The 144179-nt window shown below is 42.1% G+C and overlaps 1 protein-coding gene across 17 annotated transcripts; it reads left to right on the top strand.

The window, feature by feature from the left end:
• Positions 1-59947: 59947 nt before the first annotated feature.
• On the top strand, positions 59948-136317 carry LOC147608942 (pentatricopeptide repeat-containing protein At1g20230-like). Of its 17 annotated transcripts, XM_086788075.1 has the most exons (8): positions 59948-60119; positions 60201-62449; positions 62670-62757; positions 62907-63036; positions 98063-98527; positions 99049-99988; positions 100210-100303; positions 100453-101070. In XM_086788075.1, the coding sequence occupies exon 2, from the start codon at positions 60243-60245 to the stop codon at positions 61989-61991; it is 1749 nt and encodes a 582-aa protein (XP_086644201.1). In that variant the 5' UTR covers positions 59948-60119; positions 60201-60242; the 3' UTR covers positions 61992-62449; positions 62670-62757; positions 62907-63036; positions 98063-98527; positions 99049-99988; positions 100210-100303; positions 100453-101070. The 17 variants fall into 17 exon arrangements, with proteins under 17 accessions (XP_086644201.1, XP_086644210.1, XP_086644209.1 ...); XM_086788084.1 differs by lacking the exon at positions 99049-99988 and having other exon boundaries at positions 98063-98185; positions 100222-100303; XM_086788083.1 differs by lacking the exon at positions 99049-99988 and having other exon boundaries at positions 98063-98185.
• Positions 136318-144179: the final 7862 nt, after the last annotated feature.

Here is a 144179-nt window from a genome sequence, read left to right as displayed (position 1 = left end):
ATTGAGCACTCTCCCACCATACCCAAGATAAAAGGATCGCCGAAAGTTACCATGAACAAGACATGACTTCGAAAGCGGCGCTAAATGAATGTCGTGTTACCTGTCGCTTGTGTACAAAGGAATGACAGTCCCCATGATCTTCCATGGGCATATCGACACTTCAGCATTCGCTATTGGATGTGTGTTAGCACAATCAAGAGAGCACAACATGGACTTCTTTGTGACCTTTACTTGCGTCAACTCTCCATGACATTGAGCGCAATTACACAACCACTAATGAGAGAGAGAGGGGGGGTTAGCCATGGTATGTTGTAAAGAAGTACAGACATTATCTTCTAGCAAGTTTGTTTTCTTTTTTGACTATTAGGCACTGCTTTATTTAGTGACAAGACTTGCACCATGGGGCGCATCACCAAATGGTTGCTCATTCTTTTATAATTCGATTTCACTATTATCGTGTGAAAAGGGGTCATTGCATGTCCATGCTGATCACCTTTCCAAAGTTTCAAACAGAAAAGATTATCTTCCCGATTTTGCTCCACATTAACCACATGTATTGGAATGGAGCAAAGAGATTACCCATTTCTTCGCCAATGGATTTTTAATTGGTTGTTCCATAAAGAAAGACAGAGCGAGCAGGAGGAAGGCAACCCCTTGCTAATTAATAGCAAGAATGAAATGGCATAATGAGAAAATGTGTTCATGAAGATGACTTTGTCACTGTTGTTGCGTAAGCCCATTCTAGCATAGGTGGAGGATAGTTTACCTAGGATTATAGCCCGTAAGGTTCTATGGGTCGAAGTATGGTGGCCTACACAGTTTGTGGGTCCCATTAGCCCACCACCATCCACTAAGGGAACCTATGCATGCATTTGGTTGCCTACTGGAAATAGTGAGCGGTCATGGTACGTATTGTATTTTATCAATGAATAGTGGAGTTCTTGCTCAAAGGATTCCTTGTGGTGCATAGAATACTATTACCCACAAGCAAACGGCCAAGCAAGAGCACAAACAAGAATTTGTGCACCATTCTCACCTTCTGAAGTTTCCTCTAAATTTCATATTAACAGTCACTAAAAGACAATCTCGTTTAATACACTTTCATTGCGTTTTTGAAGTTCCCACAAATTCTGAATCAAGTCATTAAAAGACAAGGAAAACTTACGTTTTTTAATTTAAATGTTTAATTTAAATTTAAATTTTTGGATAGGCTAGCAATTTAAAATTTATATTTTATAGCAAACCCACCTAAAGACCATTTTCTTCATTGATTACTATCACATCTCCTCTCTGTCCGACTCAATAACTAAAAGATTCTCTCTCTCTCTCTCTCTCTCTCTCTCTCTCTCTCTCTCTCTCTCTCTCTCTCTCTCTCTCTCTCTCTCTCTCTCTCTCTCTCTCTCCCCCAAGCCCTTCTCTCATTGCAGAAGGTCTCTCTTTCAAGCTTCTCTTTGGGATCCAAGCTATCTACCATCTTCCATTGTGTCTACTATGGCACTCACAGAAATAACAAACACCTCAAATTCATCACGAGTGAGGAAGATAGACTTGCATATTCGCATCTTGAATGAATATGCACCTATCAGAAAAGAACGTCTAAACGCACAGGAGAAGCAAGAAAGAAGACATCAGGGTCATTGTAATGTGGATCTTTGGGTTGATGGGTATTTATATCCTAATGATCCTTCTTCAAATTTCTCTCCACCTTTCACATACCTATCCTCATTCATTCATTTTGTTGGAGAGGGTGAGGCTCCTTGGATATAATAAACGCTTAAGTATATGTGATGCATGGAAGGTTCAATTTCTAAACTCATAAATTCATAGCTTGCAAGTCACTTTGAGTAGTGTGCAACAAGCTCTCGAAATTGCACAAAATAATATTTTACAGCTACAGAGAGAGGGCAAAGAGAAAGAGGACCACATCCTCAAGTTACAGGATACAATCTCGCATATGAAGAGCACACCCATGGGAGCCAGAGAGCAAAAGAGGACAAATGTGTAAAGAAATCTTATATCGAATATAAGAATTCTCTTGTATTCTATAAATAGATATGAGATGTAATAGGATGTGATAAGAGGTGATAAGATGCTTATGAAATAAGTTAGGAGGTGATAAGATAAATTAAGATGTGATAAGATGCGTATGGGATGAGGTAAGAAGTGTATGTGATAGGATAAGATGTATATGGGTTGTGATAGGGTGAGAATGGATGTGATGTAAAAGATTAGATGTGAAGGCATATGGGGTTATATGAATGGGAATGCGGAAATGGATGTATGTATGTGGATGTGTGGATGTGGGGATGGGAGTGTGGATGTATGAATGTGAAAATGGATGTATGCATGAAGATGTATATGCATAGATGTGAATGTGGATGTAGATGTGGATGTATAGATGTGAATGGGAAGGTGGATGTGGATGTATGTGAATGTGGATGTAGATGTGGATGTATAGATGTGAATGTGGAATGTGGATGTGGATGTATGTATGTATGTGGATGTAGATGTGGATGTATAGATGTGAATGGGAATGTGGATGTGGATGTATAGATGTGAATGGGAATGTGGATGTGGATGTATGTGAATGTGTAGATGTGGATGTATAGATATGAATGTGGAATGTGGATGTGGATGTATGTATGTATGTGGATGTAGATGTGGATGTATAGATGTGAATGGGAATGTGGATGTGGATGTATAGATGTGAATGGGAATGTGGATGTGGATGTATGTATGTATGTGGATGTGAATGTATGAATGAGGACGTGATAGTGGATGTATGCATGTGGATGTGGATGTATGGATGTGTATGTATGAATGTGGATATGGGATGTGGATGTGAAAATGGAGGTAAGCATGTAGATGTGGATGTATGGATGTGAATGTGGATGTGGATGTGGATGTATGGATGTGGATATGGATGTGGATATGGATGTGTATGTATGAATGTGGATATGGGATGTGGATGTATAAATGAGGATGTAAAAATGGATGTATGCATGTAGATGTGGATGTATGGATGTGAATGTGAATGTGTATGTGAATTAATGTGTCGTCGATATGAGGAAATGGATGAGAATGAGTACACATTGAATGGAATGTGGAATAAGTAATGTGGACTAAGGAGGGATAATGTGGAAAGATGAGAGTTCGATATAGAAACTGTATTTTGTGAACTGTTTGTAAATGAATGTTTTATGTCAAGAATGCTGGGGAAGCATTTTGACCGTCTTGTAGATTAAGGTCAAGGAGACCTAACTGATAAAGTTGCAACTGCTGACGGAGAGTCAATGGAGGATGTCTCACGTAGCAAGGTCGGCCGAGGTCTTGACCAGCCTCGGTTCGATTTAAATGGTGAGCTTCCGGTACGGTGGATTAGGGACCAAGGAAGCGGCCTATGAGTGAAGCGCTAGGTCACCTGCGAAGGATCCTAGAGGGTGCTGACCATACGGTGCTCGGGCTCTGGGTCGCCGAAGATACCCACACGTGCGTCGTGGAAGATATTGGAACAAGGAGTAAGAGTTGTTTTCCGAAATCGGGCATGGATCTGGTTGATTGACCTTGCTGGTCCTCAACGAATGAGTCCATGGCTCTTTTATATGGATCTGTGGGTTGATCTTGCTGATCTTCCACGGAGATTCCATTCTATTATATGAATATATTGCCGGTTACTATGAGCTAGGAACTATGGAAAAGGTCCTTGAGTGAACAGGTGGTGAGCGTTCTGGTTGCCAATGATGCCATAAGTACACCGATGAAGAATGACTGGAATTAAGGATTCAACTAGAGACTTGAGGATTGTCATCAGTGACATAATGGTTTTATTAAAGGATTGTTTTAAAGCTAGTTGATGCTGAGAAAAAGGCAATTTCATATTGGGTGTGTAAGTGGTGTGACTAGTTTTATGTTTGCATGAACTTCTGGCTAGGGGACCTTGGAACTCTTTTCCTTGGTACCCGGGACAAAACCTAACCAAATTCCAAATTGGATCCCATCACTACAGTGGTTGGGCGGTTGGCTAACCCATGGGATCGGATGGGGTTAGGCTGGACTGATGGATCCGTAAATGGAGATTTAATTTCTATTATTACGATAGATGAAGTAAATCCCGGATGGTAATTGTTCTATGGATAGGAATCAACGGCTGTGCCTCTTGATGGGGAAAAAAGCGTTGATCCCAATGATCCAAGTGCAAGTTTCTTCCTTGATCTGACCAAGTACCGTTAGAGAAGCAGTCGGATCAGTTTGATCAGTAATGATCTTGACTACGTTAGAGTAAAGAGTTATCCTGGTGGAATCGCCCGTGCTTTCCGGGTAAAGAAAGTTTTTCCGGTTTCGGTTTTGGACAAACCGACGGATTAGTCTCTTGTCCGGATATCCGTGGGCGAGGCCCCGAGTGTGAGACCCCTACCCGCGCACGATGTGCTACTTCCGCTACTAGTACCCCGAATCCGTTGCGCGGTGGAGACCGGGATCTTACAGTTGTTATCAGAGCGGTTTAAAACTAATACGGATAAGCAAATTCTTATCATAAATTGATAATAAAAATTCAGAAAAATCATTTTTCATAATGTATTTTCATTCCGTAAGCCTCTTTAATGAAGAATTTTTAATCAAAGAATTTTTTTATATAGATGGAAGTTCCCTACTTATCTGGTATTCCCGACCTCACCCAGTCTCAAGATATGACTGCGTTCGCCTTCGAACATCTCATCTCTTCCGCTTCAACTCAAACAAGTCGAGCAAGACTCGCACGCCATTTCGCGGATTTATATTTTCCTACCCCAGTAGAGAGAATACAGCATAAGTGGTTTGCAGGGCAATATGTCCACGCCCCTTGCGACTGCCGTACAATGCTGTGGTGGCAGAATCTCTCATTGACTATGATCCTGATAAAGCTGAAAATGGTGCGTGGTGTCATTCTATATCATTCGACGCCTCAAAATTTCAGACTTTCATGTCGAATTTATAGACTCCTTAGTCGATTTATCCCTAAGGAGAAAATAATAGCCCCCTTCGCAGTTAGAGAACTTATGTAACAGGGCATGACTATGGCCCAGTACGATCCTCTTATATGTCTTCCGAGGAGATTTTGAACTCAGAGCCGAGTTGCTCTATGTACATATTGCAACTTTTATATAAATAAAGAAACGTTTTCCGGTGAAAAAATTCCTGTTGGATAAATGATTGTTTATGGCGGACGATCTGCTGCTGATAAAGAAAAAAAAAAGAAAAAAAAATATGTTATCGGACATATGTCATAGATCTCCATTAAGATCTTGTCTTGTATAAGAAATTGTTTTCCGAACTCTTAAGTCTTAGGATCTCGTGAATAATATCAAAATAAAAATTTAATAATATATAAATTTCGGCAGAATCATGAGACGAGGAAATCGTGGTCGTCAGCCAGACCCTGTCTCTGAAAATGACGAGCTTGACCTTGATGTTCGCAAGGCTCTTCATAGGACTCAACCACCAGGACCCTTCAAAGGAGAAGGGGAGAACCTGGGCGAGGCTGTGGAGAAATGGGTGGAAGCCTTGGAAGAGTATTTTGACGTCACAGGATACAATCATTAGAGCAATTGGCTAATAAAGATCAACTGAGAAGCCAAATATGTCAAAAATTTATCAGGAAACACAAAAAGGTTGTAATTGTGTGATATAATTCATACAATTTGATATTCAAACTCAAAAATTCGTAAATTAGTAATTGGGTCTTCAATTGGAAGTACCGCAATTGTATGGAACCCTGACTTGCTTGAGGCCTAGACATGATGGTATTTACCTTATAGTTTCGAGTTTCATGACTATCCGTATATACCAAGGGTATAACTACAGCTCTTTACCGGCAGTATATACGAGTAAATCTAAGACTTGAAATTATAAGCATTAATGCTATCCAGATGATGATTTCGGATGTGATTGATATGATTTTTAATTCTGTTTGAGAACTGATGAATTGATTTGGATTCTGATTGAAAAATGATGATTTCTGAAATTTAGTTGAAATATAATAACCTGAGCAAAACCACAATGAGGATGAATGGGACGAGTCCCTGTGAGATGATGTTCTTAACTAGAATGATGATAATGATTTCAGCAAATCACTATGAGATTAGTGGATTGTGCTGTCGAATTGCTACTGTTAACTCTTGACTGGGTAGATCAAGTTAAGGAATGACAAATTGAGAACTTGCTTGACTGAAATTCTCGTGGAGGAATGTTCAAAAATAAATTTTTTCGGTCTAATGGACCATTATTGTGTTAAAGATATGAATGATATGATCTGAATGAATTGTTATTTAATGATGAGTTCTATATAAGGGATATTTATCCCCATATTCTGTTGGGTTGACCAGAATATAAGGAACCCCAGAATAAATTGGATCTTAAGCAAAAGAGTTGTCCTCTACTTGCAAGATGAGGACATCTCGCACTTTTTAAGTGGGGTAGAATGTAAGATTCCTCCCCCAGCCTTCGAGGTATACAGGAGTAAGAATCTCCCTTTCTGATCTTAAAATTATTCCCTCTCTAAAATAAAAGAAAGATTCTGTTTAAAAAGGGAAGACACTTTCCCCAGAATACCTTATCAGGAACCCACCTGTTTTAAGGATTCAGAACAATGAGTTCAGAAGTGAGAACCGGTGTTTCTGATGCCAAGGTTTTGGTCATCAGTTAAAAGACTGCCCGACTCCTACCATGAAAAGGGCACAGGGAAGTCTAGAACCCAAATTCAGAGACCAATTCCTTCATACCAATCTAATCAGGGTCCGTCTCGGACAAGATTGCTTAAACTATGTCCAACCCATTGATTAGGGTCGAGATGACCAGTCAAATGCTTGGCAACTTAGAGCAATAAATGCAGGCAATTCATAAAGATATAAATGCTGCCCAGGATCGACAGAGACAATATACAGATAAGAAGAGGACAGTCAAAGAATTTAAAGAAGTAGTTATAGTCTTCATTTGAATACAGACCAAAAGAATTTCTTTATCTCTAGGGGAGTATAAGTAGTTATCCCCCAGATATTGTGGACCAAAGAAAGTAGGTGACTTAGCCTACGAACTTCTTTTATCTCTTCATCTCAAAGTTCTTAATGCCTTCTATAGAAAAATGTGCCAAACCCAAATCATGGAAAGACGGTAAAACTTCAGTGGCAAGATATCGTTGGCTTCTAGGTTACGCTAACTCCTTCCTTTATATAAGTCGTAACTTTTACTTATCGCTCAAAGTAATCTTACTTCCATCGATCTCCCTTCTTCTTAATCTCCTTCATGGCTTGGCAACAAGAATTAGTTTTATCCATGATGATTTCTCACCTTCAAGACGCAAGCGAGTCTGTGAAGAAGGATTTTATAGAGCAGTATGAGCGCTCACTTTTTCCTCACCTAGGAACTTCTGTAGCTCAGACCAAATGGCGGACCTATCAAGACATAACTAGGGTAACACCCTGGGGTCACCAGCACTTTCGTAATAATGTTCGCTTGGCCATGGTTATTGAAGCTTTGGGTTTGGGTCCCCGATACTACTGCGTCATGAGATCAAGGCATCTTGGGTTTTCTGAGCGAGTCTTCTTACTAGCGTGTTTTCTTCCTCATCAGAAGATATGTCTTTACCCCGTTTTTGGCTTGCCTCTCAGAGGTCCTTTTGTTAGATCACCTCATACCACTGAGATAGGTGCGGCAATAACCAACAGAATTATTCCCATAGATGAGTTACCTTATACGTGCGCAGCTTGTGAGTGCTGCGTTTGTGATCATATGATGGACGGGCTTATGGAAGTGTAAAGAGTTCTTCTATCTTTACTGTATATGTTCCAAGAATGAATAAAGTTTAAATCTTGTTCTTGTCTTGACCCTTACTCTCTTTGAGACTTTTTTAATTGGTGGTTAATCTTAATTAAAAATTTTCTCTCAGTCTCATACTTATGCATCTTGCGAAATTACCCCCAGTTTGCGAGATGAGGGCATCTCGCGTTTTTCAAGTGGAAGAGAATGTAAGATTCCTCCCCAGCCTCTCAAAATGTCCAGCATCTTCCCCTGTAATCAATCCTTCTTCAGAAATATAAAAGACTTGTTTCTAACCGTTTAACCTAGAGAGAGAAAATATTCTAGAGAGAGAATATTCAGATTTTTAATATTTTTGGATAGAAAATTATCTCATCTTATTAAAATAAGTTTTCCTGAAACAGAAATTCAAAAAGAACTTTCCAATGTGCAATTGGAATTAATTGGAAATGGGTATAAAGGACCCTAGCCTAAGGGTCTAGATTTTCAGAAATTTTTGGATTATGGTCCAATTAAGGTTCCTATGGGCCAATAGCATCAATCCATGTGTAGGGAGGAGATAAATCCAATTTGTAAAAGAAGATACCCAAAAATGAGTAAATGCTCACATAAGATGAAGAGTTCAAAATGTACAAGGTTTATTAGTAAAAAACTATGAGCAATATTAAAAATATGAGGTATTTTGGTTATCCAAAAATGAGTAAATGCTCACATAAGATGAAGAGTTGAAAATGTACAAGGTTTATTAGTAAAAAACTATGAGCAATATTAAAAATATGAGATATTTTGGGTATAATGATTCCATTTTGACACATATGTAAGGAAGGGGAGTTCTTTAAAGGAGGTGCATATTTCACATAAGATGAAGAGTTGAAAATGTACAAGGTCTATTAGTAAAAAACTATGAGCAATATTAAAAATATGAGATATTTTGGATATAATGATTCCATTTTGACACATATATAAGGAAGGGGAATTCTTTAAAGGAGGTGCATATTTCACATGCCTGAATGAGTTTTAAACTCATAAAAATTGAGATATTTTATCTCTCCTCTCTCCTCATTCAAGTCTAGTTCCAAAAAGTTAGCTTAACTGACCTAAAAATGGTCAAATATTGACCAAGCTGATTTAGAAAATTCTAGAATCAGTTTGTTTGGTTAGGAGCTCAATTTTTCCTATAAATAGAAGCCTCCCCCTTGTTGAAAAATATATAGTGTTTATGCATCGTTACTCTACTCCACCTAAGTTAAGAACTATGAATTCATTAATAATTCACTAGTTTTTGGAGCTTCCCTCTTTCTTCAATCCCCATTGGTGGCTCCATCAACATACTTAACCAATTGATTGGTTGGGGGCCTCTACCGTGAACAAAGAATCAAGCAAATTGTAAGGTAAATGGTGAATTTTGATCTTTTCTATAATTCCTCAATGTTTCTCTCTTCTCAACCCCTCTCAATCTTGAGAAACTTAATTGGAATGGTTTTTGAATGCTATTGAAGTTAATTGATGAATGTTAGTGAAGAGTTACATAATTTGATGAATGCTATTGAAGTTAATTGATTAATGATAGTTAAGAATTACATAAATTTCCATTTATGCTTAATTCTAATGGTTTTTATGTAATTTCTCTCTCTCACTCAAGAAATAGTCATACTCATGACCCATTCTCAATCCAAATGAAGCTTTTCATAAAGCTTTTCCTTAATCCAAGATTAAGCTATGCTTGAGGCCAAATTAATGGCTTTTTTTCTATGCTTTTAGTTTATGTGTATTGATGATTCAATCCATTATGGATTATTGATCCAATTAAGGATCATTCTAATTATTTCTTAATGATAAGCTTTATCCCTTAGAAAAATTGAGATTTATCAGTCATAGCAGCGGAGCTATGGCAAAATTTTTATAAAAATTACGCATAAAATAATTTCATTCAAAGCATGAAAAGAGGACTTCCTACCATATTCTAGGAATTATCATCCTAGATTAATTGAAGATATTCATTGTAATCATAGAGAAATTGATTTTTATATTATGCATAATTGATTTTCATGCATAGAGGTATGCATAAAAGATGATTATTTTATTATAAAAGTGTTACTTTTAGCATAATTGAATTTCATGCATAGAGGTATGCATAAAAGATGATTATTTTATTACAAAAGTGTTACTTTTAACATAATTGAATTTCATGCATAGAGGTATGCATAAAAGATGATTATTTTATTACAAAAGTGTTACTTTTATCACAATTGAATTTCATGCATAGAAGTATGCATAAGAGTTTATTATTTTATTATAAAAGTGTTACTTTTATCATATTTGGATTTCATGCATAGAGGTATGCATAAAAGTTGATTATTTTATTATAAAAGTGTTACTTTTATCACAATTGAATTTCATGCATAGAAGTATGCATAAGAGTTGATTATTTTATTATAAAAGTGTTACTTTTATCATATTTGGATTTCATGCATAGAGATATGCATAAAAATTGATTATTTTATTATGATGTGGATGTATAGATGTGAATGTGGAATGTGGATGTGGATGTATGTATGTATGTGGATGTAGATGTGGATGTATAGATGTGAATGGGAATGTGGATGTGAATGTGGATGTATAGATGTGAATGGGAATGTGGATGTGGATGTATGTATGTATGTGGATGTGAATGTATGAATGAGGACGTGATAGTGGATGTATGCATGTGGATGTGGATGTATGGATGTGGATGTATGAATGTGGATATGGGATGTGGATGTGAAAATGGAGGTAAGCATGTAGATGTGGATGTATGGATGTGAATGTGGATGTGGATGTGGATGTATGGATGTGGATATGGATGTGTATGTATTATGAATGTGGATATGGGATGTGGATGTATAAATGAGGATGTAAAAATGGATGTATGCATGTAGATGTGGATGTATGGATGTGAATGTGAATGTGTATGTGAATTAATGTGTCGTCGATATGAGGAAATGGATGAGAATGAGTACACATTGAATGGAATGTGGAATAAGTAATGTGGACTAAGGAGGGATAATGTGGAAAGATGAGAGTTCGATATAGAAACTGTATTTTATGAACTGTTTGTAAATGAATGTTTTATGTCAAGAATACTGGGGAAGCATTTTGACCGTCTTGTAGATTAAGGTCAAGGAGACCTAACTGATAAAGTTGCAACTGCTGACGGAGAGTCAATGGAGGATGTCTCGCGTAGCAAGGTCGGCCGAGGTCTTGACCAGCCTCGGTTCGATTTAAATGGTGAGCTTCCGGTACGGTGGATTAGGGACCAAGGAAGCGGCCTATGAGTGAAGCGCTAGGTCACCTGCGAAGGATCCTAGAGGGTGCTGACCATACGGTGCTCGGGCTCTGGGTCGCCAAAGATACCCACACGTGCGTCGTGGAAGATATTGGAACAAGGAGTAAGAGTTGTTTTCCGAAACCGGGCATGGATCTGGTTGATTGACCTTGCTGGTCCTCAACGGATGAGTCCATGGCTCTTTTATATGGATCTGTGGGTTGATCTTGCTGATCTTCCACGGAGATTCCATTCTATTATATGAATATATTGCCGGTTACTATGAGCTAGGAACTATGGAAAAGGCCCTTGAGTGAACAGGTGGTGAGCGTTCTGGTTGCCAATGATGTCATAAGTACACCGATGAAAGAATGACTGGAATTAAGGATTCAACCAGAGACTTGAGGATTGTCATCAGTGACATAATGGTTTTATTAAAGGATTGTTTTAAAGCTAGTTGATGCTGAGAAAAAGGCAATTTCATATTGGGTGTGTAAGTGGTGTGACTAGTTTTATGTTTGCATGAACTTCCGGCTAGGGGGCCTTGGAACTCTTTTCCTTGGTACCCGGAACAAAACCTAACCAAATTCCAAATTGGATCCCATCACTACAGTGGTTGGGCGGTTGGCTAACCCATGGGATCGGATGGTGGACTGATGGATCCGTAAATGGAGATTTAATTTCTATTATTACGATAGATGAAGTAAATCCCGGATGGTAATTGTTCTATGGATAGGAATCAACGGCTGTGTCTCTTGATGGGAAAAAAAGCGTTGATCCCAATGATCCAAGTGCAAGTTTCTTCCTTTATCTGACCAAGTACCGTTAGAGGTGCAGTCGGATCAGTTTGATCAGTAATGATCTTGACTACGTTAGAGTAAAGAGTTATCCTGGTGGAATCGCCCGTGCTTTCCGGGTAAAGGAAGTTTTTTCGGTTTCGGTTTTGGACAAACCGACGGATTAGTCTCTTGTCCGGATATCCGTGGGCGAGGCCCCGAGTGTGAGACCCCTACCCGCGCACGATGTGCTACTTCTGCTGCTAGTACCCCGAATCCGTTGCGCGGTGGAGACCGGGATCTTACATGACATATCAACACTCCCCCTCAAGCTCAACTCCACCTCCAAGCATGTTACAGAATCTGACTCCAAGCATGCTACGGAATTTGCTGCACAGCTTCTGAGCTCCCAAGGCCTTGGTGAAAATGTCAGCAAAACCTGCTCCTCTGTGCTTACATACACGAGATCAATATCTCTTTTTAAGACCTTCTCTCTGATGAAGTAATAGTGGACCTTTATGTGTTTGGTCCGCACATGAAACACTGGGTTCCTGGCCAACTGTATGCTACTAAGGTTGTCAAAATAAATGACAACCTACCTATCCACATGCAGCCCCAAATCTCCAAGCAGCTTGTGTAACCAAGCTACCTCACATGATGCCATCTCGATGCACCCTTGTACTCTACCTCTATACTTGACAAGGCAACTGTTGGCTGCTTCTTGCTGCTCCACGTAATAGCACCACTCCAGTCTATAGCAGACCATAATCCATTGTGGACCTCACATAATGTAGTGTGCACCTCACACCATCCAAATGTAGTTTTTTTGACGAGGAACCTTTATAAATTGGCTCTCCAACCCAACTATGTAGTTCAAATGTAACCTGATGAGATGATCGTTATGTAGATTAAGCTACACTATCTTCCTGTATATAGTGGGATTCTCCAACATCTCACGTATATTGCACTCAGCTTGCCATTCTGATCCAGTGGTATAGAACTAGGCTTACAACCACCATACCATATTTGGACAATATGATAGCCATGCTCTCAGGCATCCTGAGATGACCTCAATGCCAAGAAAATATCTCAACTCACCCAAATCCTTCATGTCAAACTTCTTCTTGAGGAGACCCTTCACATGCTCAACTTCCTGCTCATTGTCACCCCCAACAATCAAATCATCCACATAAATGGTAATGATGACAATCCCCTTATATCACTCTTTTACATATAGAGTGAATGATTTGCATCTGCCATATGAAAGCTAATTGTGACAAGATACTCTGCAATTTTGTCATGCCATGCTCTCGATGCTAGTTTCACTCCATACAAGGATTTATGTAGCCTACACACAAAATCTGGGTGACTCAAATTATCATAACCAGGTGGTTGGTTAAAATACACTTGTTTTTGCAACTCACCGTGCAAGAATGAATTCTTTACATCCATCTAATGTAAGACCCAACCTTTTGATGTAGCCACTATATTTACAACTCTCAAATCATCATAACCAGGTGGTTGGTCCAAATACACTTATTTTTGCCATGCAAGAATGCATTCTTTAGATCCATCTGATGTAAGATCCAACCTTTTGATATAGCCACTGTAATTACAACTCTCACAGTTGCCATCTTGGCAACGTGGCTGAATGTCTCCTCATAATCAATGCCATAGGTTTGAGCATAACCGTCAACAACCAATCTAGCTTTGTACCTGCTACTACTAATGCTTCCATCTGAGTTGTTCTTCACTTTGTACACCCACTTACATCTAATGGCCTTTTTACCCTCAGACAAAGACACCAATTCCCTATCTTATTTGCATCCCATGTAGCCATTTCTTCATCCATGGTTGTATCCAAATTTTCATTCCCAACAGCATCCTCAAAACATGGGGTTCGACATCCTGCACAACCTTTGCCACCATGTATGCATAATGGTGAGATACAGAACCATCATACATCAATCTCTGAACAAGGTTTTTCACCCTATTTGACCTACATTGTCTTGGATCTGTTTTGTTGGTGTCCTTGCGAAACTGCCTTAGCCTTCCTTACACAACGTGTCCTGATAGTAGCTAGAATCCCAAACTCCTCGTTAAGGCTCTGCTACTATGAGCCACCAAACTCTCCATCAACAAATGAATGCCCTGCTGAAATGTCAAGCATACCACGGTCGGGGTTCATTAATCTTCTCTTTGCCTTTACGTGATGCACCTGTTGAATTTGTAGGACTAAGATTCTAACATAGCCTGCCACTCCATGGTCTATCAACAGACCCACTTCTAGAGGACTCTCTTGGTCCACTCAACGATTCAATTGTTGGCCTGCATTTTTTGCACCCACTTATTCTTGTGCATCAGCCCCAATTGAGTCTTTTACTCCAACATACCATCTGCTCATCTCATCAAATACAACATCCCTGCTCACCCTCATCTCTTGCATCTAACATTTTTTAGCCTTAAGATCCAACTTGTTGTATAGCTTATCAAGAATATGTACATATACAATGCATCCAAAAACTTTGAGTTGTGCTCAATCTCATTTTCTACCATTGTACTTCTCCTCTCGAGTCATACCATGCACTGCTATTGTGAGGGTCATGTTCATAATCTAAACTGTACTTCCCCCAATAATGATGAGGCATGCTCTTCTCACCCATTAATGCATGAGCAACTTCTGCAATATGCATGTTATTTCTCTCAGAGCAACACCATTTTACTATGGAGTGTACTTACATGATTGTCTTTGAATTCCATGCTTTTTTAGATATGCATTGAACTCATTGGAGAAATATTCTCCCCCTGCATCTGACCTCAAGCACTTAATCTACAAACATGTTTGTTTTTCAGCCAACATTTTTAAATTTTGAAAGTAAGTAAACACTTCACTTTTCTCTTTCATAAAGTGCACCCACACCTTCCTTGTGTGGTCATCAATGAAAGATACATAGTAGCGACATCCTCTCATTGATCCCATCTTTATCAGCCCCCATACATCTAAGTGCACCACATTAGGTGCACTTTTGCTTACATCTAAGTGCACCACATCAAGTGCCTTTTTGCTTACATTTTTGCCATGTGGAAATACATTCCTTGTTTTCTTCCCAAATTGACATTCTTCGCAAACCTTGTGCATTCCATCCATCTTAAACTTTGGCAAACCTGTAACAATTTTAGAATTTTGCATGGACTTCAATTGTTGCTAGTTTATATGACCAATATGTTTGTGCCAAATATCTATATCAGCCACAACACATGTACCTTGTGCAAACATAATAGCTTTGACCTCAAGCATGCTTACATCCAAAAAGAAAACATTTTGCCCACTCTCTTGCCCTTTACAGCCAAATGACATTTATTCTTGAAGTCCTCTACATAGTAACCACCATCAAGGTTGAAGCATACATGTAAAAACCTTGCTCAATCATCTGCTAATAGAAACTAGGTTCTTTGTAATGTTGGACACATGAAGTACTACATCACACAAGTACATCTTGCTCAACAAAAACTAGGTTCTTTGCGATGTTGGGCACATGAAATACATGAGAAAAGTACTTTATGTTTCCATCCTGCATAGCCAATGGCACATTCCCAATATGAGCAATAGGATGAGCTATGTCATCCCCCATCTCTACATAACCTAGCTTTTCCAACTTCTTCACATCTCTAAACCACTCACCATGATAGGTCGTGAGGATCCCAAGTTCACATACCATACATTATCAGCATTTGTGGATACAAATGCAGTCACTATATTTACCAATGCTCATATCTATCTTCAGTCTCCTTGCTTAAAGATGCATAATTATTTTGCTACAGTTTCCTATTCTTCATGTCACTCTATTTCTTGTGACATTCTATAGAAAAATGACCTAGTTTGCCACAATAATAGCAATCTCTAGAACATGTTCCTAATTGTTATCTATTCCAATTTCCATGACCTCTTTGGCTCTCCCTACCTCGAGACTGGGACTCTTTCACCTGTGTATGGTTGATGTTGGCTGCGAATCATTGAACTATTGGTGTCCATAATTATGGTTTCCATGTTGGCCACCACCACGTTGGCCTCGACCATGACCTCTACCTCTATACCTCTACCTCTACCTCTGCCTCTACCTGAATTAGAGTAGAAGGCCTATTTTGATGTGTTCTTGTTTTGTGAAGAAGATTCCTTACCCCCAAAGACTTTTCTTCTATGATCGGCATAGACACTAAGTCTTGAAAGTTGGGAACATTCTCCCTGACTGGAATGGAGGTCTTAAATGGCTTGTACTCTTTGCCAAGCCCATTTAGACAGATGCTTACTAAATCATCATCTTTCAGTGATACATTGATAGACCTAAGGGATTCAACAATTTCCTTGACCTTTAAGGCATACTTATTGATAGACATGCTTTTCTTCTCCACAGTGTGTAGCTCTTATTTTAACTGCAGTTTCATTGCCTTTCTGTTTGTCTGGAACATCTGCACACCAGGTTCTGCCATGTAATTACTGGAGTGTTAGCATCATGTATGTGTTCTATAATTATGTTTGTGACACTGATTGAAAGCTAATACATGACTTTTTGCACTTTGGTTCTAGTCCTTGAATGCCTTTACATCTGGCTAGAGTGGTATTCTCTTCAGACAGCTCTGGAGGCTCTTCATTGTCTCCTTTGACATAGTCCCAAAATCCTTTACCCATCAAGAAATTGGTCATTTTGAACTTCCAAGCATGGAAGTTGTTCTTGTCTATCTTCTCAATGACAATCTGATTGATTCCATCATGTTTGCCTACAATAACCAGAAACCTATATAAACAGATAATTTATGTATGCAACCTACAACCTATAACACAACAGTATCTTCTATGACCGTCAAAAGTGGTACTTATGCAAAACTTATATATCACCAAATGCAACCAGAGTAAATTACATCAAAGATTAGCAATACATGTGCAAACACTATCTGCACTCCCAAAATGCACTATTGTATTGTAATAACCATGTTTTGAGTAGAGACAGTTCATAACCAAAACTTCTTGAAACTGCTCGAAAACACCTTTGCAGTGGCCGAACATAGGCTGAAATGTGCCTGAAACTTCTTGAAACTGCTCGAAAACACCTTTGCAGTGGCCGAACATAGGCTAAAATGCGCCTGAAACGCGCATTTTAGCCTGCGCCTGAAACGCGCAGGGGGATTTTTTTTGTGAGCTTTTTTTGCCAAGCTTTTTGGAGCAATGAGAACAAGTAGTCCGAGCTTTGCAAAGGACCAAGAACTTACTATGAGCTTTGTAAAGGACCAAGAACTTACTTACATATAAATAACAAGCTTTGAAAGATCAACAATATAAATTTCAGTCTTTTAAAGATCTAGTCCATAAAAATATTAATTACAAAGTCTTTTGATCCACATCATACTTATTGATATAATTACATATATACATATACCTATCTAAATTCATGCACCTCATACATATACACATACAAAATATACATATACATACATATATGCAAGAGCTACCTACATACTAACATATATACATACATACATACATACATACATACATACTTTCTTACTTACTTAAATATAAAAAACAATCCTTTAAAGATAAAAAAATATATATACCGATCTTTAAAGTTCTAAACCATGAAAATCTCGATTACAAAGTCTTTTGATCCACATCATATTTATTGATATAATTATATATATACATATATCTACCTAAATTCATACACCTCGTACATATACATATACATACATACATACATACAAGAGCTACCTACGCACTAACATATATACATATATCTACCTAAATTCATACACCTCATACATATACATATACATATACATACATACATACAAGAGCTACCTACGCACTAACATATATACATACGTACATACTTTCTTACTTACTTAAATATAAAACACAATCATTTAAAGATAAAAAATGTATATACCAATCTTTAAAGTTCCAAACTATGACAATCTTGATTACAAAGTCTTTTGATCCACAAATTATAGCATTCTTCTACGTGTCATCCCGACCTACCTCTAATGAGAAATCTCCCAGACATGCTTTGGCTACCTCCATGTCATTCTCTATCCCCATATAGTGCCTTTTTAACTCTTGGCATGCACGTCCCAAGCCTCCACATCCCGCAAAAACGTCCAAGACACCATCTCCTTCACTTGAGAAGGTCTCCACTAGCCACCTACAGTGCATCTAAGTATTTTGAAAAAGTAGCTATGAAAATGAATAGAATGAAAATTGTCTCACCTAAAGAACATAGATCTTTCTGCAGCACCACCTCGAATGTAGCACTCCAAGACCATCGTGCATTGGAATGAATGCTTCTTATTCTTCTCAAAAATGAAATTTCATTGAGCGTTGAATAACTTCTTTGAAACATTTTGCCTAGCCTCGCGATCAATAATAGGGACATGGCAATTTACTCGATAGAACATACTAAGCGCCAATGTATCCACCTACCATAATGAGAGAACATTATGTTTGGATATCCATACCACATAACATGTATACATAAAGGGAAATATTTGAGAGATTATGACTTACCCGTTCTCCATTCTCATACAAATAACTTGAATCCACATGCACAGACATTGTTCGATGCATGACCAATCCAACTTTCTTTCCCATGGAATATATTTTAGGAAGTTGATCCATTAGACTAAAACACACAAACCAACCCTCATCAGCCCCACAAACAAATCAACAAAACTGAGTGTGGCACATATCAATGATGAAGAAACTTGATTCCATTAGGGACACCCATCCGTATCTACATCAACAACCTGTAAACCTGTAGGAAAGTCAGCCCATACGAGGTGAGCCACTGTATTTGAGGGAGCACCTCTATGAGATAGAGACTTGGGAATCTTTATCAAGAATTCTTCCACACTACATAAAAGATTTATGATGTTTGGTTTTGGTAAGTATAACTTGGAAAACTAATTATATGGTGAAATTATTCTTTTTACCTATCTGAGCCCTTCGAAAGAGTGTGGACGTCTATCAGCAATACGTGTGAAAAACATCTCTCACCTCTGCAAGTAAACAAGACAAAAATGAGATGCATTTCAAAAGCACACACTTCTCAAAATAAATTTGCGATGGAAAGTACTCTTACTAGTCATGTCCATGATGTCACGTTGTCCTGACACCTCCCCCTCTTGAAGATGCTCTGGAGGGTCTCTCTCTTGATCTTCATTTGTGGGGTCTCCCTCTTGAACATCATGCATAATGTCAAGACGTCTCTTTGTTCGCCTCTCATGTTGCACTTAAGACGATGTAGATGTATGCTCTTGGTGTGATTGTGGCACTCATGACAGTGCTGTGGATGGTTTTGGGGCCACGCGCGAGGATCCAACTACTGGAGACTGGGTCAAGTTTGTTGGCTGTGGGGAAGGTATTCTAGAGTCTTCTTGAGTTGGGGGCTCTCTTTCAAATGTATATATATGTATGTATATGTATCTAATATGTATATGCATATGGATAGTTTATATATATTTATATGTATGTATAGGTATGTATTTGTATAGGTAGGAAGGTTTACATATACATATACATATACATTTACATGCATATAATTTAGTAGAAAGCAAAAAAGTACCTTTTTCTAGGAGCTGCTCACTTGGAGGCACATGATTTAGAGGATAGTCCAACCACCAAGGACATCTCTTATATTCCATCAGAAACCTCTCTCTCAACCCATTCCTTGGGGTACATTGTTTCCGAGGAATTTGGATTTGCCCATTCTTTGATTGCTTCCGTCTCTTCGTCCATTAGACCTTGGCCAATGAGTAGCTGGACCCACCTACATATCCAAAATAAAACAAATAGCACTAAAATATTTTTTTTAATGCGTATATGTATTTTCTGCAAAAATAGAATGGCATTAGAAGATATATACCTATAGACAACCCTCTTTGTGGCATTCTCCACCTCAGGTTGCTTTTGGCCTTCCTTCACTTTTCCAATCTTTGCCCACACCTCATGGAAGACCCATGGTATGTGTTTCGATCGCTCCTCTTTCACCCATTGCATAAATGGTGGGGTGTAGATAACATCATCATATACCAATAAACCCTCCAAAATAGAGTCTGCCTCCCCTATTAGCTCTTCCCAATACAACTCTTTCTTCATATGCAGCAACGTCTTTTTGTTATCCCCAAACATCTCCGAAATTACCTTGTCCTTTGCCCTTCCGGTCTCATAAGCATTTGAAGCAATTCTGTCTTCCTATTTCAGCATCATACCAAAGCCATAAGAGATTAAATGTTAAGGTTAGTTTATGTTAAGGGAAGTTTATTGGCATGTGACATACCTTTGAGATGAAATCCGAGATATGGCGACTGTGTAGAGCTTTTCTTTGGTCAGAGCAACCAATCCCTTCTTAGACCAATCATAGTTATATACGAGTTGAAAGAATGCATCACCATTGGATGGGTTTGCAATTATGAGCATCTTGTAAGCTTTATCTCGAAATGTTTGCTCTATAACATGTCTGGCTTTCTCACATTTTGTCTCATATTCTTGCAACCCCATGGCATGTCTATCAATGCATGATATAAATTGCTTCACTCACCGCATTTTCAAACGATGTCTATGTATAACGAAAAGGACTCATTATCACTCACACGATTAAAAAACATTGATAATCCATTTATTAATAAAAGATGGGAAATGCAAACACTACCTTCCACACAAGCTATGCCAAGATTGTAGCTGGAGCATTGTACCATTGCTTCTCCACTTCGTCGCTCCAAACTAAGCTCCATTAAAGCCCACCTCCTTATGTCTTCACCAAGGTAGTCTAATATGGATGATTTGTCCGGCCGCCATTCCAAATCGTTGAAACATGATCTCATGTGACAATGTGGGTGTAACACTAGTGCGCACCAATCTGTTGTAAAGAGTCACAATGAGCCAAGAACTTCACAATGACTTTACAATGTCCGTAATAATTAAGTAGAGAGAGATCACTTACTCATTTTGAGATTGCAAAGCCAATAGCAATTCTCCTTCTTGCTTCTTGTCCACCACAACCAAAAATTGACATTTGACCCGGACATGGCGTGAGGGGCTATGAGACCAAGCTAGAGAAAACAAAATAAAGATATTACAATATATTACTTTTAATGTTGCATAAAATCACTCTATGGCATTCAAAAGAACATACCTTCGCGCACTCGAGACATCCATGCCTTCACACGCTGATTGCCATCCCAAACAAGAAACTTCTTACCACTGAGGTCCTCCCACTCAGTTCCTCTGATTTCATCCTCAAATCTGTCATGTTGTACCACCTAGTATGGTCCCCATTCTTGCAAGTCTATTTGTGTGACCGCGAAATACATAGAGCTTCCGGGACGTGTAAGTGAAACTAAAAAAGGAGGAGATGCTTCGACATAGCCATGGCAGTCAAAGGAATCACGAAACACCTCAAGTTGGCTAGAAACTATACGGATGGCTTCATTTGGAATCAGCCTGCATAAAGGGACCAATGGGGTAGAGGAATTGCGTTGCACAAAAAACTTAGTGAATACATCACCAAGCAATATCAATTCAATAGATTTTCCAAGAAGCCTTCTATGGGTCTCCCCTTGACTAGTACTAGATTCAGGCATCTCCGTGTGAGTTGGAGGAGGTGAGCTCATTGAGCCAATTTCGTTCTCCAACACAAGCGCTTCTTCCTCATCATGAACAAGAGAATTATGCGCTTCTGTTTCCTCTCTAACAAGAGATACATGTGAGGACACATGTGTCCATGATTGAGCTTCCTCACTAAAAGTCAAACAAACACACCCAGATCTAAGTGAGTATCCCCTGTTGTCTGTAAGACACACACACCAAGCCCAAGTAAGTATATCTAAAAACATAAAAACACAATCTCAGTAGAATCTTGGCTATTCACATCATATACCTTTCTTAGTCTTTGCCTATTTTTTTCCTGCTTTTCTTGGAGCCCTATCTCTCTTTTGCCTTGAATATGAGTAGTAAACACTTTGAGCTAAATGACAGATAGGAGACGAAAGGTCAGTACATCTCTCTCAGGCCGGCCATGGCGGCGGCGGCTGGCTGTGGGGGCCCCTCAGGGGGATGGGAGGAGTCCCTCAGGGGGCTGAAAGGGGTAGTACAGGTCTGGAACTGGCCGGAGCTACGGGGGGCAAGGGGGGGATGTGCAGGATGTGCAAGCCCCCGGTAGAGTCGGGGGCCTGGACTGGTCGGAGCAATGGGGGGCAAGGGGCCCCAGGGATGTGCAGGATGTGCAGGCCCCCGGCTCTGCCTGGACTGGCCGGAGCAAGGAGGGGCAAGGGGGGGATGTGCAAGATGTGCAGGCCCCCCAGCTCTCCCAGGGGGCTGCACATCCTGGTGATCCCCCCTTGCCCCCTGGCCAGTCCAGGCCTGTTGCTCTGGCCAGTCCAGGTCCCCAGCTCTGCCGGGGGCCTGTACTACCCCTCTCAGCTCCCCTGAGGGACTCCTCCCATCCCCCTCAGGCCGGCCATGGCAGCTGGCTATGGGGACCCCTCAGGGGGATGGGAACCACACAGATGTCGTCTTCTCCAAAAGCAGCTCAGAACAATAGGAGGAAATCTGGAGTGCTTACCTTCTTGGCCCAAGCTCAGAACTGGAGGAGAAGATCAAGATATGCTGCCCCAAGCTTTGCAGAGGTGGTCTCTATAGCCAGAGAAGATGGAGAAAATAGAAACAAAAGCCTAAGAAAAAATAAGCAAGCCCATGCAGGAAAGAAGTGGTCCTTTTTCTATGGAGATTGTATTAAAGTTTGCCACCTCCCTCCACATCCCTCCTTGTCAGCAAATCTCTCCACCTCTCTCTTTTTCTCTCTTATTCAAACTCAATGAATAAATAGGGCCTATAGACAGTTACATATTATTTTCATTTTAAAGGTTACTTACATATAAAAAACTAATATAAAAAGATACATATAATACTTAGAACCAACAAATGTATAATTTAAAACATACATATAATAAATTAATATAAAAAGATACATATTTAACTTAGAATTTTTATATATATTTGTATATTTTTTATAAAAAAATTTATCATGACCATTCTCAATCGTGATTGCTCTACCTTGTTTTATCATTTCAGCCGCTTTACCTGACAATGATTGATTCGGCCTAGATACCTGATCTTCTATTTTTGTTTTATAAAGTCCACATGTTCCTTCATTTTTTTATTTTCATTTCACATTTTCGTCTCTCCTGTCCTTTCTGCATCTTTGTATTGCCTTCCCTATGGAGCACACTGTGACCTTGATGGCTGCAGCAAAAAATCTAAAACTTTAATACTTCTCCACCAAACCACGCTTGTCAGTCATGGATATCTACAAGGGTTTCTACCTTCATCACACGCCCTTTCTGGAGTGAAAGCTACTAGGACCAATGGAAGCCTACAAGAAATCATCGCTCATTATGACATGGAGGGCAATAAAAACTACCTTGTAGATATTACTCGAAGTAAAACACATATATGCTACAATGTAGTCCTCTCTATGCTGGTGATAGTCTTGATTCTAGTGCTAATGACATTGCCCAAGATGTCCGACATTTGGAGACCTCAGTGGAGAAAGAATTAGGGACACAAAACACCCATGTTCATATCTCGAGCTCCTCCTCTCAGAGTGACTTGAATGGCTTAGCAAACTGTTTTGCAACCAGGTGAAGGCACAAGCAATCCAAAAGGTTCTGAGCACAATATCTTTGAAGATGAATGTATTTCTTCTTCTGAGAGTATACTTTCAGTTCTTCGTAAGAAGGAGCAACCTTCTCTTCTACGTTCATTGCTGGAAAAAGTTACTCGAGTCATCCAAGTCTAGGAGGTGCCAAGACATTATGATGGTCATCCTAGAGTTTCCACCAATATATGGCAAAATAGGAAATATGGATGGAATGGAGCAAAAATATGATGGTCACCTATGGACACGTCCAGTAACATCAAACATGTCTGTAAGTTGTACCGTGCGTATTAGCTATTGTGTTGGTGCTTTGGAGTGCCATAAGCTCAGCTGTCCTTTTTACTTGAACAATAAAAGGTATAACAACACCTTCTTTCATGGACATCTAACAAAAAAGATTGCAGTTGGACTTCTGATAGAGGATGAGAAAACTAAAATAGTTTGTCACTTTTGTCACAAAACTGCACACTGTGTGCAAGTGGTTGGTCAACAATGGCTTGTCATGTTTACGACCCAAGGTGAGACTACGTACTTCTATTTTTTCCTTTCTTTCATTTACCTTGAATGATTGCTAATTAAAAAAAATTCCCTCCAAAATCCTATAGTGTTCAAGAGCTGTTGACAATTGTCACATGCGAAATGAAGGAGGAGGATACAAAAAGCCAAGTACTATTTTGGGAAATGCTGAATAGCACAATGGAGCAATGTGGTTATGCACCCGCACACTTCTATGGGTTTATGGCTGATGAAGCAGGGTCAAATTGGTGTGCAGTTAGGACCGTTTTCAATGGGGGTCCGCACAGCATTATGGACAGGGAGCGAACGTGCTTATTCCATTGGAAACATAGTTTGCTGAAGCATGCTAAACAATGCGTGAAGGCAGAAAGTTGACAACACCATATTGACTTGTGTGCAAAATGGAGATTGGCAAAACCAATAAGGAGTCAGCTTTCTTAAAAAGTAAAGAGATTCGTGAGTGGTGGAGAAATAGACATGTTCATGAGGGAAAACTATCAGTAAATGGATACGTGGATGAGTTGGTGGGAAGTACGAATAGCACATTGGGACAACCTCATGTCAAGGGTGAGAAATTTTATGGAGAAATGATATGTTGTATGGATGTATTTGCATTGGAGTCAATTTTGTGAATTCATGTATGAAACCTCATGTGTAGGTGGTCTTAAGCTCGGTGGATTTAGCACAAACCCCTCGAACAAAATTATCTGAAAGTGTACATGGGAGTTGGCTTGCTGGTGAAGGATATAAGGAAAAGGTTAGCTTGTATGATGCGTGCATTTCAGATATGGCAAACGCTTTACTACAAAGTGCAAAGCAAGATGCATATCAGATGGGGAAGCACAAAGGTGAGGGACCAAGCTTTAGCAAGTTGCTGGTGGTGGACAGGGTGGCAGCAAGGTTAAGACCGACACCACCACAAGTGGCTCGCATGGTCCATGAAACAGTAGCTAATACTCCTATGTATGAGGAATCAAGGCCTCTACATGGAGATAAGGAGACTATTCAATGGAAGAGGGTGATGAGGACAACGGAAGTAGACCAATACTCACATCGTCTAGGTTATGTCATGCAGAGCAGACATCGAAACTAGGGAACAACAAGAAGAGTAAGTTTTGGAGATATATCTAGAACAAACAGTGCAGCAAGTCACGCTTCAAGGGGAGGACCAAAAAGTCCAATGACTGGAGGAAACAAAGATGTAGGACATGAAGAGCCTAAACAACATTATGGCACAATGAGCGGAGGACAAATGCATGTAAAGGAAGAGGCCGTTGAATGCACAATGTGGGCCACTAGATGAACCCCACTAAACTCAAAAGTTAAATGTTTGGGAGGTATTGATGGAAAACTTAAGTGCAACTCATACATACAGCTCATACATACAGGGAAGCTCTATTGGAGTTGTTGCCCCTAGCTTCTACTCAGAGCGATGACATCCTAGTCCGGGAGGGCCAAAGGCTCAAATGATGTGGTTTTGTCCTTTAGATGTTTCACACACATGGCATGTAGATCCAAACATACAAGCCATCATACCCAGATATGTGGAAAGTGGATGTTGGGACCAACATAACCAGCCAAGAGGTAGAGAAATTAGTAAAGGTAGGGTTCAAGTTAGATGTTACTCATGAAGAACCTTTTGTGTCAGGGGTGGGAGAAACGTCCACACAAGCAGCGGGCAACAAAGAAAGTGACAAGAGGCCACATGATGCTACACAAAATACAAAGAGATTAACCAAGTGGCGGCATTGGATTTCCAAAGAGGCAGAAAAGCGGATTGGTAGTGCCGAGGCCATGACAGCGACAGTCCTTAATGAGAGTGCAATGCAGCCGTCCCCCTACTCTATTTTTCATTTGGCATGTGAGAGTGGAGAGGACTATTTTATACACATCAAGGTACAACCTTGGTGTACATGTCCTGATTTCATGCAAAGAGAATCTAGAGGAAAGTCTTACATTGCATGTAAGCATATCTATTTTGTCTTCTTGCGAGTTTTGGGATTATATAAGAATGAGAATATGGTAATGCATCAACCGACACTATCACCAGAGGATGTGGGCAATATACTATCACGTCCTAGAAGCAAGGATGTTTGTGCCTATACTTAAGCTTTAATCAAGCCTCTCATGTTTGTGCCTACTTAAGCTTGTAAGGAAATGTGAAGTCAATCTTTTTGTAAGAAAATTTAAACCCAATATTTTTGTCTTGCTTTGGGATGGAGTATACTGTCACATACTCTAAAGTCTTATTGTAGGTAGCTTGCGACGCTATGGTAAAGGAGTTGTACCAACCATATATCTTCTTGTAAGGAAATTTGAACTCAATCTTTTTGTAAGAAAATATGAACCGGGTATACTTGTGTTTTTACTTGTGTTGAAATAAATATTGGTCTTTGAGTATGCATGAAAAGTGGAAGTATCCTTGTCATAAATTGTGTGTATTGGAAGAAAGGTACATAGATAGGTATGTTTGTGCCTATATTTATTTCTTTGTGCCTATATTTAAGTTTCTTGTAAGGAAATTTGAACTCAATCTTTTTGTAAGAAAATATGAACCGGGTATACTTGTGTTTTTACTTGTGTTGAAATAAATATTGGTCTTTGAGTATGCATGAAAAGTTGAAGTATCCTTGTCATAAATTGTGTGTATTGGAAGAAAGGTACATAGATAGGTATGTTTGTGCCTATATTTAAGTTTCTTTGTGCCTATATTTAAGTTTCTTTGACATAAAATGTGTGTTTATATGTAGGAAGGTAGGTAGGTAGGTATGTATGTATGTATGTATGCATGCATGTATATGTTTGGGAGTATGCATGCATGTATGTATGTATGTATTGTACACATGTGTGTATATATGTATGTATGTATGTATATATGTAGGAAGGTAGGTAGGTAGGTATGTTTGAGAATATGCATGTATATATGTATGTATGTATGTATGTATGTGAATGTATTTATTTCTCTTTCATAAATACTTACTATATAAAAGCTCACCAAAATGTATCATTTTTCTTACAAGCTCGCATAAAACTATCTTATCTCCAAAAAGCTCGCCAAATAAAGCTCGTAAAAAAATCAAACTTAAATGCAAATCTAACCACAAAATTTTAGTATAAAGTATGCGCACCACCACACATGCACCTCCATGCTGCCTGCAAAGATAGCTCCTCAATCTGAGATGTGTAGCTCCTAGAGCTACCCAAGGGGTGTCATACCTAAACAACAAGGGAAAGACATAATGATGCTCTTACCTATGTACCGCTTCCTTTACCTTTGTAGCATCCTTGCTTGCCACTTAGTTCCTTAGCTTGAACCAGGCTCTGATATCATGAAAAGATTGGGGGAGGAGGGAGAGCTTGAGCTCTTGCAAGCACACACACACTCACACAACAATAGATAATACACACAAATATGGAAGGCTGAAATCTTCTTCTTCTTCTCACTCTCAAAAGAAGACCACAAAAGATAAGTGAAAGCCCAACATAAGTACTAGAGTACTATGTACAAATGCTCCATAATGTGAACACGCTAAATAGGTGAGCTAACAAGATAAGTATACCATAACTCAGTGGGGGTAGACTATATAGGTGTAGTCCAGGTGTAGAATCACTGTGGTGAAGATCTGTCATGTTGGTGGCTACCAAACATGCCAGAGTGATATAAATGTGGAATGGTCACCCAGGTACGTCGTGAATGTCAACTTTGGTTGAGCCAACATCTCAACAACCACCACCCATTTAGCTTCCCGAGGGAGGCTACCCAACTAATTGCTGAGCTAGCTGAAGAAGTGCCAACAAGGGCAGATCCAATTCATAGCTTATGGGAAGCCATGGTGTGTGCAAAGAATCTAACTATAAGAGAAAACCTCACTCACTCACTCACTCTCACATAAGAGGATAAGGAAGCAAGGGCTCAAGAGCTCACTAGTTTACACAAAGGAAAAGCATGTTCTCATTACTTGAGTTATTTTTTATACATAATTATAAGTGCCCAAACACCCTCTTTGGAGCAGCATAGTCTATAATAATGTTCATGTGGCCTAGGCCATTTAGTTTACATAGGAAATCAATGTCAGTATTGCACTTATCTTGGGCATCCCTTGTTTACGTCACGTGTAGCTCTTTTGAGCAAACAAATACATATACATAAGTTAAATTAAAAATTTCTTGGGCAAGGAAAATTACAAAGTGATGTGAAATAAACATGATTACTTGATGAGGACCACTTGTAATAGCTCTAAATTGGCAAAAATTTTAGTGGTGGGGCCCATCCAAGTCCTCCACCTATTTAACCACCATAAAGTGGTTAACATCTTCCCTTGCTTGATGTAGGTCCATCCTTGGACCCATGCAATGAAAACCAAGCTAAGGGGTTGGTCCATGTGTTGATGACACAAAATCTGGGGACTTAAAAGTTTGGCCACCCCAATGTTGATGGAGTGCATAACCTATGTAGCAGCCATGTGAGTTGCTATTTGACAACTTCTAGGGCTTTCAATATATTGGAAGTGGATGTCACACTAATGAGGTTGGAGGTGTCAAGTGCAATGCAAGTGCACGGGTAGAAAGAGTACCTAATGCATGTGCTTGAAAGATGCAAGTGCCTATATGCTCCCCATAAAAGAACATCATGTTGTGTAAGAGAAGCATATGGGTCATAGCTTGGGCCAATGTTGCCACCACTAAGACCCCTCCATCCATGAATGTTATTGGAGGGTTTTCCTTATAGAGGCTTCTATCCTAGAAAGATTGTGCACTATGTGTACGTAGAAGCCGAAGGTGAGGATAATGTTTTTTAAGGGTTTTATGATTAAAAGATGATTTTGTACAAAATATGATGCATAAGTCAAAAGCAAGACTATGTCATTTTGTGACCTGAAATTCTTTTGAGACATTGACTCTTATGCCCATTCCTAGATAGGTGGCTCTCTATACGTAATGTACTTATGTTAAAGTGCAAATATTTTGTTGTTTTTAGAAATAAGTAATGCCAATTGCAAGGCTATGCCAATGGTTGGAAAGATCATTGGTGACTGTGCACAAAATATTTTTATGGTTTTATAGGATACATGTGTATGATGTGTGCAAGGAAAAGACTATGCCCCTAGCCTAACAAGCTTGGCGGTGACTTAGACTCTTGACTCGACTCTTGACTCTTGTGCTAGCCATTTTTAGGCTATAGCAACTTGGACTACGACATTAATGTAGGTATATTTCAGACTCTTGACACTTGTGCTAGCCATTTTTAGGCTATAGCAACTCAGACTATGACATTGATGTAGGTATATTTCAGAGGATACTCTAATGTAGGTATCTGAGCTTCAAGGAGTATTAAGTCCTTATTGTGAAAGCCTTGTATGTGGGCTAAAACCTAGTGTCTATTATAGTTTCAAAATCACAAAGCAGACTTGGTAAGAACCTAAGAGTTTGTGTTTGGTCTTCATCCATTCCTATGTTAAATCAAACAATAGCTCCTCATTTTCCCATTTAGCACACCCGAGTGGGGCCTGTCCATCAAAGTGAATTAACAAGATGTACCTCATAGTGGCCACAAATGCTGCATCCAGGACCATTCAGTAAATCAACTAGGTGGGGATTGTGTAATTAGGTTTACTCGGACAAAGGTAGCCAGAGATCTTTGGCTTTCCTCCATATATTCTTTCACACTTTTGATAGCTTGATATACCATATATGGCTTCTTCCAAGCAACTTCCTCCAAGCAAGATATGGCTTCATCTAGGAAACTTCCTGTGTAGGCATAACTGCTTCCAGTGTAAAATCATAAGGGCTAGTATGGTCAATGGTGGAGATTTGCATCAGAGCTTCATATAATAATTGGGGTCTAAGGCAAGGGTTCCTTTCCTTAATAATGACACCAAGATAAGTCATGTTTGACATGTCAATGAAAATATGTGATTTTTTGAAAAATCCCTAAACATTTTCAAGTGTTGTTGCGGGTTGTTAACCCAGTACTAGGGTTAACATTTTCAAGTGTTGTTACTGGGTTGTTAACCCAGTACTAGGGTTAACAAGAACTACCACCATTATCTTACATCAAGGAGTCACGGTAGATACACCAAAGGGTCATACATTCAAGATATGAAGCAATGGTGTCCAAATCTACAACTTGGACGGGCGCCCGTAATGGTTCGATGGAATACTTAAGGCGATTCCCACTTCAAGAGTGTGTGGTAGCAAGTTAGGATGAAGTCCCAAGCGATGTACTTCATGGATATATTATGAGAGTCGTCATTGTAATAGCATTAGGTCTTTTATGAGCCTAAAGTGCCCAGCCGGCTATACAGTTTAAGTGAGTGTGAACACTTATGGCCATGTATATAAGTGAATTTCTCTCATAATACAACATACTCTCCCATTGTGCAATTGAGTCTTGCTCTTGCTAATCCTCTTGCTAATCTCTCTCTAATGCATGCTAGTAAGTGTGTGCGAGTGATGTGAGGTGAGAGGAGGGGCGAGTACTCATAGTGCAATGCGGCGATGTGACAACGCTCGTGGGAGGTGCAGTGGAATTGCTTCTCAAGGAGTTGTAGAGCTTGGAGACCTCAAGGGTTACGAGCTCGGCCATTGGAAAGATTCTCATGATAGTTACGGTTCACTAGGTAATCTCTTGTTGGATGTGTTTCAAGTGAGGTTAGGGTGATCCATAACAACGGTTGCTCAAGGAAGAGATAATACCTAATTGGATTTTTTCTACATTTTGAGCTTATCAAGGTGGTTTTTCTATTGTATCTTTCTGCCTTTGGCCTCCACGAAGTCCTGGTGTGAACACTCTTATACATGGGCACTTTTTACCTTGTGTTGGTAGGGGTTTTTTCCCCATGTGAGCACACTCTAGTGTGTTGGGCACATCAGCCCTAGGACTACAATTACTTTGTACTCCATTCATTTCTTATCATTGTATCAAGTACTTCCAGCTATCACATCTCGTCTCTCTCACTCTATGAGCTTGATACGATTGTGTACGTGATTGTGTTTGCATGTGTGTCTATGTGTGTGCGTAAAGCATCTACTCCCTCATCCAACATTGGTATTAGAGCAATGTATCAGATCTTGGTTTTAGAGATTGGTTTCAGAGCCAATAGCTCCATGCCATTATTCTCTGAAGCGACAAAGCAAGTGGTACAATAATATCATTATTTTATGCCACCGTAAATCCTAGGTAAGCTCTCTCCCTTCTCATAGATCTAGGGTTTTTACCTCCTTCTGTACATTGCTGGTGTCATTAGTTATCATTGTCATACATCATGGGTACACTCTTGTATCTTGCACTTTACATAGTTCTAGCGTTTATGTCTCCCTCTGTGCATTGGTGTCATTCATTTATGTTGTTGCACATTCTAGGCATGCCCTCACACTACACTCAGGTCAAGTAAGAAGCTTTCAGCATCATACTTCCATGTCCACCAATTTTTTTTAGTTTTGTTGTTTTTGCTACTGTTTTAGTCCCAACTTTTAACTTTCGGCATCGAACTACTGTGTCCGTCAATTTTTCCCAATCAACCACTCAATGTTCGGCTTTTAGCTCTCGGCATTCGGGCTTTTGCGTCCATCAATTTTGCCTCGTCAACAACCATTAAGTTGTGTCCATTGATTTTGCCCGGTTAGCCACTCAACATTTCGCTTTCAACTTTCGGCGGCATCGGACTAGTGCGTCCACCATCGGTTGTTCTTAGTTAGCCATTCAACTGCATTCATTAGCTTTGCCCAATTAGCCATTCAGTTGTGTCCATCGGCTTTGCTCGGTTAGTCTTTCAGCGTTTGGCTTTCTGCATTTAGCATTCGGCTTCAGCATTCAAACATTCAGCATTCAGCTTCAGCTTTTCGCATTTAGCAGTCAACTTTCAGTCTTCATCTTTTCGCATTTAGCAGTTGGTCATCAAAATACAGATCTTCCACGTGCCCTTGAGAATAATTAAGCATAGTACACATCTTCATTATCACCTTCTATATGCAAGTAGAGTCTTCAAGATTGCAACTATCCTCATTAGAAGTGTAATCATCAATATTGGAACCATTATCACCTTCTATGCAAGTAGAGTCTTCAAGATTGCAACTATCCTCATTAGAAGTGTAATCATCAATATTGGAACCAATGCAAACTTCTTCATCATCGATAGAACTTCCATTATCCATGCTAGAGAGAAATCTTTGTCCTCATAAGTAGCTATCATCCCCACACTATCAAAATCTTCCATAACTTCCAAATAGTACTCCAAATGATAGGAATGTCGAACTCAAGTGAACTAAGGCTTATTGGAAAGCACTTGCTATCTATTTTCCAACTATGTCCTCCTTTTTATTTTAGTCAATGGCCCATATGCCTCTGTTTTGTAACTTTGGTGGGTAGGAAGAGTCAACCTTAAACCAAAATTATCATAACTTAACCAATCAGTGTGTCCAAAATTATCATAACTTAACCAATCAGTGTGTCCAAATTTGACAACCAATCATAACTTCACCAAGCACTACGCATCCATGCATACCCTTTGACATCTTCATCGTCACCTTCTATGCAAGTAGAGTCTTCAAGATTGGAACTATCCTCATTAGAAGTGTAATCCTCAATATTGGAACCAATGCAATCATCATCAGTAGAACTTCCATTATCCATGCTAGAGAGAAATCTTTGTCCTCATAAATAGCTATCATCCTAAAATCTTCCATAACTTCCAAATAGTACTCCAAATGATAGGAATGTCAAACTCAAGTGAACTAAGGCTTATTGGAAATCTCTTGGTATCTATTTTCCAACTATGTCCTCCTTTTTATTTTAATCAATGGCCCATATGCCTTTGTTTTGTAACTTTTGGTGGGAAGAGTCAACCTTAAACCAAAATTACCGTAACTTAACCAATCAGTGTCCAAATTTGACAACTAATCATAACTTCACCAAGCACTACACATCCATGCATACCCTTTAGCCAAGTTTGACTAGTAACTACCCTTTAACCAAGTTTGACTAGTAACTATCCTTTATTTTGACTTCTTTGATCGGTACTATTACCATTTTGACCAAGTCAACAATATCCAAATCGAGTGATCTTTGATTTGTTGGGAAGCTAGTGACATGTACTCTCCATCCACTTGCACAATTCCCAAAAAATACCATGTAGTTTTTCATTCAACTCACATTCTAGTTATGGTGAACTTTTGCCGATTATTGTGGGCATGCAAATGACATCGAAAGAAAGAGTTTGATGGCTCTAGACATAGCCCTTAGATAGTACTATAAGGCTATGCAAACACCCACAAAACAACCCTACCCCTTTTTGACTGAATTAGGGTTTTGTAATTCTGTAGAGCATAGTCTGTAAAATTTACATAGTGCAACCCAATTTGCATTTGCCAATGTTCCAACATCAAAAGTGTTACCCGACAACCTTAGGGATGTATTTGAGCATCCCAAACTCAATCCATAAGCCTTATTCATGCACTTTACAAAATTTTTGGCATAACCTCCTTTGTATTTGTAACCGGGTCTCAAATCAACAAGTGCATCCAATGTATCCAAAAATAAGTGTCAATCCTTACACCAATTGTTCATCAAAGGGAGGGATCACTCTCTGTCTAAATGCTTGAATCTATCAAGAGTTGACCCATAAAAGCATTTAAAATAAAAAACCCTTAGGATCAAAAACCTGCCATCTCACGGCTTAAGCCTTTTCACGCATTAAGCCATCTCACGGGCTTAAGCCTTCTCACATGTTAAGCCATCTCACGGCTTAAGCCTTTTCATACATTAAGCCATCTCACAACTTAAGCCTTCTCACGCCTTAAGCCATCTCATAGCCTAACTATCTCACATTTTAACCATCTCATGGCTTAACTATCTCACAGCTTAAGCCTTCTCGCGCATTAATTAGACCATCTCATGGCCTATCTCACGGCTTAACCATCTCACATTTTAACTAGCTCACGGCCTAACCATATCATGGCTTAAAACCTTGCAACTTCAGGGGTTAAGATCCTGCACTCTCACAACTGAAGCCTTCTAGCCTAAATCCTCACATATTCTATACCTTGTTATTGCTCACCCTACTAACACCCTTCTCAACAATATAACACACACACACACACCAAATTTTTCAACAAAAAAAAGGGACCACATGCTCTCACTAGTCATTTTATGACTGACATTCTTAACAATGTTATAGATATCTTCCTCTGGCGACCCCAGAACCAGAAGTTGAGACTCCGGCAATCACCCAAACAAGTACCACAGGTTCACTTATGGATAGAAGGAAAAGAGCATCAAGAGGTCCAAAGCTCAGTTATCTGGGACAGTATGCATAGGTGTACAAGGGCTCCATTATCAGCAAGGATGTCCAAACAATACACGGCAAGATAGCCTTACAGTACCACAGCTTGGAATGTCTACAAATTTTGGAGGAATTAGATGTCAAGGAGAAGCTGGAGAAGGTCGACGGGCTAGGATGAATGTTTAAGTGTCCCCCACTCAATCAACACGGAATTATGTGTGGAGTACTTGAAATCACATGACAAGGCAACTAAAAGGGGACAAGTCTAAATAGAATAGTTTAAGTGCATGAGGAGAAAGAAGATGATTGGGCTTGGTACATTCATAGAGAAATGGAGAACTACCTGAAGGCACACCAGTCCAAAGTATGTAATCCATACTTGCTTACTAAGGTGTTGAGTTAAGCAACAAATATTTCAATTCCAAAAAATATGTCAAGCACATGAACAACAAGCAGCGCAGGTAGAGCCACCCATACTTACCTCTGGAGAGATGCAATAAGGGCAAGCATTGTTAAAAGACACAAAGGAGATTATGAAGGAACTGAAGAAGAGAAAAAGGAAAAAAATAGATAAGAGGCTAAGGGGAATCATTCCAAGAGTCACTGAGGAGTCTGAACGCCTGGAAGCGGAGTTGGCCCAAGACATCACCTCTTTCCAACAAGTGCTATGGCACCAAGAAGCACAGGGGATTTGTCTTTGAGAAATACCAGTATGCACAACTTCCAAAGTGCCTCAACAACCATCTCCTCCTAGCCCAGATCATATCATTTTCAAGAACCTATCATCACCACTTCGTAATTCTATTATATCATATCAGAATGCATTAACAAAGATTGGTGTAGAGAAAGCCCCAGGAAAAGAGGTATTGCAAGAGGATGTGCACCACACAAATGAAGAGACAACTTCAACACATCTGGAGGTCCCATACAAAAAAAGACTGGAAGTGGACAAAAGATAGAGAATCGAGGAAGCAACAAGCCCAAGCAAGTGACAAAGGCTGGATGATGTAGACAAAATCCTGATAAATTCTTTCTTACATAATCTAGATTACGAACGCTTCCTCAATGAGACTGTTGAGGGCCTAGATAGTTTGCTACAATTACCACTTTGTGAATTAGAAGGTGCAGCTGCAATAATTTCTTCCATCTAGGAACAGGAACAGAGGGTATGGCACTGCCACATTTAACTACTCACATGCTTAGTGATCAAAATGCTACATTGTGGAGACAAGTCCAAGAAGCAAGTGACCAAGTGCAAATGCTCCAAGAAGCAAGTGACCAAGTGCAAATGCTCCAAGAAGAAATGGTGGCAGTTGTAGCTACACATAAAGATGTCATCCTCAAAGGCTTAAAGGCTACAGAAGAGCAGGAAGCAAGATACCAGGTCTTAGAGGGTAACAACCAAGTCCTCAGCCATACCATTATGCAAAGGATAAAAGAGAATACAAAGCTGAAAGCACAAGTAGAACAAGCAAAGGATCAAGTCCAAAAAGAAGTTAAACATACTCAAGAACAAGCAAGGCAACATGCTAGGTAGTTTTAAGATGCTCATGGACAAGCTCCATGCCAAAGAAGAAGAATTCACAAGGACCATTGCTACCACCCAGGAAGCCCTCGCAAGTGCAAAACAGAAAGTACTTCATCTTTAGACCGAAAGGGAGCAAACAAACAAAGCACATACAGAGAAAATTTAAGCCTTGAATGAAATGATCACTCCCCAAGTCCTTAGAGATGGAACAGATGTCCACTAGTCACAATCACGAAATGGAATAGCTCACTCAGCAACTCAAGGCTAGCCAAGTATTGGCAGCAGAGAGGCTCAAGCAAATAGAAGAAGCTCAAGCTTTAGAGGCATCAGTAAGAAGGGAACATGACGTCGCCACACGCAAATATAAGGAATTAGATGCAGCTCGAATGGTTCGTGAAATGACCATATCAGCTCTTTTGTCAGATGAAGACTCACAAATACAGGAATTGGAGCGCCAACTTGCTGTAAGAGAAAGAAGTGCAAGACAGGAGCCACCAAACAAATTGAGACTACTGATTGAACATGCCTCGTAGATAGGTTTGTTTTACCAGTGACTCCTCGGGCCCCTCCTTAAACTCTAACTCTAGTTTTATCTACACTAACCCTCTCACTCCTTCAATACAAAATTAACTTATCTGAAGACCTCAACTTAGGGGATTTAACACTAATTAAGCAAAATACAAAACGAGATGCCGACCCAACTATAATAATGGGTAATCTTTGAGGGGAGTTAGTACTATAAGAGACCCTAGTGATATATTCTTTTATCCCCTGTATCCCATCATGTTAAACTTGTGTAGTTGGTGTCAGGTGTTACAAAACTTAGATATCTTGGATAATAGTGTTGACAAACTTAATCTGTTTATCCCAAATGATATCCCTAATAACCAGCCAACTACGAGGTTGTAGCACGGAGCTATCAATGGATAATTAGTCATGGGTGGTTAGAGGTCTATAACACACATCAACTTAAATCTAACTGAATCAACACTTTATCACCCATAAGGCATTCTTAAGCTTTATCAATATATACATAAACATTTGGAAGCCATGATGACTACGATCATATATATTTTTGATAAAGTACATATCGAATATCTTTTATCACCCATATGGCATTCTTAAGCTTTATCAATATATACATAAACATTTGGAAGCCATGATGACTACGGTCATATATATTTTTGATAAAGTACATATCGAACATCTTGATATAACTCCTAAAGAAATCATAGAGGTCTAGGATTTTATGAAAATCAACAAGCCCACCAACCCACCCCCTAGTTTCGAAGAGGGTCAAGAGGATATGTCCTCCATTTGAGGACATTAACAAGTGTCATGAAAAGGCACTATAAAAGTTGTACATTATGAGATATTGGCCACCCAAGGCCTTAGTTAGTAAGTTTTAGGCACCCAAGTGTGAATAAGGGCCAGTTGTATATAAGGTAGTTTCTCATAATGAATGGACACAATCCCCCTTTGTGCTATTAGAGCTCTAGAGAGTGTACACTAGTGCATGTGCCTTCTCTATGCATGCTTGTGTAGAAGAGTGAGAGAGAGATTACCTTGTGTGTGAGCGACTCTATAGTGACAGCATGGTGGTGGAGCTTGGAGGATTAGAGCTTTTTGAAGTGAGCTTGGAGACCTTAAGGGACACAAGCTTGAAGCATTGGTAAGCTCCCAATGATGGTTATTGTCTATTGCTTAATCCAATGGTGAATTTTAGAGTTCTCTCTTTGAAGGTGTAGTAGCCCATAACAACTTGTTTAGCTTGTAGAAAGAAAAATAAGTGCATATGGCCTTGCCTCTCCCATCTTGACCACTGCATGTAACAAGATGCACCAAGTGGCCGAACGGTCTCTGATCCACCAGAAGAATATTAAAGGTCTTCCAAGCAAGAACTGTGTATGCACATCTCTCCTATCCTGACCGCTGCATGTAACAAGATGCACCAAGTGGCCGATCGGTCTCATCCCTAATGAATTTGTTCCACATAATAGGTTGTTGGTCGACCTCATCCAAAAAACTAGGAAGGCTTTTATCTACCTCCATGAGCAAAAATCAGTGTTGTGCAGCCAATCTCTCCCAACACGGGGTGTACATCCAGAAATCCAAGATAAGGAAAAATCCTTCCAAGGCTCAGTGTCTAGTAGGAAACCTTTGCCCATAAGTTTGGAAAGCAACGCCCTGCACTGAACATCTGGATTAATAATATTTAGTCTCCCCTCTCGTCTGGGCTGAATAACTATTAGCCAAGCTACTTTGGCATGTTTATCTATGGTGCCATCCAAACCCGCCCGACCAAAGAAAATTGTGGATCAACCTTTACAATTGACCAATGCACACATGAGAGAAGCACCAATAAGAGGTAATAAACCAAGCCAAGGTAAGAAATAATTGATTAGCCACCAATAAGAGGCAATAAACCAAGTCAAGGTAAGCAATAATTGATTAGCCACCAATGCTTTGAAGGATAAATCCAATCTCCTGGAACTCCAATGAAAAAGCTTATTTCGAATACTCATATGTACCGGAGCAAACTACTGTGCAGGAGAAATATAAACCCCAACCTGGCATCCCAAATATCTAGCAATGCATTCCCTCTAATCCAAGTAAAACCAAGCTTTACACCCCAATAAACTCTCGGCAATTTGCTAATCCAAAAACCAACGGATTTGTGCCAATTAATGAGGGCCCCTACTACCAAACAAAACTCTTCTAGTGCCACCTTGAAAGGAACATAAACATATGTGTGGGAACATAAACATTAATGAGTCAACCAACTCCTCCTGACTACTATGAAGAGGCAACCTCAATCCAGAAATACCAACCACAGTTGAGTGGAGGAAGATGCTCATGGCCTCTGCAACTTGTTGAAAGTATGGATCGAGCTCTCCTAATGATAATCAACTAGCTAGTGAGATGCAAACCTACTCTAATGACAATACAATTAGCATGACTAATCTAAGGTGGATGATACCTAAGTGAACTCATGATGATGAGTATGTGTAATAGACTCGAGCACAATTAGGTTACAAGATTAAGACTTGTACTCATAAAGAGGCTTGAGATGTGTGCAAGTGATATGATTTCATTACTTGAAATGGCCTCCTTTTATATGAGGAGGTACACCATTGGGCTTGTACATCAATGTGGGATATATCCCTTTGCTCATGTGGCTACATGCTATGCTTTGCAATTTCTTGGCTACTCATTCTCACTCCCTACCTCTTCCTTGTGCTCTTTGGATTCACATTTCTCAACACCCCTCCTTGGTGCCAAATCTTTGAGCTACTCAAGGTGATTGGATATCAATTTTACAATCATTTTACCCCCCCTCATTTCTAACTTGGCTGGGTAACTCAAAGGCTCTTTGTCTTGGTTACTCTCTAGCTCAGAGGTTACTTTAGAGGTGGTCGGGTTGATTTTCACTCCCCCATGGTGCTACTTTGGCTACTCTCTAGTGTGGTTGAGTGTGCGCAAAACATACAAATTTGCCTACTGATTTGGTGGCTTTTACAACATATTTTTTTTATTAAGGTAGTGGTTGGTAGCTCATTTGTTGCTCATGTTGATGTCAATGTCATGGTAGCCTTTTGGTTTGCTATGACCTTAACTCCATTTCTTGTTCTTCTTGTTGATGATATCATCTTGTTGTCACCTCTTCAATCTTTGCTTGTGCCCACCTATGCTTGCATACTCATTTGGTTGCAGCGTTTTTACAAAGGTTGCATTCTTCTCTTTCACACAAACACATGTTAGTGTGCTCATTTGGTCGCTCTTTACAATGATTTTTGACTCATGAACATGAAAGATTTAGTGGATTTTTTGTTTGATGGAAGAGTTTTGTCGCTCGATGATGATCCAACCATTACATATGGCATTGATGCCCATAAAAGAGTGCATTCTTATCTTGGCTTTACAAAGCATATGAACACTCTATAGTGTGAGCCTTTTCACACAACACTTTTAAGGGATGAAGTTTTTACCCTTAGGTTTTTTTTTTTCAAATTGCAACCTTATCTCGTCAACAGGGGGCTGCATGTTGTTGGTGGATGAATCTACCTTTTGCGCGCCAGCTTCATCAGGTTGCTACTTATACTGCTCTTCTACCATGCCTGCTATGACTAGCGATGATAGCTGCCTACTGCTTGCTTCAATTGAATATATAGGTTACAAATATTATTGCTTCCCTTTTTGCTAGGGCTGATAGCCTATAAAACTATTATTGTCGGTCTCTTTACTAAGCCATATTCATCCTCCTTCTGTTGTGCTCTGCCGCCTCTTCCCTTCCCTGCAAACATCTACTTGATGGCACCCAAGTCCAAGGAAGTTGCCCCTATTGTAGTGGAGGCTGAGCAGAAGGCCCTTAAGACCACATCTTTACTTGCTCAACATCTTTACTTACTCGACATCTTTACTTGATGTAGTTCTTAACTTACTAAGAACTACAGCTTCTGCCTAGTGTACACCTTCACTCTATGCCTTCCCATTGGTTAGGGTGTGCATTCTGTTGCTCTTTTCTTCTTGTTTTGTTATGGCTATGATTTTGTTAGTTATGCTTCTACTAGCCTTGTGGTGTTATTGGAAGGTTCATAGAACGATGGCTTATGCTGGCTATGCCACTCTCTGCAGCTTCATCACGAGCTGAGAGTGCTACCTTATGCTAAAGACAATGCTTTGCTTAATGCTTTCACCTCTCTTCTCTACCCAACTGTGCACTAAATTTTTCTTCTTATTGCTATTGCTTGAGGTAGGATGTGTAAATGCCTACACATGCTCGCTCGTGAGATACCTATGAGTTGTTGAGTGCCTGACTGGTGCATCTACTCTTCTTCAAGAGATTTGTTGATTCTCTCTAAGCTACAATGATGTGTGAAGAGGGGTAGCCTTAATGGTAGAGGAGGAGGAGAGAAGAAAACCCTAATTTTTAAAAATGCTAATACTAATGAACTAAGCTAAGCAATCTACACCTTAGCTCTGATACCATGTTGAAAGTATTCGAGCTCTCCTAATGATAATCAACTACCTACTGAGATGTGAATCCTACTCTAATGACAACACAACTAAACATGACTAATCTAAGGTGGCTGATACCTAAGTGAACTCATGATGATGAGTATGTGTAATAGACTCAAGCACAATTAAGTTACAAGATTAAGGCTTGTACTCAATCATAAGGGGGCTTGAGATGTGTGTAAGTGATATGATTTCATTACTTGAAATGGCCCCCTTTTATATAAGGAGGTACACCCTTGGGCTTGTACATCAATGTGGGATATATCCCTTTGCTAATGTGGTTGTTGCATTCTATGCTTTGCAATTTCTTATCTACTCATTCTCACTCCCTACCTCTTCCTTGTGCTCTTTGGCACCACATTTCTCAGCACAACTATGATATATAATAATGGGGCTAATGGACATCCCTGTTATACTCAGCGAGAGATCTGCTCTCCTCTATCACCGCGAGAGCGAGCACACTACTGTGGGCATTACGATACATGGGTGAAACTCCCCTGATCCATCTCTAAGAGAAACCCATATGGTTAAGAGTACCCTCAAGGAAGTCCTAATCCTCTCCATCATAAGCCTTCCTAAAATCCAAAAGCAAAATGGCTAAAGGCTGATTACTCAATTTGGTCCATATTCCACGGCCTCCCAAAATAAGAAAATGTTATCAAAGATGCTCCTTCCATGTAAGAATTCATTCTGAGTATCATGAATGAGACCTTGCAAAATTGGTTGTAATCTAATGCTCAGTGCCTTAGCAAGAATCTTATATGTAGTCCCAAGTAAGGTGATAGGTCTCCACTAACCAATCAAGGTCTTATCCCCACTCTTAGGGATAAGGAAGATAAGCCCCTCAGTGAGAGAAGAAGGCAAAGAACCTATGTCCCACATCTCTTGGAGAGCCAATGTGATCTCTGCCCTAATCTCATCCCAAAAAGTAATGAAAAAAACAGGGGGAGACCATCCTCCCATGGACACTTACTGTGAGGTAAGGCATAAAGAGCATGACTGAACTCCTACATATAAAAAGGGGCATCTAGAAAGGCACACATCTCCTTAGTAATCAAATGTAGTAATGCATTCCAAACCTTCCTCTATGCCCTGTGTCTCAATTTAGAATGAGGCTTAGTGCTAAGAAGCTGGAGATAGAAGTCATTGCCTTCACCAACTCCTCTACTGTGAAGGGAGTCAATAAGAAGGTCCAAAGAGTAGGGGGAACTGCCTCTCTCGTTTGTCGCTAGACCCTCTCTCGCCCGTCCACCACTTGTGTGGATAATGGGGCACCCATGAGGAGGGAATTGAAAAAATCCGTGGCTATGGCTCTCACATGGGGGGTAAAAAACAATAGCTCCATCCTAGCCACACAACCTGCGAGAATACCATCTCTCCTCCTATGAGGGCTTGCAATCTCAAAGAAGTCCCCTGTGAATCTATCTCTGCCATGGGTCCAGAAGGAAGCTTCGGAATGGTATCTATACTCCACCTCATCTCCCCAATGGATTGGATCTTTGTACTGTTGAAATTTGAGCTAAATGATGAGCTATGGTGGATCAAACACTAGAATCAACATAATTAACAAAGTGATTAGCAAGTGATTAAGACGTAATTAGTGAATAATTAGCACATAGATTAATGTAGGCATGGATACTCAAAAACCAGCAAATTCTCATTAGGGCTATGCCTCAATTTATAGAGTTTACATCAAGCATCAAATCCCCTTGATTTCTCCATGATTCGCTCCCTGAATATCTCCACCTCTTGCCTGATTCTCTCCACCTCTTCTCTTTTCCCTGATTATCTCCCAGAATAACTCCACACTCCTAAATTCCCTCATGCTACCCATTATTCTCTCCCAGTAGATTCTTCTAACCTTTTCACAGGTTCTTTCACAATTACATCTCCTCTTTTACAGCCTCTATCCAAGAGCTTGTTCCTACACACACCCTATTCACTTGTATATTTCAACACCTCCCCTCAAGTGAATAATCCTAACACACCTGGACCCTGTATCAAGTTTCCCTCTTACTTGATAGCCCGCGACCAGTGCCTCAAGTCCCTAAACTCCATAGTCCTTGACACTCTCTCTCTCTCTGTGTCCAAGGCTACTATAAGTGCCCGTGACCTTGACTAAAGTGCTCACACATACATCTACCACTTGGCCTACATCATCGGTGGCTCAGAGGTGGTTTTACTTTATTGGGGCAGGTTACATTGGGTTGTGGGTTCTCTCTCTCTCTCTCTCAGAAAAGATGATCCGACTCCACTTCTCTTGGAGCCTCCATGAAGTTTGCCGATGTCGTTCCTTCTTCACTAGGTTTGCTATAGCAGTCTCTCGCCATGTGTCCTGGCTTTCCACATTTGTGGCAAGTGAAGGTCCTCCCTCCTACTCTGCCTCTTCCTCGTCCTCGTCCTCGAGAGAATCCTCCTCGGGTGAAGAATGCTTTTTCCTCTCCTGCTGTTGAGTCGAGCTCTTTCTTCTCTTTGCCTCTGCTCTCTTGCTCTAGTAGAGCTGCTTCTATCTCATGTATCTTCAGTTCAGGTACATTCTTTAGTGTTGCTACAATGTTTTCATAATCTCCTTTGTCCACACTCTTCAAAAGTACAGCTAATGCTTCATCATCTTCTACCTTTTTGCCAATAGCTGCCAGCTGTTGCTTAATGCTTTTATATTTGTTCAAGTGTGTGGTTAAAGGTTCACTTTCCTTCATGTCCAGTTTGTAGAATTGCATTAATAGATTTATCTTGGAATTTTTTGCTTGTGTACCAAATAATTTATTGAGTTCATCCCATGCATCTTTTGCCCACTGTATCCCTGTGATATGATGAATGATCTCATCATTTAAACTGAGTGCAATAAGCCCCAATGCTTTTTCATTCCTACTCTTCCACTCATTTTCCCCTCTCTCTGGGCATTCATCTCTCCCTTCAACTAATCCCCACAGATTTTTCCTCATCAGCAAATACATGGTTTTTGTTTGCCATGTATAAAACTGTTCTCCATTAAATTTGGTTATTTCCTGTGCTGAATTCATGGTGATGTGAAGGGGGTCTTACCTCTTGATCCAAATTCAAGATTCAAGGGCAGTGTCTACCCTTTTACAACTCAATCTGGTGTTTAATAGATGATTACAACAATTTTATCAGCATAAAATCACCAGAAATTACATTAAATTGAGAGTAACCAATTTGTACGGGATGGTTGAAGTATCAAACCAACTCCGATTTGCAATCTGAAGCTTTAGGGATCTGTATCAGATACCTAATGGTTAATTTGAACCCTCAATTGCACCAAAGTACAGTGATTAGCACTGATTAATCATTGATTAGCAAATTAATGCTCTGGTTTGTGTGCAGAAAACAGAGTATGTGGGGAGCCCAGATCTGGTGCCTTCCACTTCAAATGAGCTCAAATGCTTTCAAAGGCATCAATAGCAATGAGTCTAGTAGAGGATTAAGCCAAGAAACACAAGATTTGACCAAATAATGAAAGCTTAATCTCTGTTTTACCAAAGTCACCTGCAGATTTGATGAAGAGCTTGGATCTCTCTGTAGACTTGATGAAATTGATTTCTGTCTTCACCAGCTTGTAGAGCATGCTTGAAAACCCCCGGGGCTAAGAGGAATTGAAGCAATTTGACTTGAGCAAGTAGTAATGGCAGAAACTGCAGAGAAAAAAGGCGCCTGCAAAAAACGTGAATTCTCCTAGTTCCTTCGGCGGTTTGCTGCGCCGTTTCGATGGGCTGGTAGCCAGGGGTGTTGGCTAGCTTGTGTAAGAATCTTATGCCCTAATTTTGAGTGTGCTAGATGCTAGAGACCCTCCACTGGCTGGGGGTGAAGGGGAAGAGTGAAAGCTTACTAAAAATTTGATTTTTTGCTAATTATTTTACTAATCCTAATTAATTCACTAATGGGCTCATAAATCTGGTTGATTCTAGGCATGGCTCTGATACCATGTTGAAATTTGAGCTAAATGATGAGCTATGGTGGATCAAACACTAGAATCAACATAATTAACAAAGTGATTAGCAAGTGATTAAGACGTAATTAGTGAATAATTAGCACATAGATTAATGTAGGCATGGATACTCAAAAACCAGCAAATTCTCATTAGGGCTATGCCTCAATTTATAGAGTTTACATCAAGCATCAAATCCCCTTGATTTCTCCATGATTCGCTCCCTGAATATCTCCACCTCTTGCCTGATTCTCTCCACCTCTTCTCTTTTCCCTGATTATCTCCCAGAATAACTCCACACTCCTAAATTCCCTCATGCTACCCATTATTCTCTCCCAGTAGATTCTTCTAACCTTTTCACAGGTTCTTTCACAATTACATCTCCTCTTTTACAGCCTCTATCCAAGAGCTTGTTCCCACACACACCCTATTCACTTGTATATTTCAACATGTACAAGCAGTAGCTAGCTGACTTAAATGAGCTTATCTCCTTAATCTTGTATTAATCCATAGTGATTCTCCATATCTTAGCTTCTTAATCTTGTTTAATCTTGTGTTAGTGATTCTTCACTGCATTTGGTATCAAAGCTTTGATCTTGATCATGGGAAGTTTGATTACTAATATGGCAAGAATTTGCAAGAAAATGAACATTTACATGTGAATTTGGTATGTTCTTGACTTTCTGCTTACTCTAATTTACGCATTTCTTTAGATTTCTTGGATGTTGATAGAGGAGATGGTGAGATCATAAATTTTTTATTCATTTCATCCATTTGCTAAGGTTTCGGAGCAAGACTTAAGCATGGGCACCAAAATTGGCCCAGTTTGGACCAAATTTGCATTTACAGCAGAGCAGGACCAAAATTGGGGAAAAGTATTTTCCTTCTTCATGATTTTCTACATTTCTTTTTCCCTCCTCTAAGCTTCCATGGAAAGCTTGTTTACTCACCCTCTACACTCCATTATGCTCATGTTTGATTCCCCAAACCTTGCTTAGTTGATTCCCCATCACTTGGCAGGCGTAGTTTCACGAAAATCGGCCTACAGCTTGGAAATCGCTGCCCCCTTGTGATGATCTTATTGAGTTGCTCACAATCAATCATGGCTCATACATGGTATACAAGTTTCCATATGATCAAAATTCTTGCATTTGTCACTTGATTTTACATCATTTGAGCTTGTTTCAAGAAATTAGGATTTCACACCAAATTAGGGTTTTCTCACACATTTTCATGAAATTGGCATGACTTTGCTCTTCCCCACACTCTCCTCTACTCATAGATGCCACCCTTGTTGCATCCTTGATAAGAATTTAAGGTTTCTTGGCTACTTTGGGATTTTGGAGTTTCTTCTAAAATTAAGATTTCCACCTAAAATTTTTGAGATCCAGGGTGTTAGTTTTCTTCCCCTATCTCTCCTCTATCTTCCATACTATTGAGTTGCAATAATGAATACCATTTTTGGGTTTTTTAAAGGAGAAATAGGGTTTTGGAGATTCTCTTCGAGAGATTCTCTTCAAGATTAGGATTTTGGTGGGATTTCTTGAGCTTTCAATTCACAATCTTTCTTTCCTTGATCTCCTCGACACTATCATGCATTGCTTGATCAATTTGGCCAAGGGCATTAGGGTTTTGGGAGAAAACACAATTTAGGGAAAAATCATTGCATATCAAGGGATTCTCATCATTTCTTTGCATAATGCTTACGTTACCTTGAACCTCTACATGCTCTTGATCATTCCCACACATTTCTCCAATCACTTTTACCCTATATATACAAAGAACCCAACACTTGGATTGAAAAAGGAGAAAAGCATGCAATCATTGTGATGCTTTTTGCACTTATTATGTCTTGGTGAGGGTATTATGTGCTTCTATATGTTGGATGACTATTGCAAGCTTTGGAACAATGGATTTTAATGAAGAAAGGGTACAAGGAGCATAATGCAAGCATGAGTGCATGCTAAAGTTTGTAATGTACATGACCATAAGTACATGCTTTGAATTGTAAGCCCTCAAACACTCTACTCTCTTTACATTGTTGGATTATCAATCAAATTGTATAAGTTCATTCTAAACAAGCACTAAAATCTAGCATGTTAAGAGGGTACCCTTAGCATGTCTTGAACTCTCCTTGCCGTGAGTGCTTTTGGAAATGCGGTAAGGAGAGGGATTAGGTACATTGGTGTGAAGACTTGGCCTCAACCCTTGCCATCAAATTCCAAACTTTGGCAAGGGGGTGAGAAGGCTTGGTCGGGAGATCAACAAGAAAATCATCATCATTGACACTCTACTCAAATTGAATCGGGAATCACATCACAAGGTATTGGGTTTATACAAACAAGGGACAATGTATTGACTATGCAAGTATCAATGGATGGTGATTATGCAATGAAAAGGGAAATGGTGGCAATGGACAATGAGATTTGATGGAAATAAGTGCAACTGAGGTGGTAAAGGTTGCCTATGCATGTGGTGTGCATTACTGATGCCTTTTTAGACAATTTTGACCACTTTCTACCTAAACAATAAACCTTGATTCAGTCCTAACCACCATTATGGACTTAACATAAACCACTAAGCAGACTTATTCCTCATCAAGATAGCTTTCCAGAGAGCCCTAGGTTTCCCAATTCCAACAATCCTACCTCATCTTATCTCAATTTTTCCAAAATAGTCCTATTATGGCCGGCAAACCAAAAGGTAGGCCAAGGAAGTTTCCTATTGCAATGGACATAGAAGGAGAGGAGTTGATTGAGCAAGGCACCATGGGCACTATGAAAAAGGTTGAAGAGAAATTGAACGTAGGAAGCACTCATAAACACACTTCTCAATCCATGGGTCAAGCCTCAAGAGGAGTTAAAGATGAAGTGAATGTAAAAAGTGTTCATAAACTCCTTAAGGTTCACAATCAATATCCAACAACACCCTTCTGTAATTGCTTGTGGAAAGACTTGCATTTAAACCCCTCATGGAGATTCATTAACCATACCTTTAATTCATGATTTGATTCAATGACTATAAGGATCAAAGTGATGGATGATAAATTGGCTCAACCCATGTGAGTGATGGGACGATCAATTGGCTCAACCCATGTGAGTGATGGGATGATAAATTGGCTCAACCCATTCAACACCATGGAGATTCCATTTATGGTGTTCATCTCATGGCAAACAAGTTATGCATGAAGCTTCTTATAATGGTCATAAGGAAGGAAAGCAAGCTATGCAAGAGGCTCCTATGAAAACTTCATCATTTGGATTCATGATGGATTATAGGAGGCCACTTATGAAGGATCTAAGACCATATACATTTTAGTCTGGTCCATCTCACTCAAATGACAAACCTCAAGTAAGCCAATGGATTCATACTTTGGGGGGGCCGAGAGGATACCCATTAATCCAAAGGTAAATCAGCCCATAGTGGAACATGGGGAGATGTATTGGGATGAAGAAGAAGCTATGCATGATTGGGAACATATTTCTTTCTCACAAAGTCAAAGGGAGGTACATGATGGATGGGTAGAGTTACCTTCTTTCATTAAAAAGGAGTTTAAGTACTTTGCCCAATTCATGCATTTACATGAAAATGCAACGTTACAAACCCTCTACCCATCATGGGACTCCATATTCCAATAATTCAAAGGATGTCAAGGACAAGGTTTCCCTTTCTAAGTTTAAGGGTGGTAGTTTAGCTTTACATGAGTTGGAGGATTACTAAAATGGAGACATATTTTTAGCTTTATCCCAAGAGTGAGCAAGAGAAGGTACAATTTGCTTCATTATATATGGAAGATTTTGCTTACACCAATGGTGGAGGCACATGATCAAAAAAGGGAATATGCCACATTCATGGGGAAGACCTTAAGAAAGAAATGAATTTGGCTTTCACTTCACCCTTGGTACTTGATAGGTACCATAAGCAATGGTATGAATTCTCTCAAAAGGGCATGGTGATGAGAGAATACGTTAAGAGTTTCATGAATCTTTCCATGTATGTGGAGGGCCTAAATGAGGTAATGAAGATGAAGAAGTTCATACGTGGGTTGGATTCCTTCATTAAGGTGGATGTATCGGCTCAAAGGCCAAATACTCTCAAGGAGGCTATGAGATTGGCATAGCTTTATGAGCCTAAATATAGGAAATCTTGGCCTATTTCATTCATGCAAGATTCACCTAAGCCACCTTTTACTTCTTTCAATATGAATAAAAACCCTCTTCCTACACCACCATCTTCTATTTCTAGATTTCCTACAATATATGGGGGTGGACAGCTCAAGAGTGGAGTTCATTTTGATGCTAAGAGGAGCTAAGAAGGGGATTTCTTTTCACAAAAAACCTTTACAAACCTTTAAAAAGACTCATAGGATGGATGATCTAAAGATTGATGAGTTGAGAAGCAATGGCTTATGATTTAAATGCAAAGAGAGGTGGTCACTCGGGCATATATGCAAAACTAAGAAAGCTATCGCCACTATGATTCCTATGGATGAAGGGGAGGAAGCCAAGTATTCTCATGAGAATGAGGAGTTTGAGGATGAAGGGGATGAAGCCAAGTATTCTCATGAGAATGAGGAGTTTGAGGATTTTCATGAAGATACGTAGGATGAGGAGTCACAATAGGACCATTCATTTATAAAAATGGATGATGAATTCCCATTTGATCCTAATGGTAAGGATGATGGACACATTTTGATCGACATGACATCCCAAAAGTCTAAAATTTCTGAATTTTCAGCATGTCTTTGCTCTATATCTCAAGAGCAGGCCGAGTTACAAGGGCCAAAGTACCCTAAGATTCGTGGGATCCATCAATGGGAGTGTTACTCACAGTCTAGTGGATTCAAGGAGCACTCATAGCTTTCTCATTCACAAATCTCTTAACTCTCTCAAGCTCACTCCAATGGAGTTCCCCATAGTGTTCCAAGTATGAGTGGCCATTAGTGAAAGGGACGAAACTAAGACAGCATGCCCTTCTACCAAGGTGGTTTTATCCTCTTCATACAATTGAGAAAGGTGATCTTGTGGTATTGGACATGGGTCCTATTGATGTGATAATGGGTGTGATTGGTTATCATCACTTGGTGACTTTCATATGAATCTTCAACAAGGGATCATGAGCTTTAAACATCATGGAAATCTAGTACTTGATGGAAATCACTCAAAGGAGCTCTCTTTGATCACCCCAAAATAACTAAAAAGGGAACTCAAAACTCTTGGCACCATCTATGTGTTACATTTGGCCCAATAAGGGATGGAAAGTGGTGGGCAGCAGACATAGATAAAGACATGGCAGCCCTTCTTAAGGAGTTTGAAGACATTTTTCAAGTGCCAAAGAGTTTGTCACCCAAAAGAGAGATTGACTATGCCATTGTACTTGAACCGAATACAAAGGCCATCAACAAGCCTCGCTATCGATTGTCTAAAGTGGAAAGAGAAGAAGTGGCTAAGCAAGTGCAAGATCTACTTTCCATGGGTATTATTCAACCCTCACAATCTCCATTTTCTTCTCCCTTTCTATTGGTAAGAAGAAGGATAGGTCTCTCTGCACGTGCATTGACAATCGTGACTTGAATAAGCTCACTATCAAGAATAGGTACCCTATTCCACCCATTGATGATCTCCTATTCCACCCATTGATGAACTAAAGGGAGTGAAATTCTTCACTAAGATTGATTTAAGATTGGGATACCATCAAATAAGGATAAAGGAGGGTGATGAAGAGAAGTCCACATTTAGGATCGATGAAAGGGGATTGTTTCATTTTATGGTCATGCCCTTTGTCCTAACAAATGCACTGGCCATTTTCCAAGCATTGATGAATACAGTATTGGTTCCTTTCTATCCAAGTTTGTGCTAATATTCTTTGATGATATATTGATATATAGCAAGGAAAAAGAGAAGAATTTGTTTCATGTAAAGAAAGTGTTTAAAGTGATGAGAAAGCATAAGATTTTTGTAAAAGAGAGCAAATGCACATTCATGGTCAATGAAGTGGAATATATTGGACATTTGGTGGAAGATAATAGCATAAGGGTGGATCCAAAGAAAGTGGCATGTATCAAAGATTGGCCACCAATAGCAACTCAACTCAACTAAGAGGGTTTTTGGGATTATCTTCTTTCTATAGGAGATTTATGGAGCACTATATATCGATAGAGCGGTACCTCTTGCTGATCTTCTCAAGAGAGAAGCTTTCTTTTGGGATTCCATTGCCAACAAGAGTTTCAATGTTCTTTATGTCAAAGGAAAAAAGGATAGTCACACCAGTGGTCTACTCTATCCTTTACCCATTTCGGATGGGAAGTGAACCCACATCTATATGTCAAAGGAGAGTCACACCAGTGGTCTACTCTATCCTTTACCCATTTCGGATGGGAAGTGAACCCACATCTATATGGATTTTATTATGGGTCTTCCCAAGACTAAGCCTTGGGTGGGATCAAATAATTGTGGTGGTTAACAATCTTACGAAAGCACCTCACTTTATTCTTCTAAGATCACATATGGAGCATCTCAAATTGCTAAACAACTCATGGAGAATATATTGAAGATACATGACTTGCCACTTAACATAGTGTGTGATAGAGACACTAAATTCATGGGGAATTTTTGGATATCTTTATATGAGAACATGGGTACACAAATTACTCCATCTACATCCTATCATCCTCAAGCAAATGGTCGAATGGAGTGTACCAACAAGTGGCTTAAAGTGTATTTGAGGAATTATTATTATGACATATAATATTCATGGGATGAATGGCTATATCTTGTTGAGTTTTGCCATAATTCTAGCAAGCATTTGAGCATTGGGATGTCTGCCTTCGAGGCTCTTTACGAGTACCAAGTGCATGTGCCATCCAAATGAAGTGTACCAACAAGTTACTTAAAGTGTATTTAAGTCACTTGTAATATTTGAGGAATTATTATTATGACATATAATATTCATGGGATGAATGGCTATATCTTGTTGAGTTTTGCCATAATTCTAGCAAGCATTTGAGCATTGGGATGTCTGCCTTCGAGGCCCTTTACGAGTACCAAGTGCATGTGCCATCCAAATGAAGTGTACCAACAAGTGACTTAAAGTGTATTTAAGGCATTATTGTCATGACATACAATATTCATGGGATGAATGGTTATATCTTGCTTAGTTTTGCCATAATCCTAGCAAGCATTTGAGCATTGGGATGTCTCCGTTTGAGGCTCTTTATGGGTACCCAGTGCATGTGCCATCCATAGCCTTTCAAGAAGACAAGGTGGTTAACCTATTGGCTAAGGAAGAGTTGGAGATAATGATGCAACTTCTTCAACTATGCAAGGTGAATGGAGTATAATTAAATGTTCAAAATGCATGACATGTGTTCACAACCTGGATTCGATGTTAAATCAACAAAATAATGTGCAATATGCATCCATTATTACTCATAAGCTAATCAAGGATATTGAAAATCACATTGGAAAAGGAAAAATCTATTTCAAGGTTACACAACTCACAATATTGATGATCAAAGAAACCTAAGGAAATTGGTGCCCTCAACCCCCCACCTCACTCAACTCCTGCTCTCCGAATGCCCCTCCATGCATAATTTGTTGCCCTTGTGGTTGGATCTACATGAAGACAACCAATGTCACCACCAATAAGTAACAACCTTCCCAATTGATGGTATTAGGGTAGCAGAGACCAAGTTATGGTGGGTGGTAGATATCCATGGTGTGTATAGATAAGAGAAAGAAAGAGAAAGAGAGTTGTGACAAAGTTGAGAGGGAGATTATTGCATGACTCAATGATGATTGATTGATATTGTGTTACAACCTTCACCAAGTACAATGATTTTTTAGGCATGTAGCCTAAAAAATGATTGTGTTACAACCTTCACCAAGTACAATGACTTTTTAGGCATGTAGCCTTGTCTTTTGACACACACATACACTAAAATAATGACACATGGCATACTTATCTTATCCACCCATAAGAGGTGGTTCACACGCATACACACAAATACATCTTGACTTGAAAGCCTTTCACACACACCCATAAAATCCAACCTTAAGAGGTTGTTCACACATACATATACATATATCTACATTGTTCACGCATACATGTACATATATCTAGGCTTTAATATCTCTCACAAAAAAACATAGACCTAGGCAAGACCTTGATATCCCAACAAAAACCCCCTCAAGGCAACAAAACCGCCTCAAGGGATTACCTCATACTGTTTCAAGGATGTTCACACATACACATACATATATCCAAGCTTTAATATTCTTTCACACAAACACATGTAAACATAGGCAAGACCTTGATATCCCAATAAACCCCCCCTTAAGGGATTGCCTCATACTATGTCAAGTATAAATCTAGTTTCTATTTTTTCATGCCAACTAGTTTCCACTTGGTGTAAAGACACATAGGGAATCAAGTTACACACAACATGCAACTTGGGCCCATACATATAAGGCTCCGAATGCCCAACACATGACAGTATACGAAGACAACCCCCCTAAGACTAAAACATTGGGTAAATGTGAGAGTGGAGCCTTTTTTAAATGAAGGCACACAAAACATACAAACACGAGAGAGAGAGAGAGGGAGAGAGAGTTGAGAGAGAGAGAGAGAGAGAGAGAGAGAGAGAGAGAGAGAGAGAGAGAGAGAGAGAGAGAATGGTTTTTTAGTATATGTAATATGTACATGAAAAGGTTACATTTATCCTTGGCCCCAATGGCCTTCCAAAATATGACTACCTATGACCAATCTCCAAGAAGGACATAGATAAATTATGTACAATGATGGATATGCCTTATATAGGCCCTTTTGGAGAGCAACAGGGCCAATATTACCATGACCCAGATAAATACACATATATGCTAAATATGCTAGTTAGCTGAGATCCACTACTACTCCTTTACATGAGCCTGTTAGAACCCTAATCCACCCTAGGACTTGAAGGATCAAAGATGCACAGTATACAGAGCCTAACTTTGGGGGATTGAAGGTGTCCATAGTTTCAATAAGAGAGAGAGAGAGAGAGAGAGAGAGAGAGAGAGAGAGAGAGAGAGAGAGAGAGAAATAAAAGCTCTTAGTGAGATGATTTGCACAACTCAAATGATATGATGTTATTACTTCAAATCAAGTACATGATTTTGTAGGTTTAGAACCTTATCTTTTGACTCTCACATATCACACTCACATATAATCACATGACACATGGCATACACTTTATCCAGTTATAAGGGGTGTTCACACCTAAGCAAGTGTTCACACCACACATATACATTAATAAGGTTACACACACACACACACACACACACACACAGAGGGTAGAAAGATACATTAATAAGGTTACACACACACACACACACACACACACACACACACACAGAGGGTAGAAAGATACTACCTTCTAACCCCATCACATGCTCTGTTAGAGCCAACTCATCATGCACACCTCTTGTGTCCTCCAATTACATAATGCAACCGAGGTAGCAAGGCCAACACTTTGGTCATCCCTTGGCTCCTAAGTGGGATAATGGAAACATGAAGCCTTTTATAACATTAAGGCAAAAAAAAAACATTTTGTCACCCCCTGGCTCCTAAGTGGGATAATGGAAACACGAAGCCTTTTATAACATTAAGGCAAAAAACATTAAGCCTTTTATAACATTAAGGCAAAAGTAACATGTAGAGATTATTACATCTCTTTTTGGGGGACATCCCAAGGTAGAGAATCCATGACACATGAAAACATAAATGAAAGAGAAGTAGCTAAAAACCATAATTGGGAAAGAATTCCCCCTTAATGGAAGAAGAATGAGACATAAAAAAACATAAATGAAAGGGAAGTAGCTAAAAACCATATCTAGGGAAGAATCCCCCCTTAATGGAAGAAGCATCCTTCTTGTGTCATCTCTTCCACGACATCGTGCATCAACATATAGATATTTGACGGGGTGTTCTAGTCAGTATCACAAGACTCATCGATGATATCTATCAACTATATGGTACCACATGGTCTACATCCTATGCTTCATCCATGGAGTTATGGGATCTTTCTGCATTTATGTCTCAAGGCATATGTGTTCGGCATTGACATTCATATCTTCATCGAGCACATCCACTTCCAAGAACTTTGCCTTGCCCATGTGCCTAGGGGATTTTTTTTGCGAGCCTTTAAGGAAGGTCTTCCAAATATTTTACTAGGATACCTCAATTCAATAAACATTATTTTACTAGGATACCTCAATTCAGTAAACAATGCCATGGTACCTTTGAAACAAATATATTTTTGCATGACACAATTCAGATTCCAACTTTCGACTTCTGATTTGGATTCGTATTTCAAGGCTCTCTATTCTGACTTCCGACTTTGGATTCGGATTCAGATTCTGACACATGCATATACAGAGAATTTCGACTTTGACTAACCAACTTGCTGACTTCCGACTCTTGACTTGCTAACTTGTGACTTCTGACTTATGACTTCCAACTTTCGACTTGCCGACTTCCAGCTCTGATTCCGACTTTACACATATATAGAGACTTTTGACTCCTGACTTGCCAACTTTTGACTTGCTCACTTGCCAACTTCGACTTGCGGACTTGCCAAATTATGACTTCCCACTCCGACCTTTGACCGCCAACTCTTGACTCCCAAGTCCCCGACTTGCAACTTATGACTCCTGACTCCCGATTCCGACTTCCGACTTTGTATTCACAACTCACACAGGCTTTAGAGGATCGGACATGTCGATTTTTGGATAAATCTTTGACAACCGTTCTATCAGCTCTACCAAGAGAGAGTCCTTGCCATGATGTGGATATCCCCCAAAAAAGGGCTTTAGGCTGTGCCAGAAGCCAACATATACGCTAGTTTTTGGCACAGCCCAAAGCCCCTTTTTTTGCATATCTATAGCACGACACGACATGCGCGGCATTCTCAATATTGGCTACATCATGACAGCCCCTGCTTTAGGTGAGTTGTAGGGGGGGGAGGTGGTTTTGGTATGCAGGTTGTCTTTGTCACGCCCGAGAAGGACTTAACCTGAGTCCTTTGCACACTGAGCCAGGCTTTATGAACCTCTAAGCCATGCTTTTAGCCTTTGAGCCATGTTCATGAGCCTCTGGGGTAGGTTGTGGGGTCCATGTCTTATCTTTACTTGTGTTGGTGTACAGGACTATTAAAGGTTATACATGCAACTCCACCATCACTTAGAAGGGACTATTGAAGGTTATGCATACAACTCCACCATCACTCAACAGGGGGGTTTGTTGGGCATTTTAGAGTTAGTTTGGAGTCTAGTCAAGTGTCCTCAGTGGTGTGAACATACTAGTGGTGTGAACACCCCCTTATTTAGGGTCAAAACATAAGCCTCGGTGCCTATAAAACCATGTACTTGGGTCCTTCATTCTTACATTATGAGTACCATTCAAGTTGTGTAATCTCTTTATTGAACTATATTGCTTCTCTCTCTCTCTCTCTCTCTCTCTCTCTCTCTCTCTCTCTCTCTCTCTCTCTCTCTCTCTCTCCTTGTAACCCTTGTACTTCATTACCATGGCTTGAGGTCCATATCCACTTCCCCTCAAGCCTCATCTCCTACTCACACACATCTCAACATGAAGCTATTCTAACCTCCCATAGAACTGGGCACACCTGTTTTCTTCAACATAGGAGTAGTAGAGGCGCGTTGCAGAGAGGAAGTGATGGGATGAAAGGTAGCAGAGTAGCCAAGCCGGATGTGGTATGCTGTCAGGAAGGCATGCTCAGGTGGAGCTTTGCCCTGGGGAGGGTGGCTAACCAATTGTCTTTCCTTGGGGAGGGACGAGGTAGGTGGAACGAGTGCAAAGTTATCATCCCAACCGGTGGAGACAGGCGGCACCACCACCAGAAGTGATCGAGCTACTTGAAGGCACAATGATAATAAGGAGGTCAACATAGGTTGTCTAGGGCAATGGTAGTAGCTCTGATACTAACTGAAGGATCATAGGTGCACAATATAGAGCCTAACTATGAGGGATCAAAGGTGCACAATATAGAGCCTAACTACGAGGGATCAAAGGTGTCCATAGCTGCAAAGGAGTAAGAGAGAGAGAGAGAGAGAGAGAGAGAGAGAGAGAGAGAGAGAGAGAGAGAGAGAGAGAGAGAGAGAGACAACTAGAGAGAGAAACAAAAGCTCTTAGTGAGAGATGATTTGCACGACTCAAGTGACGTGTTATTATTACTTCAAATCAAGTACATGCTTTTGTAGGTTTAGAACATTATCTTTTGACTCTCAGATATCACACTCACATATAAGCACGTGACACTTGGTATACACTTATCTTATCCACTTTTAAGGGGGTATTCACATATAAGCACATGACACTTAGTATACACTTATCTTATCTAGTTCTAAGGAGTATTCACACACCTAAGCAGGTGTTCACACACACAATATGAATAAGGCTACACACACACACACACACACACACACACACACACACACACACACATACTTAGCCCTATTTGGGGGTAGTTCACACAGTAAGGCAAGTGAGTACATGGATGGATACATATACACATGTATATACGTGAAGGATACACACATAGGAGGCTCCGAATACCCAATAAGGTTGATGCCTAAATTAGGGATTACTGAATATATGCTGAGATTAGCCATGTCCACAATTGTGCATATGACAAGATATCCATGGTGTGTATGGATAAGAGAAAGAGAAAGAGAGAGAGATGTGACAAAGCTGAGAGAGAGATCGTTGCACGACTCAATGATGATTTATTGATATTATGTTACAACCTTCACCAAGTACAATGCTTTTTGAAGGCATATAGCCTTATCTTTTGACACACACATACTCTAAAACAATGACACATGGCATACTTATCTTATCCACCCATAAGATGTGGTTCACACGTATACACACAAATGCATCTAGGCTTAAAAGCCTTTTACACACACACCCATACAGTCGAGCCTTAATAGGCTATTCACACACACACACACACACACACACACACACACACACACACACACACACACACACACATCCAAGCTTTTAATAGTCTTTCACACAAACACACACATCCAAGCTTTTATAATCTTTCACACAAACACACGTATACACCCAAATGCATATAGGCTTAAAAGCCTTTTACACACACCCATACAAATCGAGCCTTAATAGGCTATTCACACACACACACACACACACACACACACACACACACACACACATCCAAGCTTTAATAGTCTTTCACACAAACACACATAGACATAAACAAGACCTTGATATCCCAACACTAGTGAGATGTAGTGTCACTATGTGGACTTTGTCGTCTAATCTTAGCTAAAGGAAAATATGCAACAAACTGCTAATGAATAAATTGTGTAATTGCAGAATGATCACACTTTTTAAGCTCAGACGATGGTGGTGGAGGAACTGGGACCAGGTGCCATTTGAGTGTTGATGCTCCAGAGCCATGAGTTCTACATGATGCATGTCTTCTTCAACCCTACGCTTGGCTTCCTCAGCCTTCCATTCCTTAGCAAGTTCCTAGTGTTTTTGTTGCTCCATCTGGAGAAGCATGCGTTCAAATTCCGTGGGACCTTGCTCTTTAGGGTGCTATTTATGATTTTTTAGCCTCTTTTGCTTGTTGAAGTTGTAGCTTTAGCATTACGTTTTATTCCATCAAGTGGATGAAATCTTTATTGCTTTGCAGAGCTATTGATTTTCTTCAATGTCTTCTTCTTTGGTGGTGTCTTCTTTGAAGCTTTCTTCTTCTCCTCCTAACATGGTGGGCAGCTGGGTGGTTTTTCTGGACCTTAGTTTTACCATCCATGGGATGTGGGTCACAACCAGAAGCTCTCATACCAATGTAGCATGCAACTTGCCAGTGTGATCATGTATCATACATCAAGGCCTTCTTTATACCTTTATGTTTGAGTGAGTTTAAGCAATCCACATACTTAAATAAGGAGATAGAATTGTAGAGAGAGAAGATGGAGAGTCGACACCAAATTGAGTCCCCTAACTACCCACTTAAGGGCCCCCTTTTCCGCAAAGTAGGAGTATTTGTTTTTATTATTTTGGAGAACTTCGTTACATTTTGCAGACTTTACCAATAACTTGCTGACGAGATGGTTGACTGTGGAATTCCAAACACAAGGATGAGGTAGAACAAACATTGTTGGTGAAGGTTTGTAGGAAACTTAGAAGCCACTTTGGGAGCCAATATGTACACCCAGAGGGGATTGATGGCTTTGCTGTGGAGATGTATGTACAAGTCAAAAGACTCAGGCACACATGATAGTTGCTGTGTTTCATTACTGAATTATGCAAGAATGAGATCATTTAGTGAATGGGACAGAGGACTACTTATATATGCAAATGCACTACCAAGTCGACTAACACATATGTTGTCGGCCTATTTATTTATACCCACGACTTATTAAAAATATTATTTTATGCAATCGCTCTCAAACACGGGGATTTACATGTCTTTGTTTTTTGGCCGACTAGCCTCTCCTATGTTGGCCATGCTGGCCGACTAGGCCTAAGGGTTGGCCAACTAGTCATAGTGTTAAGGCTAGCCCTTTGTGGCTCTTCCATGCTTAATGCCCATGGGTTGGCCCTTTGGTAGCCCAATTGCAAGGCTTCCTAAGGCTAGCCTAAGTCTTTACTTCTACATGCTTGCTACATGCATTTACTCTAGGATGACCTGAATGCTTTGTTCTCCAAGCGGGTGAAGTGACACATACCGACACCTAAGTTTCTAGATTTGATCTATGTGCCTAGCATGTCCTTGGACTAGGGATCACGAGCATGTCCTTGGACTAGGGATCACGATAGGGTCAATGCATGCACAAATAAATCCCAAAAAGGTTATGTACCACTGATGATGAGCCAGTGTGTCACATAGCACCTCAGTGCAGGTGCATGTTGCAATGCAACTGGATGTGTACGCAAGTCAATCTAAGGCCCGGTTTCTTGCTCTATTTGTAGAGAATTACAATTTTCAGTAGTTATAGTAAGATTTGTTGGTAGGTTGGGTCGAGAGAATTTAGTCTTTAATTGTTATTTCTTTTTCCTCTTTTTATTCTCTATATATATTTTCATTTTTGTGCTTCAAATATAGTTCCAAGAATCATGCTTTCGTGAAACCCAAGGACCATGTATATTGCGATAGAAAGAATTATGCAACGGAAGACCCAAACTAGCTCAGAGGACTCACATATACCTAGAATGCTGTATGGTTACCATATCACAAGTCTCGATGCTTGTAGCCTGGTTTCTGAGTTCTTGACATTCTATGACTTTGCTATATGCAGGTTGTTGGACTGTAAAAGCTTCATGAGTGCCCCTGCGAAGCTATGCAAGGAGGGACGCTGTATGAAAGACTTCAGATTGCCAAGAAACTGCAGCCAGCCCATTATAGTACCTACATAAACATGGTCAGTGCCCTTCTGCAGGGTTGCATTGATGAGAAAAATCTTTCCTTAGGCAGAGAAATCCATTGTTTGATTGTTCAACAAGGCTTGGAGTCCAACACTTTTCTAGGAAGCTACTTGATTCGCTTGTTTTCTTTGTGTGGGAGGTTGCTAGAAGCAAGTCTAGTTTTCAACAAATTGCTTGATCCGAATGTGTTTGCCTGGAGTGAAATCATTTCAGCACAAGCCAATTATGGGGAGGATGATCAAGCCATTGAACTGTACAAACAAATGCTACATACAACAGTGCAACCAGATGGGCATGTCTATGTTGCTGTCCTCAAAGCTTGTGCAAGCACAGAAACCCTATATCATGGCAGAAAGGTGCATCACGACATTGTTGGATCTGCTTATGAAGCTGATATATTTGTGAGCAACACCCTCATAAATATGTATGCAAAATGTGGAGCTTTGGAGGATGCGCGCACCATGTTTGAGAAGTCGACACGGCGAGATGTGGTCAGTTGGAGCACAATCATTGCAGCATATGCACAACACACATTGTGCCAAGAAGCTCTTGTTCTTTTTGATGAAATGAAAAGAGAGGGTATTGAACCAAACAATGTGGCATGGAATGCAATCATCTGTGGGTATGCCCAAAATGGGAATTGTCAAGAGGCTCTTTGCTTTTTTCACAAAATGCTGGAAAGTAAGAGGCGGCCGGACAAATTTACATATGTGAGTATTCTCAAAGCATGTTCCACCATAGCAGCTATGGATCAGGGAAGGTTGATCCATGCCGACATCATTGAAGCTGGTATTGGGTCAGATGTATATATAAGGAGCATCCTTATAGACATGTATGCGAAATGTGGAAGCCTTGATGATGTACACCAAGTGTTCTGTGGAGACACAAACCGGAATGCAGTCACATGGACTGCAATGATGGCAGCATATGCACTTCAGAGTGATTATAAGATGGTCTTACACTACTTCAAAGGCATGCAACAGGAAGGGTTGGCACCAAATGGAGTTACTTTTGTGTGTCTTCTTTCTGCTTGCAGCCACGTGGGCCTTGTTGATGATGGTTTCAAACATTTTGATGCAATGAGACAAGATTACAGCATTACTCCTACACTTGAGCACTATAACTGTCTGTTAGACCTTCTAGGCCGTGCAGGGTGCTTCAATGAAGTTAATGGGCTTCTTGGAAGTATGCCATGCAGCCCCAATATTGTGGGATGGACGTCTTTGCTCAATAGTTGCAGAGTATATGGCAATGTGGACCTTGGAAGAGAATGCCTTCAACAGGTTTCTAATTTGGTTTTGAGAGATGCCTCTGGGTTTGTCCTAATGTCAAGCCTTTTTAGCAATGCTGCTATGTGGGATGGCGTAACTGAGCTAGCAGAGCAAAGAAAATCATTGAATGCTTGGAAGAAGCCAGGGAACGCGTGCATTGAAGTTGAACAAAAGGTGCATAAGTTCACTTTGGGGGAGAAAAAACATTTTCAAGTTGATGCTATCTATGCAAAGCTACTAAGGTTAGGTTTGCAAACAAGAGAGGAAGGGTACCTGCCTGAATTGGAGTTGGTTATTTACTCAATGCTAGATGGGAGCACAGAGGATGCTTTCCCAGCACAACCAGTATCATCTGGTGTCACATATTTAGAATTGGCTTGTGAAGGGGTGTAATAACCTAGGAATCATTACCGGAGGCGAAGGAAATCGTATGCAAGATGTTGTAAGTGCCATGAAGTTCTCTGTCTTGTTTTTTCAGGCAGGACAGACAGGCACACATACGCAAGTACTGCAAAGGGGTATTTGGGCAAGCCATTGGCACATGTCGTTGCTTGGCCAATTGGAGTAGACACCCTGCACAGCTGTAAGAGAACCATGTGATGGAGACAAGTTTTCATTAAGATTCCCAGCCAAGTTCCAAGATCTAGAGCGTTGAAGCTTGAAGAGCCAACTCACGCAGTGATGCAGCCAATTGATTTGTTGTAGATGAGGTGAGGAAGGGCTTGACTAAACGCCGAAGCGTCTGACATATGGGTGTGATACACACAGCTACCCAGGCCATGTGAACCGCTTCCTAGGGGGGAGTAATGTCATTATGTCTCTAAAGATTTGAACCCACAATTTTAGGAGGGGTAAGCTCTACCACTAGGCTAATGCCTCAGGGACAAGATTTATGTCTTGTTTTTGCGAGTTGTGGTAAATCATGGCATACGGTGGCTTGTTTATGTGCCTTTTACTTTTGCTTGAGACAGAAATTTCATTTTTTTTCAAGGTCTTCAAGTTCTGTAAAGATTGATTATGCCTGTCTAATATCTTTTTCTCTTTTTCTTGGATTTCTCTGCACCTGTTTAGGTGGTGCAAAGGCTCTTGCTGAACCTGGGTGATTGGCGCAATGATGCAATCAAATGTTTGCACCTATGGCTATATGGCGGTATCGTAGGTAAGATTGAGCTGAATCTTAGAGTTGGCCTCTCCTGGTTCTCCTTTTTCTCATGCTAAACAGGACAGCTTTGGGTCTGTATACTCCATAGGAGGATGTACACATCAGGCAGCAATGCTGAAAGCTGGGAATTTACTTGTCTAATGCAGGTGCAAAGCTTTCCTAAGAGAGCAGTGAAGTAACGATGTTATGGCCATCATAGAGAAGCAGGTGACCAGAGGAGGGTCGTGGAGGACGGATGGGCATAGCACAAAGCACACTATTAGAAGCTGTCTACTGGTAATCACCATTTGGTGCAACTCTCTATAATGTTGATCACTGTTTGTGGATTCATTCCTCAACGTCTAAAGGGATTAACATGAGAGAGAGCGCCAAAAAGAGGGGAGAGACAAAATCTACAGTCTCATTCCTTACATCACCCTGCATCTCCCCCCCCCTCCCCCCCCAAAAAAATAAATAAAAAAAATTCCATTACACAGTTATAGGCAATACCACTAAATTGTGTCATTCAGATCTTCATGAAATCTCCTTATAATGAAATGCCAGCATTACAAACCGAAATCAGCACCAGTGAGAAAATATGTTGAAACCTATGTTCAGGTTTCTTCGAACAAAGGTTGACGCGATGGTCCAATTCCTTGCATGCAGAACATGGGCGGATTGGGTAATGCTTGGAATCACACCCCCTTTCCTCACAGAATTTGGAGGTCTTTCCCATCCAGATTAGAATGTATTTCTCTTCTCACCATCCAAATGGAAAAAGGTAAATGATGAATTCAACATATGGCTCTGGAGCCCTGACGGGAGAGAGGATCAGCAGATTGTTGACCAGTGTCAGCTTGATGACGGGGCCCAATCTTCACGCCATCTATGGAAGCAATAACCACTTAGAATAATTTGGACGGTTGTAGATGCAGATGACGTTAGCTGTCATGTGCATGGCATCATGGACATGGTAAACCTCTGATTTGGCAACATGTTTTAGGCATAAGGTGTTGGACAGCAGTCGGCTGAAGGCTTGAGGTCACGTCATCAAGTTGGGCAGCGTGTGGAAAGCAATGACATTCATAATGATTTATTTGAGGACAAAACTGGCCAACAGCAGATTACATGGACGACTTGTAGCGTGTGGGCAGTCACACGTGTGAAAGCAATGACATTCATAATGATTTATTTGAGGACAAAACTGGCCAACAGCAGATTACATGGATGACTTGTAGCCGACTTGTAGCCATGAGCTCTATATAGACATAAGTTATGTTTTAGCATTAGTCATCAAGATCCCTTCTGGGGATTTGGTCATAGACTAGCATAGTCAAGATTCCTTTTTAGGTGTGCTTCAGGCCACGGGGTTTTGTATAGTCCTACACACTTTTGATAATATAAATTAGGTGAAAACTCTGCCTTTTTCTATCTCTTCTCTCCATTGCTTCTACTTGGCTGCAGCTATGTGTTCCTATGAAAGGTGCTTAGGGCTGAAAGAAGACACAGAGCTTCCGCGCATGTAACATTGGTATCAGAGCATCATGCTTAGCAAAGCTAAGCGCTGATGGTGTCCCAGATGAAGGTGCATAGTCCAAGGAGGGTAACACAAACATGGAAGAAGATCCCAGGAGGTTGGTTGGTGGTGTTCATCAAGACCCAAGGGGAATGGCAGCCCTATGAGCTTGGATGCCTTTGGGAGCATCCACAAAAAGCTTTCAGGAAAATGGTTCCAAGGGATGATGATCATCCAAGGGGTGCCAAACTCAATCTTGAGGATAAGAAGACCAAAGAAGTGTTCAGGGAAAGGGCATGAAGGACAAGGGACAAAGTGGAACAGATGCATTGACCCACACCATATTTTGGAGTGGAATCAGAGTATATCCAATGCTAGTGAGCTCCCCCCTCCTCAATGATCCCCCGTAGTGTAAAGATATGATCTAGTGTGGAGTGTCCTCTCCTGAAGCCTGCCTGCCCCGGTGCTTCGAGTCTCTGCTCCTTGGACCATCTACTAAGCTCATGCTCCAAAATCGAACCATAAATCTTGGCCTAGGTGTGACCAATCATGATAGTCCTGTAGTTGCTGGGTCCATGGGGTCACCTGCTTTCAAGATAGGTACAATAGTATTCAATGACTAGCTGGTGGGGAAGCCCTCACATAGAGCCCCGTTAAACATGTGAACCAATAAATGGGCTAGTGTGTCCCTAGCGTGAGAGAAATGCTGTGTGAGGAGTCCATCATGATCCTTTGCTCTCCCAGTCTGCATCCTGTCAATAGCATCTCTCACCATGCTGAGGTGAAAGAAGGAAGAGTGTGGGGGACGAGGTGGTTGCTCAGGGGCATGCATAGGTATGCCTGGTGCTAGGTGAAGTAATCGGAGTCGGTAGGCAATGATCCTGGAAGATACTCCAAGCCTCCTTACAGTCCCTCCCAAGAAATAGTTGGTATAGCTCTTGCTCAAGGGTGGCTAGGTAGGCTCTCTTCTTCCTTTGTGTGAGACGTCAGAAGATCACTCATGCCTGCTGGTGAGTGGTGGATCCTAGCGCCACCTCCCGATGTAGACGTTCTTGGGTATCACAACATTCCTCGTCGTACCAGCTATTCTATGGGACAGTCCCTCCTGGCGATGTAGGGGTGGCTTTGGAGTGCGGGAAGGTGGCTGCGGTGGACGTGGGTGGTTGTGAGTTGTGTGGAAAGCTCATCAAGTGGGATGTGGGGGTCGAGGTTGGAGAGGATGCGGTAGACGTGATCATAATAGATGGAAGAGGTCTCTCTCGTGAAGTGGTATCTCGGGCGGTGATGGGGCAAAGGTGGTTGGGTGGTGTATCGGTATGTGAGGGAGAAGGCCAGGTATGCATGGTTAGCTGCAACATTGATGGGGCGAGGTGAGATGGCAAACTCCAGAATGAGTGAGATCAGAGAGAGGGATCCCATTAGATAGTCCACTGTATTGGCTCCATGTCCGAAGGTGAAGGAGTTGGATCGAGGCTATCTTGCTAGGCCATTATAAATGGCTAGCCTATGAGCCCCGCCGAGGGCTAAGAGATACTCTCCATAGTCTGTGCGGGCTGCTATTGTTAGCAGCCATCTCCTGTCTGTATATCTACACCAGGGCCTCTGTTGTGGGTGTGCCCGCCCGATTTAGGTGTTTTCTCATTTTTTCCCACTCTCCCTATTTTTTCCCTATTTTTCCCTATTTTTACCAGGTGTGGGAGGATGTTCCGTGGCTCTTGGCTGATCCAGACACTGGCCGACTGCTGGACTGGGTGTCCTGGATGCTGGCCGACTGCCCCTATTGGTCCCCGACTTGTCCTGTGTGCTGGCCGACTGTGAGAAGCTGGCCGACTAGGGACATGTGCTGGTCGTGGACATTTGGTCCTGTCGGCTGTCTTTTGAGCAGGCCGACTGCTCATGTGGGGCCATATAAAATGGCCCCTTGCTCCCCCACTTGTTGTATTCAGTATTCACGATTTTCTTGTGTATATATAGCAGAGCTACACGCCTCTCTCTCTCTCCCCTTCTTTATTGCTGTATTTTTTTGCAGTGCACTTGCTCGTGTTCTCAGATTTTGTCTTCATCTCCGCTGCATATTCTGACATGGTATCAGAGCTCTACGCTCTTGATAAATCTTGGGAATTGTGTGAGCAAGAGGGGGGCTGTTTTGTTGCTGATTGGTGGACTGTTTTGGACCGTTCGGGAAGAGGAGAAGCAAGAGGAAGGCGGGCTGATTTGCTGGACAGCCACTTGCAGGTTTAAGTTCTTCCTTTTTCCCACCCACCCACCCTTTTCAGTTACATCCCCGCAATGGTAGATTTACTTGAGATGGCTGAGAGGCAGGTGAAGATCCCGACACTCCCCACGTTCCCAATGGGGGACATATGGAAGGTAATGATGGAATCTGTTTTGGAGTCTTACGATCTTGTTGATTTCATTGTTGTTGGGGTTCCACGGCCGAAGTTAGAGGAAGGGGAGCTACCCTCGATTCGGAAGGAGCGCGAGGCACATGCATAGTTGTGGGATCGTGTCAATGCCAGGGTCTATTCTTTCATCTTCCTCAACTGCACATTGCAGGTAATCAATCATATCAAGCATATGACGATGGCCAGAGGTATATGGCAGCATTTGGCTTCTCTCTATAGTAGGGTATCGCCCATGAAGAGGATTTCCTTGGAAGTACAGATGCGGGTTATGAATCCTGCAAAGTCATCGACGATGCGGGAGCACATTAACAAGCTGCAAGCTCTTCAGTAGGAAGTTCTTCAGGCTGGGAAAGAGAGATCATCAGAGGATATGGCCATCACATTGCTGTCGCATTTGCCCTCTTAGTACTCATCATTTTACTCTTCTTTGATTACCAGTTGGCAGGCTCAGCACCATCACATGGGAGGAGCTTGTGCCCATGGTCTTGGACCAGGAGGAAAGATTCACGAACCCTCCACAGGGCGGAGATTCGGAGGCCTTAATTGGCCAACGGTCGAAAGGCCAAAACAACAAGGGCAAAAGGAAGGCTTCATCGGAGAAGTTTTCTGAGAAGATGTCCGACTCAGACCGCGAGAAACTCAAGGCAGAGAGGACCTGTAATGACTGTGGCTAGAAAGGCCACTATTGGAGGCAGTGTCCCAAGCGGAGCACCAAGAAGGGTGCAGAATCCTCAGCAGCAACCGTGAAGACTCGAGCTTTTGTGCACCTAGAGGTGATGGACATCGATGTTTCATTTTCTTCGGGCAGGGAGGAGGTTGGAGGACTTTCTGCTACGGATACTCGGGAGTGGATTCTAGATAGTGGTGCTTCCAGGGACACGACTCCTTCCCGTTCAGCTTTACAGGATCTGTGCATAGGTATTCTGGTCACATTCTTACTGGGGATACATCCACTATCCCAGTTCACAGTGAGGGTAGGTTGGAGATAGTTCCCGATGGCAGAGGGGGGAAGCATTCCTCCCAGGTATTGTATGTTCCATCACTTGGTTTTCATCTGTTGTCAGTGCATCAGGTTTGCAAGATTGGCATACGGGTGGAGTTTGATGAGCATTTTGTTGCTCTCCGGGACAAAGCAACAAGCCAGGTAGTTTGGGAAGGCGGAGTGGAGAATGGAGTTTACAAACTTTCAGCACTCTCTCTCCCAGGTCCTTCGTTTTGTGATGAGTGGCAGTCTGGTAATGGCCACTTAAGTGTGGATACGCTGCAGGTGCAGGCTTTCCCGTACCAGATGGTGGATAGCTTGTCAGATGATGGCAGCAGTTGGCAGGAACTTTCCAGTACAGATGTTGGTAGTTCTTGTGTTCGTTAGTCAGAGGAAACTTTATAGGTAACCTATGCTCGGATGTCTTGTAGCATTCGAGACAAAGAAATTCCTGTAATTGAGGAAGCTCTTTCCACGGGGACCTATTGGAAGGCTTGGCAGGTGACAGTTGATTACTTGCAGAAGGAGGTGGATGTTGCACATTCTCCAGGCTTTGTGGTTCCGGATTTAGAGGGGGTTGGTTACAGGTTTTCGAAGGCCTTGAGTGGTCTTCAGCAAGTTTCTAGGACTTGGCATCCCACCGTAATAGGTGTTGATCCTTGTGAGCAGTATGATGCCTCCTTGACTCAGAAGCAGAATGGTTCATTGATTTGGTTGATGCATACCAGATTGGACGAGAGCTTCCTAATGAGGCTGTTGAGCTTATGTTTGGAGAGGACTCTTTTGGAGGCAAGATTGTGTATCTTGTGGTTTCTGCAGCATGCGAAGGATCTTGGACTCTTTTACACAGGAGGGGGATTGATGGATGGAGTCAAACTCCACGGATGGAGCGACTCAAATTGGGGAGGAGAGCCAGACACAAGGACCTTGACATCAGGCTACAGTTTTTCCCTTGGCTCAGGAGCAGTAAGAGGCAGCCATCTTTTGCCTTGTCGTCGACAGAGGCAGAGTACCAGGCTACTTGTGGTGCTGCTTGCGAGGTGGTGGGGTTGCAGAGGTTACTTGGCAGGATTGGGCTTCCACTGGTGGAACCCACGATCATCCAGAGGCATTTTGTTTGTGAAAAGATCGTGCTGATGACATCTTGCTAGAGTTCTGTTCGACGGAGGACAGTGCAGTGGATCTCTTCATGAAGTCTCTATCTCAGGCTTTGCTCTGGCGGCACTCCAGCTCACTGGGGTTGGTTCCACATCCAGGAGCTGAGAGGGGGTGTTAACAGTCATCTCCTGTCTGTATATCTACACCAGGGCCTCTGTTGTGGGTGTGCCGGTCCGATTTAGGTGCTCTCTCATTTTTTCCCACTCTCCATATTTTTTTTTCCTATTTTTACCAGTTGTGGGAGGATGTTCCGTGGCTCCTGGCTGATCCAAACACTGGCCGATTGCTGGTCTAGGTGTCCTGGATGCTGGCCGACTGCCCCTACTGGTCCCCGACTTGTCCTATGTACTGGCCGACTCTGAGAAGCTGGCTGACTGGGGACATGTGCTGGTCGTGGACATTTTGGTCCTGTCGGCTGTCTTTTAGCAGGCCGACTGCTCATGTGGGGCCATATAAAATGGCCCCTTGCTCCCCCACTTGTTGTATTCAGTATTTGGGATTTTCTTGTGTATATATAGCAGAGTTACACGCCTCTCTCTCTCTCCTTCTCTATTGCTGTATTTTTCTGCAGTGCACTTGCTCTTGTGTTCTCAAATTTTGTCTTCATCTCCACTGCATATTGTGACAGTTGTATCTTGTGATGTCCGCTCCCGTACCCACCATGTCAATCTCTTGGTACATGGGATCATCTGTCTCAAAGAAGGGTACCTGTGCACATGCGGTGCGGGCATTGAAGTCTCCACCCAAGAGGATGTCCCTTAGGTTGGACAACTTCATAATGTCATCATAAAGGGGCAGGTACGAGGAGTCGGGGACTCTCCATGGGTGGCATATTTAGAAGTGGAGGGTGCAAAGTAGCACACTGCAAAGGTAGATGTCCTAGGCCCTCTCTGTCTGGATCCTCACCCACAAAAACCGTGCAGCCTCATCCCGCCCGACCACCTGTATCACATGCTGAAGCTCCTCCCTGTATAGTAAAGCCACCCCTCCCGACCCTCGGGTACCCCCTGCTGTGCGTGGGTGTGGGCGGTGAACAGACTCCCATCTGTATCCTCTCACCTCTAGAAGCCGACTCCCCTGGCGCTAATGTGTCTCTGTGTATAAGACCAAGTCTCTCCCTCTTAATGTCTCCTCGAACAGACCTACATCTGTCCTCAAGGTGCCATTGTAGTGCCAAACCGCAATCTCTAGCTTGGCCTCATAGGTCTCACACCGTCATTGGGCATGTCGTTCGGTGATGATCACCCTCCCATCCCTGTACATTGCCCATTTCCGTGCCTTCCGTGCATCCAAGATGCATGGCATGCACTCCCTCCTGTGTGCCACGTGTGTAAGTGTGAGATCGTCTTCGAGGTAAGTCTTTTCTCCTTTTAGTGCCCGCCTTTTGGTAAGGAATGCTTGCCTCGCCTCCAACCCCGCAAACTTGAGGATGAGTGTGTGTTCCTTGGTTGTGTCTTTGCCCATTCTCCATTCCTTGTTGACGAAGGGGGTATCAAGGATTTCCAGCTTTCTACATAGTGCTATGGTGTCCTCTTTCGGCGAGGCTCCTTCATTCCATCCCACCACTCTCACATTCAATGCCCTAATCTTCCTTCTTTTCTCCTCTTCGAGAGTGTTATTGATGATGTTTGGTGATGATGGTGGGTTCCGTTGCTTCTTGGCAACCGCAATCCAGCTGCCTTCTTTTCTCCTCTTCGAGAGTGTCATTGATGATGTTTGGTGATGATGGTGGGTTCCGTTGCTTCTTGGCAACCGCAATCCAGCTGCCCTCTTCTTCCACTTGTTTTTGTGTCTTCTTAATCATCTCGGCCCATGTGGTTGCCTCGTTTGCCTGCATCTCCTCTTGTTCCTGGAGGGTCTTGATTTGCTCTCTAAGTGTATTCAGCTCATCATTGAGGGATGGTTGAATTTCTCCTTCTTCGAATTGAGTACGTGCCCTCAAGGTCTCGTTTTCCACTTTAAGTGAGCGGGCTGATCCATGGTAATGCCCCGATGTCCTTGAGGAGGTTGTTTAGGCAATGAGCCGTACAAAAGGACACCGTGACATGTCCATACATACCTTGGAGAATAGCCCCCGCCGCCCTATTGGAAGACTCCCCATCCGCAACAAAGCCCACTACATGCTCGGGGCCAACGATCTCCATGGTGGTAGCCCACTCCGCCGCAAGCACATCCGCGCTCTTCCCAGTGCCGGATGCATCATGAGATGAGATGAAGTACATCTCTCCACGGGAATATGCAACCATGCCGTGAATACTCCTCTTGCGGGTGTCACTCCATCCATCCACAATGAGGGAGACTCCGTTCCTCTCCCATTGCCGCTTTGTGTTGTCGGCCGCTTGCTCTACAATGCGCTTCTCCTTCTCGAGCAATGTAGTGCGCAAGCTCTCGGATGAGGGGGGCGTATAGGTTGAGCCATACTCCCCAATCTTCTTAACCATGACCTTGAAGTATTCCGACTTCAAGAAAGTAATTTACTAATGAGAAGGAGACTAGGATGATGAAAACATGAATGATGAATTGGCAATGATCGATTGCACTTACCTAGCCGCTTGAAAGGCAATGTGGTCGTGGAAGAAGAAGCGGGCCACCGCCATACCACGTAATGGTTGAGAGGCCGTGGAGATGGAGGGTGCCGGCGTCGTGGATGGAGTAACATTCCGACTTGATGGTGAAGGTGATGGTGTGCATGATCCCGATCCACCACATGACTCCATTGTAGAGGCTTGAGTTCCTCTCCCCATTGTCGTGGGATCCACGGCCACTCGTGGTGTCCTTCTTGTCGCTTCGACCGCCTCGTAGACGCTAAGCTTGTCAAGAAGTTCCCGTCTCTTCTCGGGCGTGACATTCGTGCAAAACCTCACCTCATGCCCACTCTCATGCAAGAGGTGGGCTTGCACTTTGTCGGCGCCACCCGTTCGCCGGTACGGGCAAAGCTTACATACCCATGGCCGAGAATCGCCTCCATGAGCGGATGGGGTGTAGTTAACCTCCTCCCACCATGTCCATCCCGTTGTACTTCTACGGGAAGCCCCGGCACGTGAGTTGGATGCCATGGTTGAAGATTGCTTGACTCTTGAGCCTTGAGGAATGAGAGAGAGAGAGAGAGAGAGAGAGAGAGAGAGTCTTGATAGTAGGGCGGCGGCCCGCGGGCCTTGTGTGAGAGGCTTGGAACTTGGAAGTTGGAAGCTAGAAGAAGCTTGAAAGCTTGAGAGTTGTGTGTGCTTGTAGCCTTGTAGAGGCTTGTTCTTATATAGATAGGCAAGAGAGAGAGGCAAGCCTCAAGGGCAAGAGAGAGAGAGAGAGAGGGCCAAGGCCCAAGCAAGCGGCAGCTGGAAACGGCTGGAAACGCGACTGCAACGGCTATAAACAGCGGGCGCAACGGCTGCAAACGGCTCCCTGTCGTCCCCTCACAGAACCGTCCCCCCCCGGCGTCCCCATTCCTGAGCCGTCCCCGTCGCTGTCCCCTGTGAGAAACGCCTCTTAGGGGACATCCGTCCGTTCCCGTCGCCTGTCCGTCCCGTTTCGGCGTCCCTCCGTTCCAAGCAGTCGTCCCTTCCGTCCCCTGTGACTATGATCTTTTGACTCTCAGACATCACACTCACATATAAGCACATGACACTGGGCATACTCTTATCTTATCTAGTTTTAAGGGGTATTCACACCAAGCAGGTGTTCACACACACATATATATGAACAAGGTTGCACACACGGGTGGACACACACATATACTGAGCCCTATTTGGGGGCATTTCACACATGGAGACAAGTGGGTACATGGATGGATACATATACACGGGTACATACGTGGAGGATACACGCACACGAGGCTCCGAATACCCAACAAAGCTGATGCCTAAATTAGGGATTACTGAATATGTGCTAAGATTAGCCATGTCCACGACTATGCATGTGACAAGATATCCATGGTGTGTATGGATAAGAGAAAGAGAAAAAGAGAGAGATGTGTCAAAGCTGAGAGAGAGATTGTTGCACGACTCATTAATGATTTATTGATAGTATGTTACAACCTTCACCAAGTACAATGCTTTTTGTAGGCATGTAGCCTTATCTTTTGACACACACATACACTAAAACAGTGACACATGGCATACTTATCTTATCCACCCATAAGAGGCAGTTCACATGCATACACACAAATACATCTCGGCTTAAAAGCCTTTCACACACACCCATAGAATCTAGCCTCCATAGGCTATTCACACACACACACACACATGCGTATATCCAAGCTTTAATAGGCACACACACATGGGTATATCCAAAAAACCTTAACCCTAACCCTAAAAATCAGAAACCCTAAATCAGCAAATTAACTTTAGAATTAGGGATAGCAAGAGTTGTATGGAAGAACAGGAGAGAATGCCCCATTTAATTTTGCCCAATTCTGCCAATTTTGCTTGATTAAGCATTTTTCCCCCAATTTTCTCAAACACAAAAAAAATGGTGGGAAGCAGAGACTCACATCAGGGTTCCATCCAAATGCTTGAAGGCTGCCCTGTACTCTATTGGAGGTCTTGATAGCACTTTCTTGGGGCTGAATCGATTCCACGCAAGGGGCGCCACCCAGTCGTTTCCTGAAAGCCACAACCTTTCACGTTTTTTTTTTAATGTGACGTTTCACATAATATACTAAGGCTTAATTACCCTTATAAGTTAGGCTTACATGTGGCTTTACCCAACGACCCACGTAGCCGGCGGCCAGCACCTAACGGCAGCCCGACCTACGTGAAGACGCCCACGGCAGCGACTAGCGCCAACGCACAAAAAAAAAAGAAAAGAAGGGGACCCCATGGCAGCGACCAGCGCTAACACCAAAAAAAAAAAGCAGGGAGAACTGACGGCCAGTGCCACGCACAAGAGAAAAAGAGAGAAAAAAAAGAGGGAGAGCCCACGGCCGTTTTCGCCGCCACCCTGCACACACCGTCAGCGTACCGGCATGCTACTGCCTCTCTTCATCATATTCAGCCTCTGAAGTCGGTCTTCATCGTTTGTGCAACAACATTCATTATGGCAACTTCATTCAGGTGTGATTTTTCCATTTTCTTGGGCATAAAAATATCACATAATGTGGAGTATTAGAATATCAGAAACCCGCCATTTCATTCTTTTGTGGGCTCTCCACTCATTTGGGGCCAATATCACTTTTTACGGGTTCAAAAGCACCTCTCAGATCACGAGTATTAGAATATCAGAAACCCGCCATTTCATTCTTTTGTGGGCTCTCCACTCATTTGGGGCCAATATCACTTTTTACGGGTTCAAAAGCACCTCTCAGATCACGTGGACACACATTACCCTCTTCTCCGACGGCTTATGGCAGAGGAAACCTATGATTTCAGTTATTTACAGGATACACCCTCTCAGTCCATAGTGCCCTCTCCTACCCGTGTTTCTCCACCAGTCTCAGTCCCTGTTCCAGTGAGTGTGTCCCCCTTTTTCCAGCCCACTCATTACCGCATTCAGATAGCCACACCGACTTCTCACCTCCGAGAATTCGACATGTGGGTGATCCGTGTTCGTACTTCTGCACAGGATCTGGATCATTATTGTTTTATACTCAGGCGTCATCCTTATCTGGGCGCTATCCTCCCCAAGTGTAGCATCATTTTTCATGAATATTGCACCTATTCTGAGGATGTTAATCCATCTTCATTCACGATGCGCCCCTCTACACCGGAGTATACACCCTTGACACCAGTAGCTGCTCCTACCTCTGTACCTTCTTCTCTAGTAGCAAACTTGTGCGAGCCCAGTCCCAGAGGATCGCCCTTACTATACTGGATGGTCTATAGCCGCTTCACCAGTACGTAGCCTCCCCTCTCGGGATTTTCAGATGCCGCACCCTCCAGTCGATGGTTCTTACTAGAGCCCAGCGGCGTCATCAACAGCAAAAACCCCCAGAGCCTCATCACCCTGAAGCCTCTACATCAACATCTTCTCTCATGGCAGAACCTGTTGACATACCAGCCCCTCTGGAATGGCAGCCAGCTTTGCAGCAACTTCAACAGCAATTCCAACAGCAACTCCAAGAGTCTATGGCATCCTTGGCTTCTCAGATCCAGCAGCTCCACACGGATCGCCACTCCTACGCGAGTTCCGTACCAGCAGCAGATGTTTCAGCAACAGTACCAGCAGACGCAGACGTCATTCCTTCCAAGGTAGAAGGCGACGAACTTAAAACTCTTTATCGTCTTTTACAAGCCAGTAAAACAAAGAAATTGGAAATTAAACCCCCTAACTCTTATGGTGGTCAGCGCAATAAGCGCATCTTAGACCAATGGCTCTACAAACTACGGTTATACTTTGAAACCATGACCCTTTCTGATTCCAAAAAGGTGATTTTTGCGGTATCCCTCCTCAAAGACACTGCTTTATTGTGGTGGCAACGACGACAACACGCCGGAAAATCGGTTACAACGTGGGAAAAATTCGAGTGGGTCCTCTGTAAGCAGTTCATACCTGCCAGTGCGGATTTCCAAGCCCGTACTCGCTTACGGCATTTGACCAAACTGGTTCCTTGGCCTCTTATATCTCCCAGTTCACCAACTTGATACTGGAGATTGACTCTTTGTCCCCAACGGACAAACTTCATGCCTTCGTTGAAGGTCTTAACCCCACACTGCGTGCCAATGTTCAGAAATATAACCTTGTTGATCTTGCCGATGCCATACGATACGCCGAGCGCATTGCAGACATTAATTCTTGAAATTTGGCCTCTTCCGGTCGAGCTAATGACTTTTAGAAAGCCAATGGATCTCGTATGAGCCGAGATAGTCGCAGAGAGTCATCTGGCACTTCTACCTCTCGGCCTAATCCCCAATGGAATAATTCTCAACACCCTTGCCGATCAGAAGGATTGTCCTCTTTTTGGTTCCGATGTTCTTAATCCTTCCAACCACGCAGTTCGGATTGTGGACGGGACCAAAGACGTGACCAATCTCGCAATTCTCGTCCTTCTACTGTTCCTTCTGGACGGGATCAACAAAAGACGAAATTGTGCACAATTTGTAATGGATCTCATCGTTGGTTTGAGTGCCCCAAAAGACCAACCCATCGACAGAATTGTAATGCTGAACCCTCCACTTCCGAGAAGAAACCCCTAGTTGTTGACAAAGGAAAGCGTGCAGTTAATCACCATGCTATTGCACATGCTTCAGTGATTACCGCTACTGCTACAACACAAGCTGCCTTTTCACCGTTGCCCCAGCGGTCTACTCAGGTTTTGGTTCTTCAAGGTTCTATTTCCAGTCACCCTATTCAGGTGCTCGTTGACAGTGGGTGTTCTCATAACTTTGTGGGAACCACCTTGACTCAAAGATTGAAGATTCGGACTTCTCCAAGTGCTGTTGTTTATGAAGTAGAGCTTGCTGATGGTTCCACATCCTTGTGTAACACTGTTGGCCAACACCTCTCCTTTCGAATTCAGCACTATCGTGACAAATTGGATTTCCAAGTCATGAATTTGGCACATTATGATATGATCCTTGGTCAAGAATGGTTGTATCAATTTTGATCCCCTGATTAGTTTCCAGAACCATTCTATACAATTTGCTCAAAATGCTATGCTTGTGGCACTGGAAGGAATCAGAGACCAACCTTGTACACCAACCCTTTCAGCTCTTCAAGTGAAGCGGTGGGTCCGCAAGAGTGGTTGTTCCTCAGCACTTTTAATGGTCTATTCAGCCAACGATCCTCCCGAGGACATAGATACAAAGGTGATGTACCTCAGGCAATCTTTCTTTGCTCCATACTTGGATCTTTTTCCTCAAGAGCTTCCTGCGGTTCTCCCACCTCGGCGACCAGTCGACCATGCTATTGATATCCTTCCTGGCAGTGCTCCACCTACTCGTGCTCCATATCGAGTTTCTTTTACGGAATCTCAGGAGATACAGCGACAACTTACTGAACTTTTGGAGAAAGGACATATTCGACCAAGCAAAAGCCTTTTGGAGCTCCAGTACTTTTGGTGAAAAAGAAGGATAAGTCTATGCGCCTTTGCATCGACTATCGTGCCCTTAATAAGTTGACTAACAAGAATAAGTATCCTCTTCCGCGCATTGATGAATTGTTTGAGATCAATTGCTCCATGCAAAGGTCTTCTCCAAAATTGATCTCAAGTCTGGATATCATCAAATTCGCATTCGCGAAGGTGATGAATATAAGACAGCTTTTCGCACAAAATATGGTCATTATGAGTACCTGGTCATGCCATTCGGGTTAACCAATGCCCCTGCAACATTTATGAGTCTGATGAATGATCTTTTTCGTCCTTTTTTGGACAAGTTCGTCATTATCTATCTTGACGACATCTTGGTGTTTAGTCGTAATATGGAAGAAAACAAGGCACATCTTAAGATCGTTTTCCAGGTGCTTCGTGACAATACTCTTTATATTAATGCAGGCAAAAGTGAATACTCTTTATCTATCTTGACGACATCTTGGTGTTTAGTCGTAATATGGAAGAAAACAAGGCACATCTTAAGATCGTTTTCCAGGTGCTTCGTGACAATACTCTTTATATTAATGCAGGCAAAAGTGAATTCTTCAAGACATCCTTGGACATGTTGTTTCAGCAGACGGTATTTCCGTGGATCCAAAGAAAATACAGGTTATTGTCAATTGGCCAACTCCCACAAACATCCATGATGTTCGTTCTTTTTTTGGGACTTGCCAACTTCTATCACACAAAGGTTCATCGATTTTCCAAAATAGCTACTGCTCTCACAGAACTTCTAAAGTCCGCTCCTGCATTCAAATGGACTGAAGCCGCAATACAAGCTTTTGGAAATTTAAAGACAGCTTTGACAACAACTCCTGTCATGGCTATTCTTGACCCTACTCTCCCCTTTGATGTTTACACGGATGCTTCTAATATTGCCACTGGTGTCGTCTTAATGCAACAAGGACGTGCTATTGCGTTTGACAATCATAAGCACTCTGCAATTCAAGGAAGATACCTGGTATATGACAAGGAATTTTTGGCTATTGTTCATGCCTATCGTGCATGGAAACATTATCTCCTTGGTGCGGATTCAGTGGTGAAAACAGATCATCATTCTTTGAAATATATCTTCACGCAGCCAGTTATGAATGCTAGGCAAGCGCGTTGGGTCGAATTCTTAGCCAATTTTCATATGACAATTGAGTATGTTCCTGGTCTTACCAATGTGGTTGCGGATGTCCTCAGTCGTATGCCGCCAGCTTCGGTCTTGGCTATTTCTACAGTTGAAATGGATATACCTCAAAGTTTCAAGGACCGTTATTCAAAAGATCGTGATTTTGGAAATGCATTTCGAATTCTCAATTCTCAGAATGCAACTCCTTCCGACTTGAAGATTTATGGAGCATATACAATAGTGGATGGTTTATTATATTATCAGGACCGTATTTGTGTACCTCATGATACTCATGTTCGAAGAGTATTGGTGAAAGAACATCACGAGGTCACTTATGTTGCACACCCAGGTATCAACAAGACATATCGTCTTTTGACAGCTACATACTATTGGCCTCAAATGAAACAAGATGTTATTAAGTTTGTTAAAGCATGTCTCTCGTGCCAACGTATGAAAGCTAGCAGACAAGTTCTAGCTGGTCTTCTTCAACCACTTCTAGTTCCCAATGAACGCTGGGAAAGTATTAGTTTGGATTTTATCACTTCATTGTCATGTTCTTCTAAAGGCAATACACAGATTCTTGTGGTGGTTGACAGATTTTCTAAAATGGCACATTTCATTCCGTGCAAGAAAGCAGCCCAAGCTTCAGATATTGGAGTACTGTTCATACATTATATCTTCAAACTTCATGGATTGCCAAAATCTATAGTTTTTGATCGAGATCCAAAGTTTACAGGACATTTTTGGACTTCGATATTCAAGTCTCTTGGTACAAATTTACTCTTTAGCTCTGCTTATCATCCACAGACAGATGGACAAACGGAACGAGTTAATTAGATTCTGGAAGAAATGCTGCGTCATTATGTTCAGTCTCGATTAGCTTCATGGGAAGAATATTTACCTTTGGTGGAATTCGCTTATAATAATTCTTATCATTCAGCTACTGGAATGACACCTTTTCAAACAGCTTATGGCCATACTCCCCTTATTCGTGCCAACTTTGTTCTTCAACATAAAGTGGCTTTAGCAGACCAACTCATTCAAGAAATGCAAGATATTCTATTACAGATTAAGGATAAGATGGTCAGCGTCCAAGAGCAATATCAACGCACAACTAATAAGCGTCGTCGTCACATTGAATTTCAAGAAGGAGACTTGGTATTATTATATATTGCTCCTCATCGATACAAGACAGTGAAATCAGTCTTCCCAAAGCTTCGCCCACGATATTATGGACCCTTTCGTATTATTAAGAAGAACTCATCTCTCAGTTATAAGTTGGAGTTACCACCTTCTTGGGATAGAATTCATCCAACTTTCCATATTTCTTGGCTCAAGAAGTTTGTGGACGGTGATTTTTCAGTTTTAGATATTTTGGATTATGTTCCAGAAATTGAAGATGAACACATACTCTTAATTCCAGAGACAATTCTTGATGTCAGACAGAAAGAAACACGACATAAACTCACTACAGAATTTTTGGATAAATGGAGAGATCTTGATGATTCCGACTCTACTTGGCAAAGTGATGAAGACTTACAGGGCAAAGTGATGAAGACTTACAGGAATATCCAAAACTTCTTCGGGAATTCTTTCAAAGACAACCATCTCTTCTTAGCCGGAGTCTTATTTTAAGTGGGAGGGAATGTCACGATTGTGACTAACTCTCTTAATCTCTCCTTAATTACTCCTTAATCCTTTATTAACTGAAAGAACACCTGTTGTCACCAATTGGCCGACCATTTGGTCCATTCCTACTTTTTGCGTCTCGTTCACTTGAGGCCAGGCCGGTGTCTCATGTGAAGAGGCCAGTATTTTGCTGACATGGACGGGAGCCAGACTGGTGCCACCCGTGTGTTAGCAGGATGGTGTCATATGGACGGGAGCCAGATCAGTGCCACCCGTGTATGACCTGGACTGTGTTCGATCCATGGGACTGTCACGCCATGGAAGGGCCAGTATTCGTGCCGTGTTTTACCTATGGGACTGTCACACCTAGGGAAACTCGTGCCTGGAACTGCGTCTTACCTATGGGACTGTCACTCCATAGGAAGACCAGGATTTTTATGTAATAAATGTCGTGCCAGTTTTGTGCCGACAAATATTTTGTACATGTTCCATGAACGGGAGATATGTCCATGTTACTTTTGCACATGCACACATATTCTGCATGCTTGAAACTGTTTTCGCATGACATGTATTCGTGTGTTTGCCTGCTTGACGTGTTACTTACTGAGCGGGGACGCCTGCCAGTGAGTCGTGAAGTGTGCCCTGTATTCTGACAAGTTTCAGTGCATGTGAACAGGTGGTAAGTATATGGTACATGTTGTTTTAATGTGTTATATTCTAACCCTTTGATTTATAAGGTTAGGGGTTCACATTCATTTAAAAGTGGGCACCCCCTTTGGGCACCCACTTTGGGGCCAAGGTGGGGAGCCTCACTTTTAAGTGAGTGTGGGGGTGGGTGTCACCAACCCCCACTAATTCCCCACATGCAAGCTAAGGTTATCTTCACTTTGAATTTATTAAAAAGAACCTCTCCTTCAAGCGTAAAAAAATCCATCGTTGGCTTTTGGGCGTTGATTTTCACCAACCGGCGACTCTCCCATCTTGGCTGGCGACTGAATTTTACTGCAGACGGCTGCCATCTTCCCCCTGTGCGCTGGTGTTTACCCTCCATAGGCTGGCTGCGCCTCTTTCTCTACAGGCGGCCAGCATAGACTGCAGGAGGCTGCGCCTCCATCTCTACAGGCAGTTGATATTACTACAGGCGGCTGACTGCTATCTTCTCCATTGGCTGCTGCAAACCTCCCTCTACAGGCGGCTGATTTTGATGCTGGCTGCGCCTGACTCTCTACAGCCGGCTGCCACCACCTGAAGGACCTGCCTCTGTACTCCAACAGCCTGCGCTGCCCTCTACTGTGCGCTGGAGTACCCTCTGCTGTGGCTGGTTGTACTACTCTACAGGCGGCTGGTTGATGCAAACCACCTGTACCCTCTGCTGTTGCTGGTTGCGCCTATCTTCTACAGGTGGCTAAGTGTACTTGCAGGCGGCTGGCTGCAACCCTCTCCTACAGGCGCTTACACCATCTCTTCCTTGAAGCCTGGTGACTGTATTGCTCTATCTACAGCAAACTTGAAGGCCACGCTCCAGTTACTCAGGTTATACTTCTTCTCCATTGGCGGCTATAAGAAGTCTTCCTATCTCTTGGTTGGTTTCAAAGTCTACACAAACACCACAAGTTGTGGTCTTCTATCAACCATCTACAAGTAAGTGGTTTTCAGATTTGAGTAAAGTTTTATATGTTTAAAATCTGATAAAAGATTCGCCCCGCTCGGCCAACACCCGTTCGGTGCCGGGTTGTCCAAGCTTTATTGGCGAACCTCGGTCCAGAGGTGCTGAGATCGGGAGAGCCAGGCGTTAGTACGAGAGCGCCTGTCTGTGCGTGGTCTCGGAACACCAGTGTGGCGCTCTCCGCGGAGTCCAGTGAAAGCACAGGACCGTAGCGATTGGACCACACTAGTGGTCAATCTGCTCCGAGTTTTTCTACATCGAAATTCGAGTTATTTGTTTAATACTGTTTTCATATGTACATGGACATCATCTGGTTCTCAGAACCCATGGAGCATTGTATTCTTTAAATACTCCCAATAAATATATCATATATTGAGGGGGGGGTCGGCCCGTTCCGGCCCCAGTGCTGGTGTCCATCTTTCCATTTCTGTTCATTTAATTTTCAAGTTGTTTTAAGTTGTCCATATCTTATTTGTGGTTTTAAAGTTGTGCTATTAAACGTGTAGGTGTCCAATAGAGTCTTTCCCACTTGACGGGATCGGTTTCATTGGTATCAGAGCACGGTTGTTTCCCTCTTCCTAGTGGGGAAACGAACCTGTGTATTGGACATCCCGCTTCTAGCAAACTTTGAACACAATGGACAGCCAAGGCAACCCTTTGGAAGTACCAAATTCGAGGGGTCTCTCTAGTGCTTCTCGTGGGTCTGATGCCCTGCGAGGTAGACACAAGCCTCTTGAAAGGGTTCTGGATAGTGAATCCAAAGGTCAACTGTCTCCAGGAAAGACAGTTATGCTTGAACAAGACCCTGATGCTATGAGGGCTGAAATGGAACATATGAGAAAACTTTTGCAGGCTCAAGAGCAAGAATTGAAGTTTTTGCATGAAGATCCTCATCTGCAAAGTGCTATCGAAGCCAGGAAGGCTGATGCTATGGTTGATGTAACCTTTGAATCAATGGCTCGTGAAGTGGGCAAGAAACCAAGGGAGTTGGCACTTGCCTATCTCCTTCGCAAAGGTGATATCAAAGAGGGGGATGACGGAGAACTAAAATTCAGAAATCCACCTCGTTTAAAGCATGGAGATCCCGCATCCCAGAGGCTGAAATCTTATATGCAAAAGGAAGAGGTGACTGTCACTTCTCGTCATGCATCCTCTCCCCAAGGCACTAAGCCTGACAGAAATATGTATGCCAGTGTTCATGGAGGGCACGAAAGTCACATGCATGCAAGATATGTATCTCATGGTGACAGGTCTGCTTCCAGGAAAATTTTGCCTTCTGAGTTGTCTCATGGAGAGACCATGCCATATGCAGGTAAGTCACATGCATCTGAGCTTCGAGTTCGTGGAGCACATGCCACCGTGTCCCATGAAGCTTCTATGACGGCCCATGGAGCCCATGCAGACAGGGCTACCCCGTTGGATAAGGGGAAAAGAAAAAGAGAGGACCATGAGCCTCATGCTAGGAAGCTCAAGGAGTTCAAAGCAGGTGATAAATCTGTCAAATTTGATGTCTTTCATGGTGAACACGATGCTTCTAAGGTGTTAGCGTTTGTGGCACAGTTCGACATTGCTTTTAGCGATGAAGACTTTACAGAAAAGTCGAAGGTGCGCCATGCTAGTATGTTTCTGAAAGGCACTGCTGCCCATTGGTGGATCACCGAAAAGATCACCAAGGATCCCATCTCTACTTGGAAGGAATTCAAAGACAGATTTTATGCTCAGTTCCTGCCACCCAATGCAGAGCAAACTCTCACTCAAAAGTGGGATAGGCTGGAACAAAAAGATAATGAGAGTGTGCAACAGTATGTGAACAAATTTTGGAAAGTGTTGCTGGAAGTGACTCCCTTCATGCTAATCTCTGAGGAGGAAAGAAAGAGGAAGTTTCGTTCTGGATTGCAACCTGCTTATAGATCGGGTATTGAATTGCACCCAAAACATACGTTGCAACAACTCACAGCTTCTGCCCTTGCTACAGAGCAATTGGTGCTCAAGATCAAGCAAGATCAAGGAGGTTCCAAGGCAAAGGACAAGGCTGCCCCAAATCAGCAAAAGGGTGGACAGCCACCTAAAAAGAACTTCCGGGAGCCTTACAAGGGTGGTAAAGCTGAAAATAAAGAACAGGGCCCAAGAAAGAACAAGTTTGGATTAACCCCGGAGCAAAGAGAGCAATATGCTAAGGATGGAAAATGCTTTTCTTGTGGTAGCAAAGACCACATGTTCCGGCAATGCCCAGATCGCAAACCAAAGCACGAGGACAAGAACACCAAAGCAAATGTTCATGCAGTTCCTGATGTGCAAGGTAATACAGGTCATGATGCTAAAGAGAGAATGGTTTGCAAGGCATGGGGGCAAGTTAAGGATCAGCCCGCACTCTTTATGTTTGATGACTGTGCAACTGACAATTTCATCTCTATGCAAATGGCAGCTGCATTGGGAATTGAGGTTGAAAACATGGGACCTCAGATTGAAGCCGAAGCTGCATTTATTGGCAAAGAGGTGCAGGTTACCCCTTTGATTGGGAAGTTGCGTATTCATATACAGGGCTACCTTGACAATGAGCATTTCTTAGTTGCTCCTTTGAATGGATGTGATGCATTGTTGGGCAAGCCGTGGCATCATAGGCTTGAGCCCCGCAAAGACTACAAGTCCAATATGATTTCTTTTATGCATAAAGGCCGCATGCACTTTATTGATGCTGGCAAAGAAGGGGATTCCATCCCAGTTGTATCACACATCCAAATTAATAAAGCAATGAAAAAGAGTCTTTCAGCGTACTTGATTTTTGTGCGTGATAGTCTTGTGCCAAATCATCAAAGTGTGGATGCTATGTCTAATGATAGGCTGAATTTTCTTAATGCATTCAAAGACTGTTTTGCTGACTCATTGCCAGGTGAACTACCTCCCCAAAGGCCCGAAGATCATTGTATAGATCTTGTGCCAGGTAGTTCTCCACCTAACAAACCCGCATACCGAGTGAGTGCTGCACAACAAGAAGAAATTATGAAGCAGGTTAACGAGCTTTTAGAGAAAGGTTTGGTTCAGCCCAGTTCCTCTCCTTACTGCTCTCCTGTGCTTCTTGTTCAAAAGAAGGACGGATCATTCCGTATGTGTGTAGACTATAGAGCTTTGAACAAGCTCACCATCAAGAACAGATTTCCTATTCCGCGTATTGATGATATACTGGATAAGCTTGATGGTTCAGCTTGCTTTAGCAGACTTGATTTGAAGAGTGGTTATCACCAGATACGTGTGGTACCGCAAGATGTCCATAAGACTGCATTCAGGACAGCCTTCGGATTATATGAATTCTTGGTAATGCCTTTTGGTCTCACCAATGCTCCTGCTACTTTTAATCGTATGATGGATAGGATATTCCGATCCCATCGCAAGTTTACAGGAGTCTTCTTTGATGATATCTTGGTTTTCTCCAAGAATGAGCAGGAACACAGAACTCATTTGGTCACAGTGTTCGAAGAGTTGCGAAAGCACAAACTTTTCGTCAATGCCAAGAAAAGTGAGTTTTTCCTTTCAGAGATTCATTATCTGGGACATATTGTATCCAAGGATGGAGTTACAATGGATCCTGCAAAGATAGAGACTATTCGGAATTGGCCCGAACTGCAAAACGTACATCAAGTACGAAGTTTTCTGGGATTATGTTCGTACTACAGGCGTTTCATAAGGCATTTTGCTATGATTGCCACTCCTCTACATGATCTCACAAAGAAGAAAACTGTTTTCAAATGGACTTCAAAGGAACAGGATGCCTTCTTGCAGCTCAAGCATGCGATCATATGTGGTCCAGTATTGATTGTTCCTGACTTGCACAAGCCATTCATGGTTGAATGTGATGCTTGTGGTGATTGCATAGGAGCTGTCCTAAATCAAGAAGGGCATGCAGTTGCATACGAGAGTCGTCGTTTGCATGATGCTGAGCTTCATATGGATATCTATGAAAAAGAGCTCTTGGCTGTAATTCACGCCTTAAAGATTTGGAAACACTACCTTCTTGGGGCTGAATTTGTGGTCAAGACAGATCATCAAAGCTTGAGATACTTTTTATCTCAAACCAAGCTTTCAGAGAAGCAAATGAGAATGGCGAATTTTCTTTCCATGTTTCATTTTCAGATTGTGCATACTCCAGGAAAGAAAAATGTAGTGGCCGATGCACTATCTAGGAGGCCTTATATTGCTGCAGTCTCAGTGGCCTCTCATGGAGATCTATCTGCTATGAGAGATTTGTATCATTTGGATGCTGATTTTTGCCATATATGGACTGATTTGATGGCTGGTCATTCACATGCCTCTTATGTTATCAATGAGGGTTATCTCATGAAGGATAATTGCCTATGTGTGGTGAAGGATTTGCGTCCAAAGGTTATGGACGAATGTCATGCTCCACCTTATGCTGGTCATAGAGGTATTATGCCTACTACTCGCATGATTCAGAGGTACTTCTTTTGGCCAAGCATGCGTAAAGACATTGAGGCTTATGTGCGTGAATGTATCACTTGTCAAAAGGTGAAATTCGACAGGCAAAAGCCTCCAGGTTTGCTTCAGCCATTGCCTATTCCCTCGCAACCTTGGGAAAGTATCACGATGGATTTTATTATGGATTTGCCTAGATCCCAGCATGGGAATGATGCTATTTGGACTATTGTGGACAGGTTTAGCAAGCAAGCTCACTTCTTGCCCGTCAAGAAAACCATTAAAGCTGATCATATGGTAAAGCTTTTTCTTGCTAATATTTTCAAGCATCATGGTATGCCTAAATCCATTGTTGGGGATAGAGATCCCAGGACTACAAGCCTATTTTGGAGGGCTTTGTTTGATAATATGGGTACTAAGCTTGAGTTTTCATCAGCTTATCATCCCCAAACGGATGGCCAAAGTGAAGCTGCGAATTCAGCTGTGTTGGATTTATTGAAGTGTTATGTGGCAGATCAAAAGAGTGCATGGGAGAAGTATCTTCCACTTGTTGAGTTTGCCTACAACAATACAATCCATGCTTCCACAGGAAAGGCTCCATTTGAGGTTGTTTATGGCAGAGTGGTCTTGCCACCCATCCTTCGTACCAAGGATGAGATTTTTGCAGCTGATGAATATGTTCGTGACTTGGATGTTGCCTTTGCTCAGGTGCGGACAGCCATTGCAAGATCTCAGGATAAGCATAAAAAGGCTGCTGACAAGCATAGAAGGGACATGGAAGTCAAAGAAGGTGATTGGGTATTGCTGAAATTTGAGAAGGCTAGGCTTCGAAAGAGGCCAGGACGAGAAGGATCATATCCTAAGCTTTCTCCTCGCTATTATGGACCCTTCAAGGTGATTCACAAAATCAATGAAGTGTCCTACAGGCTTGCTTTACCTAGTCATTGGAAGATTCACAATGCTTTTCATGTGAGTCTATTTCGGAAATATGTGGGGCCAGATCCTGATGAGCCTGTCACAGAAGATCCGCCAGAAATTGAAGAGCTTGAGGAGATCCTCCAGCCAGAACAGATTGTTTTTCACAAGGAGAGAAAGCTACCTGCAGGAAAGCTTTCCAGGAGATACCTTGTGAAATTTAAGAATTATTTGCCTATTGATGCCAAATGGGTAAATGAAGATTATTTTGCAGATTATCCGCAGTTGCTGCAGGCATATCTTGAGGCTTTTAAGTTGAGGTCAACTCTTTAGAAGCCCGGGGGGATGTCACCAATTGGCCGACCATTTGGTCCATTCCTACTTTTTGCGTCTCGTTCACTTGAGGCCAGGCCGGTGTCTCATGTGAAGAGGCCAGTATTTTGCTGACATGGACGGGAGCCAGACTGGTGCCACCCGTGTGTTAGCAGGATGGTGTCATATGGACGGGAGCCAGATCAGTGCCACCCGTGTATGACCTGGACTGTGTTCGATCCATGGGACTGTCACGCCATGGAAGGGCCAGTATTCGTGCCGTGTTTTACCTATGGGACTGTCACACCTAGGGAAACTCGTGCCTGGAACTGCGTCTTACCTATGGGACTGTCACTCCATAGGAAGACCAGGATTTTTATGTAATAAATGTCGTGCCAGTTTTGTGCCGACAAATATTTTGTACATGTTCCATGAACGGGAGATATGTCCATGTTACTTTTGCACATGCACACATATTCTGCATGCTTGAAACTGTTTTCGCATGACATGTATTCGTGTGTTTGCCTGCTTGACGTGTTACTTACTGAGCGGGGACGCCTGCCAGTGAGTCGTGAAGTGTGCCCTGTATTCTGACAAGTTTCAGTGCATGTGAACAGGTGGTAAGTATATGGTACATGTTGTTTTAATGTGTTATATTCTAACCCTTTGATTTATAAGGTTAGGGGTTCACATTCATTTAAAAGTGGGCACCCCCTTTGGGCACCCACTTTGGGGCCAAGGTGGGGAGCCTCACTTTTAAGTGAGTGTGGGGGTGGGTGTCACCAACCCCCACTAATTCCCCACATGCAAGCTAAGGTTATCTTCACTTTGAATTTATTAAAAAGAACCTCTCCTTCAAGCGTAAAAAAATCCATCGTTGGCTTTTGGGCGTTGATTTTCACCAACCGGCGACTCTCCCATCTTGGCTGGCGACTGAATTTTACTGCAGACGGCTGCCATCTTCCCCCTGTGCGCTGGTGTTTACCCTCCATAGGCTGGCTGCGCCTCTTTCTCTACAGGCGGCCAGCATAGACTGCAGGAGGCTGCGCCTCCATCTCTACAGGCAGTTGATATTACTACAGGCGGCTGACTGCTATCTTCTCCATTGGCTGCTGCAAACCTCCCTCTACAGGCGGCTGATTTTGATGCTGGCTGCGCCTGACTCTCTACAGCCGGCTGCCACCACCTGAAGGACCTGCCTCTGTACTCCAACAGCCTGCGCTGCCCTCTACTGTGCGCTGGAGTACCCTCTGCTGTGGCTGGTTGTACTACTCTACAGGCGGCTGGTTGATGCAAACCACCTGTACCCTCTGCTGTTGCTGGTTGCGCCTATCTTCTACAGGTGGCTAAGTGTACTTGCAGGCGGCTGGCTGCAACCCTCTCCTACAGGCGCTTACACCATCTCTTCCTTGAAGCCTGGTGACTGTATTGCTCTATCTACAGCAAACTTGAAGGCCACGCTCCAGTTACTCAGGTTATACTTCTTCTCCATTGGCGGCTATAAGAAGTCTTCCTATCTCTTGGTTGGTTTCAAAGTCTACACAAACACCACAAGTTGTGGTCTTCTATCAACCATCTACAAGTAAGTGGTTTTCAGATTTGAGTAAAGTTTTATATGTTTAAAATCTGATAAAAGATTCGCCCCGCTCGGCCAACACCCGTTCGGTGCCGGGTTGTCCAAGCTTTATTGGCGAACCTCGGTCCAGAGGTGCTGAGATCGGGAGAGCCAGGCGTTAGTACGAGAGCGCCTGTCTGTGCGTGGTCTCGGAACACCAGTGTGGCGCTCTCCGCGGAGTCCAGTGAAAGCACAGGACCGTAGCGATTGGACCACACTAGTGGTCAATCTGCTCCGAGTTTTTCTACATCGAAATTCGAGTTATTTGTTTAATACTGTTTTCATATGTACATGGACATCATCTGGTTCTCAGAACCCATGGAGCATTGTATTCTTTAAATACTCCCAATAAATATATCATATATTGAGGGGGGGGTCGGCCCGTTCCGGCCCCAGTGCTGGTGTCCATCTTTCCATTTCTGTTCATTTAATTTTCAAGTTGTTTTAAGTTGTCCATATCTTATTTGTGGTTTTAAAGTTGTGCTATTAAACGTGTAGGTGTCCAATAGAGTCTTTCCCACTTGACGGGATCGGTTTCATTGGTATCAGAGCACGGTTGTTTCCCTCTTCCTAGTGGGGAAACGAACCTGTGTATTGGACATCCCGCTTCTAGCAAACTTTGAACACAATGGACAGCCAAGGCAACCCTTTGGAAGTACCAAATTCGAGGGGTCTCTCTAGTGCTTCTCGTGGGTCTGATGCCCTGCGAGGTAGACACAAGCCTCTTGAAAGGGTTCTGGATAGTGAATCCAAAGGTCAACTGTCTCCAGGAAAGACAGTTATGCTTGAACAAGACCCTGATGCTATGAGGGCTGAAATGGAACATATGAGAAAACTTTTGCAGGCTCAAGAGCAAGAATTGAAGTTTTTGCATGAAGATCCTCATCTGCAAAGTGCTATCGAAGCCAGGAAGGCTGATGCTATGGTTGATGTAACCTTTGAATCAATGGCTCGTGAAGTGGGCAAGAAACCAAGGGAGTTGGCACTTGCCTATCTCCTTCGCAAAGGTGATATCAAAGAGGGGGATGACGGAGAACTAAAATTCAGAAATCCACCTCGTTTAAAGCATGGAGATCCCGCATCCCAGAGGCTGAAATCTTATATGCAAAAGGAAGAGGTGACTGTCACTTCTCGTCATGCATCCTCTCCCCAAGGCACTAAGCCTGACAGAAATATGTATGCCAGTGTTCATGGAGGGCACGAAAGTCACATGCATGCAAGATATGTATCTCATGGTGACAGGTCTGCTTCCAGGAAAATTTTGCCTTCTGAGTTGTCTCATGGAGAGACCATGCCATATGCAGGTAAGTCACATGCATCTGAGCTTCGAGTTCGTGGAGCACATGCCACCGTGCCCCATGAAGCTTCTATGACGGCCCATGGAGCCCATGCAGACAGGGCTACCCCGTTGGATAAGGGGAAAAGAAAAAGAGAGGACCATGAGCCTCATGCTAGGAAGCTCAAGGAGTTCAAAGCAGGTGATAAATCTGTCAAATTTGATGTCTTTCATGGTGAACACGATGCTTCTAAGGTGTTAGCGTTTGTGGCACAGTTCGACATTGCTTTTAGCGATGAAGACTTTACAGAAAAGTCGAAGGTGCGCCATGCTAGTATGTTTCTGAAAGGCACTGCTGCCCATTGGTGGATCACCGAAAAGATCACCAAGGATCCCATCTCTACTTGGAAGGAATTCAAAGACAGATTTTATGCTCAGTTCCTGCCACCCAATGCAGAGCAAACTCTCACTCAAAAGTGGGATAGGCTGGAACAAAAAGATAATGAGAGTGTGCAACAGTATGTGAACAAATTTTGGAAAGTGTTGCTGGAAGTGACTCCCTTCATGCTAATCTCTGAGGAGGAAAGAAAGAGGAAGTTTCGTTCTGGATTGCAACCTGCTTATAGATCGGGTATTGAATTGCACCCAAAACATACGTTGCAACAACTCACAGCTTCTGCCCTTGCTACAGAGCAATTGGTGCTCAAGATCAAGCAAGATCAAGGAGGTTCCAAGGCAAAGGACAAGGCTGCCCCAAATCAGCAAAAGGGTGGACAGCCACCTAAAAAGAACTTCCGGGAGCCTTACAAGGGTGGTAAAGCTGAAAATAAAGAACAGGGCCCAAGAAAGAACAAGTTTGGATTAACCCCGGAGCAAAGAGAGCAATATGCTAAGGATGGAAAATGCTTTTCTTGTGGTAGCAAAGACCACATGTTCCGGCAATGCCCAGATCGCAAACCAAAGCACGAGGACAAGAACACCAAAGCAAATGTTCATGCAGTTCCTGATGTGCAAGGTAATACAGGTCATGATGCTAAAGAGAGAATGGTTTGCAAGGCATGGGGGCAAGTTAAGGATCAGCCCGCACTCTTTATGTTTGATGACTGTGCAACTGACAATTTCATCTCTATGCAAATGGCAGCTGCATTGGGAATTGAGGTTGAAAACATGGGACCTCAGATTGAAGCCGAAGCTGCATTTATTGGCAAAGAGGTGCAGGTTACCCCTTTGATTGGGAAGTTGCGTATTCATATACAGGGCTACCTTGACAATGAGCATTTCTTAGTTGCTCCTTTGAATGGATGTGATGCATTGTTGGGCAAGCCGTGGCATCATAGGCTTGAGCCCCGCAAAGACTACAAGTCCAATATGATTTCTTTTATGCATAAAGGCCGCATGCACTTTATTGATGCTGGCAAAGAAGGGGATTCCATCCCAGTTGTATCACACATCCAAATTAATAAAGCAATGAAAAAGAGTCTTTCAGCGTACTTGATTTTTGTGCGTGATAGTCTTGTGCCAAATCATCAAAGTGTGGATGCTATGTCTAATGATAGGCTGAATTTTCTTAATGCATTCAAAGACTGTTTTGCTGACTCATTGCCAGGTGAACTACCTCCCCAAAGGCCCGAAGATCATTGTATAGATCTTGTGCCAGGTAGTTCTCCACCTAACAAACCCGCATACCGAGTGAGTGCTGCACAACAAGAAGAAATTATGAAGCAGGTTAACGAGCTTTTAGAGAAAGGTTTGGTTCAGCCCAGTTCCTCTCCTTACTGCTCTCCTGTGCTTCTTGTTCAAAAGAAGGACGGATCATTCCGTATGTGTGTAGACTATAGAGCTTTGAACAAGCTCACCATCAAGAACAGATTTCCTATTCCGCGTATTGATGATATACTGGATAAGCTTGATGGTTCAGCTTGCTTTAGCAGACTTGATTTGAAGAGTGGTTATCACCAGATACGTGTGGTACCGCAAGATGTCCATAAGACTGCATTCAGGACAGCCTTCGGATTATATGAATTCTTGGTAATGCCTTTTGGTCTCACCAATGCTCCTGCTACTTTTAATCGTATGATGGATAGGATATTCCGATCCCATCGCAAGTTTACAGGAGTCTTCTTTGATGATATCTTGGTTTTCTCCAAGAATGAGCAGGAACACAGAACTCATTTGGTCACAGTGTTCGAAGAGTTGCGAAAGCACAAGCTTTTCGTCAATGCCAAGAAAAGTGAGTTTTTCCTTTCAGAGATTCATTATCTGGGACATATTGTATCCAAGGATGGAGTTACAATGGATCCTGCAAAGATAGAGACTATTCGGAATTGGCCCGAACTGCAAAACGTACATCAAGTACGAAGTTTTCTGGGATTATGTTCGTACTACAGGCGTTTCATAAGGCATTTTGCTATGATTGCCACTCCTCTACATGATCTCACAAAGAAGAAAACTGTTTTCAAATGGACTTCAAAGGAACAGGATGCCTTCTTGCAGCTCAAGCATGCGATCATATGTGGTCCAGTATTGATTGTTCCTGACTTGCACAAGCCATTCATGGTTGAATGTGATGCTTGTGGTGATTGCATAGGAGCTGTCCTAAATCAAGAAGGGCATGCAGTTGCATACGAGAGTCGTCGTTTGCATGATGCTGAGCTTCATATGGATATCTATGAAAAAGAGCTCTTGGCTGTAATTCACGCCTTAAAGATTTGGAAACACTACCTTCTTGGGGCTGAATTTGTGGTCAAGACAGATCATCAAAGCTTGAGATACTTTTTATCTCAAACCAAGCTTTCAGAGAAGCAAATGAGAATGGCGAATTTTCTTTCCATGTTTCATTTTCAGATTGTGCATACTCCAGGAAAGAAAAATGTAGTGGCCGATGCACTATCTAGGAGGCCTTATATTGCTGCAGTCTCAGTGGCCTCTCATGGAGATCTATCTGCTATGAGAGATTTGTATCATTTGGATGCTGATTTTTGCCATATATGGACTGATTTGATGGCTGGTCATTCACATGCCTCTTATGTTATCAATGAGGGTTATCTCATGAAGGATAATTGCCTATGTGTGGTGAAGGATTTGCGTCCAAAGGTTATGGACGAATGTCATGCTCCACCTTATGCTGGTCATAGAGGTATTATGCCTACTACTCGCATGATTCAGAGGTACTTCTTTTGGCCAAGCATGCGTAAAGACATTGAGGCTTATGTGCGTGAATGTATCACTTGTCAAAAGGTGAAATTCGACAGGCAAAAGCCTCCAGGTTTGCTTCAGCCATTGCCTATTCCCTCGCAACCTTGGGAAAGTATCACGATGGATTTTATTATGGATTTGCCTAGATCCCAGCATGGGAATGATGCTATTTGGACTATTGTGGACAGGTTTAGCAAGCAAGCTCACTTCTTGCCCGTCAAGAAAACCATTAAAGCTGATCATATGGTAAAGCTTTTTCTTGCTAATATTTTCAAGCATCATGGTATGCCTAAATCCATTGTTGGGGATAGAGATCCCAGGACTACAAGCCTATTTTGGAGGGCTTTGTTTGATAATATGGGTACTAAGCTTGAGTTTTCATCAGCTTATCATCCCCAAACGGATGGCCAAAGTGAAGCTGCGAATTCAGCTGTGTTGGATTTATTGAAGTGTTATGTGGCAGATCAAAAGAGTGCATGGGAGAAGTATCTTCCACTTGTTGAGTTTGCCTACAACAATACAATCCATGCTTCCACAGGAAAGGCTCCATTTGAGGTTGTTTATGGCAGAGTGGTCTTGCCACCCATCCTTCGTACCAAGGATGAGATTTTTGCAGCTGATGAATATGTTCGTGACTTGGATGTTGCCTTTGCTCAGGTGCGGACAGCCATTGCAAGATCTCAGGATAAGCATAAAAAGGCTGCTGACAAGCATAGAAGGGACATGGAAGTCAAAGAAGGTGATTGGGTATTGCTGAAATTTGAGAAGGCTAGGCTTCGAAAGAGGCCAGGACGAGAAGGATCATATCCTAAGCTTTCTCCTCGCTATTATGGACCCTTCAAGGTGATTCACAAAATCAATGAAGTGTCCTACAGGCTTGCTTTACCTAGTCATTGGAAGATTCACAATGCTTTTCATGTGAGTCTATTTCGGAAATATGTGGGGCCAGATCCTGATGAGCCTGTCACAGAAGATCCGCCAGAAATTGAAGAGCTTGAGGAGATCCTCCAGCCAGAACAGATTGTTTTTCACAAGGAGAGAAAGCTACCTGCAGGAAAGCTTTCCAGGAGATACCTTGTGAAATTTAAGAATTATTTGCCTATTGATGCCAAATGGGTAAATGAAGATTATTTTGCAGATTATCCGCAGTTGCTGCAGGCATATCTTGAGGCTTTTAAGTTGAGGTCAACTCTTTAGAAGCCCGGGGGGATGTCACCAATTGGCCGACCATTTGGTCCATTCCTACTTTTTGCGTCTCGTTCACTTGAGGCCAGGCCGGTGTCTCATGTGAAGAGGCCAGTATTTTGCTGACATGGACGGGAGCCAGACTGGTGCCACCCGTGTGTTAGCAGGATGGTGTCATATGGACGGGAGCCAGATCAGTGCCACCCGTGTATGACCTGGACTGTGTTCGATCCATGGGACTGTCACGCCATGGAAGGGCCAGTATTCGTGCCGTGTTTTACCTATGGGACTGTCACACCTAGGGAAACTCGTGCCTGGAACTGCGTCTTACCTATGGGACTGTCACTCCATAGGAAGACCAGGATTTTTATGTAATAAATGTCGTGCCAGTTTTGTGCCGACAAATATTTTGTACATGTTCCATGAACGGGAGATATGTCCATGTTACTTTTGCACATGCACACATATTCTGCATGCTTGAAACTGTTTTCGCATGACATGTATTCGTGTGTTTGCCTGCTTGACGTGTTACTTACTGAGCGGGGACGCCTGCCAGTGAGTCGTGAAGTGTGCCCTGTATTCTGACAAGTTTCAGTGCATGTGAACAGGTGGTAAGTATATGGTACATGTTGTTTTAATGTGTTATATTCTAACCCTTTGATTTATAAGGTTAGGGGTTCACATTCATTTAAAAGTGGGCACCCCCTTTGGGCACCCACTTTGGGGCCAAGGTGGGGAGCCTCACTTTTAAGTGAGTGTGGGGGTGGGTGTCACCAACCCCCACTAATTCCCCACATGCAAGCTAAGGTTATCTTCACTTTGAATTTATTAAAAAGAACCTCTCCTTCAAGCGTAAAAAAATCCATCGTTGGCTTTTGGGCGTTGATTTTCACCAACCGGCGACTCTCCCATCTTGGCTGGCGACTGAATTTTACTGCAGACGGCTGCCATCTTCCCCCTGTGCGCTGGTGTTTACCCTCCATAGGCTGGCTGCGCCTCTTTCTCTACAGGCGGCCAGCATAGACTGCAGGAGGCTGCGCCTCCATCTCTACAGGCAGTTGATATTACTACAGGCGGCTGACTGCTATCTTCTCCATTGGCTGCTGCAAACCTCCCTCTACAGGCGGCTGATTTTGATGCTGGCTGCGCCTGACTCTCTACAGCCGGCTGCCACCACCTGAAGGACCTGCCTCTGTACTCCAACAGCCTGCGCTGCCCTCTACTGTGCGCTGGAGTACCCTCTGCTGTGGCTGGTTGTACTACTCTACAGGCGGCTGGTTGATGCAAACCACCTGTACCCTCTGCTGTTGCTGGTTGCGCCTATCTTCTACAGGTGGCTAAGTGTACTTGCAGGCGGCTGGCTGCAACCCTCTCCTACAGGCGCTTACACCATCTCTTCCTTGAAGCCTGGTGACTGTATTGCTCTATCTACAGCAAACTTGAAGGCCACGCTCCAGTTACTCAGGTTATACTTCTTCTCCATTGGCGGCTATAAGAAGTCTTCCTATCTCTTGGTTGGTTTCAAAGTCTACACAAACACCACAAGTTGTGGTCTTCTATCAACCATCTACAAGTAAGTGGTTTTCAGATTTGAGTAAAGTTTTATATGTTTAAAATCTGATAAAAGATTCGCCCCGCTCGGCCAACACCCGTTCGGTGCCGGGTTGTCCAAGCTTTATTGGCGAACCTCGGTCCAGAGGTGCTGAGATCGGGAGAGCCAGGCGTTAGTACGAGAGCGCCTGTCTGTGCGTGGTCTCGGAACACCAGTGTGGCGCTCTCCGCGGAGTCCAGTGAAAGCACAGGACCGTAGCGATTGGACCACACTAGTGGTCAATCTGCTCCGAGTTTTTCTACATCGAAATTCGAGTTATTTGTTTAATACTGTTTTCATATGTACATGGACATCATCTGGTTCTCAGAACCCATGGAGCATTGTATTCTTTAAATACTCCCAATAAATATATCATATATTGAGGGGGGGGTCGGCCCGTTCCGGCCCCAGTGCTGGTGTCCATCTTTCCATTTCTGTTCATTTAATTTTCAAGTTGTTTTAAGTTGTCCATATCTTATTTGTGGTTTTAAAGTTGTGCTATTAAACGTGTAGGTGTCCAATAGAGTCTTTCCCACTTGACGGGATCGGTTTCACCTGTGAAGGGTCACACCCTTACACATGGGTCACTATCAAAGGACATGTCTATTCATTAAAAGACACACCCCTAAGTCCAAAGGACATAACCGTTGATTCAAGAGCCACACCCCTTCCCAGGGATGTGTCTCTTCACTTGTACCCTTTCGGCCTCTATTTAAGAAAGGCCCCTGTCTCAATGCAAACAACTCAGCTTTCCGCTCTCTAATTATCTTTAGTTCTTGTATTCAATTTTAATCATGTCTTAATAAACTAGGAAGTCCTCACATTTACCATCCATGGGATGCTCTCACTTGGGTAGCTAAGTTGTGGGCCATAACTAGAAGCTTTGATACCAATGTAGCATGCAATTGCCAGTGTGATCGTGTGACACACATCAAGGCCTTCTTTATACTTTTATGTTTGAGTGAGTTTAAGTAATCCACATACTTAAACAAGGAGATAAAGTTGTAGAGAGAGAAGATGGAGAGTCTTGAGTCCCCCAACTACCCACTTGAGGGCCCCCTTCTGCAAGTAGGGAGTATTATTTTGGAGAACTTCTTTACATTTTGCAAACTTTACCAATAACTTGCTGACGTGTGCCTTGCAATGATATCTCGTGTGTCTCCATGCTGAGGTTATGCCTTGCCATGGTCAATCATTCTCTATGTGCTTGAAATCCACTACCAAGTCGGCTAACATGTGTGTTGTCAGCCTGTTTACTACCCACGACCTGCTGAAAATATTATTTTATGCAATCGCTCTCAAACACGTCGCTGCGGTCTTTGTTTGCTGGTCGACTAGCCTCTCCTATGCTGGCCATGCTGGCCAACTAGGCCTAAGGGCTAGCCAACTAGACATAGTGTCAAGGCTGGCCCTTTGTGGCTCTTCCATGCTTGGCCGCCTATGGTTGATGCCCATGGGTTGGCCCTTCGGTAGCCCATATACAACGCTTCCTAAGACTAGCCTAAGTCTTTGCTTCTACATGCTTGCTACATGCATCTACTCTAGGAAGACCTAAATGCTCTGTTCTCCAGGTGGGTTAAGTGACACATACGGACACCTAAGTTTCTCGATTTGATCTACGTGCCCAACATGTAGGGATCACAATGGGGTCAAGGCATAGACAAATAATCCCCAAAAAGGTTCTATTGATGTACAAATGTAACACTGATGATGACCCACTGTGTCACATAGCACCTCAGTGCATGGGTGCATGTGACAATGCAGCTGGATCTCTACGCAAATCAATCCAAGGCCTTGCATCTCTAGAGGTTTGACAGAAACTCAATACGAAGGGCTATGTGTGAATATATGCTCTTATGTGTGTGTGTGGAGTGCGTGTATGAGAGCATATCTTGATACAGAGTTCTACACCCACTATTGGGCACTGATGACGTTAGTGGGGATGTCATAGTATCTAGTCCATACTCTGCATAATGGAGTTGATAGTTATATAGTCTTGTGGGTTGACTACCATGAGTATATAACATGCACGTTCCTATTGGGTTGAGAGAATTTAGTCTTTCATTGTTATTCTTTTTCCTCTTTTTATTCTCTATATATTTTCATTTTTAGAATGATCATGCTTTCGTGATACCCAAGGCCTATGTATATTGCGATAGAAAGAATTATGCAATGGAAGACCCAAACTAGCTCTGAAGACTCACATAGACCTAGAATGTTGTATGGTTACCATATCACAAGTCTCGATACTTGTAGCCCCTTGTTGTGGGTTTCTGAGTATTTGACATTCTATGACTTTCCTATATGCAGGCTGTTGGACTGTAAAAGCTTCATGAGTGCCCCTGCGAAGCTATGCAAGGAGGGACGCTATATGAAAGACTTCAGATTGCCAAGGGACTGCAGGCAGCATATTATAGTACCTACATAAACATGGTTAGTGCTCTTCTGCAGGGTTGCATTGATGAGAAAAATCTTTCCGTAGGCAGAGAAATCCATTGTTTGATTGTTCAACAAGGCTTGGAGTCCTACACTTTTCTAGGAAGCTACTTGATTCACTTGTTTTCTTTGTGTGGGAGGTTGCTAGAAGCAAGTCTAGTTTTCAACAAATTGCTTGATCCAAATGTGTTGAAATCATAAGCCAATTATGGGGAGGATGATCAAGGCATTGAACTGTACAAACAAATGCTACTTACAACAGTGCAACCAGATGGGCATGTCTATGTTGCTGTCCTCAAAGCTTGTGCAAGCACAGAAACCCTATATCATGGTGGAAAGGTGCATCACGACACTTCATGTTCGGACAGACATTGGAGTTTATGGTTGCACTTTTGAGTCGAAGTCTTTTTTAAAGTTTAGCTTAATGTTTGGTTCTAGCTCTTAAGTGCTTTAGGTCTAGAGTTTACAGTTCTCTGTTTTGCTATTTTGTGTTGTTGTTTAGTATCTCAGCTCAAAATGTTTAAGTTCTTATTAAGAAGAAGTGTGTGTATGCTTTTGTGTGTGTTTTTTATTTTTTGTTTTTTAAAGTTTCTTTCATTCATGTAATTGTTTTGTTTTGTTTTCTTGTTTCTTGTTTCTTGTTTGTTTTTGTTTTTTGTTTTTTTGTTTTTTTGTTAATGTCTTAATTAAAAGTCTTCGTTTGATATTATCTTTTGATTTCCTCTCCTTAGTAGCTAGGTTTGTTAGTTTATTTATTTTTTATCTTTCAAATGCTTTGTTTTTGTCTTTGTCCTTCTTCACTATTATTTCTTTCTCAAATCTCTCAATTCGTAAGTTCAGACTTTTCTGACCTTATGAAGGTATATATTGTTGGATCTGCTTATGAAGCTGATGTATTTGTGAGCAACACCCTCATAAATATGTATGCAAATTGTGGAGGTTTGAGAAGTTGACACAGCGAAATGTGGTCGGTTGGAGCACAATCATTGCAACATATGCACAACACATTGTGTGCCAAGAAGCTCCCGTGCTTTTTGATGAAATGAAAAGAGAGGGTATTGAACCAAACAATGTGGCATGGAATGCAATCATCTGTGGGTATGCCCAAAATGGGGATTGTCAAGAGGCTCTTTGCTTTTTTCACAAAATGCTGGAAAGTAAGAGGTGGTCGGACATTTTTACATATGTGAGTATTCTCAAAGCATGTTCCACCATAGCAGCTATGGATCAGGGAAGGTTGATCCATGCCGACATCATTGAAGCTGGTATTGGGTCAGATGTATATATAAGGAGCATCCTTATAGACATGTATGCGAAATGTGGAAGCCTTCATGATGTGCACCAAGTGTTTTGTGGAGACACAAACCGGAATGCAGTCACATGGACTGCAATGATGGCAGCATATGCACTTCAGAGTGATTATAAGATGGTCTTACACTACTTCAAAGGCATGCAACAGGAAGGGTTGGCACCAAATGGAGTTACTTTGGCAAGCCATTGGCACATGTCATTGCTTGGCCAATTGGACTAGACACCCTGCACAGTTGTAAGAGAACCATGTGATGGAGAGACAAGTTTTCATTAAGATTCCTGACCAAGTTCTAGAGCGTTGAAGCTTGAAGAGCCAACTCGCGCAGTGATGCAACGAATTGATTTGTTGTAGATGAGGTGAGGAAGGGCTTGACTGAACGCTGAAGCGTCTGACATATGGGTGTGATACACACAGCCACCCAGGCCATGTGAACCCCTTCTTGGGGGGGAGTAATGTCTCCAAAATTTGAAGCCACGATTCTAGGAGGGGTAAGCACAACCACTAGGCTAATGCCTCAGGGAGAAGATTTATATCTTGTTTTTGAGAGTTGTGGTAAATCATGGCATACAGTGGCTTGTTTATGTGCCTTTTACTCTTGCTTGAGACAGAATTTTTATTTTTTTTCAAGGTCTGCAAGTTCTGTAAAGATTGATTATGCCTGTGTAATATCTCTTTTCTCTTTTTCTTGGATTTCTCTGCACCTGTTTAGGTGGTGCAAAAGCTCTTGCTGATGCTGAACCTGGGTGATTGGCGCAATGGTGCAATCAAATGTTTGCACCTATAGCTATATCGCGGTATCGTAGGTAAGATTGAGCTGAATCTTAGAGTTGGCCTCTCCTGGCTCTCCTTTTTCTCATGCTAAACAGGACAGCTTTGGGTCTGTATACTCTATAGCAGGATGTACGCATCAGGCAGTAATGCTAAAAGCTGGGAATTTGTTTGTTAAATGCAGGTGCAAAGCTTTCCTAAGAGAGAAGTGAAGTAACGATGCTATGGCCATCATAGAGAAGCAGGTGACCAGAGGAGGGTCTGTGGAGGACGGATGTGCATAGCACAAAGGAAGCTGTCTACTGCTAATCACCATTTGGTGCAACTCTCTGCAATGTTGATGACTGTTTGTGGTTTTATTCCTCAACGTGGAAAACGATTAACATGAGAGAGAGAGCCAAAAAGAGGGGAGAGAGAAAATCTACATTCTCTTTCCTTACATCACCCTGCCTCCCCCCAAAAAAAACAAATATAAAAAATCCCATTACACAGTTATAGGCGATCTTCCAAGAAGACTTAAGACGTTTACTGCCTTTGTAATTTTATGTTAACGGAAATGAGTGGGGTGAGGCTAGTGTGTGTATCATGATGTACTTACTAGTGTGTGTACCCGTCAACACCTGGCACGCCCGAGGGACAGTCTGCCCCATGAACTCGAATTGAACCCACAATACAACATAATTGTGTGCCAAAACTGTGCACCTAGGAGGTATAAGGTGTGCTATGTAAGATCATACAAACCAAAGGACTATCAAGAGGAAACTTGATGTTGAGAAAGATCTCCGGGAAGAAGCATTATCCAAAGGAGTACTGTGGTGCGAGAGTCTACCTGAAAAGCTGTGTCATGAATTGCACCATATAACGGAAAGTGCTGTTCTCCGGATGAGTATACAGAGGTATCTCAAAAGCAAAATCATATGTGTAACCTTGAAAAAAGGGCAAAAATTGCTGCACCCAATGAGCATACATGTCCGGTTTGTTCTGTATAGGTGTGTGATGCTCAGGAATGCGTAGTGGCGGAACATCTGGATCTGATTGGAAGAGGAGCAGCTGTATCAAAGAGTCACCAACCTGCAATTATTCCAATTCGAGTCGACTCTTTCCATTCCATCTCCTTGCGTTTTGCTGCTCCGTTCGGCAATGCTTATTCCTTCGTCTTGCTCGTGCCAAGCCTTCCATGACCTGCTGGGTCCCGTTTCATGATCATGGAGTGAGTGTAACATGTGGAAGCTCGGTGGATAGAATCGGTAACTTCAATGTTCAGAAATTCCACAATCGTTCACGATGAAGAGAACGCACAGCATATATATATATATATATATGTATATGTATATGTATATGTATATGTATATGTATATGTATATATATGTATATGTATATGTATATGTATATGTATATGTATATATATATATATGTATATGTATATATATATATATGTATATGTATATATATATATATGTATATGTATATATATATATATATATATAGAGAGAGAGAGAGAGAGAGAGAGAGAGGTGAAAAAAGAAAGGCAATAATCCAGGGTTGACTTGGGTTTCATGGAAGCATATTACCGCCCAGAAGAGATTGGGAGGAGCAGCTCTGTTGGATGTTTGGGTACACCTTGCCCGTAGGTGGACTTTACTTCAGGCTATGTGTGTTGATTCCCAGCCAAGGATAGACATGATTGTTGCATTTTTGCAAGATGTGGGTATTGTGCATAGGAAGACCCAAATTGTTACATCTTGGTGGAGTGTTCTAAATGCTTCACAATCTGTGTGTGTATATGCTTCTCCTCTGCTAGATCATTTGGTTAAATCATGGCAGGAGGTGTTATGGTTCACTTCTTGGAGACCTCCAGATTCTTGTCGAGATGAGAATGCAGAGGTGTTGGCCACCTCCCGTGTAATTACTTGGCCAGAGAAGAATAATTGTAGACGGCAATTCAACCGTATGGCGAGACTGGGTGTTGTGAGGATGTCTGATACTTTGTTGCCCGAGCAACTGCGAATGTTATCATTCTGCCGTGCTCGTCATAGATTTTGTGCGCCCTGAGGTTATAGGTGTATTTGGTTGCAGCTACAGCAACAAGTGCAATCTCTGGGGTGCCTTCCTAGAATGGATTCTTCTCATGCATGGGATGATTGGGTATTGGGTCGCAAGACTAGGCTGTTGAAGGGTTCCGCTAATGTTGTATACATCTTTTGGTCCAAGAGAAGAGATGGATTGCAGGAAAAGCCAATGAAGTATGGAATGTTAAGAAAACGGCCTCCTGGTGGAAGCGCATCGTATTCTGTGGTTGGCATTCCAAGCTTCCTTTTCAAGACAAAGTCATGGTTGGGGGCTTGCCTTTGGCCATTGCCCTTCGGTGTCGATTTGGCGAGTCATGGTTGGGGGCTTGCCTTTGGCCATTGCCCTTCGGTGTCGGAGACTTTCGAATGGCAACTGTTTCTTCTGCCAGACTTGTCCAGAATCTGGTTGGCACAGGTTTATTTCTTGCCCGGTGGCTCGCCAGATATGGGAGTTCATCTCTTCAGTGTGGAAAATGGTGGCTGGTGACACTTTGTCACCCAGGCAGTGGGTATTTGGACATGATCAGCCCAGGAGGAACAATCAGCAACATGAGGTCTTCTTTGTTTTCTTTCGATGGTTGGGTCTTTGTCATAATTGGCTCATGCGAAATGCTTTCATCTTTGATTCACAAGTAGGGGTGAAAGGTCATGTCCAGCATGTTCGTGGTCTATTGCTTTGGCAAGTTTCTTCTTTGATCGATGCACATGTTATCACCAGGGTGCAAGCTGACCCTTGGTTACATGTTCTTCGTACGGTGGGCATACCTCATGTGGCCTTTTAGTGTGTGCAGTTTGACGGCCTCTATGTACATGTTTGTATAGCTGGTCATGCGACCTTTGCTTTGTATTGCATTTTCGTAATCTAATCAACCAACCATTACGAGAGAGAGAGAGAGAGAGAGAGAGAGAGAGAGAGAGAGAAATGAAATGAAATGATATATTAACGTCCTCAAAAGGCCAAAATGACCTATGAGACCAAAAAGGTTACAACAATTGGTGGATCTGATACAATGTCTGTGTAAGAAAAGCTAAAACAACTAAACAACTAACTGAAACTGAAACAACAACTATGAGGAAATGTAAGATACTAGGAGCTCCTAATGGATAACATCTGGGAAGGAAAACTCCAGCAACAAAGGTAAGCATCATATACATCACTATCCAAAGAGAGAGAGAGGAGTCACACACAATATTGGGTCCGGAATACCCTCTGTAGGGCTCCCACCACGAATGGTGTATTTGCTTTATTAGAATGATATAAATTTTGCAAATAGAAATTTGGTTCTTGACCTGCGCTCTTCACCTTGGTTGAGAGTTTCCCTTGGCTGTCCTGGCTCTTGGAATTTAGCAACCCCTTGTGAATTATAAGATGAGTGAATGGATTTTTGACTGAAACACCACATTGGGGAATATAGGAATTTCCCACAAGTTTGGGACACGTGGTCAAAAGTTTGGATTAACCATAACTTGAACACCACTAATCCGAAATGAGCGCTTTATAGCTCTTTAGATTCCATTTTTCAAGCGCTTTCCAACGATAGGTCATATGATAGGGTTTTGAGAAACTTACAAACATGTTATCCATGTTCCCTTTTTTAAGTATTCAAAAATGGGAATTGGGAAATTCTCAAATTCACTAATATGGTGTTCTGAGTTATTTATATCCTTTTCTAATGCTGGTTGGCTGGTTTTACAGGGATCTGCTTGCTGCTTTTTTTCCCACAACTAGGTCTGTGTGCCATTTAATAGACGCCTTCATACTTCAATTCCTTGGCCACCTTGTGTGCTGTAATGTGTGCTGCAGGCAGCCACTATGGCTTGGCCGACTAGCTGGCCAAGGCCAACTGGCCAAGGCCAACAGGCAACCTAAGCCCCTAGGCTTGGCCGCCTTGCTGTCCAGGCCATTGTGGGGCTGGCCGATAGCATGCTGGCCGTCTCTTGGCCCCCTTTAGGGTGGCCTAAAAGGCCTATCCCATGTAAAGTGGTAGGGTTTTCACTCCCTTTCTAGGGTAGCCGGTTGCCCCCTTTTCTACATGCAACCTACATGCTTCTACTGATGCTTGGCATCTGGTTACAAACCAAATACTCAAGACACCTGACATCATTCCAGAGGGAGACTCACAATACGGACTGGTATTGCTTCATGTGCAAGACAATGTGCACGTGACCTTGGATGCTTAGAGTGGAACCCTGGCTGACTCGTCCCGAACTAGGCTCACACACAGGACCAGTTTCCACTCAAGGTCTTGCACCTTCTATTAAGATATGTCCACATGGCATCCAAGTGTGGAATGCACGTGACATCCCCTTCTGCTTAACTTGATGGAAGCTGCATAGCCTCTAGATAGTTCGTCAATAAAGCCGGATAGTCTTCGAAGAAGTCTTTGTCAAGCCAAACTGCTTCGTGAGTCCCTCGGTCTCTAAACTTCGCGAGAAACTGTCTTTGTCTTCAGCTTGAGCCATGCTTGAAGTGGTGCAAAAGGATCTGTTCTGGAACCATCACTTCAGCTTCTTCCACTATGTCTAGTTTTGCTTCGTGTAACTTTTGAAGGGATTGGACGTACATATGGTTTTAGCCAACTGACATGGAACACATCGTGTATAGTCCAGCTCAAAGGTAGCTTCAACTTCTTTGACACCTCGTTGATCTTTCTTTGGATATAGGAAAAGGTTTGAAGCTCTTGAACGATAACTTTGGGCATCGCTTGTCCACCTATTTCAGTCTTTGCTTCATAATCCGAAGATAAACCCAATCTCCTTCCGAGAACTCCACATTCCTTTGGTCTTTATTGGCTTGTTGAGTGTAGGCCTCTTGCCCTTTAGCCGACTTGCCTTTAACTGATTCCAAAATCTCCTAGTAAGACTTTGTCAATCTATTCGCTTCAGGTATTGAAGACGAGGTTTTGGTCAATAGCGATTGAAATGGTGTTCCAAACGCTCCTTCATAAGAATTCTTGCGAATAGTTGAAGAAAATGAATCATTCAAAGCTGCTTGAACTAAAGGCAAATATGATTCCCACTTACCTTGCTGATCGTGGACAACACTTTAGCACATCAAAGGCCAACTAGATCTAGATTTCTGTTTGGCCATCAGTATGTGGGTGAAATGACTGGAAAAGTTCAGTTTAGTACCAAAATTATCAAACAATGCCCTTCAGAAATGACTGGTAAACTTGGCATCTCGGTCTGACACTATGGTCCTAGGAATCCCGCCAATCACCAACGCCAAATAAACAAATGGGCAACATCTTCAGCGGTCACATTGGCCTTGCATGGAATAAGTATAACAAATTCGCTAAATCTATCAACAATAGTTAAGCATTGAGTATTACGCTTACCCAAACTGGGAGGTAGATTTGTGATGAAGTCCATCGATATATCTTGGAAAGGTCCTTTGGGAATGGGAAAAGGCTAGAACAACCCTATCTTCTTCCCACGAGGAGCTTTCACTTTTTGACAAACATCACAATTTTGCACACAAGTGAACACATCGTGTCTCATTCTTGGCCAATAATATTGTCTTTCTAGCTTCTCCAGAGTCGAATTCATGTCCCGGTGACTACCAATGATGGCGTCATGGGCGTCTTGGAGAAGAGCTGCCCTGAACGACTTCATGACAAAGTTGGCCTTCATAAAAAAGCCAACCATCTTGTATCAAAAAGTGGCATGGCATCCAATGCCCACTCCCACTGTGTACGGAATTCCTTGGAATCTGTATAGGTGTGCATCATGTCATCTAGTCCCATACCAACAAGGTCGAATCTAGTGTTCTGAATCAAGGTCACTATTTCCTTCCTGCTTCAAGCATTGGCCACTGGGTTGGCCTTTCCTGGAAGGTACTTGATCATACCACCAAATTGGTGGAAGATTTGGCTCTAACGCTGCTGGCGGTCACTCCACTATGCACTTGGCATTGTCTGAATCCAACACAATGCCTGATGGTTAGTGCAAACCTTAAATTCTTGGCCAGAAAGAAAATGCTTCCAATGTTTCAGGGCCTGAATTACTGTCCTGTTTGCGATCGTAGACCGAGTAATTCTTTTCTGCACGCAGTAACTCATGGGACATGTAAGCTTTTGGATGGCCATTCTGTTGTAACACAGTTCCAATTGCGTCGGTGATTACTGGGAGAATGGCTCATCCCACGAGGCAAGCGCTAGACAAGGAGCTTCTCACAAAGCCACCTTGAGGTTCTTGAATGCCTCCAATGCCTGTGGAGTCATTTGGGTCCGTTGTTGCCTTCTAGTCTTGGAACCTCAAACAGATAAAATTTTGACTTCTTCTCATTAACATAGAGCTGGTTGCTTTTCAAACAAGTTCAAGACTTTCTCCACATCAATGTCATGCTGCTCAACCGTAGCTGAAAATACCAATATATCATACAAAGATATGAAGACACTTTCCAATTAAGTTCTTGAAGATCTGCATCATCATGCGGTTGAATGTGGCTTGGGCGTTCGTCAAGCCAAAAGACATGACCATAAATTCATAGTGAGCCCGTTCCGTACGGAAGGCTGTCTTGGGGATGTCCCCCTCAACATTCCTAACCTGGTGGTACCCGGGTTTGATTTTTTTTGCGAGCTTTATTTGGCGAGCTTTTTGGAGATAAGATAGTTTTATGCGAGCATGTAAGAAAAATGATACATTTTGGTGAGCTTTTATATAGTAAGTATTTATGAAAGAGAAATAAATACATTCACATACATACATACATATATACATGTATATTCTCAAACACACCTACCTACCTACCTACCTACCTACCTTCCTTCCTTCCTACATATATACACATTTGTACAATACATACATACATACATGCATGCATACTCCCAAACATATACATGCATGCATACATACATACCTACATACCTACCTTCCTACCTTCCTACATATAAACACACATTTTATGTCCAAGAAACTTAAATATAGGCACAAACATACCTATCTATATACCTTTCTTCCAATGTTTATTTCAACACAAGTAAAAACAAGTATACCTGGCTCATATTTTCTTACAAAAAGATTGAGTTCACATTTCTTTACAAGAAGATATATGGTTGGTACAACTCCTTTACCATAGCATCGCAAGCTACCTACAATAAGACTTTAGAGTACGTGACAGTATACTCCATCCCAAAGCAAGACAAAAATAATATTGGTTCAAATTTTCTTACAAAAAGATTGACTTCACATTTCCTTACAAGCTTAAGTAGGTACAAACATGAGAGGCTTGATTAAAGCTTAAGTAGGCACAAACATGAGAGGCTTAAGTATAGGCACAAACATCCTTGCTTCGAGGACGTGATAGTATATTGTCCACTTCCTCTGGTGATAGTGTCGGTTGATGCATTACGATATCCTCATTCTTATGTAATCCCAAAACTCGCAAGAAGACAAAATAGATATGCTTACATGCAACGTAAGACTTTCCTCTAGATTCTCTTTGCATGAAATCAGGACATGTACACCAAGGTTGTACCTTGATGTGTATAAAATAGTCCTCTCCACTCTCACATGCCAAATGAAAAATAATTGAAAATCCAATGCCTCCACTTGGTTGATCTCTTTGTATTCTAGCATCATGTGGCCTCTTGTCACTTTCTTTGTTGTCCGCTGCTTGTGTGGACGTTTCTCCCACCCCTGACACAAAAGGTTCTTCATGAGTAACATCTAACTTGAACCCTGTCTTTACTAATTTCTCTACCTCTTGGCTGGTTATGTTGGTCCCAACATCCACTTTTCACATATCTGGGTATGATGGCTTGTATATTATGTTTGGATCTACATGCCATGTGTGTGAAACATTTGAAGGACAAAACCACATCATTTGAGCCTTTGGCTCTCCCAGACCAGGATGTCGTCGCTTTGAGTAGAAGCTAGGGGCAACAACTCCAATAGTGCTTTCCTGTATGTATGAGTTGCACTTAAGTCTTTCATCAATACCTCCCAAACATTTGACTTTTGAGTTCAATGGGGTTCGTCTAATGGCCCACATTGTGCGTCCAACGGCCTCTTCCTTTACATGCATTTGTCCTCCGCTCATTGTGCCATAATGTTGTTTAGGCTCTTCATGTCCGACATCTTTGTTTCCTCCAATCATTGGACTTTTTGGTCCTCCCCTTGAAGCGTGACTCGCTACACTGTTTGTTCTAGATCTATCTCCAAAACTTACTCTTCTTGCTGTTCCCCGATTTTGACGATGTCTGCTCTGCATGACATAACCTGGACGATGTGAGCATTGGTCTACTTCCGTTGTCCTCACCCTCTTCCGTTGAATAGTCTCCTTATCTCCATGTAGAGGCCTTGATTCCTCATACATAGGAGTATTAGCTACTGTTTATGGACCATGCGAGCCACTTGTGCTGGTGTCAGTCTTGACCTTGCTTCCACCCTGTCCAGCAACTTGCTCAAGCTTCGTCCCTCACCTTTGTGCTTCCTCATCTGATATGCATATTGCTTTGCACTTTGTAGTAAAGCGTTTGCCATATCTGAAATGCACGCATCATACAAGCTAACATTTTCCTTGTATCCTTCACCAGCAAGCCAACTCCCATGTACACTTTCAGATAAGTTTGTTCGAGGGGTTTGTGCTAAATCCACCGAGCTTAAGACCACCTGCACACAAGAGGTTTCATACATGAATTCACAAAATTGACTCCAATGCAAATACATCCATACAACATATCATTTCTCCATAAAATTTCTCACCCTTGACATGAGGTTGCCCCAATGTGCTATTCGTACTTCCCACCAACTCATACACGTATCCATCACTGATAGTTTTCCCTTATGAACATGTCCATTTCTCCACCACTCACGAATCTCTTTACTTTTTAAGAAAGCTAACTCCTTATTGGTTGCCAATCTCCATTCTTCACACGTCAATATGGTGTTGTCGACTTTCTGCCTTCACGCATTGTTTAGCATGCTTCATCAAACTTTGTTTCCAATGGAATAAGCACGTTCGCTCCTTGTCCTCCATAATGTTGTGCAGACTCCCATTGAAAACGGTCCTAACTGCACACCAATTGGACCCTGCTTCATTAGCCATAAACCCATAGAAGTGTGCGGGTGCATAACCGCATTGCTCCATTGTGCTATTCAACATTTCCCAAAATAGTACTTGGCTTTTTGTATCCTCCTCCTTCATTTCGCATGTGGCAATTGTCAACAGCTCTTGAACACTATAGGATTTTGGAGAGAAATTTTTTCAATCAGCTATCATTCAAGGTAAATCAAGGTAAATGAAAGAAAGGAAAAAATTGAAGTACGTAGTCTCACCTTGGGTCGTAAACATGACAAGCCATTGTTGACCAACCAAAAACTCGATGAGTGTGATCAAACAAAACCCAAGACTTTGACAAGTCACCTCCACTATCACACCGCATGCGATTCACTAAGTCCACGCCTGATGCTGGTCCTCGCAAGACATCTTAAAGACATAACATTTGTCATCAGGGCCACCTTGTCCTGGGAAACGGCTACCTTGTATAAATGAATAGCGAGATCTTCTCTGTATAAGAAGGATGCTATCAAAGCCCTCTCCTGTCGGCATCAATTTTCTTTTCTCCTGGGATACAATGCGTCTAAACCTAAAAAACACAATTTCACAATAAAGAGAGGACCGAATGTAGAAAAATACATCTAAATATAATTAAGTTACGGAATGAATACTCACCTTTGGTTTTCCACAAGAGGACTCAACTCCTCCAAAAAATTACAGAGCTTATGATCCCCAATACTTGTAGGTAGCTCATCATTTTGATTCATCATGGAGGAAAACAACATATCCTTCACAATATCCATCTGTATTTTTCGAGGACCTGCACTTCTCTCTGGGCTTTCAACACTTGAGAAACAAACATTTTCACACGCTCCAACATTGACCTTGAAGTTCCTGGCTGAACTGGATGTTCATGCAGCCCTGTGTGGAGCATCATTCTTGTAGTAGTTGTGTCACGAGGCATTACGTAATACACAATACATCTACACACTTGCACACAATGTGCAGTTTTGCGACAAAAGTGACAAACTATTTTAGTTTTCTCATCCTCTGTCAGAAGTCCAACTGCAATCTTTTTTGTCAGATGTCCATGAAAGAAGGTGTTGTTATACCTTTTATTGTTCAAGTAAAAAGGACAGCTGAGCCTATGGCACTCCAAAGTACCAACACAATAGCTAATACGCACGGTACAACTTACAGACATGTTTGGACGTGTCCATAGGTGACCATCATATTTTTGCTCCATTCCATCCATATTTCCTATTTTGCCATATGTTGGTGGAAACTCTAGGATGGAATCACCATCATAATGTCTTGGCACCTCCTGGACTTGGATGACTTGAGTAACTTTTTCCAACAATGAACGTAGGAGAGAAGGTTGCTCCTTCTTACGAAGAACTGAAAGTATACTCTCCGAAGCAATACATTCATCTTCAGAGATCTTGTGCTTTGAACCTTTTGGATTGCTTGTGCCTTCACCTGGTTGCAAAACAGTTGCTGAGCCATTCAAGTCACTCTCAGAGGAGGAGCTCGAGATATGAACATGGGTGTTTTGTGTCCCTAATTCTTTATCCACTGAAGTCTCCAAATGTCGGACATCTTGGGCAATGTCATTAGCACTAGAATCAAGACTATCAGCAGCACAGAGAGGACTACATTGTAGCATATAGTTTTTACTTCAAGTAATATCTACGAGGTAGTTTTTATTGCCCTCCATATCATAATGAGCGATGATTTCCTGTAGGCTTCCATCGGTCCTAGAAGCTTTCACTCCAGAAAGGGCGTGTGATACCCTTGTAGATATCCATGACTGACAAGCGTGGTCTGGTGGAGAAGTATTAAAGTTTGAGAGGTGACAGTGTGCTCCATAGGGAAGGCAATACGAAGATGCAAAAAGCATAGGAGAGATGAAAATGTGAAATGAAAATATAAAAACGAAGGAATAGGTGGAGCAATCATCACGATTGAGAATGAAGGCAGTTGAAATGATAAAACAAGGTGGAGCAATCACGATTGAGAATGTAAGCGGTTGAAATGATAAAACAAGGTGGAGCAATTACGATTGAGAATGGTCACGACCAAATTTTTTTAATAAAAAATATACAAATATATATGTATCTATAAATATATAAAAAAATACACAAATATGTACATTTATTGGTTCTAAGTATTATTTTTATAAAAGGCTTGTCTTTTTGTAAATACACACACACATGTCTATATTTATATATTATATTGTATATATTTTAGGCTAAGAATCTATTAGGATATATGTATTTTAGTGTGTGTGTGTGTGTGTGTGTATTTACAAAGAGACTAAACTTTTATCTATTTTAGGATCTATATATCTATTAGACTATATATCTATTAGGCTACACACACACACACCACACACATTTATTAAAATACATATACCTTAATATGTGTGTGTGTGTGTGTGTGTGTGTGTGTGTGTGTAACCTAATAAATACCTAGACTAAAAAATATATATATATACATCAATATATATATATGTACATATATACATAGCCTAAACTATATTCTCTCTCTCTTTTGAGCCTAAATGTTTAAAAAAGTTTTAAAAGAGCATGAGTTTTATCTTTTTTGTAAATCACATATTCTCTCTCTCTCTCTCTCTCTCTCTCTCTCTCTCTCTCACACACACACACACACACACACACACACACACACACACACACACATTTTTCAATGGTTCAATATGTGTGGCACACTTTTTTAAAATGTTTCTATTATTTAAGTTATTGAAATTGTTTTTCAATGGTTCAATATGTGTGGCATACTTTTTTTAAACTTTTCTATTATTTATATTATTGAAATTGTGTGTGTGTGTGTATATATATATATGTGTGTGTGTTCATATAGCTTAATTCATTTTTAGCCATATATATGTGTGTGTATATATCTATCTTTAGGCTATATATAATTTAGGCCACACACACATATGTGGTACACATATTTTAGGGTACTTGAAGGAAAAGACGTTGTGGATACTCTCAACACAGCAACAAGCAGGCGAACGCATGCAGGAGGAAAAGAGGTTTTTTTCTTTTTCATTTCTTTTCTCTGTGCAGTTGTTTTTGTTAGCGTCGGCGGCAACTTGGTTCGGGTGTCGACAGAGGTGAGGAGATGGAGGCGCAGCCAGTGGAGGAGATGGAGGAGGTGGAGGCGAAGCCAGTGGAGGCGGTGAAGTTTAGGCGCATGCAGTGGAGGAGACGGAGGTGCAACCAGTGAAGGAGATGGAGGAGGTGGAGGCGGAGCATGCATCGCACCCATTGCTCCAGCCTCTCCAGTCCCCCGGCTCTGTCGGGGGACTGGAGAGGCTGGAGCATGGGAGCAAGGGGTGCAATGGTCTCCGCCCAATATGTCTATATTCAACGGCAGAGTAATTGATGTTAGGCGCATCCAGTGGAGAAGATGGAGGAGGTGGAGGCGGAGCCCGTGTGGAGGAGGTGGAGGCGGAGTAATTGATGTGCATGAAGTGGAGAAGATGGAGGAGGCGGAGGCGGAGCGAGCATGCATTGCGCCCCTTGCTCCAGCCTCTCCAGTCCCCCGGCTCATGCATTGCGCCCCTTGCTCTAGCCTCTCCAGTCCCCCGGCTCTGCCGGGGGACTGGAGAGGCTGGAGCATGGGAGCAAGGGGTGCGATGGTCTCCGCCCAATATGTCTAAATTCGACAGCGGAGTAATTGATGTTAGGCGCATCCAGTGGAGAAGATGGAGGAGGTGGAGGCGGAGCCCGTGGAGGTGGTGGAGGCGGAGTAATTGATGTGCATGAAGTGGAGAAGATGGAGGAGGTGGAGGCGGAGGCGGAGCAAGCATGCATTGCGCCCCTTGCTCCAGCCTCTCCAGTCCCCCGGCTCTGGAGAGGCTGGAGCATGGGAGCAAGGGATGCGATGAAGGCCCGATTTGTTAGATTTGGCGGCATCCAGTGGAGAAGATGGAGGAGGTGGAGGGGATTTACTTAATCCAAGATTAGTACTAGCGTTTGCAGCCACGGAAAGAACTAATTGTGATACGCTCCTACTTTTGATTTATTTTCATTTTCCTAATCATCGACGAGACTCTTTATCACTTTTGGCGTGTCCCCGAAAATTTCGAGTGGATATAAATTTCGAGTTTGTGACCCACCATACGATCAGTTACATAAATTGGTAGATGCTCCCGTCCGTTGTGAACAACAATGGTATGACCAATCATGCTAGGGACTATTGCAGAGGCACGAGACCGGGTTATTACTAACTTCTTTTCTCTCCGTACATTAAGATTTTCAATTTCTCGTATTAAATGATTGGCTACAAAAGGACCTTTCTTTGATGAACGTGTCGTGGCCAATTACCCTCCTACTTAATATCCCTATTTATCAATGACTTGCGTCGATGAAGTATATTTTTTACTCTTTCGACTTCTCCCAAGTGCAACATATCCCCAAGGAGTTAATGGCTTCTTCCTGCCAATTGATGTCCTGCCTTCTCCACCCCCGTGTGGATGATCCACGGGGTTCGTAGCTGCACCTCTAAACCCCTTACTCATGGCCTTATTGGATTAAGCCATATAACCCTGCACATATAGCTAGTTTATTTGTTTCATATAGTTTATTTGTTAGCTACTTTTACTTATTTACTAATAGTAAATAAGAGTATAATTAGCTACTTTTACTTATTTACTATTAGTAAATAAGTTGAGCCCCGTTGTTTAGTTATCGTTTTTCGTCATTGTCTTCCCTAGATTAGCTACAAGGGACTTTAAAGGCTGCAGATTTTGCTGCGTTCTTTTGATATTGCATGCTACACCTAGTCGTGGGAAGATTACATGAAGAGAGACGCCTTACAAGCTACGAATGGGCATGATTGTGATCATATTCCTCAAGTTGATGAATGTTTCTTTCCTAGAGGTACCTTTCTTTGAATAGGGCCTATAGTTACGGCCCGATCTTGGTTTTGGTATCCGGCCTTGTGAGCTTACTGATCTACTCTTTGAAGTTATGTGCTAGCCTCTAGAGCTTTCACCATCCTGAATGTTTTCTTAGACATGTAGTAAGGTTTGTGTGTGAGGTTGATGTTTTCCTATGGACATGAAGTAGGGTTTATGTGTGAGGTTGATCATCTCTATATGTCATTCAGCTCAATTTTTTTGCTACTCATATTCAGGGCAAAAGAGAGAGAGATGGCTCCAAGAAAAGCAGGAAAACAGTAGGCAAAGACTAAGAAAGGTATATGATGTGAAAAGCAGGAAAACAGTAGGCAAAGACTAAGAAAGGTATATGATGTGAAAAGCAGGAAAACAGTAGGCAAAGACTAAGAAAGGTATATGATGTGACTAAGAAAGGTATATGATGTGAATAGCCAAGATTCTTTTGAGATTGTGTTTTAATGTTTTAGATATGCTTACTTGGGCTTGGTGTGTGTGTCTTACAGACAACAGGAGATACTCACTTAGATCTGGGTGTGTTTGTTTGACTCTTAGCGAGGAAGCTCAATCCCGGACACCTGTGTCCTCACATGTATCTCCTTTTAGAGAGGAAACAGAAGCGCATAATTCTCTTGTTCATGAGGAAGAAGCGCTTGTGTTAGAGAACGAAATGAGCTCACCTCCTCCAACTCACACGGAGATTCCTGAATCTAGTACTGGTCAAGGGGAGACCCATAGAAGGCTTCTTGGAAAATCTATTGAATTGGGATTGCTTGGTGATGTATTCACTAAGTTTTTTATGCAACGCAATTCCTCTACCCCATTGGTCCCTTTATGCAGGCTGATTCCAAATGAAGCCATCCGTACAGTTTCTAGCCAACTTGAGGTGTTTCGTGATTCCTTTGACTGCCATGGTTATGTCGAAGCATCTCCTCCTTTTTTAGTTTCACTTACATGTCCCGGAAGCTCTATGTATTTCGCGGTCACACAGATAGACTTGCAAGAATGGGGACCAAACTGGGTGGTACAACATGATAGATTTGAGGATGAAATCAGAGGAACTGAGTGTGGGAGGATCTCAGTGGTCAGAAGTTTCTTGTTTGGGATGGCAATCATCGTGTGAAGGCATGGATGTCTCGAGTGCGTGAAGGTATGTTCTTTTGAATGCCATAGAGTGGTTTTGTGCAACATTAAAAGTAATATATTGTAATATCTTTATTTTGTTTTCTCTAGCTTGGTCGTCTCAAAGCCCCTCACGCCATGTCCGGGTCAAATGTCAATTTTTGGTTGTGGACAAGAAGCAAGAAGGAGAATTGCTATTGGCTTTACGATCTCAAAATGAGTAAGTGATCTCTCTCTACTTAATTACGGACATTGTGAAGTCATAGTTAAGTTCTTGGCTCATTGTGACTCTTTACAATAGATTGGTGTGCACTAGTGTTACACCCACATTGTCACATGAGATCTTCATGTTTCAACGATTTGGAATGGCGGACAAATCATCCATATTGTACTACCTTGGTGAAGACGTAAGGAGGTGGGCTTTAATGGAGCTTAGTTTGGAGCGACAAAGTGGAGAGCAATGGTACAATGCTCCAGCTACAATCTTGGCATAGCTTGTGTGGAAGGTAGTGTTTGCATTTCCCATCTTTTATTAATAAACGGATTATCAATGTTTTTTAATCGTGTGAGTGATAATGAGTCCTTTTCGTTATACGTAGACATTGTTTGAAAATGCGGTGAAGCAAGCTATATCATGCATTGATAGACATGCCATGGGGTTGCAAGAATATGAGACAAAATGTGAGAAAGCCAGACGTGGTGTAGAGCAAACATTTCGAGATAGAGCGTACAAGATGCTCATAATTGCAAACCCATCCAATGGTGATGCATTCTTTCAACTCGTATATAACTATGATTGGTCTAAGAAGGGATTGGTTGCTCTGACCAAAGAAAAGCTCTACACAGTCGCCATATCTCGGATTTCAACTCAAAGGTATGTGACATGTCAATAAACCTCCCTTAACATAAACTAACCTTAACATCTAATCTCTTATGGTTTTGGTATGATGCTGAAATAGGAAGACGGAATTGCTTCAAATGCTTATGACCGGGAGGGCAAAGGACAAGGTAATTTCAGAGATGTTTGGGGATAACAAAAAGACGTTGCTGCATATGAAGAAAGAGTTGTATTGGGAAGAGCTAATAGGGGAGGCGGACTCTATTTTGGAGGGTTTATTGGTATATGATGATGTTATCTATGTCCCACCATTTGGGTGCAAGAGGAGCGATCAAAACACATACCATGGGCCTTCCATGAGGTGTGGGCAAAGATTGGAAAAGTGAAGGAAGGCCAAAAGCAACCTGAGGTGAAGAATGCCGCAAAGAGGGTTGTCTACAGGTATATATCTTCTAATGCCATTACATTTTTGTAGAAAATACATATACGCATTTAAAAAAATATTTTAGTGCTGTTTGTTTTATTTTGGATATGTAGGTGGGTGTAGCTACTCATTGGCCAAGGTCTAATGGACGAAGAGACGGAAGCAATCAAAGAATGGGTAGATCCAAATTCCTCGGAAACAATGTACCTGAAGGAATGGGTTGAGAGAGGGGTTTCTGATTGGGAATTTAAGAGATGTCCTTGGTGGTTGGACTATCCTCTAAATCATGTGCCTCCAAGTGAGGAGCTCCTAGAAAAAGGTACTTTTTTGCTTTCTACTGAATTATATGCATGTAAATGTATATGTAAACCTTCCTACCTATACATATGTAAACTATCCATATGCATATACATATTAGATACATATACATACAGATATATACATATACAAATACATATGTATATGCATATGTATATGCATATGTATATATACATATGCATACATAAATACATACCTACATACATACACTAAATTATATACTAAATTCCTACATACATACAAAGTTCATGTTACATTTAAGATTTGGCATGTTAGATTTTAAAGAAACATTGTTAAGTTTTGAAGTTTATCTTGGGATATTTTAGCAAATGCAAAGGAGATGCTGTCTAAATTTTTTACAAATTTGTACATACATACATACATACGTACATACATAGTTCATGTTACATTTAAGGTTTGGCATATCAAATTTTAAAGAAACGTTAAGTTTTGATATATACATACCTACATACATATACATATAAATAGATACATATACCTACATACATATACATACACATACATATACATAGATACATACCTACATACATATACATATATATATGCATATACACATACACATACATGTACATATACATATACATTTACATACATATACATATACATTTACATTTACATACATATACATATACAAAAAGGTATGGGGATTTTTACCTTTTTACTAATTATCTTGATCTATTTCTTGAAGAATTTAAGAATTGCCAATCTGAGCTTGAAAGAGAGCCCCCAACTCAAGAAGACTCTAGATTACCTTCCCCGCAGCAGCAGCAGCCAACAATCTTGACCCAGTCTCCAGTAGAGTTGGATCCTCGCGCGTGGCCCCAAAACCATCCACACCACTGTCACGAGTGCCACAATCACACCAAGAGCATACATCTACAAGTGCAACATGAGAGGCGAACAAAGAGACGTCTTGACATTATGCATGATGTTCAAGAGGGAGACCCCACAAATGAAGATCAAGAGAGAGACCCTCCAGAGCATCTTCAAGAGGGGGAGGTGTCAGGACAACGTGACATCATGGACTTGACTAGTAAGAGTATTTTCCATCGCAAATTTATTTTGAGAAGTGTGTGCTTTCGAAATGCATCTCATTTTTTGTCTTGTTTACTTGCAGGTGAGAGATGTTTTTCACACATATTGCTGGTAGACATCCACACTCTTTCGAAGGGCTCAGATAGGTAAAAAGAATAATTTCACCATATAATTAGTTTTCCAAGTTATACTTACCAAAACCAAACATCATAAATCTTTTATGTAGTGTGGAAGAATTCTTGAGTGACGAAGATTCCCAAGGCTCTATCTCATAGAGGTGCTCCCTCTCAGATACAGTGGCTCGCCTCGTATGGGCTGACTTTCCTACAGGTTTACAGGTTGATGTAGATACAGATGGGTGTCCCTCATGGAATCAAGTTTCTTCATCATTGATACGTGCCACACTCAGTTTTGTTGGTTTGTGTGTGGTGGCTGATGAGGGTTGGTTTGTGTGTTTGAGTCTAATGGATCAACTTCCTAAAATATATTCCATGGGAAAGAAAGTTGGATTGGTCATGCATCGAACAATGTCTGTTCATGTGGAATCAAGTTATTTGTATGACAATGGAGAACAGGTAAGTCATAATCTCTCAAATATTTCCCTTTGTGTATACATGTTATGTGGTATGGATATCCAAACATAATGTTTTCTCGTTATGGTAGGTGGATACATTGGCGCTTAGTATGTTCTATCGAGTAAATTGCCATGTCCCTATTATTTTCGTGAGGCTGGGCAAAATGTTTCAAAGAAGTTATTCAACGCTCAACGAAATTTCATTTTTGAGAAGAATAAGAAGCATCCATTCCAACGCATGATGGTCTTGGAGTGCTACATTCGAGGTGGTGTAGAAAGATCTTCTATGTTCTTTAGGTGAGACAATTTTCATTCTGTCCATTTTCATAGCTACTTTTTCAAAATATTTAGATGCACGTTTATGATTGTATTTCATTAGGTGGCTAGTGGAGACCTTCTCAAGTAAAGGAGATGGTGTCTTAGACGTTTTTGCAGGATGTGGAGGCTTGGGATGTGCATGCCAAGAGTTAAAAAGGCACTATATGGGGATAGAGAATGACATGGAGGTAGCCAAAGCATGTCTGGGAGATTTCTCATTAGGTTGGGATGACACGTAGAAGAATGCTATAATTTGTGAATCAAAAGACTTTGTAATCGAGATTGTCATGGTTTGGAAGTTTAAAGATCGATATATACATTTTTGATCTTTAAAAGATTGTGTTATATATTTAAGTAAGTAAGAAAGTATGTATGTAATGTATGTATATATGTTAGTGCTACGTAGGTAGCTCTTGTATGCATGTATGTATATGTATATGTATGAGGTGTATGAATTTAGGTAGATATATGTATATATATAATTATATCAATAAGTATGATGTGGATCAAAAGAATTTGTAATCAAGATTTTCATGGTTTGGAACTTTACAGATCGATATATACATTTTTTATCTTTAAAGGATTGTTTTTTATATTTAAGTAAGTAAGAAAGTATGTATGTATGTATGTATGTATATATGTTAGTATGTAGGTAGCTCTTGCATGTATGTATGTATATGTATATTTTGTATGTGTATATGTATGAGGTGCATGAATTTAGTTACATATATGAATATATGTAATTATATCAATAAGTATGATGTGGATCAAAAGAATAAAATTTATATTGTTGATCTTTCAAAGCTTGTTATTTATATGTAAGTAAGTTCTTGGTTCTTTACAAAGCTCATAGTAAGTTCATGGTCCTTTGCAAAGCTCGGACTCCTTGTTCATTGCTCCAAAAAGCTCGGCAAAAAAAGCTCGCAAAAAAAAATTCCCCGTGGTACCCACTCTTTAAATCCAATTTCAAGAACACCTTGGCTCCATTCAGCCTATCAAGAATGTAATCTATTCGAGGAATCGGGAACTTACTCTTGATAGTCAGTCTATTGAGTGCATGATAATCAACACACAATCCGGAAGACCCATCTTTCTTCTTGACGAACAAGATTAAGGCCGTAAATGGCGACACACTAGGACATGTGAAGCCAGATTGCAATAGCTTTTGGAGTTGGCGGTCCAACTCCAATTACATTGCCTTGGACAGGCGGTATGGAAACTTGCTCGGGGGATCCGAGCCTGGGAGGAGGTCTATCTTGTGGTCCTGTGGTCTAGACGGGGAGATGGGGAGGAAGATTGTCCCATAGAAAAACCTTCTAGAACTTTTCATGGAGAGCGTGGTACTTCTTTGAAGCATAGGCCACGGTCTGGGCAATCTGGATATAAATCATCGCACATTGTGCGCCTTACTTGATTTCTCGTTTAGCCTACAAGTGGCTTATGAGAAGAAAGTTTGGGATTCCTCGCTCACACTTAATGGTCATTGGAGATTTGGACACATTCCGAGTAATCCAAAAAGTGTACCTGTTCCGATCAATGTCTGGCTGGAACTTGTGAAACCATTGAATTCCCAGAATTATGTCTGCTCCTACAAGAGGGGCAATCATAAAGTCTCGCACAAGCTCTATGCCCTGAATCACTAGCTTAGCACTGTTGGAATTAGGGTTGCAGGAATGCACACACAACTTCAAGAAGATGAGGAAGCTTGAGCACAACACAGTAGTGTATTATGAGTGCCAAAAATGAAAGATTACTAGCCCTAGAAGATAATAGGCGTATATACAATGCACGGGGGAAAAAACCTCCTAGTGAGGGAAAAAGTGCCCCGGCGGTCCTAAGTGTGTTCACACACATCACTACTATAATATGGTAACAAATCCCCCCTGGAGTGATGCGGTGAACAAGAGCTAGCACTCATGTATAGGGAAGTGTCTAGCTATGTGGACGAATCCACAAAAGGGAGTAAGCCCAAAGCTTTGCGAAAAGCTTCGAACTTCTCACGAGGCAGAGCCTTTGTGAAAAGGTCTGCAAGGTTATCCTGTGTTGGCACATAAGCCAAACTGATCTCTCCTGCAGAGAGTCTCTCCCTGACATAATGGTAGTGCACCTCAATGTGCTTCGTACGAGCATGGAACACTGGGTTCCGCGCAACTGCCAATGCGCTCTGACTGTCAGTGAAGATGGTGGTGGCAGATGGCTGCCCAACACCCAAATCAGCCATAAGGCGTCTGAGCCACACACACTCAACCGTAGCTGTGAAAGCTGCCCTGTACTCAGCTTCACAACTAGAAGTGGCCACAGTAGGCTGCTTCTTGCTCAACCATGATATGCATGAGCTTCCAAGCATGAAGCAAAAACCACTCGTGGACACGCGTGTGTCATAACAACCAGCCCAGTCAGAATCTGAAAAAACATGTAAATCTGGCGGCAATGATCCCCCCTTGGGATAAAACAACCCAAGATGCCGAGTACCACTCAAATAGCGAAAGATACGCTTCACTGCCTGGGCTATGCATAAATCTGCTCACCTGTGAGACTGCAAACTGAATGTCTGGCCTCGTAATGCATACATAAATGAGGCAACCAACAGCTGTCTGATAGAGTGTGACATCAAAGTGATCTCCAGCATCATGAAGGCTCAACTTCAAACCTGTCTCCATTGGAGTAGCAATAGGCTTGCAGTCTTCAAGGCCAAATCTCCGCAACAATGTTTCAATAGACTTTGTCTGACACAAAGCAATACCTCCATCACACTGCTTAAATTGTATCCCCAAATAATGATGCAAATGCCCCAAATCTGACATCTCAAAAGAGGCATTCAAATCAGCCTTAAAATCAGCAATATGACTCTCATTTGGTCCTGTGAGCAGCATGTCATCGACATAGAGAGCAATGATTAGATGTACACCATCCACACGTTTAACATACAAAGTGCTTTCTGTTGGACTATTCTGAAACCCATGTGCAGTCAAATATGCATGTATTTTTTCATACCAAGCTCGTGGAGCTTGCTTTAAACCATATAAAGCCTTTTTTAACCTGCACACTTTGTTTTCCTGCCCTCTTTGAACAAAACCACGAGGCTGCGATACATACACCTCCTCATGCAAATCTCCATTTAAGAACGCAGTCTTTATGTCCAGCTGATGTACATTCCAACCATTATGAGCTGCTAATGCACAGATGCTACGAACAGTGGTCATACGACATGTGGGAGCAAAAGTCTCATCAAAATCAATGCCCTTCTCTTGAGCATAACCTTTTGCAACAAGCCTAGCCTTATGGCGATCCACTGTGCCATCAGGCTTACGCTTCAATTTGTATACCCACTTAGTGCCAATGGCCTTCTTGCCAGGGGGCAAGTCACATAAAGACCATGTACCATTCTTCATAATAGCATCGTATTCTGCTTGCATAGCAGCCATCCAATTTTCTGAACTTTGTGCCTCATCAAATGAAACAGGCTCACTTTCATCGCACATACTAGAAACAGCCAATGCATAACAATCTGACGCATAAGAGGCACCATGAGAGCCAGAACGAGTGCGACTAGACAAAGGGGCATCCAACTTGCTGTCACGCAAAGTCTGCACCAGCCATCTAGGCATATTCCTAGAGCCCTCAATCTCTTGTCTCTCATCCTCAAGTGCATCATGCACATCTGCATCAGATATAGGCTGATCTGTGCCATCATTTAAAACCTGCATAGGCTGAAAAACTGCCTCATGAGGTATTGCACTTGACTGTGCACCACTGAAAAGAGGCAACAATGTATCATAGACATCACGTGAGCTGATATCTGTCTCCTTAGTACATGAAACCAAGGGCTGAACTGCATCTTCCACAAATACAACATCACGGCTAACCAAAATGCGCTTTGTCTGTGGATGATACAAACGATAGCCTTTGCTCTCAGCACTATATCCAACAAAAATACATTTGACAGCTTTGTCATCCAATTTTCTGCGATGTTGCACAGGCACTAATGCATATGCCAGGCAACCAAAAACACGTAAATGGCCAACAGATGGCTTGCGGCCATGCCATGCCTCATATGGAGTGACAACCTGTAATGCTTTGGTGGGACACCTGTTTAGTACATAAGTGGCACACATGACAGCCTCAAGCCAAAAACCATGTGGTAGACTTTGACTCTTAACCATACATCTTGCCATTTCCATGAGAGACCTGTTTTTTCTCTCAGCCACACCATTTTGCTGTGGTGTATACGGCACTGTACATTGGTGTTTTATCCCACGCTCAGCCAGAAATGCATTAAATTCTGAAGACATATACTCCCCCCCTCGATCTGAACGGAGGGTGCCCATCTTACTTTCTGACACATTTTCAGCCATAACCAAAAACTGTTTGAAGCACAAAAACACTTCGGACTTTGCCTTCAAAGGATATACCCATGCATGCCTGGTAAAATCATCAATGAAAGTCACGAAGTAAAGGTAGTTTCCAAATGATGGAGTTTGCATGGGACCACAAACATCACTGTGAACAAGCTGCAATCTGCGTTCAGCTCTCACTGATCCATCTTTGGGAAAGGAAGCACGCTGCATTTTACCCAATATGCAGCCCTCACAAACATGCTTGACAGGTGCCTCAAGCTTAGGCAAAGAAGACACCATTTCAGATTTCTGCAGGCGCAGCAAACTTGCAAAATTCAGATGACCAAAACGTGCATGCCACAGTTTTGCATTTGAAATAGCCTGCGTATCCATAATAGCACATGCTGAATCCTCTACACATTTGCCATCCATATTGAGCTTATACAGCCCTCGACATAGTGAACCAGATGCTACAATGATGTCACCACAAGAGAGATCATGAACAGTACATCTGTCATCCACAAATTTTACAACCAAACCTGTTTTGGCAAATGCGGAGACTGACAGCAGATTCTTTTTGATCCCTGGCACATACAATGCATCAAAAAGTGTAAAGGTGTTGCCATTTGCAACATTCAGCACAATCTGTCCAACTCCTTTAACGGGATAAGAGGAGTTATTGGCACAAGTGACAGTATTCCCTGTGGGAGCAGACTCAAGGAAAGTGAATAAACTGCGCTGCGAGGTGATATGCTTAGTGGCACCACTGTCAAAGTACCATACATCTGAATCTACTGCAGACATACATGTGTCATGCAAAGATGGGTCATAACTGCACTGCGCATTGAATGCCCATTCTGTATCTAGCACAACATTAGCAGATTCATTGTTAGAAGGAGAGGCATCTGCAACAACCATACCAGCCTCTTTCTTCTTAGCCTCTTTCGCAGCCAGCTTAGGACACGCTTTGATGACATGATCATTTCCCTTACAGTACTTGCAAAATGTCTTCTATTTGTCACCCTTCTTCTCATCTTTGTCTTCCTTCTTTGGTTGCGCAGCATTTGCAGATTTCTGCTTACTAGAAGAAAAGCCAGCTTTACCTTTCCCGCTTCTCTGACTAGCACCGAAAGCTTGATCTGCGACACGCATACTATTCCTGTTTTGCCTTGACTGGTCTTCTTGCAGCAAAACAGAAACTAACTCCTCAAATGATAAGGCATTGGGATTGCCTTTCATCATCAAGCGAAGAGTGGAAGCAAAACCCTGATAAGAATCTGGTAGACCATTCAAAACAGTCTGCACAAGTGAACTGTCTGACAGGATTTCATCTGCAGAAATGAGCTGCTCTTTGAAATCCTTGATCTTTGTCAAAAAGCTATCCATAGAATCACCTTCGTTCATATGCTCATTCTCCAACTGTTTTCGGAGATAAGCAACACGAGCCTCATTTCTTGCCTGATACAATGTGGCAAGTACATCCCAAGCATCCTTAGAAGTCCTGCAGGAGCGAATATGTGGGATAATGGTACGTTTGACAGACAGCGCAATCAAGGCATGAGCCTGCGCATCTCTACCATCCCAACGAATCTGCTCTGCTGAAAGTGGTGGTTCTCGAACAGCTGCTACAGCACTTGTGCCTGCACCATCATCAACAGTACCTGTTTCTGATGTGTTTGCAGCATTTCCAGCCACCATAGGACGTGCATCAATACCCTGCACAATATTCCATAACCCCTTTGCTACCAATACATGTCTCATCATATATGCCCACAATGGATAGTTGGTGCCATCCAACTTATCCTCAGCAGCCAACATGCGGAATACATCATTGTTGTCAGCCATGGCCAATGACTGTACTACTAGATGTAAATGCTGTCTGCAAGAGGTAAACCTGTATAAAATCGACCTGTGCTATATAGCACAGCCCAAAACAGACGAATGGGCACCTGTCCAGCAGATTTTAATCTTGACAGAAAATCTGCACAGTAGGACGATTTTGCCTGCGCAGTACTTGGAATGCAAAAACGGAGGGCGAAATGACTTCAGATCAAAATTCTGAAACGACCAAGCCCTACGGGCTCTCCCACGGCATATACTAACCTGCAGACGCTCGTGAAACCTCGTTGCAATCGGAGGAGATGAAGCGGCAGGTGCCGGTGATGCTGCCCGGGAGGAGGAAGCCTGCTCTGATACCAATTGTTGGAATTAGGGTTGCAGGAATGCACACACAACTTCAAGAAGATGAGGAAGCTTGAGCACAACACAGTAGTGTATTATGAGTGCCAAAAATGAAAGATTACTAGCCCTAGAAGATAATAGGCGTATATACAATGCACGGGGGAAAAAACCTCCTAGTGAGGGAAAAAGTGCCCCGGCGGTCCTAAGTGTGTTCACACACATCACTACTATAATATGGTAACAAGCACCTTGATGAGCTTCAAACTTGATGCTCGTCGTCATGCTTGTGCTAAAACCCTCAACCCTATTCCGTGACCACATCCTCCATGCTGCCGTGTTGTCAAACAAGACGACTCTTTGGCCACCTATGTAGCCAAAGGTTTTGAGCAATTCGTTGCGCTCATACTCCTGGTCTTGGGTGCCCTTCTGCTTATCTTCGAGCTTTCGGCTAACGATTGCACCAACCAAAGAACTGGGATATGAAGAACTAGGGATGGCCACTGGGGTTTGTGTGGGAGCGGGGCTCACCACACCACGGAAGCCGTGGAGGCTGGGTGGTAGTCTGCAGAGTGGTAGTCTTCTTTGGACTTTTCTTAGAAGTGTGTCCTTTTGTGTGACAAAAGAAACACCTACCCTCCTTCTTGTACTGAGCTATCTCTTCTGCACTCGGTTTCCCACCGGTCTTGCCTGCTTGATCTTTCTAGTTTAGAGTAAGCTTAGGCGCGTTAGTTAAGTTTTTGGAGCTAGAGGCTCCAAAAACTTAGGCTTAGGCGCGTTAGTTAAGTTTTTGGAGCTAGTCTAGAGTAAGCTTAGGTGCGTTAGTCAAGTTTTTGGAGCTAGAGGCTCCCGTGCTTTGTCCTAGGGAAGACCCCGTCTGGTTTTGGCCTTTTCATCCTGAGGCGGGTGCCTTGGGAGTGGAAGGCTGGGAAGTCTTGGGCCATTCGCCATCGTACTTCATTTCAGCACTCTGCGCAAGCGAGAGCCCATCCTGGAAGGTGGTTGGCTGAAACATATTAACTTTCCACTAGATTTGCGTGTCAAGGCCATAAAGGAATTGCCCTATCTTGTCCTTGTCAAATATGCCCAATTGCAAACATATGTTCAAAATGTTATTGGCAAACTGCAAGACTGGTTGCACGTTCCCTGAACTCGTCTTCAAGTCGCTCAAGGTAATGGGGCGGTAGAAACCGCCACTAAAGATCGAGGACAAACCCATCCCAGCAGACATAAGCTGCCATATCTAGTCTGGTGTGGGCATGAGTCCATTGAGTCCACCATGGAATGGTCTCACCTTCCAAATACCAACTAGCCAAGATCACTCTGTTAGTATCATTCTTTCTAATTTCAGCAAAATAAGCTTCAAATTGATGCAACCAAGAATAAAGGATTGTGGGGATGAGTTTACCATTATACTTACTAAAGTTCATCCCACTGGGTCCACCATGGAATGGCCTCACCTTCCAAATATCAACTAGCCAAGGTCACTTTGTCAGTATCATTCTTTCTAACTGCAACAAAATAAGCTTCAAATTGATGTAACCAAGAATAAAGGGTTGTAGGGTCAAGTTTAACATTATACTTACTGAAGTTCATCCTCTTGGGAGGATGACTCGAGGAAGCTGTTGGTGTCGCTCGTGTTTAAAGTTGCAAGAAATCTTTCATTCTCCACGCGTCGTCTGGTGTCTTCTTGTGCAACAGCACTGGATGCTGCCGCATGGTCTTCTATCAATCGAGTCTCCATTGCCCGCATTTGCAACTTGAGGGTCGTACTTGGTTGCGGGCAGAACCCCTCAGAAGGGTTATCCGGTAGAGGATCTGCTATCGGGATGTGGGAAAGAGAAGGGGAGAGAGGAGGAGACGGAGAAAAGGGGTGGAAAATGGGTTCTTTATTCTAGGGCCAAGATTTTCTCCTTTTGCTCTTCCAATTTGGTGCTCTGGTCTGGGATTGCTCGCATCATTGTCTGGAACATGTCATGCACACTCATGTCTACTGCCCTCGAAGGATTGCCTGGTGTCCCTTGTTTCGAAGTTCGTTGTTCTCTCTCTTCGTCGAAGCTCTACAGATGCTTAGCATCTCGTTGCAAACCAAATACTCAAGACACCTGACATCATTCAAGAGGGAGACTCACAGTACGGACTGGTACTGCTTCATGTGCAGGACAATGCATACATGACCTTGGACACTTAGAGTGGAACCTTGGTTGACTCGTCCCCAGAGTGGGCTAACATGAGACGAGTTTCCACTCCAAGTCTTGCACCTTCTGTTCAGATACATCCACGTGGCATCCAAGTGCGGGATGCACGTGACATGGAGAGCAAGGGAATCCGCTATGGACGCCTGATAATCCGGAGTAAAGATGCTGTCCAGACACTGGTCTAGTACATCCGCATTATGTAGAAAAATAAAAATTCTATCCGGATGAGGGTCCTTGACATTTGGATTATGTAGAAAAATGTAAGTGACAATGCCCAAAACGTATCATCTCCTGGATCAAACTTAGGTGGATCATGGGATGAACTATCCTCTATTGTATCATTGCTGGAAAATGATGCGAATTTGACTAGAAATGTTGATGTAGAGCAAATGGCATAAGAGTATTCTTTCAAGTCTCATAGGGGCATTTGCATCACCTAGGTGTGTATGTCAGGTTCTTCTGGAGGTTCTGAGTCAACATCTTCTAGAACGGTATTATTCTCATGCATAAAAACAACATGCCCCATAGCACCACACGCTCCTGTTGATAAAGTATATGATCATTTTGCTGTGTGGATCGTCCTCCAAATAAAACAATGCACTGCATCCATCTCTAGAACAATGAAATGACATTATCCTGCTTTCAATCATTTATCAAGGCACGACATGTATATCCGGATTATCCAGAAAGGAACCACAATCCTCGGCATGAGGAGCCCATTGAACATCATCATTAGGAACGATATATTTCTGCAAAAGAGGCATAAAATTACAGGGATCAAGAAGATACATATAAGATCTGCATCAATGATGCATGAGATTGCCTCCTCTGTATCATAGTCTGGATCTTCCGTATGTAAGAGGATTTGCAACAAATGAACGAGCATCTGGAACATGAGTATGAGGGTTCATAGGAATTTCTTTAATGCATACATCATCTGGGAAATTGACAATTGCATTGTGTATCCGGAACATGTAAACTCAAAACATTCTCTGAAATATTATGCATATTCTTGGTAGGATCCAAGGAAACATCATCGGGCAATGCATCATTATGAACAGCTTGATCAATGATCGGATCAATGGCATCAATAACATCATGTATCTGAAAACCTAGCATGTCATGCATACTATGCTTATCATCATGTATACAAGACATAAAAACTGCATCATGAAAACAATATGCATGAAGAACATCCTTGTGTGTAGGCTCAAGAGTGGGAGCCGCACAACTTGGATCACGAGCTTGATCTGCTACTAGAAGAGGAGCATTCATATGAGGATCAGTATCATCATGAACCAATACATTAGTATCCACAGCATCATGAACCAGACCACTATGCATCACTGTCTGATTATCAAGTGACTCACTAACATATGGGACATCATCATGAACCATACCACTATGCATTACCATCTGATTATCAAATGACTCACTAACATATGGGACATCATCATATAAGACAACATCATCATGAGGATCAACTAAAGCCATAACATTATCATATGAATCTATAACATGTGGCTCTGGAGGATGCATATCTGGATCAATGCATAGAAGACTCTTACAATCAGCAATATTATCATGAGAGTGCCTGCCACAAGGCTAGGTGCAACTGAGGATTTGTCTTGGCTCTCATGATCATCATTTACTTTGCCACCTCCACCTTGGCAAGAATGGAAGACCATCACAATCAACAATATTATCACTACAAATGTCTGAGGTGCAACTGAGAATTTGTCTTGGCTCTCACGACCATCATTTACCTCATTCTTTGCCACCTCCACCTTGGCAAGTCTTCTCTCTAAAAGCTGATAAATGTTATTCACTTTTCCATACATCTTCTTCAAAAAAGACCCAAAGGACGTGTGTCCATGATGGAGAAGATAATTTGAAGAATCATCATAATGACATGCATTACTATGCTCTTCAAACCACTCAACTGTGTCATTCAGATCTTCATGAAATGTCCTAATAATGAAATGCCAACATTACAAACCAAAATCAGCACTAGTGAGAAAATATGGTGAAACCTATGTTCAGGTTTCTTCAAACAAAGCTTGAAGTGATGGTCCAATTCCTTGCATGCGGAACATGGGCAGATTGGGTAATGCTTACCCCTTTTCCTCACAAAATTTGGAGGTCTTTCCCATCCAAATTAGGATGTATTTCACTTCTCACTATCCAAATGGAAAAAGGTAAATGATGAATGCAACATATGGCTCTGGAGCCCTGACCGGAGAGAAGATCAGCAGATTGTTGACCAGTGTCAGCTTGATGGTGGGGCAGCTCATGACGTGGTTCTCTGGATGCTGTAATTCTGGAGCCAGTTGTGGTGATGCTAACACGTTGCTTTAACTAGGCCTCTTTTCTTGTGATCCCAAGCTTCACGCCATTGCAAGCCCGATCATGCCTATGGGCTTCAAGCCACCAGGTTTTGTATAGTGATACTACACACACTTTTGATAACATAAAGATATAGTAGATTTGGTGAAAACTCTGCATTTTTCACTCTTCTCTCCATTGCTTCTACTTGGCTGCAGCTATGATAGGTGCTTAGGGTTGAAAGAAGACACAGAGCTTCTCTGTGCAACTCTGTATTCTTGGATTCATCAATTTGAAGCCTACTTTGCTGTTGGTAGACATAGAGAAGGTGGTGTTAGCTAGTTGCTACATCGAAGGGGAAGCCATCTCTTGGTGGGCTCATTGGGCACCCAGGCCAATTCCAACTATGGAGTTGCTGTCTACAAGTGGGACGAATTTGTCACACTAACCTCAAGAAGCGATTTCTCCCGCCTCATTATCTTGAGAGACTTGAGGATGAGTATCGGGGATTGCACTAGAACATGCTACTTGTCCTTTAATTTCAAAATAAAGTCACTCATCTAGCTTTGCAATTTCAAAAATTTGATGATAACAAACGAGATCAATTCCTTTACGGTTTGGACACACAAATCCAGTGGGATGTGTGCATGTTTGAACTAGATACTTTTGATTGGGCACTTTTGCTTGCGCATAGTGCTAAGATGAAATACAACGACGGAAAACCAAAGACCTCCCAGCCCAAAGTAGCTAGGGCGGCCATTGCCTCTGGCAAGGGCCAGAACCAGGACCCAATCCCAAGAGCCTCTACCTGTCACGTGCATCTCGCACTTGGATGCCACATAGATATATCTGAACAAGGTGCAGGTCCCAGGACACCTAGAGTGGAAACTGGTCCCATGTAAGCCCAGTCCGAGATGAGCCAGCGAGGGTTCCACTCTACGCATCCAAGGTCAGGTGTGCATTGTCCTGCATGAAGCAGTGCCAATCCGTACTATGAGTCTTCCTTTGGATTGATGTTAGATGATCTGAGTATTTGGTTTGCAACCGGGTGCCGGACATCTGTAGATGCATGTAGAATAGGTGCTAGCCCATAGGGCTTAGTGCTCATGTAGTGGCATGGGGTAGGTTTAGAACCACTCCAAGGGGCCAAGAGGGCCCCATGCTGTGCCCACGAGCCCTAGCTTGGGCTAGGCAGGTTGTCGGCCAGCCCTAGGGGCCTTGGCCAGGCAGTCGACAGGGCCAGCCCCACATCATTTGCAATTGGCTGCCCAGCAGCGCCTGGACACCCAGCCAGATCATGCGCAGGCTGGGACAGCCTAAAATGATGGCTTTTATAGCATTAAATGCTATTTGTTGCTAGTTGTGAGCTTATTCAGCAGGCCGACCCTTGTTGGGGTAGCCGACCAGAAAACTGAGAGGGTATAAAAGCCCCGCCAAGGATTCAATAAATTCATCTCATTATTCATGAAGGGTTGCCGCATTCCAAGGGCCAAGAGAGCCAAGGGGGGGTGCTCCAACCAAGGTGAACATTGCAAGCCAAGATTCAATCTTTATTTTTAGATTTACATCATTCTAATAAAGCAAATACACCATTCGTGGTGGGGGCCCTACAAAGGGTATTTGGGACCCAATACTGTGTCCTCTTCTCCCTCTCCCTCTCCCTCTCTCTCTCTCTCTCTCTCTCTCTCTCTCTCTCTCTCTCTCTCTCTCTCTCTCTCTCTCTCTCTCTCTCTCTCTTTTGCACATCTTCTTCAACATTGTGCGTTATTTTCATTGTGAATGATTGCTGAATTCTAAAGCATTGAAGTTACTGATTCGACCACGAAGCTTCGGCATGTTATTTTGGTATCAAAATTTTCTTCAATTGTGAAGATTCATTTGTGTGGTTGGTTTCTAGATTGTGGTGGACCACCCCTTTCAGTGTTACTCCTGTCCCTCGAAGGATGGTTGGTTTTCAGCCTTGGAAGTCTCCCTTACGCATAGTGGATGGTCAGATTGCGCTCCAAAAAGGAGTGCATTTTCTTGCTATGGCGAGAGCTACGATGAAGAGAGAGAACGACAAACTTCGGAACAGAGTGCACCAAGCAGTCCTTTGAGGGTGGCAAACATGAGTGTACAAGAGATGTTCTGTTACTTCCAGCAGATGATGCGAGCAATCGCAGAAAAGGGTACCGAATTGGAAGAGCAGAAGGCTCAAATCTAGGCCTTGGAAGAGCGTACCCATTTTCCAGCCCCTCTTTCTCCGTCTCCTCCTCCCTCTCCTTCCGTTTCCCAAATCCCAAATCCTCTACAAAATGATCCTTTTGAAGGGTTACGATCAATGCCGAGTTTGATGCTCGAGTTGTTGGTTGATGTAACGCAAGGGCATGTGAAAGTGACAAAAATTGAAGAACTACTTGTAACAAGCCCACTTAATCAACAATCATAAATAATGAAAGAAGGTAGGATTCGGAGAAAAGAGAAACGAGACCTCACTGAGAGTGTTAGACTGGCGCGCTTTCAATGCTGCATGAACAATTAGCGAGCATTTGGCATGTGCAGCTTGCAAGTGCCCAACAATCAAGGCTCAAGACTCAAGAGATTAATTTCTCACTTAGTCAAATGCAAAGGATTTCTCACCCACTCTCACCAGAAAAGACAAAATAGAAAATAAAAAGCATTTAGTACAGCTCGTTGTTGCCACTCTTATTAATGGGACAGGAAAAACTTCATTAAACACCATATGCAAAGACCCATATTTGTAATAATAGAAAAAAAGGCTCTTTTTTTTAAAATGGCACTTGCCACCACTGTTTCTATGTTGACTGCCCAACATTCACAATGTCCTGCAGATGGCAGGACCAAAAAAAGTCAGTATAGAGTAATTATAACGGTGGTGAAATTTCAAAAAATTTGGTCAAGCACTTATGTAACTCTCATTTTAAGGAACAAATTTCTAAGCATTCAATCGTAAATTAATCATTTACCATTCATTTTTGATAATGAAAGCTATGTGATTTAATTTGTTGTCTTTTTTTCCCCTGGGTACAGATCTTGCTAATTAGGCAACCATACTGCTCCTCTCAACCCACCAGGAACTGCAAGAGGCCAACAGCTAATGAGGGACCGGGCATCCATTAGCTGAGGCGAGTGCGAATTGAACTCGAGACCTCCATTCAAGAGTTACAACTTGCCTACAAAGCTGTTGACTTAATGAGTTGTCCTTATTCTGATTGGTTGAAAAAAGGTTTTTTATCGAGTAATTGTAACATGCGGAAGCTTCGGAGAAGATCGGTAACTTCAATGCTCCAAGTCCACACTACTGCCAAATCAGCACTGTGTGCTCCAACTTCTGGTTCTATTTGGTTCATACTCTTTATATGGCTGCCTCTTCTGGACCAGCAGTGAGATGTCCATGGCATCTTTCATGCACATGACATTCCCCTCTGCTAAACTTGATGACGGGATTCCAACCTGTTCTTGGATGACTGTCATCATCCCAATCTTTTCCCGAAATCCCTCTGTCATCCATCCATCCATGGCAACCCTTTTCTCTGAAAACCCAGCCCGATCTCCAAAACCACTCTGTCTCAGAATAAGATCTATGCATCTGTTCCATCTAGTCCACAATCCATTCCTACCCTGACTCTGAACACTGTCTTGGTCTTCATTCCTGAGAAATGAGTCTGGCATTCTCACATCACCCCTTGGAGGATAATCCTCCCTTGGGACCGTTGCCCGAGAACCTATCTGGCTCACAGGATTGCCATCCCCTCTGGTTTTGTGGAACACCACCAACAAACCTCCTGGGAGCTCTTCTCGATTCTGTGTTCCTTGCCTTGGGCTTTGTATCCGTGTACTTTCCTGTACCTTGGACATGTACACCATAATATGGGATTGATTCAGTGTTTAGCTTTGCTGAGCCTGATGCTCTGATGCCACTGTAACATGCGGAAGCTTCGGAGAAGATCAGTAACTTCAATGGTCCAAGTTCACACTACTACCAAATCAGCACTGTGTGCTCCAACTTCTGGTTCTATCTGGTTCATACTCTTTATTTGGCTGCCTCTTCTGGACCAGCATCTGAGAATGTCCATGGCATCTTTCATGCACATGATAGTAATGCAATGGAGAATGATACTTGTTCCTTCCTCTCCATACTGTGCAAATAAAGGGGTTACTTTATACCTTGGATTTTAATCTTATCAGGTTAAAATTTATGTTTTCTGTTGTGTGGTCATTGTTGTGCATATGCAGGCTCGCACTTCTGCTCCCTTGATGGGGCTGTCTGCTGCTCTCTCCCAAAGTTTGTAGTGGACTAAAGCCCCCTTGAGGATGCTGAAATTTTCTTCTTCCCCAACACTTATGAACAAAATCTTCAACCCACCCCCCCCCCAAAAAAAAAACATGAGAGAGAGAGAGAGAGAGAGAGAGAGAGAGAGAGAGAGAGAGAGAGAGAGAGAGAGAGAGAGAGGGGGGGGGGGGGGCAAACAGGCCCATGGGGTCAAAAATAGTGCATACGTAGTGGTGTAGTTGTTTTAGAAGATGCACAAGGCATCTCCACAAAGGATAAATGTAAAGTAACCAATATTAATATGTCATGGAGTCAAGGATAAGGTTTACATAATCACCAAAGTATTCTCATGTGGTGATCTTGTGAGATTAAAAAGGGTCCACTATGCCAATCTCAACCTCCTCTTTTGGATTTGAGGTCTTCGCCGCATAGTGGGAGTCATTTGTGGGTGGTTACAATAGGTAACTTATGGGCTCATGTTTCCTCTACTTGTGCTCTAATAATTACTACGTGTGGGGTTTCTTGATCTTCATTACTTGTCTCTTTGCCTCTGTGTTGACCTACTCTTTAGAAGTGTCGAGTCTTATACAATTGGTGTATTAGGTCATATCATGTCTTAGAGCAGTGGCAATGCATTGAGAAAGAGCTCATGTGCAGTCATCCATCTTATTACACAAGCATACTAGAAATCATATACTGCTTGCCAAGCTAGGTCTATAGAGGAAGTCAAAGCAAGGCAGAATAGTCCTTGTTGTCCTTTGGCATGGTCCCTAGGGGCTATCTTGTGTATGCATGTGGCCCATTGAAATGAGGCATTTGTGTGAAATGGACGTGCTATAAACTGTGCTAGAATGATGTCATGTGGAATATAGGATTTACAACAATGAATAAGTCATGAGGGTGTCAAAACATGTAGACTCTCTTCTTGGCTTCATTCCAAGGATGTGAGGTTTATTGCCGAAAAGTTGCCCCTCACATTGCTTTTAGTCTAACAAGTGAGTAAAAAAGAAGGTATTTGGTTTGCACCTATTGATAGTATGATTGAAAGCATTGTTTCTCTAGTCCTGCTAATGATGTGTATCCTCTAGCTCCTGCTTTAGGTAGGTTTCATGAAAAATTTTGGGCTTGAAAAGATGACCCCCAAATAAGTGTAAGCTTGTCATCCTCAAAAGGGAAGGCCCCTTTCTGTGGTCTCACAAAGATCATACTGAAAACCATGATCTTTGTTTTTCACGGGTTAGCTTTCAACTCCTAATCTTTGTAAAAGACTTGTAGTGCATGCGGGAGACTTTGTTATCCTTCTATCAAATTTGACAAGTGTACATCATCATTGGCATAAAAGAGAGTACAGACCACTGTTTGTACTAGTGTATAACCCTCTCCACCCAATCTATTGATGAAATCTACAAGTTTGTATGTTGACCCAAATTGAGGGAGAAAGTGGGCATCCCAGATTTCAGCCTCGATACCAATTGGTGGGGGGGGGGAAGTGACATTGCTAATTTGAATTTTATGATTGGCACACTTGGTCAAGTTACCCAAAAAGAAATTCAAGAGGCATCAACGTGTTAGCTTTGACAACCATAGCAACTGTTTCTTCTATAGACTAGGAAAGCTTTTGCAAAGTTGGCCTCAAAATTGAAGGTTTTTTCTTTTGACAAATTCCACCATAAAATTATAGCTTTAAAAGTCAATTCATTGGGCTATATGTTGCTCTAGGTTTGTTATGATTTTCAAATTGTTTTGATGCTTGTAAGACTAGAAATGACAAGTCTTTAGTATCCTTATTATGAGTCCATTTACTAAAGTCTTTAGTATGCATCCTTTTTGTCTTTGCATACATGCAACATCTAACATGGTTCCTATCTTCAGGTGATTGACTCCACTAACATGCCAAGGAGCATCTAACATCAGGAAGACTTGAATATTTAGGGTTTGATTCATTGGATTGGAATCCGACCCATCGGGCGTGCCAGATGTTGGGTGCGGGCCGAAATAACCGCCCAGCTACCAAGCCGGAGCAGCGCTACTAGAACGTCAAAGCCGGTGCACCTTAACACGAGTTAATAGGTCATTACTTCTATAATCAATCATGTGCTCAAAGCGTGTGGGTATGTCTGTACCACACTATGATTGCGAGTTAAGCATTAAAAAAGGACGTAATCAAAATAAAGGTTGTTGTTGTGAGACTGTATTATCTCTTTGGGATAAAAGAAGATCATTTTGTATCATCTTTGTACATTCATTGATTCTATCTATCTTTCTGTATAATTGTCTTGTCCAGTATTATTTCTGGGTTAGAAGTGGAAACATAACTATTAGCACAATATGGACAGTCTTTGATCAAATGATCAACCTCACACTTAACACAAGTAAGTGTTGGCATGTCATTAGGTGCTGCTGCCATTAAGTGAGTTTGATGCGCATGAACTACATTCTTGTTAGGATAGTTTGCTATTCGATGAGGTCCACTGCAACCAAAACATTATAGTGGCCCCCTTCTCATACCTAAGTTCACATCTTTACCTTTCCATTGCACCATGGTTTGGAACACTAGCACTGGCGTGTTATTTTATAAGACATAAAACTCTGGGCACAATCTCCACGGCCTCCTCATAATAATCATTATTGATTTCTACCTCACGCACAATCTCACCCTCCTCCAATGGCTCCTCAATTAATACTTGGTTGATTTTGGCATGTGGTGGTTGTGGCGGTAGAACAGGTGGCCGCAGTGTGTCCTAGAACATTCCTCTTGGGGTAAGTAGATTTTGTTCAATGTGATACATATAGTGTTGAAAATCAAAGATTTACTTTTTCCTCTCTGATCATTATGGCACACCACGTAGCATGGCATTACTTCAGTTCCATTTACCCTAGCTGATCTCTTTATTTGCAGAGTTGCATTGCTTTTGTTTGATGTCCTAGCTTTCTCCTTTGACAAGCTTCTATCTAGTGTGTATCAAAAAATCAATCCAACATTTCAATTATGTAATTTTCTTGTATTGCCCTTTCACCATGACGAGTGTTTGTTGTGAAGTAAATTTCCTTTGCTCTTTGTAATGTGACTTCTCCATGTCTTGGTGCTCCACATCTGGACAGAAGCATATTTTTTTAATTGCAAATAACTGGAGAATAACAAAGATCCACTATGTAATGTTGGGTGATGGATGTATCTTCCTAACTATGTATAATTGTAAATAACTTGATAAGAGATTGTAACTATATGTACTTGTAAATAACTTGATAATAACTAAAACCCACCATGTAATGGGTGGTGGATGTTTCTTTCTAACTATCAATGACAAGTTGAGTGAACTTGATCCCTCTACAAATATTAGCTAGCTCAGTTTTATAAGGTCCCTTTTATGAGGCAATCATGGTGGACGTTGGGGAAATCTAAATTAGACATTAGACTATGGTCATTGGAAGCCAAATGGTTAAAGATGGCTTATATAGATTTGGCACTATTCTAAATAGGTTATATGAAAGCCTCAACCATTCCATAGACACTTTAAAGCATTGAAAAGCTATATACTATAGTTTTTCTATCATTGTATCTTTTAAAACTCAAGTAATATCTCTATGATTTCTAGGAGCAATGGGTCATTTTGACCCATCAAGTCATGCCTACCTCTTAATGGATGTGGATTTTTTCTTTGTTTAAATCTCTAAAGTTGTTTGAGTAAATGTTAAATTTAGTGATGTATAAATTAGTTAAAAATCATCTCAAAAATCTCGGTCCTTAGAATATATTACTTTGTCAAGTTATATGCAAATTAAAATGCTATCAACATTGGTGCTAGTTAATCAAATATATACCTCTAATAATCTTGTTTTAATAGTAGATATAATAATAATAATGGCTTCACGTCCACACACATAGACACACACACAAGTTTAAGTCTTATGTAGATGACAATTATACCACCTTAGCATTGTCAACATTGGCATATTTGCATTTATTCTACTTCTCTTAACCTGTGTTTTGGCCAAGACCAAGCTCAAGTACAAGGAATCTCTCACCAAGAGTCTTAGTCAAGGGGAGAAGAAAAGATATAATGAATTTTCAAAACCAAGCTTCTCTCAACACGGACTTTATTTTCCTAGATCAATAGAAGAGTCAAGCCATGAAAAGGTATCATCAATTAGTTTGGGAATAAGGATAACTTAGGGTGGAGCCATCTTATCTTTTCTAGGTGGAGGTCATCACATGCTAGGATAGTAGTTAAAGGCCATTGACTAGTACTATGCTTGGTATTCATCTTGGGTTTGAATTTCCATTTGGGCGAATTATTCAAGTCAAGAGCTTACCTTAGCCTTGCCAAAGCGTGTCTCGTGTTGGGTCTTGCCTTTGAGACGCAAATGCAACTTCCCATTGTGGGCATGCTAGTTCATCTATCACATCCTCACTCCATTGTCCCATAGAATGCTCCTTGTTGAAGGGGTGAAGGGAGAGCTCTCAATGCCTAGATGAAGGCAAGAAGAGATGGCCCTTTTTGCGATGATTCTCTCTCATAAAAAGCAAGGGAAGAAGAAGCTAATCGCCTAAATCTGTTATCTCAAATGATACATGTAATTCAATCTCTTGAAGGTTGAAATCTTCTCCTCATTATTAGGGCCTATGAGCAGCATGTCATCAGCTATAAAATGATACCAAAAAATAATCTTTACTCCTCTTTACATAAAGGGTACTCTAAGTTGTAAAAACCATTTGCAAAACCAAGTATTTATTTATTTTCTCATACCATGCTCTAGGAGCATGCTTAAGGCCATATAAAAAGCTTTTCTTAACCTGTATACTTTAGATTCATGTGGACCTGTTAAAAACTACATTAGCTAACATTACTCAACAGCATAGCAACATTTTCGAGCCATATTTTTTGTACCATGCAATGCGCTTCATGTAAATGATTATGGAAAATCTCCAAGCTTATGACGTGTAATGCTGATATTGTATATATAGACTAGAAAATTAGCCTAGACTAGTCTTTGGGCCCCCAGACATTACGTGGGTGGTTGGGCATTATACATAAGAGTCTTATATATAAGACATTTTGACTAATGAACAATTGAATTTGAGTTTTTTTCTCTTTTTTTAATTAAATCTTGCTTATATGTTTTGTTTCCTTTGTTGTTGCATGCATGCCTGAGGATTATGTGGGTGCGTGATGATGTATTAATGCAAGTTCTCTTCTCCCTCTTTCTTTCTCTTTCCTTCTCTCCCTTGCTCTACTCAACGAGGCATTAAAGTAGAGGTTGAACTTTCCATAGCGCTCTCTCTCTCTCTCTCTCTCTCTCTCTCTCTCTCTCTCTCTCTCTCTCTCTCTCTCTCTCTCTCTCTTTGCTCCCCACCCATTTGCAAAGCTCTCTTGTAGTGACAAAAAGGGAGGTAAGGTTGAGGACCCTAGCTCTCCACAAGAGAGGGTTGCACTACTAAGAGTGGCTAGAGGTATAAGCCAGTAAGAACCTTGCATTCTTCCTCTTCTTCCCTCTATCTTACAAGGCTTAAGTGTTCTCAAATAGATGAACATTTTTGGCGTTTCTCTATTGCCAAGGACATCCCTTAGCTTAGCACTCCCTTGGTATACATTGCATTCAGAGTATTGACATAGCCCGCCGGTTGGAGTGCAAATCCACTGGGTAGTGTTTAACTCTTGTTTTATTGTTTGTTTTTTGGTTGAATTGGTTGCCTTGGTGTAATGGAGGATGGAGAAACTCTTCAAGCACAATATGCATGTTTACAAATAAGCGTTCTTTTCCATTTCGTTTGATTCAAGCTCTTCTTTCTTGCATTTGCTAATTTTTTGAGTTTTTGTTTATTTTAGGCATTAATCTCACCACCATTAATCCTTGTAGAAATACCATTGTTTATTTTAGGCATTAATCTCACCACCATTAATCTCACCACCATTAATCCTTGTAGAAATACCATTGTTTATTTTAGGCATTAATCTCACCACCATTAATCCTTGTAGAAATACCATTGGGCTGCACATTGAGCATATCATTAGATAGTTTTGAAAAAGCTAAAGCATCCTATCAAATCAAAAACCCAAAAACATGCACCATTACATAGGGAAAAATCTAGTTTTTTTGACCAAAACTAGGAAAACTGCTATCTGGTTTGCTTGTGTATGTGCTTGTTTGGGCCTACAAATGCACGTTTGCAAGTAGGAATGCATGTTCCTAAGTCTGATAGGGAAAATTTGCACAATCTTCTCATTAAGTAAGGTTTGAAAATATTCCCTCCATAGATAACCATAATGATAAAAACGATTGAAAACTGACCACATCACGTGGCCCAGACTTTCACTATTGTGGTGGACCTACCAAAATTCCATACACACGTGCTAAAGTGGGAATGCATGTTCTCACTTCTAAATGCACGTTCACAAGTCTAACAGACACTGAGCCATGCAGGTTTGCACATTGCCACACATGTTCGCAAGAATTGGCCATGCACGTTTGTAGTTCCCCGCAAGACCAACAATGACCTAGACATGTATGTTCCCTGCAAGACCAACAATGGCCATGCACATCTTGCAGTTCCCCGCAAGACCAACAATGACCTAGACATGTATGTTCCCAACTCACTTGGCCACACACGTACCCACGTGGGAACGCACGTTCTCACCTTGTGAATGCACGTTCTCAAATCTAATAGAGATTTAAAAATATAAAAAACCTAGCTGAATCCAAAATATCTGGGACCACCATATGACCTATGTCACTGAAGGGTGTGTTCTAAGCTTATCACCTTTTCATGTACACAAGATCATGAAGGATTTTTGGACTCAACCCCCACTAGAAGAGAGTGCCTCAAAAGCCATGATGTGTTGCGAACATACATGTTTAGGTCCCCCCTCTCTCTCTCTCTCTCTCTCTCTCTCTCTCTCTCTCTCTCTCTCTCTCTCTCTCTCTCTCTCACCAAGGAGGCAACAACGTAATCTTCTTTGTCTCTCTATCTCTCTTTCACTTGCACCAAGATGAAGAGATCCCAAAAATGGGACGCCCTTCATTCAGAACTGAATGCAATCATTGACAAGATGGAAAAACACGTGCTCGCAACCTCGGAGAAGCCAGAGAAGCACCCCTAGGCGGATGGGCAAAAGACGACTGAAAGTTATCAGGACATCTTGATATGCTGGGAAGATACACATGATAGGGAAATTAAAGAGCTCAAGGAAGCCCATGCGACTAAAGTGGAAAGCACAAGTTGAAGACCTCAAAGAGGAGCTACATGTATGCAAAGCACACATGAAAGAAGAAGGGGAAATTAATCCCTCCCTTGCCTTGGAGGTTGAAAGCCTTTTTAAAAAAACTGCAAAGAAGGTTTAATGCCAACCAAGAAGGACATGGAGAAAGGGTGGGCCATAGTGGTTAAGCAAGAAGTAGAGACAGAGTGGACATAAGTGGCGGGAAAACACCCCCCACACCCACCCCCATCATACAGGATACGTTGGAAGAGGAGAAAGGTCCAACGCTCTTCATGTGAGGGTGAAAGGACTAAAGGAGGGGGAATCCCTCAAGGCTGATGCTCTATCCCTATGCAAAAAACTCAAAGTGGAAGGGACCCCGTATGTGGACACATGGCATGTGGGGCGGGACACCTCACGAGAGCGGCCCCTCATCTTGAAATTCTCAGACCTTGCCGGTCGAGATGCCTTCATGGACACATGGACAGGTCTCTGAGGGGAGAAGATATACCTAGGGTATTATCTTACACAAACCCAAGTAGATCACAAACAAGTGCACATGCCCAAGGTGCACGAGGCCCACAAGGTGGGGAAGTGGGCAGTGTACAAGGACGGGCGAGTCATCATCATCATAGAGCAACATCCCAAATAGGGACGTGGGGTCTATTTGGGATGTGGGGTATGTGGGACCATACACCTGGAGCTAGCAGTTTGGAACTGCAATGGGACACTATGGTCAGACATTGGGGGACTTAGGGAAGCTTTTACAGAGAGGGACATCATCTTCTTCATAGAGACCCCCACCAAGCCTAGAGAGAGGGCTACCATGCATTTCAAGCTATGAGTGGGCATCCACCTACCAAGAGCTGACACACACATGTGATGGGGTATGCGGGTATGGTGGAGTGGCGGTACTATTTAGGACACATTTACAGCCCATGATCCCCATAGTCCGCAAGGACACAGAGGCACACTTTATGTGGGTGAGGTCACAGGTCACACTGTGTATACACATTGCAGTATGTTACTTCCCACCTATGAAGTCCTCACTATTCTAGAGGAGGGAGAGCAATTTTATCCCCTCCATGTAGACATCATTGAGTTCTCACACTTGGTCCTTTAAGGGGACTTCAATGCCATGACTCGGAGCAAGGAGGCATTTGTATATGACTAGGAGTACCCGACCATGCAAGAGATAGACTCGGAGAAGATTGGCATTCATGGAACATCATAGGATAGAGGGGACATTACAGTATCAGGGAGAGAGTTCCTTGTGCTGGGGGACCACACATGGCTTAGCCATCTTCAACGAGAATGCTGTGCGATAAAAGGGTAAACCCTTCACTAAGTGGTATAGGCAACTTTTGGATGGAGTGGAAGCTCCAACCACCACAACCACCATTGATGAGGATGCACCTCAAGATGTTTGCAGATCCAAAAACTTAAGATCCCATGACCCTTGTTAAAGCACAAGGGAAGTAAAATGGGATAAAATGGATGTCATCCTCAAAAACCACACTTGGGACCTTGTAGTATGTCCTATAAGACATAACATAATTGGCGCTAAGTGGGTTTACAAGGAAAAATATAGATATGATGGTAATTTGGAAAAGTACGGCATGACTGGATGCAAAAGGTTTTGCACACGTTAAAGGTTTTGACTTTCACGAGACTTTTTCTCCTATAGTTAGGTTAATCCATAATCTGTATCATTTTTGCATTGGTAGTGTGGCAAGGGATGGCTTGTTCTTGAAATAAATGTAAAATCAACTTTTCCACAATGAGAACCTCGAGGATGTGGTTTATGTGGAGCATCCACTAGGGTTCATGGTTCCTGATTCCTCTCCTTCTACCCCACATGTATTCCTCTCTCCAAAACTATGGAGAAAGATTGGTTTACAATGAAACAACTTATTAAGAGGTTTTTTCCCAAGAAGGAAGCCACTCTTCTATGACTACATTTGGTTCTCAACCATTTGGAAATGTGATATTCCTCTAGATAAATTGACGCAAGCCTATCTTTCAAATAGAAGGGGAATCAGCACAAGGAGTACTTTATGGTTCTCAAGCTAGAAGTTCTAACAAATTCTATAAGCTTAGTTTATACTTACCATATTTGATAAAGAATCTATTATAGGCACTTGTCTTACTATCTAGAACCAATAGTTCTATAATTGTAATTACCAAAAAGCAAGAGTGATGAAGCACCTCAATGTGCTTCATCCTAGCATGATAAATTGGGTTACTGGGGCCAGTTGTATGCTACTCATATTGTCACAATAAATGACAACTCGTGGATAGGTCTGTTGTCATCATAAATGACAACGGCCCTATCCATAGGCTCACCCATATCACCAAGTAGCTTCTGGAATCAAGCTACCTTATAAGCTACCATAGCAATGCCCCTCTACTCTACATCTATACTCGACAAGGTAATTGTTGGTCCACAAAATTGGGGAAATCCTTGAGGGTGGTTCAATACTCAACCAATTGCATCTAGAGCCATATGATTACGGAGCAAGAAGAAGAAGAAGAGAAAGGTTGAATTCATGTTGCAGCCATTAAGCATTAAGGGTAGAATAGAAAATTTTAGTAATTCAAGCACTGACAAACTACCAAGGTAAGGAATCTGAGCTTTTGATATATTGTGGAAGCACTCATTCTTTCATTTTGCCTAGAGGTATGTGTAAACTAGTCTTAAAGCAACAACATGGAAAACCGATGTAAGAGGGTAACGTCTTTTGGTTTAACC

The sequence above is a fragment of the Cibotium barometz genome, chromosome 52 (genome assembly GCF_041138505.1).
Source record: "Cibotium barometz isolate CiBa-2024 chromosome 52, ASM4113850v1, whole genome shotgun sequence".
In the NCBI taxonomy this organism is placed as follows: Eukaryota; Viridiplantae; Streptophyta; class Polypodiopsida; order Cyatheales; family Cibotiaceae; genus Cibotium; species Cibotium barometz.
This window is presented reverse-complemented; position numbering and strand designations above follow the sequence as displayed.

Coding starts and splice junctions, on each gene's coding strand:
- LOC147608942 (XM_086788088.1), top strand. CDS start 60,243: ATGCAAGGAGGGACGCTGTATGAAAGACTTCAGATTGCCAAGAAACTG.